The following is a 144,179-nucleotide window of genomic DNA, read 5'->3' on the forward strand; positions in this document are numbered from 1 at the left end:
CGGGCACCAGAAAGCGCACACACACTAAAATAGTAGTTCAGGAGTAGCCTTATAATGTAGTCTTCCATACAGTCATAATAGATAATATAAATACACAAACAATAGCCTAAATGTAGGTTAATTTTGATGGGGGGGCAATGTGGAGATTCTGAATCTTGTCCCCTTCGGTGGGACACTTGAGTGGTGTTGCCATGGCATTTCCATTATTTTGTTTGAGTTCGATTTATCTCTTTACCACACCTATGGTGCTGTCTGAGTCACGGGTGCTGCAGCTAAATTACACTTCCTTGTGATGAGAATGGAGCACTGAGGTAACAAGGCCCCAGGTTCTAGAAGGATGACAACTCCCATCCCCTCTGGAATGAGACTGTAGGACAGAGGGACTGATGAATAGTGTCCTTGCTTTTGAGCTCCTGCCTAGCCTATCATCATTGTGTGACTGACTGGCTAATTTAATCATATTTTTTAATTTGTACTCGTTCTTTAATCATACAAATAGAGTAGCTGACTAATTTGTCCCTTTTGGTTTATTGATATGGTTTATGGAAATGGTACAGCTCAAATGTTTGGCATGGATTATTGCTAGTTTAATTCTCCTAGGGAAACTGCTGCATTGCAGGGAGCTGTAAGCCCAGAGGAAAGAGAAATGGAGCTTGTACCTGCACTTAGACAGGAAAACATGTCAGTGATTTTTGTTAAGCTCATAAAGTCCTAACTTTTTATTCTCTTTCTGTTGTCATGAAACTGAAATACAGCCATGACACAGTATGTGTACATACATTTCAGAACAACCTTGTTCTGATCTTGCAGTAGCTCGTAGCAATCTTTCCTCCACAGACAACCTGTGCCTTTTTTTTTTTTTTTTATCTTATTTTTATTTACCATTTATTTTCCTATCCCTCTCTCTCGGTCTTCTTTCCCTTCGATTTTTTTTATGGAAATGTGAATGGCAGAATTCTGAATTTTCAATACCTTGTGTAAAAGTTAAAGCACCGTATCCCTAGTTTACCTTCACCTTTTTCATGAGGCTTTCATCTCAACTTCCCGTCTTCCCGTCTCCAATGCAGTGGCTTAGGCAGCAATCTGTTGATGGCAGAGCCAGCAAAAATGTAGGTGGGCCAAAATGTTGGTATTCAAATCATCACTCAATTATCATAAAAGCCTACCCTATACCCTAATGTAATCAATCATACACAACTAACCATCTAAAGTGATTTCGCATTACAGACCAAATAGTCTTGTAGGCCTACATAAAATCAGTGACTCTTGCATTTAAAATGTGATTCACATAGGGCTACACATAATAAATCATAGGCCTATAATTAGACTGAGACTAGGACATAATGCCCTAATATAACAGTAATAAATCACAATAGGCAGCCATAGCCTATATAGACTAGAACAGTGGTCACCAACATTTCTTTAGTCAAAATCACTGAGTCAAAATGCAAGCCGAGTTTCATTCTCTGCTGGGCGCGGGAGTTCAACTGCCCCAAGAATGTATTGTGGGATATCAATTAAATGATCAATAGCCTATAGGGTCCAACTATAGTGCATGGGCAAAGAAGCACAGGGCAAAGTTCTATATTAAATTAAATTCTCGAAAGTTATAGGAAAATGTATTTACTGTCAATGTAAATACCCTATTTTCATATACAGTGTATTCAGACTAGTGATGCACCGATATGACATTTTTGGACGATAGCGATATCTGATATTTTCCTTGCCAAATAAAAGCGATACTGGTAACCAATATTAAAAATTTTAGCGGCCTTTTTAAGCATTCTAGTACAGTTAAATAGTTAACATACACACATGGATGCAGAGGTCTAAGGCACTGCATCTCAGTGCAAGAAGTGTAACAACAGTCCCTGGTTCGAATCCAGGCTGTATCACATCCAGCTGTGATTGGGAGTCCAATAGGGCGCACAATTGGCCCAGTGTCGTCCGGGCCGTCATTGTAAATAAGATATTTTTTCTTAAATTACTTGCCTAGTTAAATAAAGGTTACACACCACACTGACCAAAAAGTTAATTTGTTGGCATTTACGTTTGTCCCCATTACCAGTAAAACATAATCAAAACCTATTTCCTACTTACTTGCTATTCTGTTTTGTTATTCATTTGTTCAGTCGTTTCATTCTCAACCAGGATTTCTATGGAACACCGTTTAGATCTTTTGCGTGTCAAAAAAGATACACGTCAAATAACACTATTTGATGTGTCAAATAAGGTTGTTGACCAATCAGGACATGAATATGATTGCATGTCACATTCATTTTTTACATAGTTATTACACTATCACTCGTATTTCATGTCACAACGATTCATCTATGTATGCTATGATGCTGGTAATCATCACTCAAAGATTTTTTTTCTGTAAGGATTTTTTCAAACGTTATTTAAACGGTCACACCCCTAGACAAAAACCAACCATTATTTTGAAATTGATAAGCGGATAATTTATTTTTACATAAAAAATAAATATCTTCCCTAGTAAATAATCAAGCATTATTCAAATTCATTACATAAGCCTAGGCCTAAATTAATTTTTTTTTTGTACAGCACTATATTTAAGATGTCCTTGAGTGACCTGAAAAGCATCTGCCAAATAAAATGTTTTTAAAATGATTATTGTCAGTGTACACTATATTTACAAAAGTTGTGACAACGTCTAGGAGCAACAACGGATCAGCTGCGAAGTGGTTGGCCACACAAGCTGACAGAATAGGACAAGCAAGTGATGTAGTGCGTAAAAATCATCTGTCCTCAGTTGCTACAGTATACAATGACATTCTCGACAATTCTGTGCATTGTGGCAACAGTTTGAGGAAAGCCCTTTCCTGTTTAACTTCTCTGGGATATGTGGGACACTAACGTCCCACTTGGCCAAAAGCCAGTAAAAATGCAGAGCGCCAAATTCAAATAAATTACTATAAAATCAAACTTTTCATGAAATCACACATGAAAGACACCAAATTAAAGCTACACTTGTTGTGAATCCAGCCAACATGTCTGATTTCAAAAAGGATTTACGGCGAAAGAACACCAACCGATTATGTTAGGTCAGTACATAGCCGCAGAAAAACACAGCCATTTTTCCAGCCAAAGAGAGGCGTAACAAAAAGCAGAAATAGAGAAAATTAATCACTAACCTTTGATCTTCATCAGATGACACTCATAGGACTTCATGTTACACAATACATGTATGTTTAGTTCGGTAAAGTTCATATTTATATCCAAAAATCTGAGTTTAGGCGGGTCGCTACTGTCTCACTTGGCCAAAAGCCAGACAAAATGCAGAGGGCCAAATTCAAATAAATTACTATTAAAAATCAAACTTTCATTAAATCACACATGAAAGATACCAAATTAAAGCTACACTGGTTGTGAATCCAGCCAACATGTCAGAATTCAAATAGGCTTTTCGGCGAAAGCAAACAATGCTATTATCTGAGGATAGCACCATAGTAAACAAAGAGAGAGAAGCATATTTCAACCCTGCAGGCGCGACACAAAACACAAAACACAGAAATAAAAATATAATTCATGCCTTTGACGAGCTTCTGTTGTTGGCACTCCAATATGTCCCATAAACATCACAAATGGTCCTTTTTGTTCGATTAATTCCGTCGATATATATCCAAAATGTCCATTTATTTGGCGCGTTTGATCCAGAAAAACACCGGTTCCAACTTGAGCAACGTGACTACAAAATATCTCAAAAGATACCTGTAAACTTTGCCAAAACATTTCAAACTACTTTTGTAATACAACTTTAGGTATTTGTTTACGTAAATAATCGATAAATTGAAGACGGGATGATCTATGTTCAATACAGGATTAAAACAAACTGTAGCTAGTTTTCTGGTCACGCGCCTCTAACATGCAGTATACAACAAGTGACCCTCGTTCAAGATGGCTGTACTTCTTCATTACACAAAGGAAAAACCATCAACCAATTTCTAAAGACTGTTGACATCCAGTGGAAGCGGTAGGAACTGCAAGAAGGTCAATTAGAAATCTGTATTCCCAATGAAACCTCATTGAAAAGAGTGACCTCAAAAGAAATTACATCTGAATGGTTTGTCCTCGGGGTTTCGCCTGCTAAATAAGTTCTATTATACACAGACATGATTCAAACAGTTTTAGGAACTTCAGAGTGTTTTCTATCCAATCTACTAATAATATGCATATCTTATCTTCTGGGGATGAGTAGCTGGCAGTTGAATTTGGGTATGCTTTTCTTCCAAATGTGAAAATGCTGCCCCCTATCCTAGAGAAGTTAAGCATGACGATGCCCCCGTGCACAAAGCAAGATCCCTACAGACATGGTTTGCAAATATTGATGTGGAAGAACTTGACTGGCCTGCACAGAGCCCTGACGTCAACCCCGTCAAACACCTTTGGGAAGAATTGGAAAGCTGACTGCAAGCCATGCCTAATCGCCCAACATCAGTGCCCAACGTCATGAATGCTCTTGTGGCTGAATGGGCCAGCAGCAGTGTTCCAACATCTAGTGCAGGTATTCCCAAATTGGGGTATGTGCAATCCCGTCAGGGATTAAACGGTCCATTTAATTTTTTTCCAACGGGGCTATACAGTGGTTCCTCCTTTTAAAAGTTGCGAGTTTACACCACGGGATTTAGAGGTACCCAGCGTCAATGCCTCATTGTTCCAGACTAGAGGTCGACCGATTTAATTACAATCTGTAATCTGACTTTGCGTTGCATATAATCAATGCGGTGCCTGTTAATATATCATCAAATCACAGCCTACTTCAAATTCGCCAAACGGATGATGATTTAATAAAAGCGCTTTTGCGAAAAAAGCACAACCATAAACATCAATGCCTTTCTTAAAAGCAGTACACAAGTATACATTTTTTGATATTCATGTTAGCGGGCAATATTAACTAGGGATATTGTGTCACTTCTCTTGCGTTCAGTGCAAGCAGAGTCCGGGTATGTGTATATATATATGCAGCAGTTTGGGCCGCCTGGCTCGTTGTGAACTGTTGAAAGGCCATTTCTTCCTAATAAAGACTAATTCATTTGCCAGAATTTTACATAATTATGACACAACATTGAATATTGTGCAATGTAACAGCAATATTTAGACTTAGGGTTGCCACCCGTTCGATAAAATACGGAACGGTTCCGTATTTCACTGAAAGAATAAACTTTTTTTCCCGAAATGATGGTTTCCGGATGTTACCATATTTCTGTGTTTTTATTATAATTAAGTATATGATTTGAGCAGTCTGACTGAGCGGTGGTAGGCAGCAGCAGGCTCGTAAGAATTCATTCAAACAGCACTTTACTGCGTTAGCCAGCAGCTCTTAATGTGTGAAAGTTACATATTTCTAAAAAAATATTTTTGAATTTCCCGCGCTGCCTTTTCAGCGGAATGTTGTCGAGGTGTTCCGCTAGCGGAACGCCTGCGCTAGAAAGGTTAAACAGCGCTGTGCTTCAAGCATTGCTATGTCTTCAAGCCAATCAACTCCCGAGATTAGGCTGGCAATACTAAAGTGCCCATAAGAACATCCAAAAGTCATAGGTATATGAAATACAAATGGTATAGAGAGAAATAGTCCTATAATTCCTATAATAACTACAACCTAAAACTAATTAACTGTGAATATTGAAGACCCATGTTAAAAGGAACCACCAGCTTTCATATGTTCTCATGTTCTGAGCAAGGAATTTAAACGTTAGCTTTTTTAAATGGCACATACAGTTGAAGTCGGAAGTATACATACACCTTAGCCAAATACATTTAAACTCAGTTTCAAAATTCCTGACATTTAATCCTAGTAAAAATTCCCTGTCTTTGGTCAGTTAGGATCACCACTTTATTCTAAGAATGTGAAATGTCAGAATAATAGTACAGAGACTGATTTATTTAAGCTTTTATGTCTTTCATCACATTCCCAGTGGGTCAGAAGTTTACATATACTCAATTAGTATTTGGTAGCATTGCCTTTAAATTGTTTAACTTGTGGCAAACGTTTCGGGTAGCCTTCCACAAGCTTCCCACAATAAGGTGGGTGAATTTTGGCCCATTCCTCCTGACAGAGCTGGTGTAACTGAGTCAGGTTTGTAGGCCTCCTTGCATAATATGCAAAAAAATAAAATAATATGCATTATTATAATCGGTCAACCTCTACTCCAGACCACCGCAAGGGGGAATTAGAGCTCTCATTATGCATTTGGGTCCCAAGGTTTTTATATGACCAATCATAGCGAGTGGTTCCAATGACGAATTTGACACAAGCCAACCGTCCCTTGTGACTTTCTTCAGCAAAGATGACTGACAAAACATTACAGTGAAGCTAATTTAAGTAATTATAACGTCATAACCAGTCAAGGAAAACAATTGTTAATGTATGTTATTGTAGAGATAAACGATTGTGCATATTTTTTTGTCAAAGTTAATTTATGAAAATCGCTATTTAGCAAGTTTTTTTTATCAGTCTTTTCCAATACCAGGTGTATCAAACTCCATTCTTTGAATGATGCTGTGTCTGCATGTATATATTACAATTATACACGTCAACAGTGTACCACCCCTGCTCAAGGGACATCAATGATTACACATTGTAACTATGCAATTTACTAGAAACCTGATTTAGTAAAGGTTGAATAGTCTATTGTTCAGCTAATAGCCCATCCTGCTACACTTGTGAAAAACTAATAATACTTTTCCCCCTTTCCACATGTTAAAGGTTCCAATTGATAAAGTGTTTTTAGCTACAATCAGCCCCAAATAATACATTTGGGCATAGTTGATTGCGTGCTGGACTTCGTGCTAGAATGTTGAGGGTTCAAAACCTCCTCCCTGCTTGTTTCATTACATTATTATGCCGGTCTCAGAGCAAATAGCCTGGATTGTTACTCCCATCTCGTTCCTGCACTCTTCCACATGTCATTCTCCGCCTGAGTGGTTCACTTGCCGGAGTACCAGCAGAATGTACTGTTTTATTATTCTGTATATATGAATTACAAATCAGCCTTTACTTAAAGAATTGTCTAATAGCCGAGCTAGGTGTGAAACCCCCCAACTTGCAACAAATAATTTGTATCGATCTTTCCACATCTACCTACACACGGTTAAAGTTCTGGGGGAGGGGGAAATATATATATATATATACACTGCTCAAAAATATAAAGGGAACACTAAAATAACACATCCTAGATCTGAATGAATGAAATATTCTTATTAAATACTTTTTTCTTTACATAGTTGAATGTGCTGACAACAAAATCACACAAACATTATCAATGGAAATCAAATTTATCAACCCATGGAGGTCTGGATTTGGAGGCACACTCAAAATTAAAGTGGAAAACCACACTACAGGCTGATCCAACTTTGATGTAATGTCCTTAAAACAAGTCAAAATGAGGCTCAGTAGTGTGTGTGGCCTCCACGTGCCTGTATGACCTCCCTACAACGCCTGGGCATGCTCCTGATGAGGTGGCGGATGGTCTCCTGAGGGATCTCCTCCCAGACCTGGACTAAAGCATCCGCCAACTCCAGGACAGTATGTGGTGCAACATGGCGTTGGTGGATGGAGCGAGACATGATGTCCCAGATGTGCTCAATTGGATTCAGGTCTGGGGAACGGGCGGGCCAGTCCATAGCATCAATGCCTTCCTCTTGCAGGAACTCCTGACACTCCAGCCACATGAGGTCTAGCATTGTCTTGCATTAGGAGGAACCCAGGGCCAACCGCACCAGCATATGGTCTCACAAGGGGTCTGAGGATCTCATCTCGGTACCTAATGGCAGTCAGGCTACCTCTGGCGAGCACATGGAGGGCTGTGCGGCCCCACAAAGAAATGCCACCCCACACCATGACTGACCCACCGCCAAACCGGTCATGCTGGAGGATGTTGCAGGCAGCAGAACGTTCTCCACGGCGTCTCCAGACTCGTGTCACGTCTGTCACGTGCTCAGTGTGAACCTGCTTTCATCTGTGAAGAGCACAGGACGCCAGTGGCGAATTTGCCAATCTTGGTGTTCTCTGGCAAATGCCAAACGTCCTGCACGGTGTTGGGCTGTAAGCACAACCCCCACCTGTGGACGTCGGGCCCTCATACCACCCTCATGGAGTCCGTTTCTGACCGTTTGAGCAGACACATGCACATTTGTGGCCTGCTGGAGGTCATTTTGCAGGGCTCTGGCAGTGCTCCTCCTGCTCCTCCTGCTCCTCCTTGCACAAAGGCGGAGGTAGCGGTCCTGCTGCTGGGTTGTTGCCCTCCTACGGCCTCCTCCACGTCTCTTGATGTACTGGCCTGTCTCCTGGTAGCGCCTCCATGCTCTGGACACTACGCTGACAGACACAGCAAACCTTCTTGCCACAGCTCGCATTGATGTGCCATCCTGGATGAGCTGCACTACCTGAGCCACTTGTGTGGGTTGTAGACTCTGTCTCATGCTACCACTAGAGTGAAAGCACCGCCAGCATTCAAAAGTGACCAAAACATCAGCCAGGAAGCATAGGAACTGCGAAGTGGTCTGTGGTCACCACCTGCAGAACCACTCCTTTATTGGGGGTGTCTTGCTAATTGCCTATAATTTCCACCTGTTTTCTATTCCATTTGCACAACAGCATGTGGAATTTATTGTCAATCAGTGTTGCTTCCTAAGTGGACAATTTGATTTCACAGAAGTGTGATTGACTTGGAGTTACATTGTGTTGTTTAAGTGTTCCCTTTTATTTTGAGCAGTGTATATGCATGCATACATACATACATACATACATACATACATACATACATACATACATACATAATTGGTCATGGTTCCCGAGTGGCGCAGCGATCTAAGGCACTGCATCTCGGTGCAAGAGGCTTTACTACAGTCCCTGGTTTGAATTCAGGCTGTATCACATACGACCGTGATTGGGAGTGCCATAGGGCGGCGCACAATTGGCCCAGCGTTATCCGTGTTTGGCCGGGGTAGGCCTTCATTCTAAATAAGAATTTGTTCTTACCAGACTTGCCTAGTTAAATAAATACAGGTTTAATAAAAAATAAAAAAACTGGCGGCAACCATAGCGCAATCAATAGGAGGTGAACAGTGGCTGGTGCTGAAAATATAGCGAACTTGTTATGCAAGTGTTGCACACCAACAGAGGGAGAACCTACACCAGTCGAGCAAATAATTTCAACAATAATTTTAATTTGACTTTACAAACGACAAGAGGGCTTAATTGGAGTCTTTCTTCGGAGCCTAGACCTATATAAAATAACGTAGCCTACCTCAGCCAGTTATGAGGCTTAACAGCCTAATAGAAGTACGATTGAAAAAAAATTATTAGGCCTACTTACAATTGCAACCAGTCTCCCGTCTGCACGACACAGAAATTCTTTAGCTAAATAGCCCAGTACTGTACTTTTTATCGTCACGTTGTACCGCGCCATATTTTCCGGTCCATCCTAACAGAAACTCAGAGGGTTTTTCGTTTTACATGGAATAGAAACACCATGATATTAATCTAATTAATTTAGTACCAGTCAAAAGTTTGGACACACCTACTCATTCTAGGATTTTTCTTTATTTTTACTATTTTTTTAATTGTAGAATAATAGTGAAGACATCACAACTGTAGCAGGTGTAGCCCATCATGCAAATGTTTCCTATTAGCAGGACAATAGACTTTTTATAACCCGGCTACTGTTGTGAAAGTCCCTCAACTGGTAATTTATTCGATGCTTAAGTACTCTAAAGTGTTACATTTCTAACTCAAAACAGCAGTACAGTATTTCTTCAACATCTGTATGCTTTCGTTAATAAAATAAAATAACGAGAAAAAAGACATTCAAATGCAGATGTTTAATTAACTACATTTTAGTCGCACTTCCACCCAGCTCCACAACCACAGGTAAAACCTTGCTGAGATGATCAATGTATTTGTTCCATTGTTGTATCGTCAATTTCTCTAGCCAACACATCTTGATGGCTTTGACCGTCGGCTTGGCAGAGTTACGAATTAATGTTTTCAGTTGATGCCAAACGAGTTCGATCGGGTTTAAATCATGAGTACATGTAGAGAGAGATATATTTTTTGTATATACTGTAGGCCTACCGAAGGTGTTGTAGGTATTTTATTTATTTTTATTTTACCTTTATTTTACAACATAAAGGTCTACTGTCTCTGCTGGCATCTTGACCCAGTTTATGCCCTCATTTGCAATGCAAACCCGGGCGGTAGTGTGTTTTGGGTCATTGTCTGCATTTGGAGAAGATAAAAAGACATTTAGCCTAACAGCCAAAATTAGGTACAATAATATAGCTATACATGTAATAGGCCTAAACGTAACAAAATATTGCTATAATCCTACCTTGAAAGAAACCGTGTGTACCCAGAAACACTTCTCTGACATTGGGTCCAGCATATCTCTTGATTTCTTCCTCAAAGAAATCTCAAGCCATGATACCTGAAAAAGGAGGCAAGAGTGAATTATTGTGGAACAGTCCGTGAGGTGTATGCTACAATATTTTATGTACCGTTTGCTTTTTAAATAGCCAAACTTACCATCAAAAATCAAATATGGGCCTGGTCCCTGGCGAGATATTACCCCCCCACACATGGAGTTTGAGCGGATGCTTGGGACTCGGCTTGCTTGATCTTCTTCCTTTTTTTCTGTAGCGATTTTGAGCAAATTGCTCAAGGGCCATGGTTGATGCTTTGTTTGTCAGATGAATTATTGGGTCGAAACTACAGAACAGTACAAAACAAGCGAACATACGGTTAATGTTCTGATAATAAAAAAAAAATATATATATTGTTTCTTACCGAGCGTTTCCATAAGTCCATGCTAGTTTCTTCAACTGTCTTCTGACTGTAATTAGAGCGATGTCATGCCGTGATGTTAGCAGATTAGATTGCCTTTATCATCTTCATGAATATAAGCAAGTGATGTCTGCAAAATAATCAAGTTAGGTTTCTCAATAAATAGAAAATTCTAAATAACACACTGGCTTTATTTACAAATGAGTGCGACTGTCTCACCCCATGTTCAAGAATTGCCTTTTTCTCGCTCTAAGTTAAATGAAAACAAACTCTGAAATACTGTTAATTTTTAAACAAAGGTATTATTATTAATTCATTTAGAATTTTATAAAAGCCCCTTAGGATCTGTGAGAATATCTGAGAATATCTCACAGAAAATGCCCCATAGATATTAATTTAGAGTCATCCAATCCTCTAAATGTAATTATTGGCGGAGAGTCACATCAGTGTAAAAAATATTTTTCGATATACTGTAGGCCTACCATAGGCAAAATGAGTGTCACAAGTGTTGAGTTAATGTGCTGTTAAAAATGGTGTGGGTCTTATTTATTTAAAGAGCATATTGAGGATAGAAGCAAACGCCTACAACTATTTTAGCACCGTTTCGCTCTGCTCTTGAGGCAAGCATGGGGACTGTTTTTTTAAATTTTCACTTAATCTTCGTTTGGGTATTGGTTAGACAAGAATTAGAAAATTAGGTTGCAGAAATGTTATGCTCTTAGTGTAACCTTTTATTTAACTAGGCAAGTCAGTTAAGAACAAATTCTGAGATGCTCTGCTTTTTTGACACCACACTCCAAAATGCAAGTTCTGCAGGCTCTAGTTTTGTCTTATCTTGATTATTGTCCAGTCGTGTGGTCCAGTGCTGCAAGGAAAGAGCTGGCCCAGAACAGAGCGGCATGTTTTGCTCTTAATTGTAATCAGAGGGCTGATATAAATACTATGTATGCCAGTCTCTCTTGGCTAAAAGTTGAGACTGACTGCATCACTTCTTCTTTTATAAGAAACATTAATGTGTTTAAAATCCCAAATTGTTTGCATAGTCAATTTACACACAGCTCTGACACACACACTTATCCCACCAGATATGCCCCAGGGGTCTTTTCATAGTTTCAAATCCAAAACAAATTCAAGAAGACATACAGTATTATATTGAGCCCTTACTGCATGGAACTTCTTTCCATCTCATATTGCTCAAATAAACGGCAAATCTGATTTCAAAAAACAGATAAAGCAACACCTCGTGGCACAACACCTCGCCCCTATTTGACCTAGATAGTTTGTGTGTATGCATTGATATGTAGGCTACGTGTGCCATTTAAAAATGTATGTCGTTCTATCCTTGAGCTGTTCTTGTCTAAGGATGTTCTGTATTATGTCATTCTGTATTATGTTTTGTGTGGACCCCAGGAAGAGTAGCTGCTGCTTTTGCGACAGCTAATGGGGATCCTAATAAAATGCGAAATACGTAAGACTATCAAATGCTTCTCAAAGATGCCCTCTGGTGGTCAAACTAGCAATAACTTGCATTAACAGAAAAAAATGGCTGACAAATGGATAACGTGCCACAGAATGCTGCAGCAACCCGCATGTTTTTCTCTCGCGCCTGAATAGCCTCGTTTCACCTCCAAAAATAAAATTAAACCTTCTAGTGTTCAGCGGAATGACGACACAATGTCACATACAGGTAGCCTAGTCAAATAATTAACATCGAATCACATTAACCGTTACTCTCTCGCGGGAATTCCACTAACGGTCCGTATGTAGCCAAACGTAGCTGCTGCTTATGTTGGTATCTGTACTGATGGCGCAAAAGCCACGACAGGGAGACATAGTGGAGTGGTAACTTGCGTGCAATCAGTTGCTCCCGACGTCACTTGGGTATACTTCAGCATCCACCGAGAGGCTCTTGCTGCCAAGTGAATGCCTGACGGCTTGAAAGAAGTTTTGGACACTACAGTGAAAATGGTTAACTTGGTTAAAGCAAGGCCCCTGAACTCTCGTATATTTTCTGCACTATGCAATGATATGGGCAGCGACCATGTAGCGCTTTTACAACATACAGAAGTGCGCTGATGCCTCCCGGGTGTCGCAGTGCTAGCTGTGCCTCCAGATATTCTGGGTTCGAGCACAGGCTCTGTCGCAGCCGGCCGCGACCGGGAGGTCCATGGGGCGACGTACAATTGGCCCAGCGTCGTCCGGGTTCGGGAGGGTTTGGCCGGCAGGGAAATCCTTGTCTCATCGCGCAACTCCTGTGGCAGGCCGGGCGCATTGCACGCTGACCAGGTCGCCAGGTGTACTGTTTCCTCCGACACATTGGTGCGGCTGGCTTCCGGGTTGGATGTGCGTTGTGTCAAGAAGCAGTGTGGCTAGGTTGGGTTGTGTTTCGGAGGACGCATGGCTCTCGACCTTCGCCTCTCCCGTGTCCGTACGGGAGTTGCAGCGATGAGACAAGACTGTAACTACCAATTGGATACCACGAAATTGGGGAGAATAAAGGGAGAAAAAAAAAGAAGTGCGCTGATTATCAAGGGGCAAAGTATTGAAACATTTTGTTTTAATTGAGAGATGACCTTAGTTTTCTTTACTGACCATAATTTTCACTTGTCTGACCGCTTGCATGATGACGAGTTTCTCACACGACTGGCATATCTGGGTGATGTTTTTTTTCGCCTGAATGATCTGAATCTAGGATTACAGGGACTCTTCAACTATATTCAATGTGCGGGACACAATTGAGGCTATGATTAAGAAGTTGGAGCTCTTGTGTCTGCATTAACAAGGACAACACACAGGTCTTTCCATCATTGTATGATTTATTTGTGTGCAAATGAACTCAAGCTTTCGGACAATGTCAAATGTGATATAGCGAAGCACCTGAGTGAGCTAGGTGCGCAATTACGCAGGTACTTTCCCGAAACGGATGACACAAACAACTGGATTCGTTATCCCTTTCATGCCCTGCCTCCAGTCCACTTACCGATATCTGAACAAGAGAGCCTCATCAAAATTGCAACAAGCTGTTCTGTGAATGTTTTTATTTAATCAGAAGCCGCTGACAGATTTCTGGATCAGATAGCGCTCAGAGTTTTCTGCCGTGGCAAATCGCGCTGTTAATACACTGATTCCCTTTGCAACCACGTAGCTATGTGAGAGTGGATTCTCAGCCCTTCCACTGTGTGGAAAATGACTTAATACTGAGACTCTCCAATACAACCCAACATTGTAGAGTTATGTGCATCCTTTCAAGCGTACCCTTCTCACTAACTTGTGTTGAGTTATTCACCATTTCCGATTAACAAATAAGGTTTTATATGTAAGCTGGTTATATAAAGAGCATAATTATTGATTATTATTATTATTTGTGTCCTGGTCCTATAAGAGCTTTGTCACAACCTGGCTCGTGGGAAGTGACAAACTCACACTCATTCTTATGTTTTTTTTTTTTTTTTTTTTTTTTTTTTTTGAATATTTTATTTTTGCATTTTCCAATTAACAACATTCAAGACAAACGTGAAAAGATATTAGACAACAATAGGACAAAGTGACAGTAACAGATGAGCGTAACAAAGAAAGTAAAAATCAAACAAATTATAATTATATATACAAACAAACATACAATAAAAAAAGATTATAATGAGACCTTGGATCATATGGTCACCTGCCGTAGGCTACATATTATACATTACGTGTGAAACATTATATAAGGATAATATAGAGATTCATTCAATGTGATGTGGGGGGAGATTCTCCATATAGTCAATAAAAGGTTGCCAAATTCTGTAGAATGTGTTTAACTTATTCCTCAAGCGGTAAGTGATTTTCTCCAGTGGGATACAACTATTAACTTCTGATAGCCACATTGCAACTGGCAGGGGGGAATCCAATTTCCATTTCAAGGCAATACATTTCTTGGCAATCGCTAGCAATATTTCTGTTAGCTTTATAGTATGCTCATTCTTATGTTTAATAAATGTATTGTATAGTGTGTGTGTGGCAGGCTTACAATGATGGCAAAAACCAACATTTGAAATTGCTCTGACCCTTGTGCTAGAGGGGGTACGCAGCTGGAGGTTGAATGTTTGAAGGGGTACGGGACTATAAAAAGTTTGGGAACCACTGATCTAGTGGAATGTTCTTCCCAGAAGAGTGGAGGCTGTTATAGCAGCAAAGGGGGACCAACTCCATATTAATGCCAATAAATTTTGAATGAGATGTTCAATGAGCAGGTGTCCCCATATTTTTCGTCATGTAGTGTATATACCTTTCGTTGTCCCACTCCCTCCCTACTGCTTGCTATGAATTATTTTTGATAGTGTATGCATGTCTAGGCCAGTGCTTGACTTGAAATATGTACCGGTACAAATATTGTGTGCAGGAACTCAATAATTTTGAGCTAATTTACTATAGGTGGTGCAGTAGCGCAAGCAGAAGAAAATTTGAGGTGCCGGTACTCCTGCCCAAAAAGACACAATGTCCTATTTGGAAAACACCCAAATGTGAAATACCTGACACAGGATTTGTTGGAGCTTTTCCTTTGAGGCAGGCAGACGGCAGTTTCATCTATCCACCTTTGCAGTGACCCAAGTGCTCTCTTTTAAGCCATTAGACTCTGATCAGTCTTTCTCATTGTTTGAATGCTCTCCAAATCCGGAGTTGTCCGTCGTCAGAAAAGTGTCCCAGAGTCAATTAAATTGCCTCAAAATTATGGAATAACCTGCGATGGCTGGCTAGTGATGTATATCATTCTACACAGCATGAGGACATCTCTCGGACAATGTCAGGTATTTCTATTGCATTCAGTTCCCTGTAAGCAAGCTTGCAACTGCAACATACAAGCGATAAAGCACTGAAAGCCAGGGTGGAAACCCGAGAAACCTGTTTTTGTAAACTTTTACTCTCGCCAGACGGTAATCTATTTTTGTTTTGCTGTCTGGTAGTCCTTCGTCTGGGCTTGAACGATACCCTCCCCTTCGATGTTTCTCCCTCCCTCTATTCCCTCCCCCTCTCCCTGCAGTCTGCGAGCCAGGTGGGGGTCCACCAGCACCTGGTTCTGTAAAATCATGGTAGAGGTCGACTAGTAGGACGAGGGTTGTCCTAGGAAGAACATATATGCCTGGCGAAACCCCGCTTACCTGCTCTTTCTTCCGCGCCCCTGCCCCTAGTCCTGCATATTTTCCACCGACGCTCAGGGCCGCCAGAGAGCGGGGAAGAAAAGGATAGAGGGAGATCAGGCGGGCAGACAGAGCGTCAGTTGTGCAGAGAGCTCACCTTGTCATCTGTGCACGGCAGAGCTGCAGAGCCACTGTTGCAAGTAGAGGTTCACAGCTGACGAGCTCCCCTCTAATTGCTACGGATCTGTCCCGTGTGTTTCTAATTAGTTTTTTCTCCCCTAGCAATTTCTCTCACACATTTGCAGATTGTGGATAGAGCAGGAGCAATGTAGAGAAATGTTGCGGTCTGGTCCTTATAGGGGTTTAATATTGCTCTACAAACACTGTTGCCCTTTCCCTGGAGAGGATTCTCTGCTGCTCTGTATACCTATTCAATAGAAAGGTCAATCACTGGGGGGGGGGGGGTTGCATGGAGATTATTACCTTAAGCAACCGTAGAGGAGACTGACACTGCACTGTGTGTGTGTGTGTGTGAAGATGCCAATCTGGATATGTGCTTCGTACTGCCTGCCTGCCGCTCTGGGAATCAATAAATGTGAGCAGTGATCTGTCGCCTCCTGCATTAATATGCTGTGTTTGTTTATGAAGTCTGGGCTTGGGAAACTGTCTGGAGTCGCATAATCATTTTAGGGCTTTGCTCCGCCGGCTTGGGTAAAGAAAAAAACAACAATGATGTAACGGTTGCTAAGAAACACGGTGTCCTATAAAAAGCCCAGAGGAAACCGTGCTCTTCAGATCAATAGATGTGTACCAGAGGTCGTCGTTTGAGGATCAAAGTTTGCCATCACAAACCACCCCAGACCTGTGTTCTGCAAACACATAATTTTCATTGTTTAAAGCAATTTACAACTTTGCAGTTGAATGCCGTTGTTGACATGCAATATTTGTGAGCTGCCTGAATTGACCCAGCCAATCACAAAGTTTAGACCAATATTATTCTATTGGCTAGAGCGCACTGGAAATCTAATGTACGCTAACGTTGGTTTGGGCTGTCAGAATCCATTACGTGCTCGCACTGCTGCCCCCCCACCACCACCAGTCCTCGTCTCGGCACAAGCATTTCACGGTGCGAGGATGTGTCACCGTCTGACATATGCAGAACCTATAGTGTCTGTGCAGCCCTGGTTTCTGCCTCTGCTCTAAGGATAGAACCGTGTCCACAGTAGCTCTGTCACGTTAGAGAGGGGGAGAAAGAGGGAACGAGAGAGAGGGAGGAGAGAAAGCGGGAGAGCGGGAAGGCTCTCCCTACACGCCAAGGGACCTCATTAGAAAGTTTTTTTTTTTTTCCTAGAATGTGCAGGATGTCCTTGGGGATTTTTTTTTATAAACGCATTTGTCACTTCTATCTCCTCCCTCTTATTTTTTTTCTCCATCGTCCTCTTTCTTGGGAGCAAATTGCAATTTGAGGCTTAATTAGTAAACGCTGCCATTATGCTTTCTTTATTATGCAAATGAATTGGTCGAGCGGTTTGGAAGTGTTGTCTCACAAGCCCCGTGCCAGGTGTTTCCAAGCTGAATGCCGGGGACTCTTTTATTTTTTGCATGTGAAAGAATCAAAAAGACAACTGCACTGTGAAATCATAGGACAAGCTATAATTATTTGACAGATTAGTTTTCCCTCAGTTTTTCCAGCTATAGTGCTGGAAAGACATGAGTGACGGGCTACTTTAGTATCCTTTGTTACAGTTTGGGTGCATAGTGGTGGCTGTCGAGTGCGTATTGGACAGACTGCTGTTCAGCATTCAGTTATTCAGGAACCCTCTCGCTCTCTGCCCTTTTCCCGGGAAACCATCTTTGCCAAACGTGGAAATTGATACTCATAAATCCAGAGTGCAATGTGCCTGAAAACTGCAGTGCTGAATAGCCTGCAGGTGTTATCAGTCGTTTAATATTGAAACCCTTTTTATAGGGAGATTAGGGCTCCCTGACACGCCTTTTCCGGTTCCTCTCCTCCTTTTCACAAACCCACAAACCTCCACCACCAGGCCAGCCACAAACCTCCACATCTGATGGTGGATCCATTGCATGGGTAGTGGAAGAATGGACCTGAGAACAGCTTATTAAACTACAGAAGGCAGGCAGGAATATAGTTGGCTGGTGGTCTGTCCTCATTAAATGTTTTGGATGGAGTCAAATGATAAAACATTTGATTTTACTGCTTTGTATTGAGAATACCATCTGTTAATGGCTCAATCTCAAAATCTCTGTGAAAAGGAGACAGTGGGAATAGTGGGTGTGACAACATTGTTAGATCTGCCTCTCCGTTTGCTCTCCTTTCCCAAGCTGAGCCAGCGCATTCAGCTCTGCCAAGTCACTTAAAGTGCATTTATTGCTTAGAAGAACCCCCTCATTCCAAAACTCATACTTGAAATGGCTTGATGTTGAAGACCCACTCCCCTGTGTAATTTGGATTGACGTCAATTGGGAGGATTTTGATCTCGTCACTTCAATGAGACCCCTTTGCTGTTTTTGATTGGGCTTTTCATTGTGAAAGTGTACAGAATAATGGCCAGCAGCATATCACTGTGGGGAGCAATGTAATATAATAGATATACAATGCGTTTTATAACTGTACAAATAGGCATGAAAAACCCTGCCATTGGCATCTGACTCTTGTCTGGTTGGCAAAAGGTATGCTCTTCTTAACATTGTAAAACACTGCAAAGTAATGCAAGCTATTTTGCCTCGGAACGACCATCAAAGAAAAATTTATATATCCCGCTCAGCCAATAACCCAGGGTAATCTCGACTTTATTCAGCTGTGGGACAATTTTTTTTCTTGAGGGCATGGTCAGGAGGCCGGAACATAAATACAAATAATTTGTTGACTGCAAGAAGCCCAAACATATTTTAATTTAAACTTGTATATGATCACATACAGTATCTCTTTATTATGCATGTGAATATTTTTTAAAACAGATTCCCAAAAATTTAAATCACTGGGGTTGGAACCAGTTCAGAGAACGGTAGCGAAAACTGGAAAATATATTATTTTGAAGAACAGAACCGAGAACGAAAGTGGACTATAATGTTCCGGAACAGCACTACTATTTTAAAGCATGGAAACCAGTGAACTTTCTTTAACGTTCTTGGATTTTTCAGTCCCACAAAAAATGCAACAAAGCCCTCACTGTCTCTCAAACTTATTCCAGAGACTACCAGCCTAACATCTTTGCCTGTGTGTGTGTAGGCCACCTGCCCCTCCCTCCGAAGCATGCATATTCTACTGTAGCTATTGATGTTACAGGTGTGATTCAGAGATTAGGGAGAGATTTTTAATTGGAGAACAATCAAGTAACTTTTTCAAAAAAAGTTCCCGTAAATGGTCGCCGTGTCTAAACACATATGGGACACAATTTGAGGGATTGTAAATTATATTATTAGTAACTAATCAGATCAGTAACCAATCAGATCAATAGGACTGTAGATGTTTTCAAAGTGACGTTTCACATTGGATTTATTAACTACAAAAAGGCAAGACGTCTGCTATTTAAGTGTTGGGTTGGCATTTGAGAGATGAGGTTTCTATCACTTTGATTGTGTGTGCTTGAATATTATTACATTTATTTTGTTGGACCTCAAAACACCCAGTTGTCACTGTAAACATCTTGGGAAATGGGTTGACAGGTCGGGGTCCAGGAAGCATTGTGATTGTGTTACTGTTGGCCATTATAAGCGACCCTCTGTCAAAAATGACTCACAATTTTCCAGCCATTTATTTCCCCCAAATGTTCTTGTTCTTTCCATGGGATTATATAATCTTGATGAACCAGTGAGTGTGCATAGTGTCCGTCCATTAATTATTTTGAAGTAGGGTGGCACGGTGTGGTTGACTCTCCGAACCTCTGGAGTGTCTGTAATTAGCAGTGCAGTGACGCTACTTCTGATTTATGGTCAGAAGGGTTATAATTTGCCAATGCTGAGTTGCCCGTGACATATGTTCTTTCTAATTGAATAACGGAGAGGGGGATAATTTTCATCTGGGAGAAAGAAGGCGAGGGGGAATTAGATGGCGGAGCCTGGATGAAGAAATGGCATTTGTTTTGTCTATCTCTTCCACTTATTGTCTCTCTGGTCAACTCCAAGGCTGTGTCTGAACTTTACTTGCTGGCATCAAGTCCTTGCTTCTTCCATCCATGTTTCACTCCCAAATGAGATTTGAAAAGAATTGATAGAAACAAGAACGAAAGCAAGGATTTGACCTCAAGTAACTTTGTCAGACACAGCCGAAGTGAAGGAGCCTGTAACCTGTACGCTGGGAGTCGGGAAGCAAGTACAGGGAGTGACGTTAATAATAAATAACACAAGGAACAAAACAAGAAACACGAGTAGCGTACAGACATGAAACACTGAAACAGAAACCATAACGCCTAGGGAAAAAACCAAAGGGAGTTTTATTTATTTATTTATATATATGGAATGTAATCAGGCAGGTGATGGAGTCTGAGGCGCTGGTGCGCGTAACGATGGTGACAGGTGTGCGTAATAATGAGCAGCCTGGTGACCTCGAGCGCCAGAGAGGGAGTGAGTATACGTGACGGAGCCGTCGCCTTGTAGACCGTATTTTTCTCATATAGGCTACTGCTACATGTACAGGTAACGGCCTCTATAATGAAAACCCTTGAATAAATAAGGGATACAAAGTATGCTGAAAGCAGTTACTTAAACACAGATGTGGTTAATTAAGCGATTAACATCTCATCATGCTTATAGCCATGTATAAAAATGTTAGGCAGGTGTGAGAAAGCTAGTTGTGCTTCCTCACTAGTCCCATTTCACAGTATACACAGTGATATAATTGCTTGGTCACCTCACCAAACATTCATTTTGGTTAAGTGTGTTACATGTGTTTTGATCTAGTCTGAATCATTTCAAAACTTTAAATTAGATAAAGTTTATTAGTTACAGTGGGGAGAACAAGTATTTGATACACTGCCGATTTTGCATGTTTTCCTACTTACAAAGCATGTAGAGGTCTGTCATTTTTATCATAGGTACACTTCAACTGTGAGAGACGGAATCTAAAACAAAAATCCAGAAAATCACATTGTATGATTTTTGAGTAATTAATTTGCATTTTATTGCATGACATACGTATTTGATACATCAGAAAAGCAGAACTTAATATTTGGTACAGAAACCTTTGTTTGCAATTACAGAGATCATACCTTTCCTGTAGTTCTTGACCAGGTTTGCACACACTGCAGCAGGGATTTTGGCCCACTCCTCCATACAGACCTTCTCCAGATCCTTCAGGTTTCGGGGCTGTCGCTGGGCAATACGGACTTTCAGCTCCCTCCAAAGATTTTTTATTGGGTTCAGGTCTGGAGACTGGCTAGGCCACTCCAGGACCTTGAGATGCTTCTTACGGAGCCACTCCTTAGTTGCCCTGGCTGTGTGTTTTGGGTCGTTGTCATGTTGGAAGACCCAGCCACGACCCATCTTCAATGCTCTTACTGAGGGAAGGAGGTTGTTGGCCAAGATCTCGCGATACATGGCCCCATCCATCCTCCCCTCAATACGGTGCAGTCATCCTGTCCCCTTTGCAGAAAAGCATCCCCAAAGAAGGATGTTTCCACCTCCATGCTTCACGGTTGGGATGGTGTTCTTGGGGTTGTACTCATCCTTCTTCTTCCTCCAAACACAGCGAGTGGAGTTTAGACCAAAAAGCTCTATTTTTGTCTCATCAGACCACATGACCGTCTCCCATTCCTCCTCTGGATCATCCAGATGGTCATTGGCAAACTTCAGACGGGCCTGGACATGCGCTGGCTTGAGCAGGGGGACCTTGCGTGCGCTGCAGGATTTTAATCCATGACGGCGTTGTGTGTTACTAATGGTTTTCTTTGAGACTGTGGTCCCAGCTCTCTGCAGGTCGTTGACCAGGTCCTGCCGTGTAGTTCTGGGCTGATCCCTCACCTTCCTCATGATCATTGATGCCCCACGAGGTGAGATCTTGCATGGAGCCCCAGACCGAGGGTGATTCTTCCATTTTCTAATAATTGCGCCAACAGTTGTTGCCTTCTCACCAAGCTGCTTGCCTATTGTCCTGTAGCCCATCCCAGCCTTGTGCAGGTCTACAATTTTATCCCTGATGTCCTTACACAGCTCTCTGGTCTTGGCCATTGTGGAGAGGTTGGAGTCTGTTTTGATTGAGTGTGTGGACAGGTGTCTTTTATACAGGTAACGAGTTCAAACAGGTGCAGTTAATACAGGTAATGAGTGGAGAACAGGAGGGCTTCTTAAAGAAAAACTAACAGGTCTGTGAGAGCTGGAATTCTTACTGGTTGGTAGGTGATCAAATACTTATGTCATGCAATAAAATGCAAATTAATTACTTAAAAATCATACAATGTGATTTTCTGGATTTTTGTTTTAGATTCCGTCTCTCACAGTTGAAGTGTACCTATGATAAAAATTACAGACCTCTACATGCTTTGTAAGTAGGAAAACATGCAAAATCGGCAGTCTATCAAATACTTGTTCTCCCCACAGTATGTTGCTAGTCGAAAGCATTACTTACACATTTTTGTGTGTGAGATCTGCCTCTACAAATGTTTGGCGTGGCCATGGTCTGCTCATTAAGAATGAACACTCCATTACTAATGGGGGGGAGAGTTTCTGCTCTAGTCCAGCTCTTTAAATGTATTCTATATATATTTCTGTATCGTACAGGTTATAGTATCTCAACTGTTACTGTAGAGTTGTTTGATCTTCCGTCTTTATATTCATTTGTCTAGTTTCAGTTTATTACTTACTTTGAGCCTGGTCCACCATCTTGTTGGATGATTTATAGATTTTGTAAATACCTGCACCTGCTCCAAGAGCCTTAAATAAATACGGTGCACGGGATCGTCTGCTTCCTGCCTCTCCTTGCTCACCAGATTAAGTAAGGGGCCTACCATCCACCCTTACAGCAGGCCATTATTTTGGCTATTCATTTGGCTCCCATGGCTATCTCTGCATAGGATGACTGCCCCCATCCACCACCATCAACAAAACATAAAATTAGGGAATTTCTTGTTTGAAAAAATGGTGTCCCATCCCTCCAATAGAGTTGCAAATACTTGTAGAATTTATGCCAAAGTGCATTGATGCTGTTCTGGCTCATGGAGGCCCAGTGCCCTATTAAGGCACTTATGTTGGTGTTTCCTTTAATTTGCCAGTTACCTGTATGTTCCTCATGTTAAATTGACTGCAGGATGTATTGCACTACTAGAATTAGTCACTCATGGGTTGGTTGCTCATTGTAAATACATTGTCTCTACCACCACTACCTCACTTGTCAGTTTGAATTAAATCAGTGCTAATCGGAATTAGGGCTGGGAGGTATACCATTTTTGACTATATACCGGTATTGATGCAAGGACCGGTTTAGGTTTTTACTTTACCTTCTATAACCTTATTTCAATGTTTGTTTTGTTTCTTACTGTCTATAAACAGCTAGTTTGTGGCCAAATTATGTAAAACGCTAATGCTAACCTGACGTTAGGTGGTGCCCACTTATTAGAATAATTGTTTTATTTCCATGATTCCAACAGTTCTCACTTAAGTGTTTTGCTCTAAATCACAAGTCAAATTGCAATATTTAGTTAAAATAAGGTCTAGATTTTTTGCCCATCTGTACCAGCCCTACGTGGCAGTGTGATCTGAAATGAGTGCAGGAAATTGATAATGCTGAAAAATATTTTTGGTTGAAGTTTAATTAAACAGTATAAAACTATCAGAATAGCAAATATACAACTTTTATTATTCAAAAACATAAAATACTGTCAAAAACGTGAGAAATATTGTAATATGATATTTTGGTCATATCGCCAGCCCTAATCTGAATCCATTTCCAACCCCAGCTTGCTTTGCAATGCATTCAGTTAATTAGTATGAGTGAATATTCTCCAATTACAGCGGCGAAAGGAACTACCTTATTCGCCAGGGGTGTGTAGTGCACCGGGTGGATTTTATCTTCCAGATATATTCCAGAGGTATTTTGTTAACCAATCTATTCAGCTGAAGGGCTGGGAATTGCCAGATACTCACAATACGATGTCACAATTCTTAGGTGCCAAAACGATGTGTGTTGAGATTCTATATGTATTGCGATTTTGATATGACAAAAATATTGCTCACTATATGTCGGTTACAGAAAGACGAGAGAGCATGAGGAAATAAGTGCTGAAAACATGTTGACTCACTATTTAAAAAGATGACAAAGAAGCTATAGGATGAAAAATACCGGAGTTTTGCCTCAGGTACAGCCGACTAGCTCTAGTCAATGCTACCTAGCAAAACATTTGAGTCAAAAGTATCAATATAATATTGCCAAAAATAATATTGCGATATGCAACTCAATTTCTTCCAATCACTGGTGAAGTATGAAATGCTGAGGGCACTAGCACTTGTGTGCCTAGATGTTTCCTTCACCACCGCACCATGCTGTGCGCGTGTGTGCCTGTGTGTAGCTTGTGTGTGTACTGTGTAGCCTGTTGGTGTGTATGCAATTAGCCCTGTGAGCTTATCACAGTTCGCCCAACCAGACCTGCTCTAGAACTCGAGCGACGACAACTATATCCCCAGCCTGCCTCCCATCACATCCCTCGCACCTTCACTTATAGTCGTCCACCCAGAGGTGACAGTGAAACTTTGCAGCTCAATGGTGTGATGCTTAAAAAAACTGTCTCTTTGACCAATTTAGTTAATTAGACCTTATGTCATTATTTCTCTGAAATAATTGTTTGTCCGCACAAGTTTCAGGGGTGCAGTTTTCTTCAACTACAGAGTAAAGTATATTGGGTTGGATATACAGGAGTAGCCTCTTCTCTCTTTCAGCAGAATTTATCTTTCAAGATAATTTAAGCCGTAGTCAAATTATATTTTTCCTACAGCTTAGGGAAGGTGTGTGTACTTGCAGTTTCAATCGTTTCAGGAGCTATCATCAAATATGAATATTGTCAGGGACGCCCAGGGACATGTTTTAATCTAGGACTCGAGCCTGCCAGGGATAATGCGACAAGGTTTCAGGGAAACGCTTGCAAAAACAAACACTTGGTCACATTTCTTTTTTACTAACTTTCCCTCTCCCTCCAATTGTCTCCAACTTTCTCATCTGCTTCTTACTGAGCCATTCAAAGCGTCTGTTATTGCCAAACACCATCTCTTTGGGCTCAACTCCCCACGTCGTTGCAGTATAATGTAAACACATTTAATGAACACAGACTCCTGATGGTTGCTTGACAGGGATCTGTAGTATATTATTGGGGGAGGATGGAGGAAGTAAGCATTCATTCCCTGCTAGAGCTGTATAATTCTGAAGGTGTGAGAATCACATTTGTTTACAGTAGAGGCAGGGTGCCGCACGCATGTGCGGTAATTGTTTATTGGATGTTTTTTTAGGTGTCGGTGTGTTTGCCCGAGGGAGTTGTGAGGACCCCACGTAGATCAATGGCAGAGGGGTAAGAAAGGATTTCGCTGCCTGTGCCCTATCCTTGAGAGAAATGCCATTGTTTATTTCAATACCATCTAGATTTTAATTATTTGTTTCGTAGGTATGTAAAGGTTCACCAAACCCACGGTTCAGTAGTATTGTTGTTTTGGGGTCACTGTTCGGTTTTGGTACTGTAGTTCATTTTTGTTTATTTCAGAAAATACAAAAGTGTTGGCATTCCTGATTCCATATATGAGCATGAGTGATATAATGCCTGATGAGAGCACAATCAGGAATACCAACACTTTGTATTTTCTGAAATGAAAACACGATTAATCTCCAACACTAAAACACAGTGGATTCTGTGTATGAAATCAATATGTAAAAATGGCTCAGACATTGTATAGGCCTATGCCATGTTTTCTTACAAAGAGAAAAACATGCGCACCGATGTCTGTAGCAGGGTACTTCTAATTTCCCACTCTGAGGTAATGTGATGGGCTATCTCTGTAGCCCTTGAGCTCCTTCCATCTGTTGTAATTGCAACACAGGGTGCATACACCAGCTGCGGTTGACCGTGTCAAGTGATCACTTAGTGGCCACTGACTGCAATGTTGAAACCGGGTTCTGTTCCCACAGTCTTTACACCATGGACGGGAAAGCTCCAACCATTCAAGAGGACCTGAGCCCTAGGACCATGCCTCAGGACTACCTGGCATGATGACTCCTTGCTGTCCCCAGTCCACCTGGTTGTGCTGCTGCTCCAGTTTCAACTGTTCTGCCTGCGGCTAAGGAACCCTGACCTGTTCACCGGACGTGCTACCTGCCTCATACCTGCTGTTTTCAACTCTCTTGAGACAGCAGGAGCGGTAGAGATACTCTGAATGATCGGCTATGAAAATCAAACTGACATTTACTCCTGAGGTGCTGACCTGTTGCACCCCCTACAACCATTGTGATTATTATTATTTGACCCTGCTGGTCATCTATGAACATTAGAACATCTTGGCTATGTTCTGTTATAATCTCCACCCGGCACAGCCAGAAGAGGACTGGCCACCCCTCATAGCCTGGTTCCTCTCTAGGTTTCTTCCTAGGTTCTGGCCTTTCTAGGGAGTTTTTCCTAGCCACCGTGCTTCTACACCTGCATTGCTTGCTGTTTGGGGTTTTAGGCTGTGTTTCTGTACAGCACTTTGTGACATCAGCTGTTGTAAGAAGGGCTTTATAAATACATTTGATTGATTGACCAGTTCATTGACAATTGTGGCTTTAGCTTGCTTATATAGAGCTGGTACTAACGGTTTTCTCAAATGGGTTGGAGAGGGCAAAGTTAATAACGTAGCTATAGCACTTTCACGAGGTGCTGAAATCCGTTATTCTTCTCAACCACCGAGAATGGGCGCATATCCCCAGCTATTAACTTAACTATCGCTCTAGTTATTTCTTTGGCCTGGTCAGAATCCCCTGCAAACGGCTGCTTTATTTTTTTTGCCTTTCCGTCTTGCTTGGCTGGTAGGAATATTCAAATCAAATTTTATTTGCCAATTTTTAAATATATTTGTAATTTTATTTAACTAGGCAAGTCAGTTAAGAACAAATTCTTATTTTCAATGATGGCCTAGGAACAGTGGGTTAACTGCCTTGTTCATGGGCAGAACAACATATTTTTTTTACCTTGTCAGATTAAATCTTGCAACCTTTCGGTTACTTGTCCAACGCTCTAACCACTAGGCTATCTGCCGCCACATGCGCCGAATACAACAGAAATGCTTACTTACAAGCCCTTAACCAACAATGCAGTTTTAAGAAAATCCCCCCCCCTAAAAAATGTTTTAAGTAAGAGATAAGAATAACAAATAGTTAAAGAGCAGCAGTAAATATCAATAGCGGGGCTATATACAGGGGGTACCGGTACAGAGTCAATGTGCGGGGGCACCGATGTTCCCTAACTGGAGATTTAAACGTTGGAGAATCGGCCTGGTTTATCGACCCCACCACTCGCACAGAACTATACTGAACAAAAATATAACCGCAATAGGCAACAATTTCAATGATTTTACTGCGTTACAGTTCATATAAGGAAATATGTCAATTTAAATTAATTACTTAGGCCCTAATCTTTGGATTTCACATGACTGGGCAGGGGCGCAGCCATGGGTAGGCCTGAGCATCTGTATGTTGTCCTATTTGGTTGATTAGGCCAAGTATTCCTTGATGAACAATTCTTCATCACTAATGAATAATCAAATATTTTATCTTGTAGTAACTATCTCTTTAGAAACACGTTCACTAAAAGACTTGCAGAAGAGACGGGTCAAAACTTTTCAAATTAGATGTTTTTCCCCCTTAATTGACTGCTACAGTCAATCAATCAAATACACATAGACAGTAGAATTCTCTCAAGCTTTCTTTACATCGCACTACCTCTTTACACTATTTCTCTGTAAGGCATATACTGTGGTCCAACATACCCCCACCTTTCCCACACACTCACTCCTACACAAACACCCACACACACACTCTGGTTGGGTTGTGATTTTATTGCGGGGGGGTAGTTGGTTATGAAGGGGGAGGGATGGGTGAGGTAGGTAAACATCCCATGGCTCCTCTCAACGCCGTGGGCTCGGGCTGTATCGCTAATAAAGAGCTCAATTTAGCCAGTGACGTGCTGCGAGCTCAGCCGAGCCACCTGAGTGGCTGAGCTCGGCTCTGACATCATACAGCCCAGTCGTTGATTTGGCTCTGTCTCCGAGGCTTCGGAGTGAGAGTCTCAACCCAACCATGGGCTCTGGCACTTAGGCAGCCCGGCACAGACAGAGCGAGCTAGCGCTGCGAAGAGAGGAAGAAAGAAAGGAAGAAAGAAAGGGCGGAAGAAGGGGGCTGTCTCGGACAATTCTCCGAGCAGCAACTTTCACAGCCAATGCAGCCTCTGGTACTATGGAAACTAAACCCCTGACCAATGGAAATAATGGTGGCTACAATGTGGCAGGTGAGTGATATGTGCTGTGCACGCTCCGCTCGAGAGGTGCAAGTACCTACCAGAACAATGTCCAATATATGAGCACCCTGTGTAAGTGGGTCTTGTCTTTGTACATAGAGAAATAAACCTGAGACTGTTTGTGAGCGTGGCTGTAGTATTCAGCATTTTGCAGTGAGAGACAGAGTTTCCCGGGGATATGCTGCGGCTTTTCTAGAAGTTCACAAGCTTTGCGTTCGAAAAGGAGGAATATGATTAGCTGTCTGGAGCTTTGTGATTTTTTTGCACCAAGGTTGTCTTTGGTCGTAGTCCCATTAACTTCCCCTTTGAAAATATTGTTATTTGCGCTGCTGCGACGTTGTTTCTTTCCCAAAGGGCTTTTTCCCTTAGGTTAGAGAGGGGGAAGGAAGCGGTGCGCTTGATCCCCTGCTGAGATCTTTTGGTGTGTGCTGAATAGCACCACGGCACTCGGACCCAAGCTGCTCAGTCCCTCTCTAAAACCTTACTCGCTGTGCCATGCTTGGACCAGGAGGGAAATACATGCAACAGTAAGACAGTCTCCATCTCTCCTTCAATGGCGTTGTCAATTTGTGACACGGTGGCTTTTTTCACACCGGAAAAGTTGTTGATTCTAATAGGGCGCGGAATATGCAGATCTTTTGCAACTCTGAATATTATTACATTGTCTGGTAGGAGTGTGTTTCCTATTTTTCTTCTGTAATTTTTGCAATTCTGCTAATAAGTGCTCAATCAGCTCATAAGCCATTTAGAAGTGTTGAGTTTTGCTGTTTTTGTCTTGTGCCTCTGTCAGCATTTTCATGATCATTTCTGTGTCTCCAGGTGTGTTTGTTTCCTCAATCGTCCTCTGGCTGGCTGATGAATTGGTTATTATCCCTGTCATAGATTATTCTATAGCGTTACGAGCTTGGCTTTATTTGCTAATAGTTCACTGGTAATTGCACCTATTCCATTTCCCCATATGATACCTTAGGGGACTGTTAGCAAATCATTTTTATGCTAAGTGTGTGCGAACTGTGTCGTAATTGGTAGAGTGGGGCCACTTGTATTTAGTTTCCCTGAATACTATGCATCTCATTTCTGTTAAATGGGGCAATCAGAGTTCTGGTAAAGTGGGACAAGGTTACGATGGGAATGGAGTCCGTCAGACCACCACTGGCACCGCACACCTAACGGCTACTCTGCATCAGCCATTCTCATCAATTCCCCCCCCAGTCTTCAACTCATATCCTTTTATGTCTACTAATCGTACATCTAATGAAGGGTACAAGTGAAGGATTCTAATTTGATGCCTAGCCCAAATGTCACTTGCCATCAGTGAGCTTTGGCTCCTATCACAGTCCCAGACGGCCGGAGCGAGGTGACGAGGGTCGTTTTCAGAGTCTGGCTAATGATTCAGTTCAGTCTCCTCCAGCCTCACTCTAAGAGGGGGTTGAAATTAATAACATAACGGGACCCAGTGCTACTGCAAGCCATAATGCCCCAGAGATGCACTCCAGAGATGGCGTTTAACATTGCCCAGAAACCTGGCGTAATTGCATTATGATTGGGGCAAAAGGCAGGGGAATATCTGGCTCATGAAGGCAATTAAGTGGTGTAATTGCTATATGGATGTAGCCGGGGAGGGAGCGGAGCCCGGCGCACTGCGCTCTAACCTCCGCAGGAAGTCCTCATTAGTGAAAAGTAGCGCTCCTTTGTGTGCTGAGTGGCGGCTGCTGCCGTCCAGCAAAGGAAAAAACTGCACCAGGATTTTGATCCTTATCCATCCTTCCTTCCCTTATATGTTTCATTCATTCTTTCTCCTCTTTCTCCCCCATTGGTAATTGAAAGGAAGCTAGAGGTAGCCTCACCTCTGACGGCAGCCCTGAAGTCACCTGGCCCATCTGTTAGGAAACTCACACAGCAGGTGAGAGATTCACCATGTCTCCTCTCTCTGCTGGATGAGATGATGGATAGTGGATATTGTGATTTGCTATTGAAGTCATTAGTGTAGCTCGATGTACTGTGAATTAGAGCTGGGACGATCAATCAAAATGTATCAATACCGACCATTTATCGAGGACATTTTTACTGATATCAATAAGAACGATAAGTAGCCTTTACTAGAGGAATGTGAAGTTTGAAATAAAATAAGTCTGCTAAAATGGGCTATTGCTAACAGGACAATGATAGACACATTTAAAGTAGTAGTAGTAGTTTTAAGGGTAATATAATAAAAAGTAATTGGTGCACATTAATGTTAAACGTATCGTTCAATGTATCGTTATCGTGATAATTTCATTGCATTGATGGTGATATGGATTTTTGTCCATATTGCCCCGCACTACTGGGTATTCTCCCATCTCATTTTTGATAGCCCTGGCTCGGACATAGATATAGACTTCTTTATTCCTGCATTCAATAAAAAAACGTTCGGATGGCAAGACTCTGCTTTTGATCACGGCTTTGTGTTTAAGCAGATGGAAATGAACAGCACCACTGGGGTCTGAGAGTTGAACCTCCCGTCTCGGGGGCATTTAAAAAAAATCTCCCCTAACTCTGAGAGCGTCATTAAAGAAAGCACCCTGGGGCTAGAGGTGGACTGTCTTTTGAGCCTTCAGAGTGTTGAATGCACCGGAATCTTAGAGTCCGTCAATAGAACAGTGTACTTCTTGGCGCAGTTCCAAACTGAAGCCAGGGAATGACATATTTCAGATGGTGCTGTATGTAAGGGAAGGGGGCACGGTGAGAGCAGTTACGGAGTTGTTACGGCAGTTACGGAGTTGGCATCACTATTGTATTTGTCTTTTAATTTTGTGTTTTAAATGTGTGTGTGTGTAGTTAAGGCACAGTAGTGTCAGGCTTCAGAGCACCCCCCCTCTTGCAATTTATATTCCGTTCTGACGCCAGCCAACTGTCAATCATCCGTAAATATAATTGGCTATGAAAAAATAGTTCACCCAGTGCTGATGGGGATTATTAATAAGGACGCCATCCCCCTGTGTGTGGGTGGTAAAAAAGAAAAAAGAGAAACTCTCCAGGTCTATGTGCTTAAAAGATAACAAAGGTTGAAAGGAAGGAATTTAATTAAAGTTTTCATCTCCCTCAGTTCTTATTTCAATATCACAAAGGATTCTAATCTTGCAGAATTATAAAAATTTACTATTTTATTTTTGACCCCAAAAAATGGTACTTGTTGCATTGTCATAAATGCTTTCCCCACAGATAAAAGGTAGATTTATTTTTGGTGTGTCACATGCTTTCATAAGAAGGAAATATTGTTTACCTAGTTTATATTCTGGAAAATAAAATGATGTATGGTTAGTTAACACATGATTGGACTGTCACAGACAGATCAGTCCATTTGTCTCCTCTGGTTTATTACGGTGTCAACTTGCAGATCGACCGTAGCGGACTGCTCCCGCTTTCCTCTCCTGCCCATGTTCGTGCCATGCTTCCTCACTATTTAAGTCAATAGGACACCTCCCTGCATGGGTCCCAAATGGCACCCTATTCCCTATATTAGTGCACTACTTTGGACAGGCCCTGGTCAGAAGTAGTGCACTATATAGGAGTAAGGTGCCATTTGGGATGCTGCCCTGCCTCTTGTTTTGTACACAGCAGGGATGAGGAAGCAGCAAACAGCTTATTTATCCAGCCTGACAAAATCAATACCTTTTCCACTCTTAGCTGTCACTCGTTGACACCAACACAGATCTCATTTGTATCTCCCAACATCCATTCGCCGACTGGATGACCGATCGGAAAGAGAGAGGCACAAACACACGTTACAATCACTCACAAACTCGCCACTTCCACCCTTATTTGTACTCTTAGTTTTCCCTCTGCTCACTGGTCAGCCACAGTTGGTTGAGCAGCTCAATGTAAAGCCCTAACCACCTAAGCATTCCTCGAGTCAACTGTGAGGAGAAGAGATGGCCGGTGCTGTCTCTGTCTGGCTCCGGCTATCCGCTCGGATAGAACACCCTGGCCAATTAGTTGCGAAATGTGGACACGGACCCCCCCCCCCATTGAAGAGGAAAGAAGGAAAAGTAACAAAATAAAAGCCCCTGGAGGAAGATGAGAGCTCCATGAATTGGACCTTTTGCGTTTTTTCTGTCTCCAAGGAATATAAAAATGCCCTTTGCCTCTGTAATATTGTCCATCTGTCATCCACAAATGCATTTGTGTGTACCAAGTCACCTTGTGAGGAGAACGAGCATCTGCCGTAGAAATGATGCACTCATAAATTCATAAGAAAACACAAACCACAAGCATATGGACAGACACCGAAAATTCTACGGAACGTCCAGTCAGTGCTCCAGCTGAGACCAGAAGTTCCTGAAGAGTCATGTGACTACAAGGCTCAATGTCCAGGGTCAAGAAAGACCTGCTTCTTAGATGTTCCACCGCACCACGAACTTGTGTAATGGAGGTTGATCCTCATTAGAAGAGACGGTACTGTACTCTCCTCTCTACCACCAGCCCTCCACCACCAACCAACCCCTTCTCTCAGCCCGGGGGAGCCTCCATCTGTGGCCACTCCAGAGCGGGGGCGTGGGAGGGAAAAAGTTGGCCAGGCATGGGCGTCCTTGCTCTCCTGACGCTGGATGTGCTGCGGAAAAAACGGGAGGGGTGGTAGGGGGGGTGAACTACTGAGCTCTCATGAATTCCAGAACTGCTCTTGTCTGGTCGCATTAAAAGCATAATTGTCCTTGAGTGTGAGTCCGCCTAGAGAAGAGGTGGGAAAATATGCAGAGTGTCTCGTTCAGCCCCTCGCCGACGTCTGGTCCCTGTGACCCCCACAGCGCAGCTCGCATAGTTGAGATGCGGAGGGCTTATGGCAGGCTGTCACTCCCAAAAAGCACAGGGCAGGCAGCCCAGACAGCAGGAGGCTTGGGGAAAGAGACGAAGCAGAGGGACTTGTGACAGACACCACACGCCCTGTTGACAGACAGGAGGCTGCCGCACACCGACAGACGGGGGTGTGTGTGTTGACAAGCATTTGTGTGACTGTGTGTGTGTGTGTGTGTGTGAGACTAAAAGCCAACCAGACACGCGCACACACCTGTCCTCTCTACTGACAGCCCCCCCACCAGCCCTGGGCTACAGATCTCATGAATCCCAATCAGGCGAGGCCATCGGAGGATTAAATAATGCAGCAGCCCCTGCTTCAGCTCTGCGCCACCTCCATTAGCCTGATAAATGTGCTACGTTGTCAGTCAGGTACACAGCAAGTGTTTGCTTAGCTGTGCCCTGCCATTCTCAAGTCAACACGTCCCAATGATCTCAGGCCTCTATTTGGACTGGTATTTACACCGCTCAATTGTGCTAAAAATGTGAATTGAGAAGCACCAACAGAGTCATCCTGGCCAGTGTAGAGCAGATCAGATAACTGTTCAGTAAACTGGACTGAAGAGAGAGACCAGATTTTAGGATGAACTAGCTACCATGACACCATGCTTCTTGGTGCCCATGGCAACCTCTACGAGGTGACAGTGCCCGGTTACCTGGGGCTCCGTAGAGCTAAGAGGTGAGTTGGAGCCGTTGTTAACTGGATTATGGAGCGAGCTGGAAATCCACTTGACCTCCTGGCCGACCCCTCTGACTGGGACTTCCTCCACACAGCTTCTTAACCCAGAAGAGAGCAGAGTTTAGCGGGGTTAGAGCGTGGCGGAGCTCTGAGGGAGCTGAGAGATGGAAACGTTAGCTCTCTGTGACAGCCTCCTGCCCTGCAGTTTGGCCTCCAACCACAGGAGAGAAAAGAATCAGAGAAGCAACGAATCCACGTCTTCTCAGCTAGACAGTGGCCGTTCGGTCAGCCAAATAGACTTGATTCAAAATGCTTGTTTTAGTATCACTACTACTCTGTGTGAGGTGTGTATGCACGTGATAACTTCGTTTACATTTAAATACATAAATCACCAGTGAACACACATACTAACAAACCATTCTCTCTCTTCCTCCCTCCACCTGTCTCTCTCCCCAGGTCACTGAGGGGCATGAGAGCCTTGTCGGAGGCCAGCGCTGTTGCTTGCCGGACCCAGTGCTGGTGACGGGGACATGGGCCTCTTCCTCAGGGCTTCCAGCACGACCCAGCTCCACACAAGCCAGAGCCTCAGCCACCAACTGGTCCAGCACCACCCAGACACCAACAGCAGCAGCACGCAGAGGGACCCCGCCTCAGTGGGTCTCGCCCTTCTCTTCGGCGCAACCACTGACCTGCAGGCCAAGCACCGCAGCCGGTAAATACACACACACACACAATCAGACATCACTCGCATTACAGACATTACAGCCTCTGCAGTAACAGTCACAGCCCATGTCTCAGGACAAAGCATTAAAAAGGCAGTCCATTTCAGACTAGAGATGGCAGACTGGATAGGCAGGGTAGAGTGGGCAGTGACAGCCAGAGAGACTGGGTGGGAGAGAATAGGATACCAGTGTGGTGACAGGTTGCCAGATAGGAGATAACGCAGGGAGATTGCTTCTCCCGTTTTCACGATAAGGAAGATCGGGATCCCTGGAGGCCTCAGTGCTGCTAGCTACAGCGTCTACAGGCCTGCATATGGGAGTGTCACAACCGCCGTGTCTTTTCTCCCTGCGAGGCAGGCAGCCTGGCAGGCAGAGCAGTCACAGCTCGCTGCACCATCTGGCCATGCTGACGTCCGCCCTGGCACCAGACACGCAATGTCAGGCAGGACCACGGTGTGAGTAGAGGAGCGTCACACACACAGGAGTAGAGCATATCTCACCCTCTAAAGTGTTAATGGAAGCGCTTCAGAAGCCACTGATTCTCATTAGCACCTTTGAGCTGGCTGGGCTCTCCTGAGGGCCAGGTGCTGCTCACACTCTCAGGGACACGGTTTTCATCAATTTAGATCGAGGGAGGGGTGTAGGGAAAGGGGCAGAGGTTAAGGGTTTACAATGATGCATTATTACACAGTTGGCTATAATATTGGGTCATTTGTCATTGAGGAAACTTCATTGATCTGTTAGTACAAATAGCTGCTGCTGAAACAGTAGCCTTGGGGAGGACAGGCAGTGGCTGAGGCTGACCGAAGCAACCGTGTCGTGTGTTGTCCATCTCTCTCTGCTCTCTAGGTCTCGAGCTCTTGGTAGACGAAGCTCCAAGTAGCCTTCTCTAATGAGGATGTCTGATACTGTCACTGTAAAGGAGACTAGCGCCACTATGAGAGGTGTGGAGACGGAGGAGAGCCACCATGCCAGTGCCACACCGACACCAGCGGGGGGAGAAGAACCAAGCCCGACCAAGACAAACGTCAGGGAGCAGGCAGAGACCCAGCCACAGGCCAAAGCTCAAACCCAGCTCCAACCCGAGATTCAACCAGAGAGCTGCTGCCAAGACAAGAACGAAACTCAGGTAAATCTCATCACAGAGCAGGGTTGTATCTATCTTACATCTTGGGCCCCACACCGTCCTGTACAAGTTTTATTTTTTACCAACGCCCACAACCCCCCCTTCCCACAAAATCAACCATCCATGCCCACACAATTTCCGTATCAAAGTATGGCATGTCAGTTGACGGGGTTGGGTTATGTACCAGAGGACTACACTAAAGGTATATGCAGCGAGAAATGGTAGGGGACTAGTGAGACAGACGTGTGAGGGTTGGGGGTATCGGTGGGCTTTGTAATGGTTAGCAGAGCGGGGAGAAATAATTGCTTTCTGATACAGCACAGGCTCAGGGGCCCTGGGGAGTCCCTGGCAAAGCACAACCAATCAATTGTCAGATAATTGAGTTGTGAGAACCCGCAGAAGCGGTGTACCGCAAAACCACTACTCAGTTATCATACGCTTGAAGGTTAACCTTGTGGAGGTTTTATATGGCAGGCGGCCTATATCGTTTTTTCTCTCCCATCCTCTGACAGGTAGTGCGTGAAAGATTTGAACAGCTAGGCTAGTCTCCTTTCATGCTGTAACATTTCCCTCATGCTATCCCCCTTTCAGAAAAGCCTTGACCCTTTTCATATCTCAGCACCACAAGTCTACTCTCAACCTGACTCCATGTGTATAGGTGGTTATATATGGTATTACAGCAGTCAGAGGAGAGCTGCATTTGAAATGGCACCCTATTTACTATATAGTGCACTATTTTTGATTAGGGCCTATAGGGCTAACAATATTTCAGTTGTATCTTAGCCTGGCTGCCCCCCCTTGTAAAGGTGGTTGTACAGTACTAAAGGCAGTTGGGATAAGGGGGGGGGGGGGTATACCTGTAAGGGAATGGAAAGGCCAGGAGCCATGCAGTCAGTCAGCTGAGGAGATCCATGCAAGAGTGGAAAAGCAGATAATCTCGATCTCAAATCCCAGTTTATCCACAAACTTCTCCTGTATCACCCCTAGGGGGATGAGGAGGCGGAACAAATGCCTTTACTGCCATCTGTCTCCTCCACTTTGCAGATCGAGGCGCCTCACTACACACAAGGTGCTGTTTTAGATGTGTGTGCAGGAGAGAACAGTTATTTTACCATTCCCCGCGGCCGTTCTTCCAAGTCTAGAATTCAGAGTAGCATGGAGGGCAAGGAACGCTTTCTTTTCAAATCCTCTACTGCAGTGACTTATTTAGACTTACAAATTTAAAAGTTATTGTGCATCAACCATTTATAAATAAGGTTAGAATCTGTTGGATATTTAGGAAAAAGAAAAGGTTGCATCTTAACATTTCTTCATTACAAAAACATTTAATGGATCTGTTTTTGTAGAGATGGAATAAATGGTTTCAAGAGCAGATTCCCATCTTTACATGTAATTGTCCTCAGTCATTTTGTTATTAAGGGGACTCATCCCAGGGCTTACAGACAATGAGACCCTTGTCTCATGTGATCCATTTTGTCTCATTGCCTACCGTACAGCGGCAAACACCGGGACAGATGGGAAAAAGGCCCAAGGTACAGTGGCAAGAGGCATGTCTGTAACAGTGTTTGCTTGATGAACCCCACCATCTAATAGCTGACAATGAGTTGTTTTTCCCTTTTAATTTACACTGCCTGCACCCCCCCCCTCCCATTTTGTGTAGTATATATTTTTTACACTTTTTTTTAAGCTTGTGGTTTTCAGTTATTCAAGTGCAAATTTAAAATTCTAATGCATCAGAATCATGACGAGTGATCTAACCAGTGACCAGTTAATGGTCAATCTAACCTAGGTGACCGTGTGCATGGTGTTGTCTTGAGCTTGGGTTGCCATGCCAGTGTGGGCTGTGCTTGCACGGGAATTATGTGTTCCTTTTAATTTTCCTTCTGATACCTCCTCCCTCATGCGCTTGGTTTGTGGTGTGTTTTCAAACTCTACCTGCACCGTATTTGACCCATCCTGACTCTCTTCTTAACCCTCACCACTCCAATCCCCAGTCTAACTCAAAGTTAAAGTTAGTTCGGAGCCTGGCTGTTTGCGAAGAGTCCTCTCCTCCTCCCCCTATTACCACTGATCTGCCTCGAGAACACAAGGTAAACCGCAAATCCCCCACGCCCCTCCTATGACAATTCACTGCCCCTACCCAAACCATCAGCTGGTGTCAAATCATCATTTCATTGCATATTTATACCCCACAAGTGCATCTCTTTTAATAGTGAAACGTCAAGAAAGAGGTTCACAAGAAATTCCTGTAGTTTCCACACCTCACCAACTGTTCCCCTCTTTGGTTATCTTCAGCCTCCAGAACAGCATTTTTCCCCCAACAAAAGCTTCAGAAAGGAATTTGTTTGAATAACACGACGTTTCCAGTTGCTTGAAAGGATTTGTGACTATTGAAGCATCTACCTAGTTTCAGGTCACTCACCACATGATTCATATTTAGCTTTACATGCTGACCAGACCGGACACGTCGCGTGCACGAGCGTCGCAAAATAAATTTAGAAATCAATGTTATTCAATTATTGCACCCACACTGCTCGTGCGCGCCAACGAGCGTCTGCGAGGCCAAGGGCTAAAATAGAACTCCTTTCTATTTTGACGCAGATCGTGCTGCAAGACCTGCCTCTCCCATCTCTTCATTGGTTTATAGATGCAGGTACCCACATGCCATCCCATTGGTTCAATCACGTGGGTGATTGAAAGACTAAATGTTTTGCCGGTTGTCGTGGTAATACTATGAAAGTGTAGATGCCAATCACCATTTAAGTTCAAAGATGAAAAAGCCTGGAAGGAGGAGAGATGACTAGAAACGAATCGGTTGGCCGTTTTATGTGTGGATTAATTGTCGGAGTAGAGGACCTTGTGCATTTCAGGTAAAATAACAACTCAATGTTTATATCCCAGGACAAATTAGCTAGCAACAGCAAGCTAGCTAAACAGGACAATTTAGCTAGCAAGTGCAAGCTAACTAGCTAAATTGCCATACATGTTTACTACTTTTCGACCTGTCCCCAAATTAATGTCATTGGTTCAGAGTTTGTTTTGATATTTTAACCTGCGTGTCGTGATCGCGTTTGGTGTAGGGGTACAAAATAAATGTATGCACGATAGCGCACGATGGCGCACACACGCAGCCGGTTTGGGTTCCGTGTTAGCTGTGGTCTAGATTCTCAATTTTTTTTGTTCAACATGAAATCAGTTAAAAAAAAAAAAATGTAAGACCCAAAAGGTCATACTATAATTAGCCTATTAAAATAATTTGTTTTAATCTGACAGCAGGGGTTCAAATCTGTTGAATTAATTGAATCCAAGCTTCTGTAGAACACGTTTGTTTTATTAGGTGTTAGGCCAACTTTCTTTCATTCCACCCATTCCATAGAATGAAATAGTGTCTCGTTTAACTGGTTTACTGTATAAAAACCCTAAATCAGGAGCAGTATGGAAACTCCCTGACTGTGTGAGTGAATTAAACAAATGCTTGTCAAATGATCTCCCACCTCATGAAAGAATACTCTTGGCAGGGTGTCTCTAAGACTCATTCAGTCAGATTTATGCCCTTGAACTGGTGTGCGATTGAGATTTTCTTTCCCAGGAGTTTCCCCCCCCCACTCTATTCACCATCCTTCGCTCTCTCGCTTTCACTCAGTCTGTGCCGCATCAAAGCGTTGTTAGCAAGCTGCAACTCCCCTAGGCTAGTACTTTTTACAGGGGCGGCGCAATTTTTTTCTTCTCCAATGTAAACATGGCAGATTTCCCCATTTTAAATAAATAAAATAAACATTTAAAAAAACATTTGCTGTCCCTCGGCCTCGTTGTGTGCTTGTTTTACTTCTACTTTTGTATTGACCAAAATATTAAATGAAAGCCGTTCTGGGTGCTCTAGATTCTTAATCAGAGAAAGAGTAGGCGGGAAACCTTTGTTTCTAGCTACTCTGTAGGGTGTGAATGCTCAAGATCATAGCATTAAACTGATAACCCTTAGTACACATGGGCTTTCCTACCATGCCACCCCACTAGCTACATAATCTGTACATTTGGAAAGTTGGGGGGGTCGTCATCATAATTATCCTGATGGATAGCTCCTTAAGAAAGAGAAATCACCTTATCCCATTTGTTTCAGTATAAAAGGTGACTCCAACAGTTGTCTTTTATTTTGCAGGAGGAAGTTGAGATCCAGGTCTCCCAGTCATTTGACAAAGAGGAGGTGCCACCCATCAAGGATGAGGAGGACAAAGGTGTGGAGAAGCTGCTAGAAAAGACTGAGAGGATGCCCAGGAAGATGCTGTCCAGAGGTAGGCATTGTCTGCATCCCCTATGGGCCCTGGTCCAAAGAAGTGCACTAAATACGAAATAGGTTTCCATTTGGGACATAGCCATCCTGTGTGGGTAAACATTGTCTGGAACCAGAGGTTTCTCACAGGTTGTAAAGTTTATTTAAAATAAACCAAAATAACAGCTTTCTCAGTCAGCACTCAATGAACCTTCAACATTTCTGTAAAATTAAGTGAAAAAGCAATGGATGGTCTTATGTCCTCTAAATTTAGCTTACTTAATAAAAAAAAATCTTCCTTGCTCATTAATGCCCTAACTTTTGCGAAGTTTCTGTGAAATGAGGAGACACAATAGAAAAAGTTTATCTTTAATGCCTATTTTCCCCTCCAGATTCCAGTCAGGAGTACACAGACTCTACCGGGATCGATATCCATGAATTCTTAGTAAACACATTGAAAAACAACCCCAGGTGTGTAGCCATGCCAGTCATTTAAAAATATTTTGTTTGTTCCCACAAGCCCAGCTGTTGTTCTCTTTCACTGGTGAATAAGCAAAGACTCATTCTCTAAAAGGTTTGAACACTTGGCATATTCATCAGTCGATTACTAATTGCAGTTTTTTTCACACCCTGAGGTAATGATGGATGCTCAAATGACTAAACAGACTCCAAACTAATTCTCTCCATATTCAATCCATTATATTCACAGGGACAGAATGATGCTGCTGAAGTTGGAACAGGACATTCTCGACTTTATCAGTAATAACGAGTGAGTAGTTCAGCTGAGTCTAGATTTTTTGGGGTGCATTTCAACTGAATTCACGAGTCTCTTATGTCTCGATTTGTTGAGGATTTGGGGGGGGGGGGTTCATTTCAACAGAATAAGCTGTTTCTGTTCATTTATTAAGCCTCATGCATAATTTCGTGTGATGTCTCTCTCTGCCTGGGGAGAACTAATGAGATTTGACTCCAGGCTATGTTGGACCGTTTTGCACAGAACGACTGTTCCTAATTGTCCTGTAGTCCCTCTTTGAATTATTGATTTGGTCCCCTGTACTCGCCCCCCATCCTCTTCTCCCTGTCCTCTCTTCCATGCTCCTCTCTCCCTGTCCTCTCCCACCTCCTGTCCTCTCCCCCTGTCCTCTCTCCTCCTCTCCTCCCTGTCCTCTCCTCATCCTCCTCCTCAGAAGCCAGAAGAGAAAGTTCCCTCCAATGACCTCCTACCACAGAATGCTGCTGCACCGCGTCGCTGCCTACTTTGGCCTAGACCACAACGTCGACCAAACCGGGAAATCTGTAATCATCAACAAAACTAGCAATACAAGAATGTGAGTAATCTCTCTCTCGTCCCTCTCTGCCACAACCAATAATTTAAATGTTCATCCCTACTCTTAATTCAAATGGCTAAGCCTGCAGAAATGTTCTGCCAAGGCAAAAGAGATTTTCCTTTGCAGCCCTCGAAATGAGTTTTTGGGGAAACGTAATTATCTGCGTTTTCAATATTGGGTGATGTAGGTCGGGAGGAGAGCAACAGCGTTTGAGGCGGAAGGGAGATGGTGTAAACATCTCAGGTTTCTTGGAACGAATTCGTACTACAACTCAAGTTTTATTAATTTTTTTCTCTGCCCCCCCATATCTCTCTCTTTCTCTCTGTAGCCCTGATCAAAAGTTTTCAGAACACATCAAAGATGACAAAACTGACGACTTCCAAAAGCGCTACATTCTCAAAAGGGACAACTCCGGCTCAGACAAAGATGAAAACATGGTAAGATAGTCATTTGATGTGAGGCTCCCCAATACTAGTCCTCATTATGATCAATGAGCTTCCAAGAAAGAAAGTTAAAATGCGAAAATAAATAATTAGCTTTTCTCCATGAAAGCCAGTAAAGTTTAAAAAAACAAAACCCCATTTTGAAAAGTGTATTTCCTTGATGCGCCAAGCGTAGTCAATGGCCAAATGTTATTAATGGTGTCTTCACTACTAGCACAGCTCAGAATGTTTTTCCTCCATGCACAAAGTAAAAGCAGTAGTCAATGGACAAATGGTATTCAAATCAAATCAAGTTTATTTTATATAGCCCTTCGTACATCAGCTAATATCTCGAAGTGCTGTACAGAAACCCAGCCTAAAACCCCAAACAGCAAGCAATGCAGGTGTAGAAGCACGGTGGCTGGGAAAAACTCCCTAGAAAGGCCAAAACCTAGGAAGAAACCTAGAGGAACCAGGCTATGAGGGGTGGCCAGTCCTCTTCTGGCTGTGCCGGGTGGAGATTATAACAGAACATGGCCAAGATGTTCAAAATGTTCATAAATGACCAGCATGGTCAAATAATAATCAGGAATAAATGTCAGTTGGCTTTTCATAGCCGATCATTAAGAGTTGAAAACAGCAGGTCTGGGACAGGTAGCACGTCCGGTGGACAGGTCAGAGTTCCATAACCGCATGCAGAACAGTTGAAACTGGAACAGCAGCAAGGCCAGGTGGACTGGGGACAGCAAGGAGTCATCATGTATTAATGGTGATTGGTTCAGTGTTTCCTAGAGTATATTCCCTTAGCCCTTTGTTACTGTTAACTAACAAACAATTGCTAAAGGAGACAGTTGATGTATGTGTCAGATGTTAGTGCTAAAGCATTGTGTTGACGTGTCTAGATGCGGATGCGGCTGAAGGACGACCGGAGGAGTAAGTCTATAGAGGAACGAGAGGAGGAGTACCAGAGGGCCAGAGACAGGATATTTGCTCAAGATGTAAGAACCATCCCATAGAATTCCCTTAATATTAATTTAATAGGTTTTCAATGCAGATTATGAGAGTTTGAGTCAATAAATACAAGTAGCGAACAGAACTTATTTTATTACAGGGTCCAGATGGCTTTGCTCTTGAAAAAAGGATACAGGAGGATGATGCTTGTAACAGCACACAGCAAAGGCGGCAAATGTTTAGGTAATTATCTCTCACCGTAACATAGCCATGACAAATTCCCCATCTCTTACTCTCTGCTTAGGAAATGGTTATGCTATTAATCAGTTTCTATCTCTTATAATAGCTAATAAATGTATAATCCCATAATGGTTTAAAATGGCTCCTTCCTCAGGTTAAAAGATGGCTGCCCGGCCAACAGTCGCCAGAGCAGCTCTGAGAACGAACCCAAGTACTCTGACCCTCGGCCGTGGAGCAGCACAGACTCTGACAGCTCCAACCGTAACCTGAGGCCAGCCATGACCAAGGCAAGCAGCTTCAGCGGCATCTCTGTCCTCATCAGGGGAGACAGCTCGGGCAGCAGCAAGAGCATGGGTCGCCTCTCTAAGACTGGTAAATAAATAACCACCACTTCCACTATCCACTAGCCTGGTTAAACCAGACTGAATGCCACCCTCCATGGTGAGTGCAGTGTTCAGTCTGGTTTAACCAAACTAACCACCAATCACAGTTCACTTCACTCTAAATCTCCACCTTTATATTGGCCAATCAGCAGTGCAGCACCTGTCAAAACGGCCTGTCCATTAGAGGAGCGTCCAATCAGAGAAGCCATGTGACATGACCTAAGGCAGATTCTAGAATAATGCCCATCATTCTGTCAAAGGGTTTGAATGCTTTTAGTCTTTAAAGAGACAAATTCCCTATGAAGACTCCTGCCAGGTGAAATGGATGCTTTTTGTGTGTCCCCCCCCCCTTCATTTGATTTGATCAAGATATTGACGGAGCACTTATTTTCTATTTGGCAACATTGATGCAGGTCTTAGTGCATTGTCACACCTTGCTGGCACTTAACATACCACTCACATATTGACAGTGTGTACATTTTTGACAGTGTGCTTTCTAATGTGTGCCTTTCTAGCATACTTTCTCCTCTTATTACATTTGCTGCTCCTCCTCTCATTTTATTACTACCATTTGGTATCTGGAGTGTGAATTCATTGGTTATTACGTTCACAAAAAAGAAGAGCCCCATCTCAAACATACAATGGTCAGTTTAATAGGGGAAGTAGCTAGCCAATTCAACAACGCATTATTTTAGCGTTTATACATTTTCTCTTCCTTTCTTTGAACCATAGTTCTACAAATGTTATGGTAATATGCTATCAGTGGTTTCTTATTCTTTTAGAATTGTAGTAGAATGTCTTAGTCAATCATGTTTTATTTTGTTTACCAGACAGTGATTAGATTCCAGTCTTAATGATCTAATTATGTACAGTTCAAGAATCTATTAGTTTCATTAAGTGTTGTGTTCTGTTCTGCCCACCATGGACATGGTGGTGGTGCTTGGACACACAAAGTGAATAGCTAAACGAAGACGTTAAATCAAGAAATTAATTAACTTGTCATTTAGAGCTGCTGACGATATCATCATCCTCTTTCTATTTTATGACCGCATCAGTCCCACAGGTAATTAGAATAGATCATAGGTTGTGTAGGTATGGAATTTCAAAACTGACCTTTCAAAGAAGTGCATTTCTTAATGAAAAACATTAGATTTCTACTTGGGTCAACTAAAGGTTTTTATGGCAATGGCCTCAACCATTGATGCATTATACAGTTATAGGTGATTGTCTAAGCCAGACTAATATAAATACCCAATGAATTCAAGCAGCTTCTCCTCCAGTAGATACCATCAGTATCTCCTTTGACCCTTGGCATGCATCTTACGACTCTCCCTGTCCATCCCCATACAACAACTCTAAGCATGGTGTGTTAACTCTGCTGTGTCTGTAGGTTAAGGCTTTCCTTCCTTCCTTCCTTCCTTCCTACCTTCCTTCCTTCCTTCCTTCCCTAGGTTCCCTAGAGTCTTCTAGTAGTGTAGGGTCCTCCACGGGTTCGCTCTCTCGCTCCCAGCTGCCCCTCACCGTCCCAGCTCTAACCCAGGCTGGCCACCCTCACAACCACGCCGCGCCCCCCTGCCCAGTGGCTTACCCAGCCACCTGCACTAGTAGTACTGTGACTTATGAGGCGGGAGGCAGGAGCGGCCCGGTGCCGCCACCACCAGCAAATACAGCTAACACTAGCTACTATTTGCTTCCCCTGGAAGCCACAGGGATACCGCCAGGGAGTATCCTGGTCAACCCACACACAGGTTGGTACCCTCTAACCCTACCATCGGACCAGGTTGGTTAGGTGTAAGTTAGTTGTACAGTACAGGGGCTTGCCGTGGGGGATGTAAAATGTGTCTTGTGTCCTGCCATTGGGTTTCTTTCACAAACCGATATCTTCTCATTCAAACTAACACGACTCACAAACTCTCACAACTTGCTGCTTATTCCTTGACTGCTGTCTTCTTGTGGTGCATAGAGAGACAGACAGCGTACTGTTGTTTAATGTTGGAGCCAGCTGGGGAGGGTGGTGTATCTCGGGTGTGGGGTGTATCTGGAAGCAAGGTGGTGGAACGCCACAGCAGAACACAAGGCATTTCTTCATGCATTATTTATGATGTATTTGAGTTCTGATGCTGCTGAGTATTTTGGGGGAGGTGAAAATTAGAACTTGCTTTGATTGTCCTTTTAAATAGTAAACCCAACCGACAGAATGTGTATCGCTTTCCTCAAATTATTTAGATTTGACACGGGAGTCGCTGTCTTAGCCGGCTTGCATTCAAATGAGGATCCGTCTCTCTGCCGCCCGCAGATGAAGAAGCACTTTGAAAAACGATAGCGCGCTCGCAAGATCAATATTTCCCGACGTTGGTCAAAACAAATTCCCTAAAGTGTTGCTGAGACAAGGGATAATGGAGCCATACTGTACGGTGTTATTTAATATAGAAAAACTGGAGAGTCTTAAGTCGGCGCTCTGATGTATAATGCATTCCTCTTCAGTCTGCTCGTTCAGCGGCCGACGTAGAGAAGGTTAGTTCTTAAATATGCATGGGTCTGGCTGATAAGCCTGGGTATATGGAGCTGGCACTAATATGTTTTTCAAGAGCCAACCAGGGGTGTGTAATTGCTTATTGACCTTTCTTAAGGACTTGGAAAATGTCTTGTGTAGCACCCAGGAATTAATTTAGCCACCTGATAGTTCAAAACTCAAGAGGAGTTATTTTCAGGTCCATGTGGGCGTCACACGTGCAAAAAATCGAGGAAAACCTATCCTCTCACCACTGGCAAATGAGCCCAGAGTGCAAATGTATAGCCTATATATTTTCTTCTCAATTTATTATGACTCCAAATGTGTAGGAAAAATGCTAACTATAGTAGATACTCACCGATATTAGATTTAGTAAAATAAGACCATGGCCAAACCCTCTCTAATCCTCGTAGTATATGAGTAACTGTAGAGCTCACAAAGCAAACATGTCTGTGGAGTGTGATCCTTATGATAATGTATATTACCAACAGGCACTTCATTAGATGTGTGTAGAATACAAATGTAAGGAATAAACACCCAAGATTTTACCAGGTAATGTGATATATAAGTCATACACTGGAGCTGAGTGTCTCTGCACTGCTCCGTGGCAATAACCTCCTTTCTGCATTAAAAAATACCTTCACAAAAGGATATTTGGCATTCGGAGCCAGCCTATTTCACAGTAAACCCCCATAGAACCATCAATGCATTTTTCACCAGCGATTCAGAGGAGAAATGAGCCCTAGGAAAGAATGAGAGCAGAAATCTATCCTAGATGTTTCTTTCATATTCTCTCTACACAAGGTGCCTCCGCACACAATATTCTTCGTCTTTTTCCTGCTCATGCAAAGGTACACATTTCTTATAAATATTTACTCACTTCACTGTGTGAATTCAGAAATAGGCTATGTAAATGAAGCCCTTTGGACACTATACTGTCTACAACTGCTGTAAGGATAATGCTAGCCAAATTACATTTCTGGATACCTAGCAATTTGGCAAATTATTGAAGAATATGTTTAATGTTGATAATGGGGCCAATGTCAATAGGGATGAAGAGAATGTTGACAATAATGATTGATGTGATTTAAAAAGATGGTTCGTGTTGATTATAATGCTGAAAATTATGATCATTAATGTGTTAATAGAGATACCAGTGCTGGTGGTTTTCTAGTGTGTTTCAGCCCTGCCCCTCTCCTCTCTACCTACAGGCCAGCCCTTTGTGAACCCGGATGGCAGTGCTGTGGTGTACAACCCCAACCACAGCATGGCTCCTCAGCATCAACATCATCAGCATCATAATCAGCAGGGCAGGACCCAGCAGCCCATGCTCCCTCCTCCACACCCTCCTGGCCGCCACCAACACCAGCCCACCAATCACAACCACGTCCTCTCACAGGTCCGCTAACACCCTTTAGCAGGGCACTGAATTTAATTTGAAATGTAATTCAATTCAATTGAAGCCTAGGAGAAAATGTAGATGTCACCGGCGTATTAATAACATCTACACATTACAAACCATAACGTGTTTGTTTAATCCCTAGCAGGGCAAGGGAAAGTAGGAAAACAACTGATGCACATGTTTAATTCTTACTCAGTCATCCTAAAGCACCCTGGTGATTGACATGGCCCCCATTTCAAAACATTACCATGGCGGTGCTTGACATTCGTACGGTGTAATTCATTGAGGAAATTTTGCAACCTGCCGTTCTCCTTAGTCGCCACCCCTGTCAAGAGTAAATGAATTGAGTTCAGAGTGTCGGCTAAACACTGTGACCCTGGTGCAGCACACAGCCCAAACGGTAATCGTTAGAATTTATACAGTCCCTCGGTGGTAGGAATAGCAATCTCTAATAGCAAGATCCCCATCAACACAACCTGTCATGGAGAGGTCCTTAAAAAAAAAACGGAGCCGGAGGGGTTGAGCTTCATTAGTGAAAATACCAGGGCAGGAAAATGAGTTGACCTCTGATAGTGTGGGTGCACAACCCAGGGGTCAGACAAGGATGACTTTCCGATGACGCGAAGCAGCAATGTCCCTTTCTAATAAAGACATCATTATAGACACAGGGGATGAGGCTGATGAGGGGTTTGCAAATTGGAGGATATTTATATTGAACTAAGAGCTGTCCCATGGTGTTCATATTTATGTCTTGTAATTGATTTCCACCAGTCAACCTTGGTAGAGGATAGAGGATATTCATATCCATGGTCATCTATTGACCTAGCTCTTTGTCTTAATTAACTTCATTACTGTTTAGTTGTATTTCCCCAGGAGCTAGCACTAAACTAATATCCTTTTCCCCTACTGTAATTATTTTGTTTATGAGATGGCAATGCTTTCTCCTCTTGCAGTGTTTGCATCTTCTGCCTAATGTCTTTGACTAAACCCATTGCCCTCTAACGCTTCTCCTCTTCTCCTCTCCTGTACTTCTCTCCTCCTACCTCTCCTCCTCTTCACCTTCTACGTCTACTTCTCTCCTTTAATCTACCTCTTGTCTTTTCTGCCTCTTCTCTACCTCTTCTTCTCTCCTCCTCTACCTCTTTTTCTCTCCTCTACCTCTTTTCCTCTCCTCCTCTACCTCTTTTCCTCTCCTCCTCTGCCTCTTTTCCTCTTCTCCTCTGCCTCTTTTCCTCTTCTCCTCTGCCTCTTTTCCTCTTCTCCTCTGCCTCTTTTCCTCTTCTCCTCTGCCTCTTTTCCTCTTCTCCTCTGCCTCTTTTCCTCTTCTCCTCTGCCTCTTTTCCTCTTCTCCTCTGCCTCTTTTCCTCTTCTCCTCTGCCTCTTTTCTTCTCCTCCTCTGCCTCTTTTCCTCTTCTCCTCTGCCTCTTTTCCTCTTCTCCTCTGCCTCTTTTCCTCTTCTCCTCTGCCTCTTTTCCTCTCCTCCTCTGCCTCTTTTCCTCTCCTCCTCTGCCTCTTTTCCTCTTCTCCTCTGCCTCTTTTCCTCTTCTCCTCTGCCTCTTTTCCTTTCCTCTACCTCTTTTCCTTTCCTCTACCTCTTTTCCTATCCTCCTCTTCTCAGTCTGTTCTATCGCTTCCTCAGCTGGTCCGGCCCCTCCAGCCTTCTCCTCAGCCTGTCCAGTACTCATCTGTCTCTTACCCACCTCAGCTGCTCTCCGTCTCCCCTAACCAACAATACACTGTGGTACTTGACTTTCATCTCTTTACTCTTCCTTCATTCAACTCTTCCTTCAACCTCAATATTTGGGTTCTATCCCATCTTCCCTCTTATGGCTTGTTTTAAAAAATCTGTAAATGTGTAGTGAATTTAGTACAGAGCCAAAAAATCTGTTAACTTTTGTAAATGCATAGTGAACTTAGTACAGAGCCAAACTGGTGTTTGCTACTGTAGGTGCCTGAGACTGCGAATTGGGAATATTATAGGGTCATTTTCCAGTTATATGATAGATGACTGTGATTAATAAAATATAGAAATTCTCTACAGCAAAATTAATGGAGCTAATGTTCTGTTCTTGCTATATGCCCACATTAAGATCTGAATGTAACATTTAGGCTAATGTTCATGAAATAATACACACAAGGACAGAATTTCAAATTTGCAAAAGTTCCTTTAATTAACTTATATTCACTAGTGTCAGGCATTGCTTAGCGTTACTTCTCGAGGCTAATCGAATGCAGTTAGTTAATGGTTAGTGTTTTTCCCCCTTAGTAAGACTTAATATGCCAATTAATGCTAAATGGAATCAGTTTTATTTTCATGTGTTGTGTATTTCTACCACACTCCATCCATTGATGCAAATCATGTGTTCCGTTAACCTCTTTCCTGACCTCCCTCTACCAATAAACATCCCTTAATGACTAATTACATTTTTACATTTGTGGAAGGCTGCTTTGAATAATTAATTTCACAGCAGATGATGGAATTTGATGTTCTATGAATAGCAATGCTGAAAGTCCCTAACCACCCGCCACCCTGTAAAGTAAACCAAACCACACTTAAACAGGTCAGGAGGAATTCAGTGTTAGGGCCTTCGGATTTTTGCTTTGCATGGTTGGCTGTATCCAACTGAATTGCTGTTCGGCGAACACTGTGACGACACAAGGAGCCAGCAGTAGTAGTTCGGTAGTACTAGCCTATAGTTTTCTATAGAAGTCTTTGGGTTTCAGAAAATTGCTATATAAAAGTATGATATATTATTAATTATATACAAGGTTCTGTTGTAGTTCAAGTAGAGCCATTCCTGAACTCGCATTATATTAATAAATATATAAAAGACATGTAATAATATAATGTATCAATTTAACACGTTTCTGTGTGCTCCCACAGCAAAACAACCTGGGAGCCCACTTCAGCCACATGAGCTTGACCCGGCAGGCCTCTGGGGAGGGCCCAGGTCGGGACACCCACATTGCCATGTACCCCTCCTCCGTCGTGCTCCAGACCCCCCCGCAGCAGCAGGGCTACATGGTGGCCCCTCCAGTCCAGCCCATCCCTGCCCCCCAGGCCTACAACACCCCCGCCCCTCCGCCTGTCAACCAGCCGGTCATGCAGCAACAGGGCTACATGCAGCAGCCCATGCAGCAGGTAGTTTCTGTACATCTGAGCCTAACCTGATTTTACACTATTCTGTTACATTAGTACTAATATACTTTTGTTCCATCTAACTGACTATCTTAATCAATGCTTGGCCAGTATCTTTGTTCCCTCAACTACATGATTGTAATGTTCCATCATTACTATCTGAGAGACATGTACAATACATTTGTTCATAAATACTTTCTCTCTCTACTTAAAATAGCATTTAAATGGCACTTGGTAACTATGCCACACACCAGCAGAGGTACTGTACTGTATGTTCAGAGACCTCAGAGAGATGGATCGCTGTGTTGGTATTAATGGTATGCCATTTTAGACTGCTCTATCTCTGCCTACAGATGTCAGCATGTTACTGTGCACCAGGCCAGTACCCCCTGTCCAACCAGCAGTACAGGCCTGTGGGCACAGTGCAGTACAGCGCCCCACAGAGTCAGCCAATGCCCCCGCCCACACAACAGACAGGTAGGTATCTAGCACAGGCTGAACCAGTAACTCAACCATCCATCTCAGCTGCCAAGTTCTTCTATTAAAAACAGGTGTTACTTTCAGGTGTGTGTTATTTCTCTGGTGTAATATATGTAATACCATCAGTGGAGTGGTTTGCATTAAAGATATCTACATGGGGGGTAAAATACTCTATACCACACCTCCTTGTGTGTTTATTTTAATACCGTTTATATCAAGCTGCGGGGAGATGGCTGTTACCGCTCCTCCCTCCCTTTTCACACTTCTTTTCTATTACACTCAGCACTTTGTTCTCTCCGGTTATCTGCTTTTATGGCGGGTACACAATAGGCTAATTTAAGTAAACTGCAGAGGGGAAATTAGACAGTGCCCCTGGGGCAGAGCGAAAAGCTAACTACTGTGTTGGAATGCTTTTCTCTGCAGTTTTGGCCATTGTTTTGCCTTACTCTTTTACCCCATAATAACAATTCCCAATCAAATACACTATTAGCATTGTTTCCCTCCCCCCCACTGTGTATCGCTGAGGCATTATTCACTGGCCTGTCTAGAGAAACAGATGCTCCGCTGCACCACTGAAATCCAGAAGCCAATCTGATCTCTAAAAGGAAATGGGGAATTTTGTTTTAATTACCTGCCAGCCTTTGTACATGCATCTGTCATGCAGGTTGGCAGTGGAGAAAAGGATGGGGATTTCAAATGGGGAAATGATTAAATGATGGTGAATTCCAGCAGGGAAATGTCAGAAAGTTTATATTCCTGTGGGTCCAAAGTCAGGTGTTTAGATGGGTGTCCTACCTGGATATCAGTCCTCCAGACTGGGTTATAACCGAAAGGCCTGTCCTGGATACTGGTGGATCTTGACCCTCCATGGGTGGAACCAGGTATTGGCCCTCCGTGGTAAAACCAGAGGCTCAGGATACGGGGCCGGGGCACTGTCTGAGAGGCCTATGATTCTCACAGTGAACCGGTCTCTTTTCCAGCCCCTCACTCTCACCTCTTCAGACAGAACTGTTCGGCAACCACACTCTACCGCTAGTAGTGCTGAGCGATCAGTGCTTTTTGAGGTCGGTTTCAGTTTATAGAATTTTTGTAGACATTTTTAATGATAGGCAGCAGAAGCACACCGCATTATGCTGTAACACAGAATAAAACAATTAAAAGTCCCATGATGGTAGTGACTAACAATTACTGCTTATCACTTAATCCCATCTTTTATTCACATTACTTTAATTTAATTTAATATTTCAGTTGTGTATATTACATTTGTTTTATTTGATTACTTTTTTAAATTCCTAGTCATCTCATCTCTATAGAGTGGCTGTCTATGCTGCTATAAATTTTATTTGTTCATCAAAGTAAATATGGCATACTTTTGACTGCTGAATACCAACTATTAATCAGTTAGATAATGTATTTTCAGGTAGAGATAAGTAGGCGTGCACTGGATTATGGTCATTGTAGTTAATTGCTATGTTTTCTGCGCTAAACCAGTGTTTCTCAACCCTGGTCCTCAAGTACCCTCAACAATACACATGTTGTAACCCTTGACAAGCACACCTGATTCAACTTGTCAACTAATCATCAGGCTCCCAAGTGGCACAATGGTCTAAGGCACTGCATCTCAGTGCTAGAGGCGTCACTACAGACCCTGGTTCGATTCCAAGCTGTATCACAACCGCCCGTGATTGGGAGTCCCATAGGGCAGTGCACAATTGGCCCAGTGTCGCCCGGGTTGGGGTTTGGCCGGGGTAGGCCGTCATTGTAAATAAGAATTTGTTCTTATAACTGACTTGCCTAGTTAAATTTTAAAAAGTCAGGCCCTCAATGAGGTGTGTCTGTCAAGGGTTGCAACGAAATTGTGTACTGTTGGGGGTACTCGAGGACCAGGATTGGGAAACACTGTGCTAAACTATAGAATATTTATCTTTAAATAAATATTCTATATCTGCAGTGATAAAATTTGCATTGAGCTCGCAAAAAAACCCTGAATGAAATGGAATCCAAAATAATTGAACCGATGTTGGACAATAGTTGTTTTAAAAAATGAAAAATAACAGAAATGTTGGTTAATCGCTCAGCTCTAACGATTACGCAAAACCCTCCTGTCTTCTGGGTATTCTTGATTATTGAATCAGAAGGCCTTATGACTTGACTGAGACTTTAAATGACTGAGACTTTAAATGTATCTCGCCGTGAATATTTGTGAAGACTCAGTGTATTTTTGTTTTTATGCTCGATGTTCCTGCCATAAAAAGTGCCCTCATTTTTGGTTTTGACTTGTACATCAGACTTCAACTTTTTTGTGTGCTCCACTTCTACAATTATTTCATAATAAAAATCTGATTCTGTTAACATATATTATACTGCTCATTATTAGCTGATTCTGTTAACTATAAAAGGCTTGTGCAAGAGTCTCAACTGCAATTATGAAGACAAAGTATTATATTCATAATATGTGCAATTGTTGTAATCATAAAATATCAGCAGAAACTTGACATTGTCTGTGAAAATGTACTATACCTCTCCACATGTGGTCAAATATAGCCGAAGGAAAATGTTTTTTGGTGAAAAGAGGGAGGAAGAAAAATGTTGTGGTAGATCTGAGTTGAAGGACACCAGTACCGTCTGAAAACTCCTTTCCCCAGGCATCTGAGAAAGCCTAGTCCTTTCCCTTATTCTTGTAAGCAAAGATTAAGCTTTTGAACTTAAACTGAGGCTTCTGCTGCCTTTCTCATCTGCTGTAACAAGGAGAGGGGTGGCGTGCCTGTTTCATCTTATCTGCTATAGCCGCCTGACAGTCAGTGCCTTTTTAACCAGGCAGGCAACACTGTCTGCAAGCAGCAAGGCAAGCAATTCAAGCCTTTTGAGTCCCTAGGTCCAGGTTCAGGGTCTGGGTGGTACCATAGTGCAAAGCGTCTCCTTTCTCCTCTCCTTCCTCTGCTCAGTCAGCCGAAGCAGAGAGTGTTTAATATTATATTCGCTTCATGCTCAGTTTGTAAGTGGAGGTGGGAGAATGGCACTAAAAATAGCGACCAGCCTCTCGTCGCTTGCCTCTCCTTCATTCCCCGCCGGGGGCCATCCATTCCTTTTGTCCCACTTCTCTTCTCATCTGGACCAAATTGATTGCTGTCGCTCTGGCCAAAAGCCAGGAGAAATTGAAAATTGCCCAGGCCCCCACCTCACTCCCTTCCTCCTTTTTACCTCCTGCAGTTTTCTCCCCTCCATCCCCCATACCTCTCCTCGGGGCGCCTGCTTTGGAGGGTTTTTCAATGGCGTTCTCAGAGCTTTACACGCACTCTGGTAACCTTGACACTGATGTATTTTACCCAGTGAAAAAAATAGGATAATTTCTCTAACGTACTCTATGAAAAGTTTTTTTCTCTCTCTCTTCGTGTCTCCCATAATCTTACCAGCGGAGGATAAATCCTATCGAAATTACTTTGGCTCTTAAAGGTTGTTTATTCACCGAGCCAATTTAATGTTGACTTCATTCATTGATCACTTTTCAAATAAATAAGCACACAGCTTGTCCTGTGCCAAGGAACTTTGCATTTCATTTCAATGCAAGTCTGCTGAAATCTAAGAATCTCAAGTCATTTGTGTCCACTTTTTGATTGTATCAACTTCAACTCGCTCTCTTTATTTCTCCAGGTTACCAAACTGTGATGCCAAATCAACCACAGAGCTATCAGAGTATGATTGGAGTGCCACAGAGTCAGAACACTGTCAGTGGCCTGCATAGCAATATGGGAAATCAGATGCAAGGCATGATGGTCCAGTATCCCTCCATGCCATCTTATCAGGTGAGTACTTGGTATTTCACCAACACTAAGTCAGTGTAAGTCTATAATATCAAAACACAATTGTCAATGATGAACATTATTAAGACGTTAAAAAAAGTATATTTATTTAATCCTTTATTTAGCCAAGTATCTTGGTCATTAAGAACCATTCTCTTTTACAATAACGATCTTGTATATTTTTTGGCATCCCATGTTGACCATGTGTAATCTGGGTCTGTCTTGGCAGGTATCCATGCAGCCCCAAGGCTCACAGGGTGTGCCACAGCAGACATACCAGCAGCCTATCATCCCCAACCACAACCAGTCCAACCAGGGGCCCATGCCTGGCTCTGGTGTCCAGGTCTACTACAGTGTTATCACACCCAATCAACAGAACACCATTAGGTTGGACATCATCACCACACTGTTTTAACATGAAAATACCTATACCCATTACACTTATTGTAGACCCATTATATTGTTGAATACCGGTTCTAAATGTATTCCCAGTTTAACAAAACACCATGTAGTAGGAAATCCCAATGTTTCAAATACTCTGAATTTAGACTAATTACAATATTACAGACCATTAATATATTCCTGATTTTACAGTGAGACGTTTTTAGTTTTAACCGATAACTAGCCCGTCTCTGTGATGCTTCACGCTGGGCTATGCATGGCAAAGAAAGGGGTCACTTTTCACCTCCCTCTTCTCTCCCCCTCATGGGGCCTCTTCTTTAGTAGGCCATGTTCAAGATGATTTATAAGGCCAGATATCTACTGAGTCTTAATATAACATTGCTGGTCCCATGTGGTGAGCTGCTCTCTCTACACCATCCTTCATGCCAGCCCTCTGGTCCGCTGTGCAGACGCACACTATTCCTCAGGGTGCCGAGCAGAGCGAAGAGCCGACTGTCTCCAGCAGCAGCTGCCTGCCTCTGTGCTTTGGGCTGACGCATCACCCTGCCTCCTGCCTGCCTTCGCTTTGCTTTTATCCTTATTAAATCACAACTGAAATGAGCGAAAGAAGAGCCTGGAAAGCAGAAAACCCAAAGTTGCACACTGCAACCGCAATTCGGTTACGGAGACACAGTAAAAAATGATGATTGCCCTTGATTTGTTTTGATTTGGTAGAAAATGAGGTCCGTAGCGATTCCCAGCCTTTACTCGTTTCTGATTGAGGATATTAGTGGTAGTTCTAATGCCCCTGTGTACAGTGTTCCACTTCAGTAATTTAGCCCATTTTAAACTGATGAGACAAATTCTGATTACATTGAGTGAAGCGCTGCCAGAGCTTTGCCTCTCTGCTGCTCAGCTTTAAAAAGTGTGTGTGTGTTTCTCTCTCTGCAGCTCCTCTGTTGGGTTCTTGCCGCCTCCTGGATCAGAGCAGATGCAGTTCCCTCGGCCGTCCTCCCCCTGCAGCTCCCAGCAGCCCCTCCATCAGGCACAGCAGTGCTCAGGTACACAGCCCAGTCACAGCACAGAGCCAGCCTGAGCCACAGCATCCATTACAACCAGGTCTCAACTAGGAAGTAAATATCAATCACTGTCAATAAAATTAGCTGCCGTATAGGTCGTCTCTGGAACAAAACCAACAGATCACTAGCTTCCCTGTACGACTTTCTCTTCGCACCCTGTTTTAAACCTTTCTGCTACCTCTATTTTTTTGTGCTTTAATACTCTCTTCAATCCAATCCCCCCTGTGTGAAACACTGGAGTCTAATAGCCTAAAATAACCTTTCACCAAACCCTGGAATTAGAACCCCACTTAATAGAGGCAGGTGTCATCAGGAGAAATTACTTCAGACTGAATTCTCTGGCTATTCAAAATGGAATTGAATCGATTCTAAAAGGGTGAGGGGGCACAGACAGGCAGGCAGCATTCTCATCTCCCAGGGCCAAAGCTATAATTATACGGCGTGGCAACAACAAAAGAAAGGTAGTCATGTAGACGCCTTAACACCCTGCCAGCCTTCCCTCCCACCCCCCCTCGATTGTTAGCTGTGAAGCGTTAAGGTGCTAATTGAAATGACACTCCAAGTCTTAACGATCTAATTATTGAACAGATATAGGCTGGTAATTAAAAAGTAATTCCTCTGCTGCTTTGTTCCCAGTTATGGCCATCTTAAGAAAGTAAGGGCTTTCATGGGTGTTCTAATTTCAGTTAATGTGAATTTCCTCTCTGTGGCGAAGCCCCTGTGAATCAGTATAGCCATCGTCAGTCACCCCATCTCTCTCTCCTTTCCATCTCCCCCTCTCTTTTTGTCTTTTCTCCTTGAATATCTAATTAAAATGGAAAGGGAAATGTTCTTTCAAATCCTGAAATTAGATTTTGCTCCGTTCAGAAGTGAGGTGGTAAATGTTTTAATTACATGCAGGGATTACCAAGTGTAAAATAATTCCCATTCATTTTTTTTGTAGCAAATACTATCAAATTAAAATATGTATTTTGTTGCGTTCTGTTATTTTTTTTTTGTGATTAAATGTTTTTTTAATTTAGTAATAATAATTGTCAGCAAACATGAATACATACATACAAAATGAAGTTACACCTCCCTCTCCCCATCCCAATCCCATCCGAGGACCTAAGGTATCAAATTAAATAAACATACATGGATCAAAATAAATGATAGGAAAAGAGAAACTCAAAGCAACACATCACAAAGTGTTTCAGCGGCAAGAAGCCATTGGTTCAAAGTGACTTCTTTAGCTCCATGAATGCGAGAGGTAGACAGCTCCATATAAATTACATCCAAAAAAGTGAGGATTCCATTGACAGTGTGTGGAGGCTTCCATCATACGGCAATAATTGTCTTTGCAGCCGTTAGAACAGCAAGAAGAATGTGCCACTGACAAAGAAATTAATAATTTAAAAGTAAAACGAAAGGAGATGCAGGAATATTTTCAGACATCAGAGTGGGCAAGATCAAAGCTACTTCATCCAAGAATATATACTAAACCAAAATAAAACGGAACATGTAAAGTGTTGGTCCCATGTTCAATGAGCTGAAATAAAAGATCCCAGAAATTTCTCTAAAATTTTGTGCACAAATCTGTTTATATCCCTGTTAGTGAGCATTTCTCCTTTGCCAAGATAATCCATCCACCTGACAGGTGTGTCATATCAAGAAGCTGATTAAACAGCATGCTCGCTACACAGGTGCACCTTGTGTTGTGGACATTAAGGCAACTCTAAAATGTGCAGTTTTGTAACACAATACCACAGATGTGTCCATTTTTGAGGGAGTGTACAATTGGCATGCTGACTGCAGGCAGGAATGTCCACCAAAGCTGTTGCCAGAGAATGTAATGTTCATTTCGCTTCCATAAGCCGCCTCGCAACGTCGTTTTAGAGAATCTGGCACAACTGCAGACCACGTAAACAGGCCAGCCCAAGACCTCAAAAATCCGGCTCCTTCACCTGCGGGATCATTTGAGGAGGGAAAGTTCTGCTGAGGATATCTTTTGTTTGTAATAAAGCCATTTGTGGGGAAAACTCATTCTGATTGACTGGGCCTGGTTGTTGATGCCCGCACAGTCATGTGAAATTCATATATTAGGGCCTAATTTATTTCAATTGACTGATTTCCTTCTATGAACGAACTCAGTAAAATCTTAAATTGTTACATGTTGCGTTTATTATTTTGTTCAGTATAGATACGAGTGCATTCCTAAACTATGTGTATAAAGGTAACAGTGTACAGGATGCATCATTCAAAATGTTCATATGAAACAGCTTACAAGGAGTTAGATAAGTCCTTTAAAGTTAGAGAATGCCATTATAATTTTGTTCAAATGTGGAATTGTGTTTTGGTCCTTAAGCTGCTCTATGGTCAACTTTGTTTCTCTGTGGCCTCTTCATTTGCAATTAAATCCCAATAAACTGCATCATATTGCACCAAGACGGGCCTAAAGATTTAATATTTTGCCTGGTTTTCTATTACAAGTACAGCTTTTTTGGCACACTTTGAAGACTTTTTTCCTTCATGCATGAGTTAGCCATATACAGTGGTTTACACCCTGTCAGGATAAGAGTATTATATAGACACTGTTTACTTTTAAACCCCCACCAAAAATAATTAGACAGGCTAAGTGCAGTCAGAACTCTTCTTTTAATAAGGCCAAGTGCAGGTCTAGTAAATTCACTAACCCTTCATTGTTGGGCAAACAACTTTAAATGGATGCTTGACGGCTGAAGGTTTTAGATATGATTATGTATTAGTGGTCGGCGCTGTCCTTGGAAAGTCGCGACCAGACAAGAATAATACGCATATCAACAAACACTTTGTTCAAACATGGAATTTAGTTACTAATAACATGTTAACCTCCACTCATTTAATGTCACACAAATAGATTAACCTCCACTCATTTAATGTCACACAAATAGATTACAAAGGATTCTAACGGTGAGACAGCAAACGTGGACATTTTATTTTTCTTCATAATGCACTAATGAAATACAAACAGAAGGAAATAATTTAAGTCACACTGACATACGCTGATCCTATTGAACTTGATAAATATCTTTAAGGTAAACCTGCTACACACACAGGATGAACATACTGGAATTCTCATGTTAACAGGCGGACAAGATGTTTATACACATTAAATCTTTAATTGCCCCTGAGGGGATAAATAAACGTTTATTGAATTTAATATGAGATTTTAATGTCTGTTCTTGGTGTCTTTGTGCCCCCCTAGGCGTTCCCCCTCCCCCAGGCGGTGGGATGGTGATGATGCAGCTGACGTTGCCCCCCGGCCAGCAACCACGGCCTCACTCGCCCCCGCAGTGGAAACACAGCAAGTACTACAGTCTGGACCACACGAGAGGACAGAAATCCACAGAGCTCTCCACCCTAGACACCTCACAGGTGAGTGCAGGGACCCAGCGAGAACCTGCAGATAAAAATATATATATATAAACAAAAACTATTTAATTAAAAAATATATATTTATCAGTATCACATGCTGAGTGTAAATGTAGTAATGAGGTTTGGTTTGATGACGTGGACAGTCGTGACCATGGTCTGTAATTTTCTAAGAAGGGAGTATCCCTGAGACTAAATGTAATGGTGTCTGTGAGGTCTGTGTTCACCCACTAACCCGCCCCTGTCCTCTCCAACTGTCTGTACAGAGCATTCCCCAGCTGGGCAGTCCCTCAACTTCCCCCGCCCAGTCGCCAACTCCCTCCCACCCACACCACCTAACCAATGTGAAGAGCATCCGTCCAGGCCTCGCCTCCGTACCCATGATGCCCCAGTTCTCCAGACCCTTTATGCCAGGGCAAGGTGAGGGAGACACCCAGTGTTTTTCTACCCAGTCCTGGGGGACCTTCAACCAGATATTTCTACATATTTAATCTATTCCAATTATATAGGAATATGATATCCCAAGGGCTTGCTGTCATTAGTTGACTAGAAGAATCAGGTGTGCTAATACTAAATTCAACAAATGTGTGGAATGCTCAGGGGCCCTGAGGACAGCTCAGTTGCTCCATCTTTATGGAAAATTGTAACCCTAATGAAATTGAGCCAAACTAAGCGTGTTGTCATCTCTGTGTTTCCCAGGAGATGCGCGGTACCCGTTACTAGGGCAGACCCTCCAGTACAACCCCCAGATCCGTCCTCCTCTACACGCTCCACCCATGGTCCCCAACCATCAGGTGAGTCTACACAAGACAGATCATCCACTTAAGTTGAAGCTACCTATTGTTTATAGGAGGAATTATGTGGGGATATACCCTTCTGAAATGCTTGGCAAAGCCTGGAAACATAACATCTCTTTAGTACTGTGCAAATAAAACAAAAGATGAAGTCAAACATTGGTCTCTGATTCTTTTGTTCCTCATTTGTCTTCCAATTGAATCAATATCATTCCGATACCTTAAGCTGGAGTCCAAAGAAAGTATAGTTGCGAGAGATGGTAATCTGAACATGCTCTTGTCCTTCTTTCTGCACCCAGGTACCCATGGGGATGCGGCACAGCGGTGGAGGGGGCAGAGGGAGGAAGCAGACAAGGAAAGCTCTGTCTACAGATCTCAGTGTAGGTGATCCAGGTAATGGTAGGGAACACCCTCTGTCTGTTAGAGGACAGAGATGTGGACCTCCAAGCCTAAAAAAACCCCCCTCATATCTCACTCTTAGATCTATCTTATATTTTTCTTTGATTTGAATTCCCACAGATTTGTACATAGAACAAAACTGATTGCAAAGGACGCTAGGGTTAGTCTGTACTACGTTAACTAATTAGGTCATGGGCCTAAGGTTGTCTCCAAGTTGGTTTTGACAGTTTCTCTCTTGCTCCCCCCTCTCGCTGCTCTGTCTCTCGCTGCTCTGTCTGTGACAGTGAGTGGGCATGTCCTGGAGGTGACTGACCTGCCGGGAGAGATCAGCAGGACCGAGGCGGACTCTGCTGGGTGAGCTCTCCAGAGCCGGGGCTGTAGTCGGATGGCTCCCAGAGCACCACAGCCTCCGAGATTGGCAGTCGGGGGGCTAACGGTGACCCCCACCCAAGCCCCTGCTGACCCAGCCTTCGTCTACACCATCCTGGCCATGTTCCCCTCCGGATACACTGCGCAGGACGCCCTCCTCCACCACAATGGCCCCCAAGCCTCCTTCAGACTCACTATGAGCAGGGGCCACAGACACCCCCTGGAGAGGGCCAGCTCCCAGTCGAGGGCGCTAAGGACCCCTGGCTTGACCTTTCACCCCTCACCAGCACCGCCAGTCACTTCCTGTTGCCATCACTCCCCCCAGCCCCACTCATTAAGTTGGCTTGTTGTAAAGGGTTGTTTTTCCACTAGAGACTTGCTTCGGGGGAATGTGTTGTATTTTGTAATGTTCTTACAATTTGATTTGATGAAAAAGAGCGAAACGTAACACTGATCCAACGTGTACCAACATTTAAAAACCATGATTATTGAAGTTCCAAATATTATAAACCCGTCTGCTCTCTGTTTTGAGAACCAGCCGGAACATATCAAAAGGGCAGTCTGTATTTTTGTTTTATTTTTTAATTTGTTTTATAGTTGTTAATCTTGAGTCAGACCCAAAGCTCATTATTATTCCCCCAGCCCAGTTGCAGTGTCTGTCCTGGATCCGTTTAACACAACCAAAGCCTCCCCACACCCCAGGGTAGCTGATTATCGGCCACCCTGCCACCAGCCCCATATTGTGGCCAGTACATCATGGAGTCGCCCTTAGCTACACAATGGGTCTCTTGTGCCTTTCTCTTGAGAGTCTACTGATTTATTCTCCAAGAAACACAAAATGACACCCCAGTCAGTCTATTGTTAAATGAAAAGACCTGCACCTTGTAAATAATTTATATAGGATTGGTAACTAAATATCTCAATCACTTGTCATTTCACAGTGAATGGTCTGTATGTGTTGGTCACAGGCGGGCACAGATGAGTGCAGCAAAGAAAGGCTTTTGTTTGACACGCCTAGTTTTTAACTTAATTTAAAAGTTGAGATAAAAATGACACTCCTCCACTGCAACTACATATTTTAGCAATCCTCTGCTTGGATGGCCTCTCTCCACCACTGTTCTCCCTCTTTCTCCTCTCCTCCTACAAGGCCAATGGTTTAAAATCTTTCATTAGGTCTTTTTAAATTATATACCTACTGGGTCACTGGGGAAAAAAGACAGTTTGCACATTTAAACTGAATACACAGTACCCGTCAAAAGTTTGGACACCTACTCATTCAAGGGTTTTTCTTTATTTTATTTGACTATTTTCTACATTGTAGAATAATATTGAAGACATCAAAACTATGAAATAATACATGGAATCATGTAGTAACCAAAAAAGTGTTAAACAAATCAAAATATATTTTAGTTTCTTCAAAATAGCCACCCTTTGCCTTGATGACAGCTTTGCATTCTCTCAACGAGCTTCACCTGGATTGCTTTTCCAACAGTTTGAGTTTCCACAGATGCTGAGCACTTGTTGGCTGCTTTTCCTTCACTCTGTGGTCCAACTCATCCCAAACCATCTCAATTGGGTTGAGGTCGGGTGATTGTGGAGGGCAGGTCATCTGATGCAGCACTCCATCACTCTCCTTGGTCAATTAGCCCTTACACAGCCTGGAGGTGTGTTGGGTCATTGTCCTGTTGAAAAACAAATGATGGTTCCATTAAGCACAAAACCAGATGGGATGGCGTATTGCTGCAGAATGCTGTGGTAGCCATGCTGGTTGTGTGCCTTGAATTCTAAATAAATCACCAACAGTGTCACCAGCTAAGCACCCCCACACCATCACACCACCTCCATGCATCACGGTGGGAACCACACATGTGGAGCTCATTCGTTCACCTACTTTGTGTTTCACAGACACGGCATTTGGAACCAAAAATCTCACATTTGGACTCCAGACCAAAGGACAGATTTCCACCAGTCTAATGTCCATTGTTCGGGTTTCTTCGCCCAAGCAAGTATTTTCTTATTGGTGTCCTTTAGTAGTGGTTTCTTTGCAGCAATTCAACCATGAAGGCCTGATTCATGCAGTCTCCTCTGAACAGTTGATGTTGAGATGTCTGTTACTTGAATTCTGACGCATTTATTTGGGCTGCAATTTCTGAGGCTGGTAACTCTAGTGAATGTATCTCCTGCAGCAGAGGTAACTGTGGGTCTTCCTTTCCTGTGGCGGTCCTCATGAGAGCCAGTTTCATCATAGCGCTTGATGATTTTTGCGACTGCACTTGAAGGAAATGTTTTGTATTGACTGACTTTCATGTCTTAAAGTAATGGAGTGTCATTTCTCTTTGCTTATTTGAGCTGTTCTTGACATAATATGGACTTGGTCTTTTACCAAATAGGGTTATCTTCTGTATACTACCCCTGACTTGTCACAACACAACTGATTGGCTCAGACGCATTAAGAGGGAAAGAAATTCCACAAATTAACTTAAGGCACACCTGTTAATTGAAATGCATTCCAGGTACCTAACTCATGAAGCTGATTGAGAGAATGCCAAGAGTGTGCAAAGCTGTCGAGGCAAAGTGTGGCTACTTTGAATAATCTCGCTTTTTTTGGTTACATGATTCCATGTGTTATTTCATAGTTTGTCTTCACTATTATTCTACTATGTAGAAAATAGCAAAAAAAAATAGAAAAACCCTGGAATGAGTATGTGTCCAAACTTTTGACTGGTACCATAACTTTTGACTGGTACGAGATATATATATATATCCTTTTTATTTCTCTCCAAAGATAAAAATGTGTGGATTCTGAAAGACTGTTCAGTGCTGGTGCAAGTCATTTTTATTTCAGTTTGAAACCAATAAATGTTTACACCAAAATATGTGCTTTTTCAGATCACAAGAAGTCCTTTGAAATGGATGAGGGTCCTCTGGGTTTCTCTTTCTGTCCATCACCGAACCGCTTTGGATGGCCTCTTTCATGATGTTTAAACTTATGATAAAATTATTATTTTTCATCAACACTAAGTATAGTCCTACCTCAGATGTCAGTGTAAGCAGATAGTGGTTTATTTTGCTATTGGTGGGGATGTGGGTTTTATACTTGGCATTATCTAATTTGGTCTTTGGTTGGTGCTATTCATCTCAATCCAGGTTTTATAGGGTAATTTGTCTGCTACATTAACCTCCCACCAACCTCATCTCACCCAATGCCACACAGTTCCTTCCTCCACTGTCATATTTTTCCTTTCCAATAACAATAATTTACCGCAAGAAAAATCTAACCACCTGCCCCATGTCTCATCTAGAGCCTGTGGGAGTTAGTGTTGCCAGAAACCGTTTTAAATGGATCGCTTAATATCTGCGATGTGAAGGAGCCTGTTAGGTGTCCGGTCATGGCATTAAGGATCTCCATACTGACAGTGAGATTATTAACAGATAATTAAGCCAACATCTGGAGGACCTAGCTCAGTGTTGCAGCCAAGGCTGGTGAAATGGAGCCATCGTTGAGGAAATTCTCTGAGCAATAAATTACCCTTTTTTTATGATATTCATTTGCAATGCCTTTTTTCCTCTTTTTTTTTCCCTGCCCAAGGGTCGACGTCTAGCACAGGGATTGATATCAAGCATATTTATGCATTGTCAAGTTATTTCAAGCAGCAAATGTAATAATAAATGTTGCTCTATAATGTATACATGCACTGAAGACCATGGAGAATTGATGGTAAGTCAGTACAAAACCAATTGAACAAAGCTGCACTCACTATCACCTCCAGTATAGTCCTAGACATGCATAAATCATTGAATGAAAGCTGTGAGCAGGGGGATGTTTTCCATGAAAGGAAATGACATACAACCCCGTTCCCTGAGAATGGTCCTTTTCTCTGATGTGTAGTGAAGCACCCGGCGCATACTGTATGCACTAGCCTATAAAACAGCCCTTCCCACTGTTAGAAGGGTGACAACCTGCTGCCATTACCCTCTCCACTGTTGTATGACTTGGTCAGCTCAGACACAGTAGGAGTAAAGCTAAAATTAGGGCAGGTTGGAAAGGGCTCCATAGACAGTAGATAAGGTTACAGACAGCTTTAATAGCTGTGCCAATTCGGTTGTATTCCTACTATTAAAATGGGGTGGTGGAGGTTTTCACGCCTTTATTAAACTATAAACACAGAGGGCTTGTTTACTTGACAGATGAGTGGGTAAATATCTGGTGTTTGTTCAGGATTCACTTCTTTGGGTATCTGGGGACCACAACCACCCTAATGAAGAACAAGATTAGATTGAATTCTCATCTGTCGTTTTGAAAATCATAAAGACACGGTGACTATCAAATAAGCTTTTCTTTATCAACCTGATGTAACATCCAGAACAAAATGCATGTCACTGAAATGCTCATCTTATTGATAGAGAAGGCAAACTAGTGGTGAAAATGTATAGTCTCCCCCCTGGGACACATTGGTCTCAGACTGCAATCGAAGCTCGTGAATTGTTGTCAATAGCTCCGCATTGACACGAGTGGGTGACGCTAGGTGGGGACGGGAGGTCCTGCATAAACACAAACTCACTTCCCTGACAACAGCGCTGCTCTGCTCCACGAATTGCAAGAAGTATGAATGCGTTGACTTCTGCAGAGACTGTATCACAGTAACCATGCAGAGCCTTCTAGAGTGTGGGGAAATGATCTATAGGAAAAGCACTGGGATGTTTGACATGCTAAGACAGACATTTTGTGACTATTTGCCTTGTGAAAACCCCATAAAGTAAGAATACAAATAGTGCACGTATTTTAACCCATACTATCTTAATATGACATTACAAAGTAATGTAGTGGAGGCTGATCTATTAGCACAGTAATGCAATGTTCTATTAATCATTGCATAATACATCTCTGTGTTGAGTTTGGTGAGCTACCACACCCGTTTGTTTTTTTAGGCAACAGTAAGGCAACAGTAAACATGTCGTCCCCCACGAATGATGCGGAGGGCTCTATATACATGTAGCTCCGCATTGAGAAAATTGTTTGACCGTAGGTGGAGGCGATACGTCCTGTATAAACAGAAAATCCCTTCCTTGACAATTTCCTCCACGATAGATAGGGGTATGCTGAAAATACATCCACGAGTCGCAATAAGTATGATTTACCTGACTTCTGCAAAGGACGCATCTCCGTAAATGCTGTAGGGCCAATACAGAAGCCAGATTGACCATAAAATACGATTAATGCTTGATCCGACAGTGAAAAAAATATAATAATCAAAAAATGGTCACCGAAAAATAATATGTTTGGTGCGGGACAAAACGAGTAATTTGCTGAACATCTAATGGGCGTAGTTTATGTCCTTATGGGAAACATGTAGCTCATGAGGGGCTGCATATTCAACAATGGTGTAAAGTACTTAAGTAGTATCTGTACTTTACGGTTGATATTTTTGACAACTTTTACTTCACAACATTCCTAAAGAAAATAATGTACTTTTTACTCCATACATTTTCACTGACACCCAAAAGTACTGTTACATGTAGTGTGCCCCTGGCTATATGTTATATATATATATCAATATAATGGTGCTGTCTGGTTTGCTTACTATAAGCACTTTGAAATAATTTATACTTTTACTTTTGATACTTAAGTATATTTTTGTAATTACATTTACTTTTGATACTTATTAAGTATATTTAAATCCAAATACTTTTATACTTTTATTCAAGTAGTATTTTACTGGAGGACTTTCTCTTACTTGAGTCACAGTATTTCTAGGTATCTTTACTTTTACTCAAGTATGACAATTGGGTACTTTTCCCACCACTGATATACAGTGCCCTCCGTACTGGGACAGTGAAGCATTTGTTCTTCTTTTGGCTCTATACTCCAAGTTTGGATTTTTAACCCAAAATGACAGTACATTATTTACCATTCATTTCTATTGGACACAAAATAATCTGAAACACAACCAAAACAAACAGCAAATGCATCCAACACATTTGTTGAGTCACAAGCTTGATATAGTCATTGCATGCTACCGGAACAAATACCTATCTTTTGAATACTTAAATACACATAAGTGAATTTGTCCCAATACTTTTGCTCCCCTAAAACGTGGGGGACTATGTACAAAAAGTGCTGTAATTTCTAAACAGTTCGCCCGATATGGATGGAAATACCCTCAAATTGTAGCTGACAGTCTGCACTTTAACCTCATATTTGATTGTCCATTTGATTCAAATCCAAATGGACAATGCCATTGAGGGCTTCCACCATTTTAAAGTAGTCCACTGGATGGGGATTTCTACAAGTTGGGAGCAATCAGCCAATGAAGAAAAAAATGTACTACTTTAAAATGGAGATAGCCTTAATGGCACTGCCCATGTGTTACAGACGCTATAATGGCACAGATACAAAAATGAGTCCTCTATCTCTATGGCATGTTCACACACGTATCTGCCCTCTCATGGGCTAGAATGGTCCCACCTGATCTCGCTTCCCTTCCATCTTTGAGGACATGTATAGACCCCCTCAGTGGAGGTGTCATAATACCCATAAAACCTAGCGGTCAAACAGGGAAATGGTTCCAATAATTTTTCCACCATTCATTCTACCCATAGGGTTTTTTAGAAACACTTAAAATAAGGGCTGTGCTTCGTGTAGGCTTACCCTGGTGTGACGTTTTGATAACCATGTACATTAATGTCGGACAAGGTGACATCAATATATTCAGCTATATTTACTCTCAGATTCGAAAATATTAATTAGCATCAAAACAAACATCATGCAAATCCCTGCAGGCTCCTGCGCATCATCTCTAATTGACACCTTTGCTAACAGGTATTTTGTCCATTTTTAACTTACACAAGACAGTTCACAGAATTGCCAATTTAAAGAGATGTAGCCAATTTATTCATTACTACATTTATCTAACATTAGTTAATTTCAGAGATTCTTACCTTTGCCTCGATTCGGCAGTCTTGTCCAGATTATCATGTAATTTTTAGTTCTTTAGCATAGCCACATTATCAGCTAATTAGCGTTTCATTTTTGTGGCATAAATAAAGGCGAATATATTGATAAAAGTCCTAGAGAGATGTACAGTTATCAAAACGTCACGCCAGGGTAAGCCTACACGAAACACAGCCCTTATTTTAAGTGTATTTAAGAGATCCTATGGGAAGAATGAATGGTGGAATACGATTGGAACCATTTCCCTGTTTGACCTCTAGGTTGGTATTATGACTCATACTGTAGTACTTTATTTCCATTGTTATAGTGGTCATGTGACTATCTTGTCACTATAATATATAGTCTTTAATTTTGTAAATGCCGGATCTCTATGGCAAGACGCATAATTCACCAAAATTTCGTCAAAATCGTACCTGTGGTGACAGATCTCGTGTCACTAACTATGTACAAATGGACTGAGCGAGATCCAGTCCCCCCTCAGAGTTCATCGTGAGGGAGTTAGTTATCTGCACCAATTACTTCATCAGTACCACAGCGCCATCTACTGTTAATTTGGTGACATAATGAACGGACTTCAAGTCCCATAAGCATGATACGTATCTATGAACTACAACTTCCATCATTCTCCGTTAGTTCCTGTGACGAGATTGAACGTTCTAGGCATTTACAGGATTGAAACGATTAAACAGGAAAAGCCAACACATTTTATAAAAATGATTTGGTTTGAAGGCTCTATTCCAGCAGCCATCATCTCCGCAAAACAACAGAGCTCCATCTTCGTCGTCGTAATAACAGGTATTGTTTTGCTAGCGCAGATTTGTATGCTAGCAAAGCTAACGTTAACCAGTCGAAAGATTCGCCATAGTAGCGAATAAAACTGTGTCAAGCTCGGGAGAGCAAACGAGCCCTGTCATTGTCAGTCAGCTATTTAGCTAGCTATGCATGTCAACAACATGAAACTCGAAGTGTCGATGTAGCCAATGCTAACTTGTCAAAACGAAAAGGAATGACAGCTGTCAAATCGCAGCTAACTAACGTTAGTTAATGCGATTTAGATAGTTAGCTCTGGCTAGCTTCCTACTAACGTTAGTGTGGTAATCGCTAGCTGACAATTTAACTGGCTGACTGGCAAGCTAACGAGTCGCAATTATTCTGGATGGCGACTGTCACCACCAATACTAGCGGACTAAACTCCTTCCTTCACCACGGAGTGGAGTTTAGTCCGCTACACCAACACCACAGACTTGTATTGTAGGAACTGGGCATTGAGTGTCGTAGGACGAGTGATTCACCACTTCTGAATCTGACGTTCTTGTTCTCTACTAGGCGACGATGAGGTGTCAGGACAAATGATGTCCAGTTGGGAGGACGACAGAGTGGCCGAGGCCTCCTACAACTGCTGTGTTGCAATCAAGGTTGATTCCAAGAGGTAGCCTTTATAATGGAATCCTCCTACATTTGTGTGGATATGATGTACACTATTTCTGTACAACACTATCAAAATGGAAATACTAACAAATGTGATGCATTTTATGTTTAATGTTTTTCTTTTCTTGCAGTGAGACATGCACACAGTTCTCCCAAATCTGTATCCTTCTTCTCCAAAGGGTTCTTATCACCCCTAGAGTTAGACTGTTGTGTTTGTGGTCCCTAAGGCTTGATTTCCTTTAGATTATTCACCAAGCTTTCTCTTTCAGACATATTCTAGATCAGTGGTTCCCAAACTTTTTATAGTTCCGTACTCCTTCAAACATTCAACCTCCAGCTGCTTACCCCTTAGCGCAATCTCGAATGTTGTTTTTTGCCATCATTGTAAGCCTTCTACACACACACACACACACACTATACATTTATTAAACATAAGGATGAGTGTACGTTTTTGTCACAACCTGGCTCGTGGGAAGTGACGACAAAGCCCTTATAGAACCAGGGCCCAAATAATAATCAATCATTTTGCTCTTTTATTTAGCCATCTTACATATAAAACCTTATTCACAATTTCTTATGAACAAATAACTCACCACAGGTTAATTTATTTATTTATTTTTATTTCTTTTATTTAACCTTTATTTAACCAGGTAGGCAAATTGAGAACACGTTCTCATTTACAATTGCGACCTGGCCAAGATAAAGCAAAGCAGTTCGACACATACAACAACACATAGTTACACATGGAGTAAAACAAACATATAGTCAATAATACAGTGAAAAAAAAAAAAAAAGTCTATATACAATGTGAGCAAGTGAGGTGAGATAAGGGAGGTGAAGGCAAACAAATATATGTATAAATAAATAAAAATATAAAAGGCCATGGAGGCGAAGTTAATGAGAAGGGTGTGCTTGAAAGGATGCACATAATGAGAAGGGTTAATGAGAAGGGTGTGCTTGAAAGGATGCACATAACTCTGCAATGTTGGGTTGTATTGGAGACATTCTCAGTCTTAAATAATTTTCCCACATGGTCTGTGCCTGTATTTAGTTTTCATGCTAGTGAGGGCCGAGAATCCACTCTCACATAGGTACGTGGTTGCAGAGGGCATCAGTGTCTTAACAGCGCAATTTGCCAAGGCAAGAAACTGAGCGCAGCCCTATCCAGAAATCTGTCAGTGGCTTCTGATTTAAATTCAATTTTCACAGAACCGCAATATCGCTAAGTGGACTGGAGGCAGGGCATGAAAGGGATAACGAATCCAGTTGTCGTCCATTTCGGGAAAGTACCTGCGTAATTGCGAACCCAGCTCACTCAGATACTTCTCTATATCACATTTGACATTGTTCGTAAGCTTGAGTTAATTTGTACACAAAAAAATCATACAATGATGGAAAAACCTGTGTTGTCCTTGTTAATGCAGACACAAAAGATCTCCAACTTCTTAATCATAGCCTCAATTTTGTCCCGCACATTGAATATAGTTGCGAAGAGTCCCTGTAACCCTAGATTCAGATCATTCAGGCGAGAAAAAACATCACCCAGATAGGCCAGTTGTATGAGAAACTCGTCATCATGCAAGCGGTCAGACAAGTGAAAATTATGGTCAGTCAAGAAAACTTTAAGCTCGTCTCTCAATAAAAAATAAAAAACATGTCAATACTTTGCCTCTTGATTGCCAGCGCACTTCTGTATGTTGTAAAAGTGTTACATGGTCACTGCCCATATCATTTCATAATGCAGAAAATACACGAGAGTTCAGGGGCCTTGCTTTAACAAAGTTAACAATTTTCACTGTAGTGTCCAAAACGTCTTTCAAGATGTCAGACATTCCCTTGGCAGCAAGAGCCTCTCGGTAGATGCTGCAGTGTACCCAAGTGGCCTCAGAGCAAGCAACTGCTTGCAAGCGCGTTACCACTCCACTATGTCTCCCTGTCATGGCTTTTGCGGCTTCAGCACAGATACCAATACATCTTCACCACCAAAGTCCATTTGATGTCACAAAGCTGTTCAGTACTTTAAAAATATCCTCTCATGTTGTCCTGGTTTCCATTGGTTTGCAAAAGAGGATGTCTTCCTTAATTGACCCCACATAAACGTAACAGACATATACCAGGAGCTGTGCCAAGCCCGCCACGTCTGTTGACTCATCCAGCTGTAACGCATGTAATTCACTGTCTTGTATGCGAAGCAGTAATTGTTTCAAAACATCTCCTGCCGTGTCACTGATGCGTCATGAAATAGTGTTGTTTGATGAAGGTGTTGTCTGTGTAGTTTTTTTGTGCCTTTTCCCCCAGCATTGTCCCACACATCTGGCAGCAGGAAGAGTTAAGTCCTCCACAATAGTATGGGGCTTGCCTGTCCTACCCACTTGGTAGCTCACCATATAAGATGCTTCTAGCCCCTTATTAATGGTATCTGTTGCTTTTATACATGTTACTTCTCGAAAGTCATCTTTATTCTTGCTCAAAAAACTCCTGTGGCTTATTTTTCAAATTGTCATGTTTCTAAATGTCTGTGCAAGAGTGGTGTCCCGCGAGAGAGTAACATTTAATGTGATTGGATGTTAATTATTTGACTAGGCTACCTGTATTTGACATTGTGTTGTTATTTCGATGAACATTAGATGGTTTAATTACATTTTTGGCAGTGAAATGAGGCTAATCAGGCGAGGGGGAAAAAACTCACTCAAATGTATAGCCCCATTGGAAAATATAAATGTACTGTTGGAAATGTGAATAATTTTTTTTATTTTTTATAAACGTGAATCACATTTTTATATGGCGTACCCCAGTTTGGGAATACCTGTTCTACATCATGCAATCCCATTTTAAAAATTATTTTTATGAGCATGGTTGGTTTGCCTTTAACTTTCTAAAAAAGACCCAGTGGTGTGCATCCCGTCCAGTTTCTTTATCGGAGAGAATGGAATCCCCCTGGAAGTTGTTGCCGGGAGTGTCTCTGCAGAGGAACTCATGAAAAGAATCAACAAAGTCAAACAGGTATGGTAGCCAATTATAACACAGAAAACACTTAAACAACATCAGTAAATGGTCTCCAAGATCACTGAGATAGATGTAAGGTAGAGGGTATCTAGTTTGGCTGACAACTGCTCTCGAAGTCTCCAGCTCGCTGTGTAGTCATGTGCGTTGCGCATCAGCCAGCCTAGAGCGTGTCACACGCATTTCTTGTGCCTAACAGATGCACGCTCAGCAGATGGCAGGTGAGGGAGCGGATGCAGGGGCTCCCATGGAGGGGCTCCCACGAGCCACGGTAGCCTCAGAGCCAGCCCCAGCACAGCCCCCCTCAACCTCACAGGAGCTCCAGCCCAGCCACACACCACCAGCAGACACAGACAGTGCAGCAGCACCAGCAATGTCTAAAGGTGTGTTTGTGTGAGGGGTCACTTTGGAATGTTGATGAAAAGTAATTTTCCTGAAAAGCAATGTAACAAAATTACAAGTACTTGCGCTATATTTAAATGCATGTCTGTGCGTGTTATTTGATATGTGTCCTGTTGATTGAGAGATTGAAGTTGAGACACTGTCATGATTGCTGATAATGATTGCTTTGATGTGGTCCAACCCAGAATGCCTGTCCAGGCCAGCAGAAGAAGGTGGACCCTTGGCCTCAGAGGTTGTGACCCTTGGGGATGACAGGAGCGCATCATCAGAGGACGTGTCAACCAGCTCTCAGCCTGACGAAGGTCTCGATGCCAAGGTGGAGAGGTAGGACCTATATACACACACAACGGAGGTGGGATAAAAGGTTGAAACTTGCTTTATCTTTTCAAACTGAAACCTTTCCTTCTGTAGGTTAACAAAGAAACTGGAGGAAAGACGGGAGCAGAAAAAGAAAGGAGAGGAGGAGGTAAAGAATAACTAGACATTGGTGTCCAATATTGACACCGCAGTAATGCAAATTTAGCCTAATCTCAATTTGTATACATAGTAAGAACTGCCTATTAATAATAGAATCGCCGGGCCTTTCAGCCTATAAGTATCCACTAGAGAACGTTGTCGGGCGGCTCCATAACCATACACCCGGCCTTGTTGGAACCCCCTCCCAACCAATGATGGGTCAACATTCTAACAGTCTAATAAATACATTTCATATATGCTATGGGAAGAATAATCATTTGGTTGTGTTTATGAAGGTCTTAGTTTTTTACATATTCTAATGTTACCTATTTCAAAGAACATAATACAATTTTCATTAGTTTGTTACTCTAGGCTATAAGTAAAAATGAAAAACCACAAGTTCAAGAGTTAAATCCATCACAAAGAAAACTTTTTTTTTTTTTGGGCAGGCCTAAAAAAAACATTGTGGAAATAATAACATTTATATAAAAATAGACAGAATAGCATATTTTACGTTTTATTATGTTACTAGTCTTTGCTTAGCAACCTGAGCAATGCTGCCCCATGGACAGCGCGGTTATGCTTTGAAAAAGTAATATTTGGAAATAGAGCTGCAGCTCTTGAATTGAGTTATTTGACAAAAGTGTCTTAGAAACTGCAGAATATGCTATTGCTGATACAATCAGAGTTTTACCTGAATGTGACTCTGAAGGAGAATTTTATAAAATGGTGCTCCTTTCTCTGTCAATTCCAAGATGTGCCCATCTTCATGTACAATTTGACAACTCATACTATACTATTGTCAATTTAATCTTGTCTTTAGGCTAACTCTTATGTGTGAAATTAGTTTCTGATTGTATCGGACTCTGTATTGTTCCCCAACCGTGCCTTTACGCATGAATCAGTCTCGTCTTCTCTTCTCTATGCTCTCGATTTCAGTCACAATGGCCACAATTCTTCATCATTACACACAATTAAATCACCCTCATCATTCAGTTAGGCCTAATTTAAATTAATTTGTAATGTGCACAATTATCAGTTTCTATCAACCATTCATCCATTTAGCCTACGTAATTAATTCAGTGAGGAGAGAGTGTGTAATGATGAAGAATTGTGGCCATTGTGACTGAAATCGAGAGCATAGAGAAGAGCATAGAGAAGAGAAGACGAGACTGATTCATGCGTAAAGGCACGGTTGGGGAACAATACAGTTCCGGGCTGGGTACCAACGTCCTACAGCACATTTGCCCTGGCCGTTAAGGTTGGAATAGGTGTGGGGGGAACAGGTAAAAAAAAAAAAAGCCCGTAACACTTTACTGTTTGTGATTAGAAAATTCTGACAACTGAGCAATGTAAAAGACAAACATTTTAAGAAAAGTCAAGGAGCAGGACGTTGCTTCTTTTTTGGGCCGATTCCTTTTACTTACGAAATCAAACGTCAGTGGCCATCGCCCTATGGCGATTCTGGTGTTAATGCTTGTGTGCACCTGTATCTATTTCTGTGTGATGATGGTCAGGGTGAAATAAAGAAGGAGATGGAGAGAAGGAAGATGGGGAAGGAGATGCTTGACTTCAAGAGGAAGAATGAGGATGAGAAGACCAAACGCATTATGGATGAGCGGAACAGGGATAAGGCAGAGGAGAAGGCTGCCAGGGAGCGTGTCAAAGCACAGATCGCCCTGGTAAACAAACACATCACACTTTCACTCCTCATAACTAATCCCTGGTTGGGCCTCTCTAATTTAACTTTCCCTCATAACTCCCTCTAGTGGCCTAAATGAGCGCTGCAGGGTTTGATGAAATAGCCATTGCTTGTTGTGGGAGGAGGGTAGTGGCTGGCTGATGCACCTTTATCCCCACAGGACCGCGCTGACAGAGCTGCCCGCTATGCCAACAACAAGGATGAGGTGGAGGCAGCCCGGCTGGCAGCACTGCAGGCCAGACAGGCAGAGACAGAGGCCAAGAAGGAGAATGCACAAAGGGAGAGGAGGTATGGAGCTATTCTACAGTCACAGGGCTGGGGGGAAGTTATATATCCATGAGGAAGTTTTAAAGTAGTCACTTTCAATAAAAAAAGTTTAAACTATTCAATAAGTTTTATATTGTATGTCACTACTAATGTAATTCTAGATTGTCATCAAACTGTGTGTTACTGTCCTCCAGCGCCATAGCCAGAATACAGTTCCGTCTACCAGATGGTTCATTCTTCACCAACCAGTTCCCCTCAGAGGCCAGACTGCAGGAAGCTCGGCAGTTTGCTGTCAATGTAAGATACCTTTTCTAACTCAATATAATTAATGAGTTGGACAAGTGACTATTAAGAACATGTTTATCCTCTTTGGTGGAATATGATATTAAATATCATAACGCTGGCTGTCACTTAAGAGTTTATTTCTCCTCTCAGGAAGTGGGAAATAGGTATGGCAACTTCTCCCTGGCAACCGTGTTCCCTCGCAGAGAGTTTACCGCTGACGACCTGGACAAGACTCTTCTGGCGCTTGAGCTGGCCCCCAGTGCCTCAATAGTGCTGCTGCCTGTGAGTGAGCTCCCTATTTCTCTCTAAACTTCTGCTAATATTGATGACTACTGGTATCTAGCGTCCATAGCTACATCTCCCATTTTGAGAATTCACAACAAGACAGTGTCATAGAATCGCTGCACAGTTATATTTACGCCTCTTAGGTTTCTTTGTGTACAGTGCATTCGGAAAGTATTCAGAGCCCTTGACTTTTCCCACATTTTGTTACGTTACGGCCTTATTCTAAAATGCATAGTTTTTTCCCCCCTCATCAACCTACAAACAATATCCCATAATGACAAAGCAAAAACAGTTGTGTTGAAATTTTAGCAAATTAATAAAAAATTAAAAACGATCACATCCACATAGGTATTCAGACCCTTTACTCAGTACTTTGTTGAAGCATCTTTGGCAGCGATTTCAGCATTGAGTCTTCTCCGGTATGACGCTGCAAGCTTGGCACACCTGTATTTGGGGAGTTTCTCCCATTCTTCTCTGCAGATCCTCTCAACTCTGTCATGTTGGATGGGGAGTGTCGGTGCACAGCTATTTTCAGGTCTCTCCAGAGATGTTCGATCGGGTTCAAGTCCGGGTTGTGGCTGGGCCACTCAAGGACATTCAGAGACTTGCCCCAAAACCACTCCTGTGTTGTCTTGGCTGTGTGCTTAGGGTCGTTGTCCTGTTGGAAGGTGAAGCTTCGCCCCCAGTCTGAGGTCCTTAGTGCTCTGGAGCAGGTTTTCATCAAGGATCTCTCTGTACTTTGCTCCGTTCATCTTTCCCTTGATCCCGATTAGTCTCACAGTCCCTGCCGCTGAAAAACATCCCCACAGCATGATGCTGCCACCAGCATGCTTCACTGTAGGGATGGTGCCAGGTTTCCTCCAGACGTGACGCTTGGCATTGACGCGTGCCTTTGGCAAACTCCAAGTGGGCTGTCGTGCCTTTTACCGAGGAGTGGCTTCCGCCTGGCCACTACCATAAAAGCCTGATTGGTGGAGTGCTGCAGAGATGGGAGAAACTTCCTGAAGGACAAACATCTCCACAGAGGAACTCTGGAGCCTTGTCGGAGTGACTATTGTGTTCTTGGTCACCTCCCTGACCAATTCCATTCACCCCCTATTGCTCAGTTTTGGCCGAGCGGTCCGCTCTAGGAAGAGTCTTTGATGTTCACAACTTCTTCCATTTAAGAATGATGGAGGCCACTGTGTTCTTGGGGACCTTCAATGCTGCAGACATTGTTTGGTACCCTTCCCCAGATCTGTGCCTTGACACAATCCTGTCTCTGAGCTCTAGCTCTTTTTGCTCTGACATGCATTGTCAACTGTGGGACTTTATATAGACAGGTGTGTGCCTTTCCAAATCATGTCCAATCAATTGAATTTACTACAGGTGGACTCCAGTCAAGTTGCAGAAACATGTCAAGGATGATCAATGGAAACAGGATGCACCTGAGCTCACTTTCAAGTCTCATAGCAAAGGGTCTCGATACTTATGTAAATAAGTAAATCTTTTTTTAATCTTTTTTTTTCTAAACCTGTTTTCGCTTTGTCATTATGGGGTATTGTGTGTAGATTGAGGGGAAGAAAATAATTTAATCTATTTCAGAATAAGCCTCTAACATAACAAAATGTGGAAAAAGGGAAGGGGTCTGAATACTTTCCAAATGTTATCTAGCTCCCAATGTTTGTTTTGGGGACTTTTTGCTTGTTTTCCCATCTTTTTCTCTGGTTTCCCCAGTAGAATGATATCATTGAGAATAAAGTGTTTCATATCCTTCTAAATCCTTCCAGCAAACGGGACGGCCTAGCAACATGGTAGTCCAGTCGACCTCTGGAGGGGGTATCTGGGCTGTGCTGGGTACCATCCTCTACCCTCTGCTGGCTGTGTGGAGGTTCCTGAGTGGCTTCCTCTTCACCAGCCCCCCTATTCCTGGAGCAGCAGGCCCCAGAGACCCAGCCCAGCGGCCCAACACTGCCTCTGGCTCCTCATCCTCATCTGGTGAACCAAAGAGGTGAGGCCCCATCCAGCAGTCTTCTATGTACTCATGGTGTACAGGCATATTTTTAAGAGTAGCTGAGATTGTTGGGGTGGTACATTATGGTTAGGAGTTAGTGACAAAATGTTGCCAGATTGTTACAATATAATTGAATGGTTAAGCTGGTATACTGGTCCAGGTTAATTGTTGTCAGGGGTCATAACAGCCACCTTTAACATGATTTGTTGTAACCAGAGTGCAAAGAATTTGGAGAATGAATCTAGGGGTTTGATTGAGCAGTGTGGTTGTGTGCTGGGTGCTCTAAAGCCTACTTACTTACTGACTTTATTGTCCCCATGGGGAAATTTTGTTGCAGTGTCATGTACACGTTTAAAGTGGCGTTGAAATACAAAACAAAATTGACAATACAACTTTCATAACAGTTACATACCAGTAAAACATTTTTAAGGCCTAGTTGGGTTATTTCACATCCATTTCCACTTTATCAGAGAAACCCTTCGCAAACGCACACTGGAGAAGCAACCAGCAGACTTCAAACAAGACGGAAACATCCACAGGCTACGGAATCACGAGGACAGTGAGGATGAGAATAACACTTGGAACGGCAACTCTACCCAGCAGATGTAGTGCAATAACACTGTCTCACTCTGTCCTGCCTATCTGACCTGGTGAGTTTCCTGAGTGCGTGTCAGTCGGTCTAACGGAGGATAATGCTGATATTAGGGCTATGATGTTTCTGTTATGTTTCTCTTGTCCAAGCCTGTACTCTGCTCCTCCCTTGCATGGGTAGATGTAATCAAGTTAACCTCCTGACCGTTGGGCTTGGAACAGAGGTGATTTGTGTTGAAACTGTTATTTGATTAATTCAGCCTCTTAGAATACGACCAGCCAGGGGTTCCTTCAGTATTCTAACATGTCTACTGTACTGTGTTGAAGGGTTGAGACGGAGGTGTTGATTGAAGTCCTTGTCTAAAGGATATGTTGTCAGCTGCATTATTAACAACCTTTTTGTGTTTTATTTAACAGTCAGTAACCCACATGACAGAACTCTACTTAATGAAAATGTATGAGGGCTCTCTCTGGTCTGGTGGAAGGGGCTATGTGTGTAGCTGTGTGTTTTTATACCAAGGCTGTGGCCCCCTTGGCATAAACTGCCTCCTTCGGCAGTAGAATGGGTTGTTTCTACTACTAGTTGAACATGGGAAACCACTGTACCGCTCTCATTTAACTATGGGAATAAAAATACATGTTTTTCAATAAACAAGCTTTTGGCTGGCTCTATACCATTTTGTGCCTTAAGTGGAAGCCAGGTCTTTTATGTGATATCACAGTGAACCAAAGATCTTTGTTGCTTGAACATTAGTAAGTACTCCTGCAGTGCATTAAGAAAAAATTGAATAAACAATTTACACACAACACCCCATAATGACAAAGCAAAAACAGGTTTTAGAAATGTTTGCAAATATGTAAATAAGATATTTCATTTTTGTATAAATATTCAGACCCTTTGCTCTGAGACTTGAACTTGAACTCAGGTGCATCCTGTTAGTGGCCAGACGGAAGCTACTCCTCAGTAAAAGGCACCTAAAGACTCTCAGAAACAACATTCTCTGCTCTGATGAAATTAAGATTGAACTCTGGCCTGAATGCCAAGCGTCATGTCTGGAGGAAACCTGGCACCATCCCTACGGTGAAGCATGGTGGTGGAAATATTATTCAGCGGCAGGGAGTGGGAGATTAGTCAGGATCGAGGGAAAGGTGATCAGAGCAAAGTACAGAGAGATCCTTGATGAAATCCTGCTCAGGACCTCAGACTGGGGAGAAGGTTCACCTTCCAACAGGACTAAAACCCCAAGCACACAACACAGGAGTGGCTTGGGGTCAAGTCTCTGATTGTCCTTGAGTGGCCCTGCCAGAGCCCGGACTTGAAACCGATCTAACATCTCTGGAGAGACCTGAAAATAGCTGTGCAGCGCCGCTCCCCATCCAACTTGACAGAGCTTGAGAGGATCTGCGAGAAACTCCCCAAATACAAGTGTGCCAAGCTTGCAGCGTCATACCAAATGTTCTTCAACAAAGTACTGAGTAAACAGTCTGAATACTTGTGAGTTTATAATACATTTGCTACAATAAAAAGTTTTTTGCTTTGTCATTATGGGTTGTGTGTAGATTGATGAAAGAAAAACAATTTAATCAATTTTAGAATAAGGCTAACGTACAAAATGTTGAAAAGGTCAAGGGGGTCTGAATACTTCCCAAATGCCCATACCCCTTGACTTATTCCACGTTTTGTTATAGCCTGAATTCAAAATTTCTTACATTTTATTTTTCTCACTCATCGATACACAATACCCCATAATGACAGTGAAAACATGTTTTTAGTGATTTTTGAAAATGTATTGGAAATTAAATACAGAAATATCTAATTTACATAAGTATTCACACCCCTGAGTCAATACATGTTAGAATCACCTTTGAAGGTGCATAATGGGCTTTGCAGGTGTGAGTCCCTTGTGCACGCATACATGGAATTCAACTGTTGAACCCTCCTACTTGCTGGCCAACAGATTTGCTCATGGAGTTTTCATTACATTTATCTTATCATTCCTTTAAATACGGTGTACCTTAAATTAGATGTTTGTCGACAGACTAGAATACATTGAGAGAAGGGGTTCAGAAAATAGGGACCAATGAAAGAATGCCATCTACGCACCTTCGTCTCCATTTCAGCGCCAACTAGTAGATTACAACACTCCAATTTTGTAGATTATCTAGGCACATTTTAGAGTTAGGAAAGTATGAATCATAAAAAAACAGCCTGGAGAGCCTTTACGCACTAAATATATTGATGTTAGCTAGGCTAGGGGTTAGGGTTAAATTATGAGTGCACACAAAAACAATCTGCGTAATGGTACAGCAATATATAGCCTATTTCACAGTGGAAAAGGGTCCACAATACATGTCATGTTGATATGATTTTCAGTTTGCCTTCATATGGCTGGTTTCACAATCGTCTCCACTCTCCAGGGATCATAAGGAAAAATCACCTAAAACAATTGCTATGTGTATTTACAATCCCCTTCTCCAAACGGATTACTCATTTACCTAGCTCTTATACATTCAGAAATTACAGTGCATGGAGAATGCTGTTATTTCTATAAAAATAAAGTAGATGCTTTTCCCACTTGGAACTGGAAGGTTGGATAGCATTTATTCATGGTTTCCTTGTAAAGGTGGTGGAATTATTAGGGAATTAAGTCAAGGTCAGAATACTGTATCTGTAGACACACCTCTGCCACACCTTCATTTCTTAGATCTCCACTTCGAATGAATGGCGGGGTGAACAGCATGCTATTCTCATGCTTAAATATAAGGTCAGAATACACATATTTTACTACCAGAGTTTCTAGCACTTATGGGGCATTCCTACGTGTTCTGCTTCACGTAGCAGAGCTGTTGTCAAGGAAGTGAGTTTGTGTTTATACAGGACCTCCCGCCCCACCTACCGTCAACCAATCATATCAATGTGGAGCTATAAGGAGCTTTCCGCATTGATACATTTGGGAGGAGCACGGCGATGAGGTACGAAGTTCAATTTGGTCTCGGCATAACTCTGGAGGCCCCACAATTGCGACTACATTTTCAGATCAAGCATAAGTTGTCTTAGATGCAGCTGTGTAACAATGTCTTAAAGAGCAATGACATACTTTAATATAAATCACATTTTAGAGCAAATAATAATTATTTATAATAAAATATAATTAATAATAACAACAATCAGGATGTTGTGTCCAATGGGGTAAATGTAGATGGACAAACCTCATGCTTCAGCCTATGCACATTTTATAGCCACTATGCTTCATCAGTAGGGATGATAATGCTTATTGCTAATAGCCCATCTGATAATATAGTCCATGCGTAGGCTATATCACATGTCAAACTCATTCCACGGAGGGAAGAGTGTGGCTGGAGGTTTTCGCTCCTCTCTTATACTTGATTGATGAATTAAGGTCACTAATTAGTAAAGAACTCCCCTCACCTGGTTGTCTGTCTTAACTGAAAGGAAAGGTCCTCCATGGAATAAGTTTGACACCCCTGGGCTACAGTTGAAGTCGGAAGTTTACATTCACTTATGTTGGAGTCATTAAAACTCGTTTTTCAACCACTCCACAAGTTTCTTGTTAACAAACTATATTTTGGCAAGTCGGTTAAGACATCTACTTTGTGCTTGACACAAGTACTTTTTCCAACAATTGTTTACAGACAGATTATTTCACTTATAATTCACTGTATCACAATTCCAGTGGGTCAGAAGTTTACATACACTAATTTGACTGTGCCTTTAAACAGCTTGGAACATTCCAGAAAATGATGTCATGGCTTTAGAAGCTTCTGATAGGCTAATTGACATAATTTGAGTCAATTGGAGGTGTACCTGTGGATGTATTTCAAGGCATACCTTCAAATTCACTGCCTTTTTGCTTGACATCATGGGAAAATCAAAAGAAATCAGCCAAGACCTCAGGAAAAAAATTGTAGACCTCCACAAGTCTGGTTCATCCTTGGGAGCAATTTCCAAACGCCTGAAGGTACCACGTTCATCTGTACAAACAATAGTACGCAAGTATAAACACCATGGGACCACGCAGCTGTCATACCGCTCAGGAAGGAGATGTGTTCTGTCTCCTAGAGATGAACGTACTTTGGTGCGAAAAGTGCAAATCAATCCCAGAACAACAGCAAAGGACCTTGTTAAGATGCTGGAGGAAACCGGTACAAAAGTATCTATATCCACAGTAAAACTGGTCCTATATCGACATAACCTGAAAGGCCGCTCAGCAAGGAAGAAGCCACTGCTCCAAAACCACCATAAAAAAGCCAGACTACGGTTTGCAACTGCACATGGGGACAAAGATCGTACTTACAAAAATAGAACTGTTTGGCCATAATGACCATCGTTATGTTTGGATGAAAAAGGGGTAAGGCCTGCAAGCCGAAGAACACCATCCCAACCGTGAAACACGGGGGTGGCAGCATCATGTTGTGAGGGTGCTTTGCTTCAAAAGGGACGGGTGCACTTCACAAAATAGATGGCATCATGAGAAAGAAAAATTATGTGGATATATTGAAGCAACATCTCAAGACATCAGTCAGGAAGTTAAAGCTTGGTCGCAAATGTGTCTTCCAAATGGACAATGACCCCAAGCATACTTCCAAAGTTGTGGCGAAATGGCTTAAGTACAACAAAGTCAAGGTATTGGAGTGGCCATCACAAAGCCCTGAATGAGGAGAGAGAAACTTATCACACAAAAGTACAAAGGTCTTTCATATCCAAGATACACCCCTTTCAACCTACATGACGAACAACAGATACATAGAATGGGTCACAAGGTGAGACTTTTTAAATGAGAAAGGAGTATCCCGTAGCCAGATAGCATTCACTATAAATTATCGTTCAGCTTGGTCCCTAAGACGAGGTTCCTATCTCGTTCCTGTTACTCCTAGCACAAAAACACCAACTCGACCAATGGCATAAATCAATTGTCGACTCCAGACACTACCACACACATCCCCCAAGGCCAAAGGAGGGAGTGACTGGCGCACAGACATTGTGGAAACCAGTAATTGGTTCCCCATTAATCACACCATCCCTTCACATGGTTTAACAGATACATTCACATATGAAGACAATGTTCCCTCCTGTCCTCTTCCCTTTCTGATATTCTGCATAGCACCAGGGACATGTGAAAGACAAGCCTGACCTCTCCCCTCTCTGGGCCCCAGGTGACTGAGCCCCAGCTGAGGGAAGAAGTGCAACTGCCAACACAAGATTCCAAAGAGATACATTCTAATAAGTATATCACATAAGCATATTATGCAGATAAGACATCTTAATTATCTATGTTACCCAACTAATTCTGATTCATCCACCACAATGTAAACTTCTGACCCACTGGGAATGTGGTGAAAGAAATAAAAGCTGAAATAAATCATTCTCTCTACTATTATTCTGACATTTCACATTCTCAAAATAAAGTGGTGATCCTAGCTGACCTAAAACATGGAATTTTTACTTGGATTAAATGTCAGGAATTGTGAAAAAAATTAGTTTAAATGTCTTTGGCTAAGATGTTTGTAAACTTCTGACTTCAACTGTATATGCATGGTCTAATATGTTGAAATAATTTTAAAGTAATTTTACCAATATATTATTGGGCCCATTTTTGGAGGTGGAAATTATATTTTAGATAGTGTCAGCATAATTTTATTTTCATTAATTTCGGAGTAGAATGTCCTTTTTAAAAGTCACCAGAACTGAGCTTCTCAGTCATTCTACATAAAAATTATTCTGGGGAGGACCGTGGATCCCTAAGCAAGGGGAATGGAATTGGCCAAACTTGCATGTATAAAAGTATCCTCTTTCCCTAAAAGCATGATGGTCATGGCTTTCTTACATGAAATTGGATATTAACTTGGCCCCCTGACATACGTTTCAGTCATGGGATTTTCTTTTGCTTTAAGCCCTGTACTCAATGACGTGTTGTACTTTCTCCAAACACAACACTTTGTATTGAGTAAAGTTAATTTCTTTGCCACATTTTTTTCAGTTTTACTTCAGTGCCTTATTGCAAACAGAATGCATGTTTTGGAATATTTTTATTCTGTACAGGCTTCATTCTTTTCACTCTGTCATTTATGTTAGTATTGTGTAACTACCATCCTCAGCTTCTCCTATCACAGCCATTAAACTCTAACTGTTTTAAAGTCGCCATTGGCCTCGCGGTGAAATCCCTGAGCGGTTTCCTTCCTCTCCGGCAACTAAGTTAGGAATGCTCGACTGAGAGACCTTACAGATAATTGTATGTGTCGGGTACAGTGATTAGTTAGTCATTCAAAAATCATGTTAAACACTATTATTGCACACAGAGTGAGCCCATGCAACTTATGTGACTTGCTAAGCACCTTGTTACTCCTGAACATATTTAGGCTTGCCATAACAAAGGGTTTGAATACTTATTGACTCAAGACATTTCAGCTTTTCATTTTTAATACATTTGTTAAAATTTGTCAAAACATAATTCCACTTTGACATTATGGGGTACTGTGTGTAGGCCAGTGACACAATCTCAATTTAAACCATTTTAAATTCAGGCTGTAACAACAAAATGTGGAAAAAGTCTAGGAGTGTGAAGACTTTGTGAAAACACAGTATATACGAACACCCTGAGAACATTATTTGGGTAAAGACAGGACATTAAGTTATGCATTTCCATTTTAGTCATTTAGCAGACACTCTTATCCATAGCATCTTATAGTGAGTGCATACTTCATACTTTTTCATACTGGTTACCCGTGGGCATCAAACCCACAAAGTGCCATGCCCTACCAACTGAGCCACACTATTTGGCTGCACTTGGACAGGTTAGAAGAGGCACTTCGTGATTTGCAGAGATTATATATATTGAGACATAAAAGCCAGAATACTTATTTTGACATGGGTGTTGTCAGAATTTCAAAAAGAAACTAAACGTAATAGTGTACAGTTCACAGCTTTTCTGTGCCAAACAAAGGCAGCTTTTAGTGAACCCTCACAGGAAAATCAATACAATATAATGTTAAGGCATTAGGCCTACTATTTACCACTAAACTACACTACATGACCAAATGTATGTGGGACACCTGCTTGTCGAACATCTCATTCCAATATCATGGGCATTAACAGTGTTGTGTTCAAGACCACCTAAAGCAAGACCGATTCAAGACCGGGCAAATCGAGTCCGAGTCAAGACCGAGATTGGGAGGGGGACAAGGGGTCCGAGACCGTGTCAAGACCGAGATTGGGAGGGGGACAAGGGGTCCGAGACCGAGTCAAGACCGAGATCGGGAGGGGGACAAGTGGTTCGGGACCGAGTCAAGACCGAGATCGGGACAAGGGGTTCGGGACCGAGTCAAGACCGAGATTGGGAGGGGGACAAGGGGCGAGACCGAGTCAAGACCGAGATCGGGACAAGGGGTTCGAGACCGAGTCAAGACCGAGGCCATGATTGTAATTTTGACAAATCATTACCATAACAAGAGTTCAAAATGTCCAGTATTTCAGTGTTCATATTTCAGAACATATGGATTCTTTAGATGTTCAGAATAGTGAAAAGAATGCATGCTGAAGTAAAATAAAGCCACTACAAATTATTACCAACCCAAACACAGTGGGGAACAATGGGCCTTCTAGAATATTGAGTCATTGAAATTGAAACAATGTACCAGGTCAGCTGTGATTTACAACCTGATAGCAATATTTTTTGGACTACCAAGAAATGTATTGGTGGATTATATTAATTATGCATTGAACTGCCTCCATCTATTCTGCCAACAATGCCTTACTGTACATCATGGAACATTGAGTCAAATATAACCTATTTTTAAAACCTCTTATGAAGTTGGTTTTGTAGCATAACTTGATATTTGTATCAGAACTTGATATTTTTGACAGGTATGATATTATGGTCTGTTTGTTCATATCTGCAAAGTAGTTAAAACACTGTCAGCTTCACTTTAAACTTTAGGTCACTGGTTACTTTGTGTGCTAAACGTGAAATGTTTTTTGCAATGGGAAGGAATAGTACATTTCGATTGGGAAATGCTGTGATTATTATTTGACCCTGCTGGTCATCTATGAACATTTTAACATCTTGAAGAACAATCTGGCCTTTTTAATGACCATGTACACTTATAATATCCACCCGGCACAGCCAGAAGAGGACTGGCCACCCCTCAGAGCCTGGTTCCTCTCCAGGTTTTTTCCTAGGTTCCTGTCTTTCTAGGGAGTTTTTCCAAGCCACCATGCTTCTACATCTGCATTGCTTGCTGTTTGGGGTTTTAGGCTGGGTTTCTGTATAGCACTTTGTGACATCTGCTGATGTAAAAAGGGCTTGATAAATAAATGTGATTGATGAATGGTTGTGTTTTTGTATTCTTATGATTAGGACCTACAGGCTTATTATATCTGAGTTCATGGACTGCTTATCGTTTAACATCATACTGTGTGTGACTGCTGTCTTTCCATCGGCCCTATGCAGTGGTGCCTGGAGAAGTGGGTATACTCTAATTTTGCCAAAAAGTTCCCAAACGACCTGCCCAGCGAAGGAAAGGAACACTGTATGAAAAATCCTATGTTTTCCTATAGATTTATCAGATATTCACTCTCAAAATCACACTATTTTAATTGAAAAAATAAAAAAAGGTCTAAGTCAACAACAATGCTTAAACAACATCAATCTGATTGGACGGCCCTGCCAGGTACTAGCTCTACAGTGGGTGTCTACGCCCCTGATGCAAACAGCGCATGATGACAATTGAGCATCACAAATAGCCTCCTAAGTAAACACATCGGGGTAAAATTTTTGAACACATGGTTTGCGTACCCGTTGTTGCCTTAGTTAGCATTTACTATTAAATCAAATTTTATTTGTCACATACACATGGTTAGCAGATGTTAATGCGAGTGTAGCGAAATGCTTGTGCTTCTAGTTCCGACAATGCAGTAATAACCAACGAGTAATTTACTGGTAGATATCATAAATTGAACCGTCTTTCTTACTTTACCGGCTACCGATGTCATTCTTCTGTGAGCTGCTCCATTTCAAATCCAATTGAGTGCTGCACACTTCTGCTGCCTGCAGATGATATTCCGCTGAAACTAGGCTATATGAGCAGCACGCATGTGCATTTATTTCACGTGCTTTGCGATTGTGTAGGCTACTTTGTGCATGATTTCTCTATTGTACTACATAATTGATAAATCGTACCTCCTCTACACATCATTAGGGAATAAGAAGTGAGTATAAAAAAGTGGTTATATGGTTTATACCTGCGTATACCCTCCACTACACCACTGGTCCTTTGTGTTTTACAAAAAGTGCACTCTCCTACATGAATGTGCTGTTATTACGGTTGCTGGCCTTTCAGAATCACAAACCAGTCACACACTGAAGGCCTGCCTATAGGTTCACAGCTGCACAAACATGTCTCTAATAGATCATGTAAAGATATTAAAGTTTCAAGAAAGGTGTGTATATATTTGGCCTGGCTATGCGGTTTTATGTGCTGACTGAATGGAAGCTGATAATGAGTTTTTTAGCAGTTTTAAAAGATAGCAGTTTTGAAACTGCAGTCGACTGGTATTTCGGACGCAGTAATTGCAGAATTACTGCAGTTATACTGCACTGTAACTGCAGTCACACTGCAAAATTACTGCAGTAAAAAAAAACGTATTTTGGACGCAGTATACTGGAGTTATACTGGCTCTAACTACAGTTATACTGCACTCTGACTGCAAACATTTTTCTGGTCTTGAGAAGACATTACTAGTCCTCACTGTCTGAGACAAGACCGACAGCGAGACAAGACCAAGACACTCAATATGTGATCTCCAGACCGGACTCAAGACTGAGACAGGTCTTGAGTACGACAACACTAGGCATTAATATGGAGTTGGTCCCCCCTTGCTGCTATAACAGCATCCACTCTTCTGGGAAGGCTTTCCACTAGATGTTGGAATATTGCTGCAGGGACTTGCTTCCATTCAGCCAAAGGAGCATTAGTGTGGTCAGGCACTGATGTTGGGCAATTAGGCCTGGCTCGCAGTCACGTTCCAATTCATCCCAAACGTGTTCGATGGAGTTGAGGTCAGGGCTCTGTTCAGGCCAGTCAAGTTCTTCCACACCGATCTCAACAAACCATTTCTGTATGGACCTCGCTTTGTGCACAGGGGCATTGTCATGCAGAAAAAGTTAATGGCCTTTCCCAAACTGTTTCCACAAAGTTGGAAGTATAGAATCGTCTAAAATGTCATTGTATGCTGTAGTGTTAATATTTCCCTTCACTGTAACAAAGGGGCCTAGCCTAGCATGAAAAACAGCCCCAGACCATTATTTCTCCTCCACCAAACTTTACAGTTGTCACTATGCATTGGGGCAGGTAGCGTTCTCCTGGCATCCGCCAAACCCAGATTCGTCCGTCGGAATGCCAGTTGGTGAAGCGTGATTCATCACTCCAGAGAATGCGTTTCCACTGATCCAGAGTCCAATGGCGGCGAGCTTAACACCACTCTAGCTGATGCTCGGTATTGAGCATGGTGATCTTAGGCTTGTGTGCGGCTGCTCGGCCATGGAAACCCATTTCATGAAGCTCCCGACAAACAGTTATTGTGCTGACATTGCTTCCAAAGGCAGATTGGAACTCGGTAGTGAGTGTTGCTACCAAGAACAGACAATTTTTGCGTGCTACGCGCTTCAGCGCTCGGTTTTCCCGTTCTGTGAATTTGTTTGGCCTTGTTTGTTTGGCGGCTGAGCCGTTGTTGCTCCTAGGTATTTTCACTTCACAATAAGCAGCACTAACAGTTGACCGGAACAGCTCTAGCAGGGCAGAAATGTTACTAACTGACTTGTTGGAAAGGTGGCATCCTATGATGGTGCCACATTGAAAGTCACTAAGCTCTTGAGAAAAGCCATTCTACTGCCAATGTTTGTCTATGGAGATTGCATGGCGGTGTGCTCGATTTTATACACCTGTTAGCAATGGGTGTGGCTGAAAGCGCAAATCTACTAATTTGAAGGGGTGTCCACATACTTTTGTATATATAGTGCAGTTTCTACAGTTTATAGAGTGCAAATGTTACATTTTGCAGTATTGGCATTTCAGTGCTGTATTCTTTAAAAAAAAGTCCAACAGGCGCCTCTCTCTCTCAGACAGTCTTGAAGCTGATGAGGTAGTCAGGGTAGGCCCCTGCATCCCAGAACACCACATAAATAAAGGGATTCTGCAGGTCATTGACAGCACAGTCATGCAGGCCCTGATGGAGATCAGTTGGGTTCAGAAGGTTCGGCTCCTTCATGCCCCGCACCCCTAGGCAGGGGTTACCCACTAGCACCCTGGCACGGTACATGTACTTAAGCCCACTGGCGTCTGGGTTGGAGTAGGCATCCTGGCACGAGTACCACGTCTCTTTGGCAAAGTAGGTCCCATCCCCGTAAACAGTAGCTGAAACCAAAGAAAATCCAAAAGAAACAGAATGATTCAAGAAAGTTTCAAGAAGTTAAATATGGAATGAAATGGAGGGTTTCACGACAGGAATCTATAATGACGAGACCGTTTTTTAAGTGATAATTTGTTTGAATCTTTGTTTGATTAAGCTCTACAGTGCATTACTGTTATGTGAATGGAGAGGACAGTGTAAGAGTTGATAAAGAATGTTCTTTACCGTTTCTCCCACAGAAGCTCCTATTGAAACCACAGGCATTGATTTTCTGACAGATGTCTTTGGTGGTGCCATGGTAAAGGTTCAGCTCATTCTTGTTTTTAGGATACTTCTTATCCAACGCCTGTTTCTTCACTGCGTACCTCTGCCACTGGTCCTTGCTCTGAATCCTCTGGATCTGTTGATAAAGCATTATAGATATTGTCAGTAATACAAGCACTACATTCATCTCCTGGTTGTATATAATCTACACTGAACAAAAATATAAAAGCAATATGTAAAGTGTTGGTCACGTTTCATGAGGTGAAATAAAAGATCCCAGAAATGTTCCATATACACAAAAAGCTTATTTCTCTAAAATGTTGTGCACAAATTTGATTACACCTGTTAGTGAGCATTTCTCCTTTGACATGCTTATCCATGAACCTGACATGTGTGGCATATCAAGAAGCTGATTAAACAACATGGTCATTACAAAGGTGCACCTTGTGCTGGGAACAATAAAAGGCCACTCTAAAATGTGCAGTTTTGTCACACAACACAATGTCACAGATGTCTCAAGTTTTGAGGGAGCGTACAATTGGCATGCTGACTGCAGGAACGTCCACCAGAGCCGTTGCCTAATAATTTAATGTTCATTTCTCTATCATAAGCTGCCTCCAACACCATTTTAGAAAATTTGGCAGTAAGTCCAACCGGCCTCACAACCGCAGACCATGTGTAACCACGCCAGCCCAGCCAGGACCTCCACATCTGGCTTCTTCACCTGTGGGATCGTCTGAGAACAGCCACCCGGACAGCTGATGAAACTGTGGGTTTTGCAAACTGTCAGAAACCATCTCAGGGAAGCTCATCTGCGTGCTTGTCGTCCTCAACAGGGTCTTGACCGGACCGCAGTTCGGCGTTGTAACCGACTTAAGTGGGCAAATGCCCACTGAAGGCAGCTTCGATGGCCGCTGGCACGCTGGAGAAGTGTGCTCTTCACGGATTAATCCAGGTTTCAAATATACTGGGCAGATAGCGTGTATGGCGTGGTGTGGGTGAGCGGTTTGCTGATGTCAACGTTGTGAACAGAGTGCCCCATGGTGGGGTTATGGTATGGGGAGGCATAAGCTATGGAAAACGAACACTGTTGCATTTTATCCATGGCAATTTGAATGCAGAGATACCGTGACGAGATCCTGAGGCCCCGTTGTCGTGCCATTCATCCGCCGCGCCATTCATCCGCCGCCATCACCTCATGTTTCAGCATGATAATGCACGGTCCCATGTCGCAAGGATCTGTACACAGTTCCAGGAAGCTGAAAATGTACCAGTTCTTCCATGGCCTGCATACCCCCCAGACATGTCATCCATTGAGCATGTTTTGGATGCTCCGGATTGACGTGTACGACAGCATGTTCCAGTTCCTGCCAATATCCAGCTTCTTCGCACAGCCATTGAAGAGGAGAGGGACAACATTCCACAGGCCACAATCAACAGCCTGATCAACTGTATGTTAAGGAGATGTGTAGCACTGCTTTAGGCAAATGGTGGTCACACCAGATACTGACTGCTTTGTTCGATCCACCCCCCTACCTTTTTTAAAAAGGTACCTGTGACCAACAAGGTATCTGTATTCCCTAATCCATAGATTAAGGCCTAATTTATTTATTTCAATTGACTGATTACCTTATATGAACTGTAACTCAGCAAAATCTTTGAAATTGTTGCATGTTGCGTTTATACTTTTGTTCAGTGTATATCATATCAGTAATAGTTAATTTACCTGGACAATCTGAACGGTTGATTGTGTTTTAGTATTTGGTTTCTTGGAGGTTGCAACAAATTCCTTCTCTATGCTCTGGTACTCCCCTGAGTTAGGAGCCAGTGTGACTATCTCCAGATCCTTGCCGTCCATTCTGGTCCAGCTACGTGGGAACTGAATGACAGCTGAAAAACAGAAGCATAGAGGAAACCATTGAACAGATCATCAATGTAAAAACTCAGGATCAATTAGTTATTATCAAATACATTTTTATTATTTCAATTCCTATTCTCTTGATGCTCTGTATTATACACTTTTGATAAACTATACATTTGTATGAACTATAAATGATGCTTGACTATAAAGCTTTTCCTAAACATATAACCAAGGTATTACCTGTGTCAGAATCTGCCACAAGGCTCCTTTTGACCCTGGTGATGGTCCCTTTGCTGTCAGTCTGCTGCATTCCGCTCAGATCAACAGTGAATGTCTCCCCCTGGTGGTTATATTTAAAACTCTTGTCTTTCCTGTGGCAGGCCAGCTCCAGGTCATAGCTGAGACTCTGATCCAGCTCTCCCCAGGCCTCTCCCTCTCCGGCCTCCCAGCGCACCGTCTCCCTCATCCTCTTCTCCTCTCCCTCCCGGTTATCCCTGTCCCTCGCCCCCAGCAGATAGTCCCTAATCTGGAGGACAGCGGAAAAAACGTCGTCTTTCTTCCCAGAGACAGTGACTTTGTTTGGGGATGCTACCAGGACACGGACCTGGTTATTCTGGCTCAGGGCCACGATGGCCTGTTTCTGCGGCTCCAGCAGCAGGGGCAGGTGGCTGGAGGGCAGGTCCTGGCTAACGCACTCCTCAGAGACCAGCTCGTCCAGAAGTTTCTTCACCTGAGCCAGGCTGGCAGGGGAAGGCCCGTACACCTCAGCCTCCATACTGGGGAAGACCACCGCTGCTGTGGCGCTGGCCAAACACAGGGCTGGTTTGGTAGGAGCAGGCTGGGCTGGTGTGTTTTCTTTTAACGTTTTTGATAACTTTTTGGCTGTTGTAGAAGTAAATATATACATAAATAATATATGAGAAACATGCATAGTAATACTTGTGGAAAAGATTAAACACCTGGAAAGGCTTAAACACTTGTAAAGAAACTATTTTAAAGGCTTATATAGTCATATTTCTGAAGACGATTAGGTTACTACTAACCAGCAGTCTTGGGTGTCACCTTTTTGAACTTTTTCATAACCTCATCAAAGTCCTTCATCATCTTGGTTTGGAATATAACAATGTGAATCGTTTTAACTGATGGGGTTCCGATGGTTTTCTGTAGCTCAGTTATTGCGTGCAACATTGCATTCCCAACCTCCACTGCTCCCAAGTTACCAGCACCTGTACAGGAGCATAAACATTTGTGTTTTTGGTGCCTAGTGTATTTCTTTATCATTACAGTACATGCAAAGCAAATAATAAATGGCACTTTTAGGTTTTTAACAACGATACTACAATGGTATTATGCCTACCTGTTCCAAGTGCTGGAATAGAGACCGACTGGATTTTCTTGTCTTCACACATCTTCAACACCTTGAGCATGGAGCTGGTGATCTCCTTCTCCTTGGTCTGCCCCACCATGTGAATTATGTGCTTGGCCTGGATGTTTCCAGGTTTGGTCATGACAACACCATCATTGGGTTGGGTCCCTGGGGTCAGAAAATAAATGCATTAGCATGTCTAACTTCTTACACAAACACCACTTTTTTCCCCAGCTACCCATATTTTAATTCTTGTTTACTTTGTTTGTATTTATGGAAGAAATGGAAGACTCATGCCTAAAGCTTTGCACTCGTCCACAACCGACTGTCCAGCTGCTTTTAGAATGGCTCCTGAAACACCTACACAGTGAGGAACAACATGAGTGTAATTATCTTCACCTGAAGACCTTTATGATGAAAGAATATCAGATATGTTTAGCTGATTTGAAAGTTGGAATAGGGATCTTGCCTGAGTTCAGATCGAGGCTTGAGTTTGTACTGCTGACGATGGCGTCTGTTTTCTCCTTAGTGATGTCCCCACATACCACCTTGACCTTCACTGGCCCAATTATTGCTTCAATGGTCTTTCCTGGATAAAGGGTAAAGGTTACAGAGGAAGAATAAGTAGCAGACATCAACTGTCGCAGAATATCACATGCTGTAATACATTGGAACTGTACAAACCTGTCTGGCCACTGCTGCCGTCTCCTTCCCCAGAGCTGGTGTCATCATCATCATCCTCAGAGTCACTGTCATCATCATCATCATCATCACTACAAAGATCATCTTTATCCTGGTTGAGAATCCAAAGAATGGGTTTAAAAACAATAACTATACACAGTAATGTAGACTGAGTGTACAAAACATTAGGAACACATTCCTAATATTTAGTTGCACCCCCATCCCTGTGGAAAGCGTTCCACAGGGATGCTGGCCCATGTTGACTGCAATGCTTCCCACAGTTGTGTCAAATTGGTTGGATGTCCTTTGGGTGGTGGACCATTCTTGATACACATACAGGAAACTGTTGAGCATGAAAAACTCAGCAGTGTTGCAGTTCTTGACACACTCAAACCAGTGCGCCTGGCACCTACTACCATACCCCATTAAAAGACACTTCAAATATTTTGTCTTGCCCATTCACCCTCTGAATGGCACACATACACAATCCATGTCACAATTGTCTCAAGGCTTAAAAATCCTTATTTAACCTGTCTCCCCCCTTCATCTACACTGATTGAATTGGATTTAACATGTGACATCAATAAGGGATCATAGCTTTCACCTGGATTCACCTGGTCAGTCTGTCATGGAAAGAGCAGGTGTTCCTAATGTTTTGTACACTAAGTGTAAGTATACTATACATCCACAGTAGGTCTGAAGTTAAGTTCTATTAACAATGGCAATATTATGACATTATTATTACAAAGTTAGTACATTTTTTATATTTCTTTAAAGCTAGAATCCTTAGCTACATACATTTTTGGACTTATAAAATGAATGATATATACCCATTGATTCTTGAAGAATATAACTTATAAATGCCTCATGAGCTTAGTTGAAATGTTGTACCCCACCAGAACCCAAAATATAAGCTTGTTTTACTCCAATGTTTAGAAACAACATAAACATAAACAAACACTGTTTATCCTCAAAACATGTTTAAAACTATAATTTGAATCATGGATGGCCAGTCCTTGCATCCATAGCTCTGTCTATAGATCTGAGAGTGGTTCTCCAAAATTCTTTGTTATTGTTTCAATTACGGATTCTAGCTTTAACATACCATCTGTCTAGTCTTCCACTGGTTGAGCCCCAGCTGACACTCCTGCAGGACCTTGTCCTCATAGATGACAATGTAGATCAGTTTGATGATGGTAGGAACGAGGCACTGTGATAGATGATCCTGGATGCCCTGGAGGATGGCACCAATGGAGTCTGCACCATTAAGGCCGCCACCTCCTACAATGAGAACGTTTTTTATTAAATGTTTTTGAATCACTGCATTAGCTGTAGCTGAAAAATAGGACAATAGCTGTGGATAACTCAACAAAGTAAAATGCCTGCATGTTGGGAGCCTACAATAACAACTGTTTATAATAACCTGTAATAACACTGAACCACTAATAAACCATTGCCTACCAGTGCCCACAGCAGGGAAGGACACAGTTGTGATCTGTTTGTCCTCACAGCACTTCAGCACCTTGGTGACTCGTAGTGTAGTGTCAGCCACAGAGTGGGGCACCAGCATGTGGAGGATGAAGTCACACTGCAGGGCCCCTCCACTGGTCACCCCTGCTGCATCAGCCCTCAGAGGGCCTGTAGAAATAAAGCAGATGACACACGCAGAGAGACAGAGAGAGAGAAAAGAGTCAGACAGAATGGCTGTGATACACCACAGGGTACATTTTTCCTGAGATGGGAGACACTCACAAATGGTTTTGCACTCCTGTTCAACTGCGCTCCCAGCTGCTTTGAGAATCGCAGCACTAACTCCTGAAGAGAACATGTTTAAAATGAGGTTGTATCCAGTAGGTAGGAAGAAAGTTATATCAACAGAATAAATCATATTTTCCGGAGTGCGCTAGCAATGTAACATTTTATGTCGTTTTTTTTCAGTATACAGACCTCTTGTTAAGCTGATACTTGAGTTGGTGGTATTCACGATACCTCTGACAGTTTCTTGAGTGATGTCGCCTCTCCTCACTTCAATTCTTACACCATGGATTTTAACTAGGGGAGGGAAAAGGTCAACATTTCACCCACACACATTGTGATAATGATACCAATGCACATTTTAAAATAGGACATAATGAATTAATTTCAAATGTAAACAAATATTAATTAATTTCAAATTCAAACAAAGTATCAAAGTCAGACCTTGATTTGGGGGAAGACTGCACTGAGAAGGTGTAGATGTTGATGGAGCCTAGATAAAAACCCATCACCTCTAGTTATCACACTCATCAACAAAACAACAAAACATTTTCAAATGAGCCTTAGGTGAATTAAATCTACCTGCTCGATTTTGTGTGGGCCCAGGTTCCTTTCGTTAAAGTAATCTCTCAAGAGGTCAAAGATCTTTTGCTCAAAGGCCACTATGAAGATGATTTTGATGCTGGATGAAGGCATCTGTGATATGTGGCTCTCCAGTCCTTTTAGTATGGCCTTGATGGAATCTTTGGGCTCAATCCCACCTTTCCCTGAAGCACAAGACATCAGCATCCAAAGTGAGAAATAGATCAATTGAAACAAATAAATTGATTGATTAATCATTACAAGTTACACTGGAATGGAACATTTAGTTTTCCAATATATTTCAGTTGAATCACCTGTGCCAATAGTAGGAATGGACACTGTGACTGCCTTCCTGTGCTCACACAGATTAAGGACCTTCTCTATGGAGGTAGTGATATCTGCAGCATTCTTGGGCCCAACTATCTGAGCTATGTTCTTACAGTTCAGTTTCCCACCACATGAGAGCACAACATCATCGTCCTTCAGGACACCTGGGGAAATTGGGACAAAAAAAATCTGTATTCTGTGATTAAGGTTCAACACTAATGGTCTGGTAGCAAGCTGAATACTATATTATTTCTGGAAATATTCATTTTATAACCTAATCTTATCATATCAAGTATTATCGCTTCACTAAGTCCTCTTGTAAATGGGACTTCCTGGATAAATGAAGGTTGAATTAAAAAGTATACCTTACCAAGTGATTGTACCCTTGTTCTGCATTCATCCACTACTGATTTCCCAGCTTCCTTTAGGATGGCTCCAGACACACCTGTTGAGATAAGACATAAGTTAGAGACTTACCGTACACCGTCAAATGAAAACAAACTGAAAACAAAACGCGTGAACATGTCATTAAAAACATTAAAACACACTTGCCAGAATTAAGATTCAGATGATGGTTGTTGGAATTCACTATGACATCCACTGTCTCTTTGGTGATGTCTCCCTTCTTCAGGATCACTGACACTCCACTAATAATCACTGTTAATAGAATAAAAATGAAGAAAGCAGATCTAATTAAATGACACAATTACCCCAACGAAGACATTCTTTAAAAAAGTAGGCAGCAACAATCAATACATTACAGAATTAAAACACACAACATGATCCAGCCTAAAAAAAGCATTTACACTCCTCCGTAAGAGTCTCCCAAAACTATTTTTCATTAATTCAGTGGCACTAACATATCTAGATGAAGCATGGATTGTAGACTATTCCATGCCTCTGGTGCACAAGAAGAGAATACTGTCTTGCCTAATACTGTGAATGTCCTGGGGACAACCACCTAACAGACCGGGTATGGTAACTGCTGGTGGTGAAGGAGACCAGACTGCAGAGGTAAAGATGGAGTTTACCCAAAAGGGCTTTGTAGATGAACACATACAAATGTAGCTTCCTGTGCATATAAAGTGAGGTCCAACCTACCATTCGGTACAAGGTGCAATGGTGGGTGAGTGATTGGCATCTGTAATAAAGCGCAAGGATGCATGATAAACAGAGTCCAGTCTCTGTAAGACGGAGGAGGTTGCATGCATATACAACAAGTCACCATAATCAATTACAGAGAGAAAAATGTCCTGAACAAGCTTCTTTCTAGCCATAAGCGGGAAGCAAGCCTTATTACGAAAATAAAAACCCAATTTCAATTGAAGCTTCCTCACAAGATTAGCTAAATTAACTTTAAAGGACAACTTGTCATCCAACCATATACCTAGGTATTTGTAGGATGACACTCTTTCAATAGATAAGCCACCAGATGTGACAATGCTAACCTTCTCTGGCAGAGTTCGAGCTCTGGTAAAGGTCATGAATTTTGTTTCTTGTACATTCAAGACCAGTTTGAGACCATTAAGGGAGGCCTGCAGTGACTGAAAAGCAGTCTGGAGCTCTTGAACAGCCTGAACCAGAGAAGGAGAAGATGAATATATGACTGTATCACCTACATTTAGATGTAACTTTTCTGGTTGCATCCCATTTCCCAAATCATTAATAGAAATTGAGAACAACACAGGAGCTAAAATGGAACCCTGGGGCACACCTCTATTCATCTCAAGAAAGCTAGACTTGTGATTGTCAGTATGTACACATTGTGATCTGTCAGAAAAATTGTTCCTAAACCAATTTACTGCCCCTTCACTGAGACCAATGTTACTGAGTCTTCCTAGCAACAATTCATGGTCAAATTAATAAAATGCCTTTGATAAATCCACAAACAGAGCAGCACAATGTTGCTTTTTATCAAGTGCATTAATGATGTAATTTGCCACTGCCATAGCTGCAGTTGTGGTGCTGTGCCCCAATCTAAAGCCAGACTGAACTCTGCTCAGTATGTTATTTTCAATGAAGACGTTTTTTTAACTGAGTTCACTAGGGATTCAGACTTCAGTAATAATACCAGCTGCTATTATTAAGAGGTAGGGATCCAGGTTGTCTGGACCTGCAGACATTTTAGTGTCTATTGCCTTCAGTGCTTTATAGACCTCAGCATAAGAAACAGGCTCAAGCCTGCTCAAGTCTGAGGGTGGTTTTAACCTTCTAGACTATGAATTGTATCAACTCGCTACCCAATGTTTTTACTTGCGACATATACACTGAGTATACCAAACATTAGGAACATTAGGAACAATCCTTGGATGGCTTTTAAGAATTCCCCGATAAATTGGTCCAAATGGAAAACTAAAGGCACAGAAACTGTAAATTATTTGGTAACTGGAAACACATTTAGTTTTGGACTGACCAATGTAGATATTTTCAAATACATGCAAAATAAAAGTTACATATCACAACATTTTTTATTTGAAATCTTTTGGACACTGAGTCAGAAAAGGATGCTCATATGATAGGTAAGATATACAAAACCTGGCAGAGAACATATCCAACTGACAATCTCAGAAAAAATAAATAAACTATTGGAACCAAGACTTAAAAATAATTGATGTTGGCACAAGATGGAGGGAATGTTGGAGCATAACTAATGAAATTAAAGTTAACTAAAATGTCTGCTTAATTCAATATAAACGAATGTATAGAATGTATTATACAAAAGACAAAATTCACAAATTCTACAGCATAACGGTCATGTCTTAAGTGTTAAACTAACAATTACTCAATATTCCATGCTTTCTGGGAATGCTATGAAGTCCAAAGGTTATGGGCGGAACTAGAAAGTTGCCTGTCAGAAATATTACAATGAAAACATACTTCTCATCACGCATCTTGAAAAACCTTATACTAAAAACTTGGAAATCATTTTGTGAGGACAGGGCATGCTATAGGTTTCCTGCAGTATTCAACCGTATGGTATGATTATACAAAAAGTATGGTTGAAGGAACTAACCTTTGATGTCTGAGCCTGGCTTAGCCACTAGGGCTGGTGGTGGATGTGTGTTATGTGGGGCAGTGGCTGCAGAGGGAGCAGTTGGAGTTGTGCCTGTTGCTGTTTTGTTGGTTATTTGTTGTCGACGATAACCCTGTTCAATGAAGTGGACAAGAAGAGGTTTGACTTTCAACAGGAATACTTGACCCCATTTACAATAACACTGCACATTTCCTCCTTTATCAAACCCAACCATGTACCAAGGTTTGACATGGTATGTTAATCACAGGTATAGCCAGGTGGCATTATAAACAAACACTAAACATCGAATGGAATGTTGAGAAGTGGACTTACCTCTCCTTCAATGGCTGACTGGAACTCCCCCACTATCTTGGCATCGGAGTCTATCACAAATATGTTCCTCAGGTGTTGGGGTTTCTGTTTAATGAAACCGAGGACTCCCTTGATAACTGCTGCACAGCTCTCTGTGACGGGAAAACCAAAGGTACCGCACCCCATCGCTGGCATACATATGGAGACACACTTCTTGATGTCTGCTTTCAGTAAACTGTTCTGGACCGTCAACTGTAGATTGATATTTTTAAGAGTTGAGGTGTTCTTCCCCCATACTGGAATCACTGCATAGATGAGGTGCTGAGCTCCAAGGGTGCCTGGGTTGGACAAGACCACATCTCCTGGCTGTAGAGTCTGCCTCTCCTTCAGGAACTTGTCAAACACCTTCCCGATATCAGGCCCACCAATCCGAAGGAACTGCTTGGCGATCGGAGTATCAAAGGACAGACTGCTGCTCAGAGGGCAGATCAAAGCATCTGCAGCATGTTTGGAGATGTTACCCTGACCAACAGTTAAAGTGAAGCAACGTTCAATGTTGTATCTGTATTTCTGACAGTGGGTAATCACTGGTGATAGGTAGAGTTTGCACCCTAAATCCTTGAACTTAGACTGCAGATCCACTTGGTTTTTCTCTAGGACTTTGGACTCTCCGGCTTTGGAGTATGTGTACCTCTCCGTTGTAATTGTACTGACCTGCTGTTTCACTGCATCTACGGCCTCTTTGATTTTATCACTCGCTGCCGTGATCTTCAGACAAGGAGATCCTAGTGTTTTGCATGGCAGTATAGTCACGCCCAGAACCTTGATTTCAGGGACCTCTGAGAGGTTCATGCAAGAGGCCACAAACTCTACTTCCTGGACTGATTTGAGAGAGACATCCACTGTTTCCGGCTTCTTGTTGTCCAGGTATCCCCTCAACTTCCCTGCCACATCTGCCACCACACTGGAGAATCCACAGACTCCAATCTTCTCCTGTGTTACTGAGATGCTGACATTGTGGTTGTTCTTGGTGAATTTGAGGTCGCCATTAAGTATGGCAAAGAACTGTGTCCATTGTTCGCCATTGGTCACATGGGCTTGGTCTGGTGTGAGTTTGATGACTTCCTCTTTGATGACCTCATGTAATGTGTCTTCAGCTCTCTGGATGTCAGCTCTTTCTGCAAGGATCTGGATGGAACCATCACCAAGGAGGAATACAGACGATATGTGGTTCTGGGCAAAATGCTTCCTCTCAAACTTCTTCAGGTCCAGAGATTTCAAAAACTCCATCATAGGCACTGATACATTAAGCAGTCTGGTTTCAACATTCCCCATTGCCTCATGGACAACACCTTCTGCGGTACTCACCTTGTTCTCCAAACCCTTTAGACATATGATGAAACTTTCTTCATCTTTGGAAAACTCCACGTCCACTAGTTTGCCAGAGACAAGATCCCAGATGATCTCAAACTTCTCTTTGGAGTCCAGTGAGATTTTTCTTACTATTGTGTTCCTCTCCATCTGAAGCTCATCACTGACCTTCTTCACCATGTGCTCAATCTTCTCCACAAGGGTCTTCACCTCATTCTGCACTCCTACCACCACAATCTCACCATTGCTCTTCTTGTAAGAGATGCTGGCATCAGAGGATTTGAGACCAAGACAACTATTCTCAACCCTTTCCCAGACCTCCACCGCTGTGGGCAGCTGAACCTCTTTGTATTTCTCTAGCAAGGCCAGAGCCTCTCTCCGGGCAATTCTTCCCCATTTAGGGCCCAGTCTGAGCATGCCCAAGGACTCCTTCTCCATGGTCATGTCCAGCTCCATCTGTGGGGGTTCTGTGATCATATTGAAGGAGATGCTAGCATTGACCTTACGTAGTCCAGTTGTTAAATCCTGCTTGCGGGCTTCATCACATTTAATGAAGTCGAAAAGTGCTGAACTGAGACAAAGGGCTATGTTAGAAGGGATGTCTGATTGGGGAGCTGTTTGCCCTGTTAACGCCTTCTGCAGACTGGAGTAGAATAGCTGAGCTATGAGGTCCACCCCACCGAAATGATGCTTGTGTTCCGCCACCTGATAGGCAACTGAAATAAGGTGAACAGAGGGCAGAATTATTTACTGAACACGTTAGCTTAAAACGTCATCCTATTTCTAGAGGATAATGTAATTGAAAAGGGGCCTACCATGACAGTCTTCAAAGGTGATGACCATGCTCTTGCCCTTGGTAACCCAGATCTGGGACTTGATATCTCCTCCTTTGCTCCTTTTGCTGGAGAAGTAGAGATTGAGGGCCTCCTCCACTCCTCCTTTGATTTGGCTCATGTCTCCCTGGACAAGCACAGAGTCTGTCAGCTCTAAACGACACGCCCCGATCTCCATGCCCTGGAACTTCTTTGATGAACATTTCCTAAGGAAGGACTTTATGTCTGCATAACATAAAATGTTAATAGTTAGATTAGTATTGTATGCCGTTTTTTGGTCATTGAACTTAATTTAATGGCGTAATATTAGAGATATTGTGTATACATCTTTTTGATGTATCTGTGGACCCACCAATGTTCTGTTTGAAGCTGACCACTACTCTGTCTCCATCGTCCATGATCTCCCAGGCATGCTCAGCCCCTTGGCTGCAGCTGCCGATGAACAGAGAGATGATGTCGCACTTGCAGCTCTCATTAAACCCAGTCAGGACGAAGCGCCTGTTGTCCAGTTTCCCTTCCACAGCAGTCTCATTGTACACCTCCACAGAAATGCCATACTGATGCTCCTTCTTGGCAAGGACTTTCTCTGCATCTGACAGGAGGTAAAGAATTTATTGGTGGGCATGATTGTCCAAACAGACTCAAGAAATAAACTCATATGATGTTCACCTGTTGATATAAGTAGATGACATGTAATGTAACAATGTAAATTCTCTAAAATGCAAAGACTCAAATAGCAGCCATTGTGTTCTTGTGACTGGGAAGGAAGCATTTCCTCATGACCCCTATTCCCAGCTGAGATGAGACATTCCATTTTACAGTCATAGCAAAGTAACCTCTGAATGATAAACAAGTATGGCAGATCTAATTACAGTGTTTATTCCAACAGGCACAAAGTGGAAATGTACACTGATTACAGTAAAATAAATCCAAGTGCGTGGTTAATAACTCCCACATACAGTAAATCCACAATATAATATTAATTTGAGGAAAGAATTTTTTTATTATATAAGTCTATGTAAAATAACTCCTTACCTGACTGAAAGGACAGTTTGAGGATCCAGCTATTCTTGCCATGTCTTGTAATGCTGACCCCTTCTTCTTCCGATGCAAACTGGTCAAAATACAATTTAAGGAGCTCCTTTTCGAGTTCCTTGGTGGTTCTAACAAGCAGTGTATATGTGTCTGCTTTAATATCCTTATCCTCCACTGAATCTGAAAAATAAACAGAAAGACACACACACACACACACACACACACACACACACACACACACACACACACACACACACACACACACACACACACACACACACACACACACACACACACACACAGAGCGAGAGAAAGAGAAAGAGAGAATTGACATGAATGTGATTCCCATATTGATGTTATATATTGATGAATAAGTGTCTTTATGAATATCAGTCTTACCTGCTTGACTATCTGACACTGGCTGCTACATCACAGATAAAGACAGGCACAGAAAAACACATGTCAAAATATTGTAATATGGCAAACTTGCAATATATGCAATATAACAAATAAACAAATGCTCACCTTCTCTTTGGTGTTGAGTGCAGATTTCCCCACAAGAGTCAGATTGTCTCTTTTTGGTAAGAGAGGTGGTTTAATATTCTTCACTTTTGTTTCACCGCCATTCTCTTTCAGTTTCACTTGAAGCTCAACCACCCCAATGGGTTTTTTAAAATCTATCTTATGATCTCTTTTAGCCAACACTTTCTGCAGAGCTGGGGAAATGATCAAATACCATCATTAGGTACAGTATATGTAGTCTTGGCCTAATTAATCCATTGTACAAAACCAGATTCTGCTGTTTTGGCTCCTAAGACATTACATTACTGAACACAATCTTGGTGCTTCAGAACTTTGTCAAAATACTTAGATTGTTTACATTAACTGTTTATCACAATACTTCAGATATAGGCCTGGGCACAATAGATACACTGTATAATTAGGCTAATTTATTCACAATCAGATTGTGTCTAAATTGACAGCATGTAAATATCTTGATTTCAAAATATTTTTATAATTACATGCATCTTCGAGGTAAACGAGCAGAGCCTTCTTCTTGTCCCCAGGATAGTCTTGAATTTGTAATACCTCTCCTCCAGACCTTCTTTTGTTTTTGAAGTACAAATCCAACTTGGATCTAATTTTGTCTAGGTCGTCTGGCAGACCCTCCAAAATCACTGTTTTTTCCGTCATTATTCAGACAATTAGGTCGACCTATATTGATTGAAACATGATAATATTTGTATGACTCTTATTTCAGAAACTTTGATTGCTCACCTGTCCTGTTGAAGTGACAGTTCGTGTCTCAGGGGAAAGACGATTCTGAAATTCGACACTAATAACACTTCGGTTATTATGGAAAACCCGTGCTAATATGTTGTGTTGTGCCCTGATGGTTGCGCCCTGTATAGTGCATAAAATAACTTTCACTTTTGATTTTAACCTCGTGACTTCGAGGAACTTGGAAGTATTACTGAACAAGAAAGAGAATCGGTTCTCCACTGAGGTAAAGCCAGTTTCAAATGGGATATTCGACGGATATTCGCGCTTTCAAACCACTTGAGTCACAGACTCCAAATAAGTGTCATGATATTGGAAAAATTGCGCACAACATTGAACAGGTCTTATTTTCACGATTTGGACATTCATTCGCTCTCCAAAGCTAATAAACATGTGGAAATGTGAGCAGCATTTTGTATTCCTAGATGAATTAGTTAGGGAGCCTAAACAATGTTTAAACTTTTTTACATTCGAATTTCAATAGCTCCTTGGTCATGTGACCTATTTGACTCAAACAAGGTTCAGAATGTCCACTCAGTGGGCCTACACATTGCACACCCCTTAGTTTGTCCATTTTCATCTCACACGTTTTTACATAAATGTTTTAAAATTCAAAATTTCAATAGCTCCTTGGTCATGTGACCTAATGACTTCAAACAAGGTTCAGAATGTACACTCAGCGGGCCTACACATTGCAGACCTTTTAGTTTGTCTATTTTCATCTCACGCAATTTTTCTGTGTTTTTCAATGTTTCTAATTTCAATAGCTCCTACAAAAATAACTGACTTCAAACAAGGTTCAGAATGTCCACCCCTCTGTCAATTTGACCGGCAGGCTGTAACAACAGATTGCTTTGATATGAACTTAATATGAGGGGACTAAAAAGAAACAAACACTCACAGTATTGACTCTGCTGGCTTCAGATCTATGCCCAGATCCCTGAGAAGAAAGTGAAGTTTACCAGTAAGGAGAACGAGGGCAGCGATGACAGCGGTCAGTGCATCAAGGAAAAAGGTACAGATATGAACAGACAAAGGGACCATGTCTTCTCATTTTGGATTAGCCTTTGATATATAATAGGCTAGATCACTTACTTTTGTGGCTTGATAAAGGACAAATTAATGTATAGTAATGTACTGTACAAATCAGATTTGATCCTATTCCAGAGTTATCTATGTTCATTGTATGTGTAATACTGGGATTCCCCTTTTTTCCCTAGTGGCAGCCCAGATCCTGAAGATGGCCAAGTGCACTGTGTCCTGTGACAAAGACAAGGTGTATATGAAGCCTAAAAGCCTTACACTGGACCCCTCTGTCAAGTTTGAGGTACAGTAGTTCACACAATTAATGTTATAATTAAGTACCTTGAAGACATTAAAGAGTGACTGCCTTTAAAAAGCAACAAATCCCTTTGAAAATGGACTATGTGGCATCGATTCGAGTCAGAAACAGTTATTCTACTGTCAAAATTGACTACAAAGTGTAAATAGGTTAACTTTTGGTCATAAAGTCAGTCTCTTCTAAAACTGAGTTTGGAACATCTGTGCGTCACAACGGGTAAATGAAGCTTGGGTTTTGATTTGATGATGTCCATTTGCCCACTAAGATGGGGTGAACAGCTGCGGTGGTTGCTCTATCCAATAGCATAGACAGTGAGACACACCTGACCAGCACCTCCAACTTTGTTTTCATAAGACAAAACGTTGCACATTTTCTGACTTGAGAAATAATGCACCAAACACCTTAGTTAGATGTAAAACTAAAACATCCTTGGCAAAAACATCATTATGGTTATTTTGAGGAAGTGAAATAGGCTTCCGTGCCTACAGTGTCTCATGGGGGACAAACGTCAATAACCAAATGGGGATGAAACACACCTCCAAAACTGAAATCTCGTTTTTCTAATGAGCAACAGACAAACACACGTGCCAATCGGTGTGTTTAGTGGCCCTTAAAAGACAATCTCCTCTACTTGATAATGATTTCATTTACCAAGGAGTCTGTGTGTGTGCTAGGCTAGGGAATAACCGTCTTTACTGCAAAGTGTAACGGCATGTTCCAATCTACTTTGAGTTAGGAGTTAGGGGTACGTTCAAGAAAATTTGTCCACCATTACTTATATTATGGCTGATTTAGTGCTGTACTGTTGACAAGGTGGCACACTGTGAACAAGGTTTGTGGCTGTCACTGTGCAGGTGCACCTTGATGTCTCCACAAAGACAGTCAACTTCTCCAATGTCCCCCCCCCCCCCTTCCCAATGCCTGAGGAGCAAATGAGAGATTGTTTGGAGATTAGCTTCTCCAAGCCCAGTTGAGGGGGAGGAGAGGTGGAGAGGTTGGACTATGACATGTACTCTGGGAAAGGAAAAATCACCTTCCTCAACACTGGAGGTACAGTAGATCTATTCTATTAATCATTAGTGTGTGTGTGTGTGCATGTTCACTCACACTGCACACTGCCTTAACCCATCTGGACAAGAGGAATACCTACGTAAGAATGCTGTTCATCGACTACAGCTCAGCATATAACACCATAGTACCCTCCAAACTCGTCATTAAGCTCGAGACCCTGGGTCTCGACCCCGCCCTGTGCAACTGGGTCCTGGACTTCCTGACGGGCCGCCCCCAGGTGGTGAGGGTAGGAAACAACATCTCCACCCCGCTGATCCTCAACACTGGGGTCCGCACAAGAGTGCGTTCTCAGCCCTCTCCTGTTCTCCCTGTTCACACATGACTGCGTGACCATGCACACCTCCAACTCAATCATCAAGTTTGCAGACGACACTACAGTGGTAGGTTTGATTACCAACAACGACGAGATGGCCTACAGGGAGGAGGTGAGGGCCCCCGGAGTGTGGTGTCAGGAAAATAACCTCACACTCAATGTCAACAAAACAAAGGAGATGATCGTGGACTTCAGGAAACAGCAGAGGGAGCACCCCCCTATCCACATTGACGGGACAGTAGTGGAGAAGGTGTAAAGTTTTAAGTTCCTCGGCGTACACATCACGGACAAACTGAAATGGTCCACCGACACAGACAGCGTGGTGAAGAAGGTCTGCACCTGAGGTCTGAACAACGCATCACCGGGGGCAAACTACCTGCCCTCCAGGACACCTACACCACCCGATGTCACAGAAAGGCCAAAAAGATCATCAAGGACAACAACCACCCGAGCCACTGCCTGCTCACCCCGCTATCATCCAGAAGGCGAGGTCAGTACAGGTACATCAAAGCGGGGACCGAGAGACTGAAAAACAGCTTCTATCTCAATGCCATCAGACTGTTAAACAGCCATCACTAACATTGAGTGGCTGCTGCCAACATACTGACTCAACTCTAGCCACTTTAATAATGGAAACATTTATGTAATAAATTTATCACTAGCCACTTTAAACAATGCCACTTTATATAATGTTTACATACCCTACATTACTCATCTCATATGTATATACTGTACTCTATACCATCTACTGCATCTTGCCTATGCCGTTCGGCCATCACTCATTGTGAAATTGTTAGATTACTTGTTAGATATTACTGCATGGTCGGAACTAGAAGCACAAGCATTTCGCTACACTCGCATTAACATTTGTTAACCATGTGTATGTGACAAATAACATTTGATTTGATTTGTGAGTGCAGTATTCAACATGGTTAAGCAGAGAAGAAAATATAATTTTTGTCTACTATGTGGCAGAGAGTCTGGCCCTGAAAAGGAAGTACAGTGTGGATGTCGACCGTGAAGTGAACGTTGGCCTCGTTTACAGTTACCAGCTGAAGAAGTTTTTGGTAAGATAAATGATATTCACTAATCTTTCCCCTGTCATTTATTTATGTACTGTATGTCATAAGCATTGCCCAATCAGGCACCACATGCTACTTTATTGGGTTATATATTCTCTGTTGGAGCAGGACATTAACACATGCCTATCTACTGTGTGGTAGTCTCCTGTGACAGAATGCTAACAGAAATCCAGACTTGGTTCTGGTTGTGTTTCGAAATTAACACTGGAACTTTTCTCCACTCTGTTATTCCAGACGTTCTGCGGTACTCCGAAGCGCACCATCCTCCTGAACCATATAGAAGACACCCTGGATGAGGAGGACCTGCGGGACTACCTGGAGATTCACTTCCAGAATCCCAGTAACTACGGTGGGGAGCTGGAGTGCATCAAGCACGTCTCCAGGGGCAAGCAGGTGAAAGCCTTCTTCACTGAGGATGCCGCTGAGGTGGAGGCCTAACATTAACACTAACTGCCATCCTCTTACAGTACATCTATACTCATGTTCCTTAGTACTTGGTACCACAGGAATATGCCTTAGAAATTATGCATTAATCAGCATTCACCATGAACTCTACACCCCACTGACATTTAGCACTATATGATGCCAAAACGGATATGTAAGTCTTATACAAAGTTTAATGGTTTTCTGTAGGAGACAGATGGCTGTGGAATGTGTTGGGGGAGACAGGTGGAGATCTTTGAATTAGGCCTCAAGGGGGTTGAGTTCAGGTCAGTTTCCCTTAGGCGAGAAACAATGGTTTATTATCCTATCACTTCGTCTTCCTGTCGGACCATAAAACATAAATAAAATACCAGGGTATAGTGATGTAGTAAATTAATGTCACCAGGTGTGGAGGTGTAACTAGGGTATAGTGATGTAGTAAATTAATGTCACCAGGTGTGGAGGTGTAACTAGGGTATAGTGATGTAGTAAATTAATGTCACCGGGTGTGGAGGTGTAACTAGGGTTTAGTGATGTAGTAAATTAATGTTACCAGGTGTGTAGGTGTAACCAGGGTGTAGTGATGTAGTAAATGAATGTCACCAGGTGTGAAGGTGGAGGTGTAACTAGGGTGTAGTGATGTAGTAAATGAATGTCACCAGGTGTGGAGGTGTAACCAGGGTATAGTGATGTAATAAATTAATGTCACCGGGTGTGGAGGTGTAACTAGGGTGTAGTGATGTAGTAAATGAATGTCACCAGGTGTGGAGGTGTAACCAGGGTATAGTGATGTAATAAATTAATGTCACCGGGTGTGGAGGTGTAACTAGGGTGTAGTGATGTAGTAAATGAATGTCACCAGGTGTGGAGGTGTAACCAGGGTATAGTGATGTAATAAATTAATGTCACCATGTGTGGAGGTGGAGGTGTAACTAGGGTGTAGTGATGTAGTAAATGAATGTCACCAGGTGTGGAGGTGTAACCAGGGTGTAGTGATGTAGTAAATGAATGTCACCATGTGTGGAGGTGTAACCAGGGTGTAGTGATGTAGTAAATGAATGTCACCATGTGTGGTGGAGGTGTAACTAGGGTGTAGTGATGTAGTAAATGAATGTCACCAGGTGTGGAGGTGGAGGTGTAACCAGGGTATAGTGGTGTAGTAAATTAATGTCACCAAGTGTGGAGGTGGAGGTGTAACCAGGGTGTAGTGATGTAGTAAATTAATGTCACCAGGTGTGGAGGTGTAACCAGGGTGTAGTGATGTAGTAAATTAATGTCACCATGTGTGGAGGTGGAGGTGTAACCAGGGTGTAGTGATGTAGTAAATTAATGTCACCGTGTGTGGAGGTGGAGGTGTAACCAGGGTATAGTGATGTAGTAAATTAATGTCACCATGTGTGGAGGTGGAGGTGTAACCAGGGTATAGTGATGTAGTAAATTAATGTCACCAGGTATGGAGGTGGAGTTGTAACCAGGGTGTAGTGATGTAGTAAATGAATGTTACCAGGTGTGGAAGGGGACCTACTGACAGTGTGAAACAGAATAATGTGATGTCTGTGGTTGACACCAACTAGAAGTACTGAGGGACTTAAATTGGGATGCAGAGCTGACGTCCTGTCTTCATGAGGCCTCTTCCTAACAACCAAAACGTCAGTGAAGGTCTTTACAATAAATGCATTTTTGGAGCAAACATATTATACAAGAAGAATAGTTGGAAAATATCCCTACAATTCGTCCATAACAATTGGCTTATTTCTCTTTACTTTCTCTTTACTTTTTCACCAGCTACACTAAAACCTGGTGTTTCCAGTGTTCTGTACCACAGTGGTCTCTACTGGCATGTCAACAGCACTGGTGTGGTTAACTTTCACAGCAGCGTACTGGACATCCTCCTCCTGTTTCTGGGGTTGAGACGGTTGGGCAGTGGAGTATTCAGGCACTTCCTGGTTTCTGTGTTGGGTGCTGGCGCAGTGAACGTTATCCTGGTTGTCTGTGTCCACTGTCGGTGCTGCAGTATGGGTCATGGCCATGCCTGAGATGTTGTCATACACGGGACTAGAGTCTCCCTGATGAGAGAGGACAGACAACATGAGGGTTGAAAAATAAAGTAATACCACAGTCATTGAGTCCATCTCTTCAAAGACCACTTTAGTTCTCAGTCAACTGATTCCAACACTCACCTGTCCATTGCCTACTGTGTCTCTTCTGTCTCTTGTGTCGGAGGTGGATTTGGAGGCCTTCTTCCTGTTTTGTAAATTAAAGAATGAATGAACATATGAATGAATGAATCAATTCAAATCAATCAAGATCAATTATAAAAAACATAATGTAAAAAAAGAGGTAAATTATTCACACTCACCTGAACCACATAAGGACAGAGAGACAGAGGATGAGAACCAGAACCACCACTATGATTCCTATAGATGCATTCTTCACAGAAGCTTGTTTCCCTAAAGCATAAAGAATGATATGAATGTTATCTGATAGTGTAACTTGAAATTTAAAATAAAAACACATCTTACCGGCTACCATGATCAATTGAGGTGTAGATATCTGGGCTCCAATTGTATTCTCAGCCTCACAGTAGTATTCTCCACTGTCCTCAGAGCTGATGTTAGTGATGCTATAACTCTGCCCTGACGCTTTTGGTTGGGTAACATTCTTCTTGTACCAGGTGTATTTGTCCACAGGTGGGTTGGCATCACTGCTGCAGGTCAGAGTCACTGAACTGCCCTCCACTAGTTCACCAGAAGGACTGACTGATACTGACACTCTCTTTGGGCCATCTAGTGTTGGGAATGACATACAAATGAACACACAGTGTACCCAAAATATAATACTAGAATTAAATTACAGTTAGATTATATATATTTATTGTACTCACATCTGACAGTGAGAGTCTCTTCAGCAGAGGGGAGATTCTCATGGCCGTTTACAGCACAGGAGTATCTGCCTGTATCCTCACTGCTGACTGGGTCTAGGTACAAGTAGTTATTTTTGGTCTTTGGGTTTGTGAGACGTTGTCTGTTCTTGTTCCAGATGTAGGTGGGGTTGGGGTTGTCAGTCAGAGTACAGGTGGTGCTACAGGTCAGTGTCACAGGCTGTCCCTCTGTCACTATAGTTTGAAATGTTGCCTTCAGGCCTGTGATTAAAAACAAACATTATAACCTTATCAACTTACCCAACAACCATTGTAATCAAATGACACGAGACGTCCATATTATATACAGACTGTCATTCCTAATGTACTGTATAATATCAAATTAAAACAGATTTCCAAAGACTTGAATGTAATTGATAAAGCGTTACAAAATAGTGTACCTGTGACGGACAGCCTGACTCCAGGACTGCCAGAATAGCTCTCACTTCTCACACTTTGAAAAACATGACCTTGTATGATCTGAGTCTCGAATGTGAACCAGTACTCAGCTGAGTCGCTCTCTCTCAGGTCTGTGATTCTCAGGGTGCAGTCGTTCACTCTGTCCCCATAGTATTCCACACGATCATCATTCTGAGGTTTCACAACAGACCATCTATAGAACCATGATGTCTCTGTGACTGTATGACCTCTGGGATATGTGTAAGAGCAGGTCAGATTCACTGTTGACCTCTTCAAGGTACAGATATTCTGAGGGTTGTAAGTCACCCTCCAGCCATTCTGACCCAGTACCACTGCAACACAGTCACACATCACAGGGCAACTAAAGAACCATTAAAGAAACCCATGGCCCACACCCAATTTCTTCCACAGTTGCGGAGAGATGAGCGAATGGAAACCACAAGCATATACTGTATGTGAGGTGTGAAGAGCAAATCTAAATATTAACAAGGAAATTAATAATTTACACCAAATTAACATTGAGAAGCAACGTATTGTGAATTGTTAGAATTGTTTAGAAATGTCTATAGATTGAATAGCAAAGGATAGGAAAAGGATGATTACTGAAAGGTTAGGAATGAGACCATACCTGTCTCAGACCAGATAAAGACCATCAACACACTTCCTGCTGTTCTCAATGCCATTGTTGCATCTCCATGCAGTCTTACAAACAGAAAGGTAGACAACTAAAACACACTTTATAACTGGTGAATAACTACACTTGATACTTAGCACACAACAGTATTATATATGTATTGCTCTAAATACATTTTCCCCCCTAATTCTGACCATAGCGTTAAGGCCAACGACCCTATCATTATCACAATATATGGTTTATTACTAAAAACATCAAATTAAACACAATGTTAAAAGATATTGTCACACATACTTACAGAGTGAAGTGGAAAGGACTTGTACAGTAAATCAACTGACTAGTAGTGAGTGGAAACAAGAACTAAGTGTGGTTGGCACATATTGAAAGTAGCTGATACAGAACTGTCCTTCCACTTTAGACATTAACATGCATGATGCTGTTACGAGGAGCGAAGGGAGGGAACCCAAGAGCGGACTCAGAAGAGGAAGCCGGGATGAATACACCGAAATGTTTATTGAACACAGAGAAATATGAAGTGCAGAACCGGGGTAGCTCAGATGAGTTGCAGAAAAACAGGAGTGTAGAATGAGGTTGGAGTTGCCTGAGTAGAACAGGGGAACAGGTCCTGAGAGGAATCCAAGGTAATGGTGGGGAGTGAAATCCAGAGCAAGGTAGTTGGGGATGAGATGTGGAACAGGAGACAGGAGCCAGAGACAGAGCAGCACTGCAAGGAGAGGACAAAAAATGGTGTTAGGCAGGGAAACAAGCACAGCAGAGCAACAGGATCTTGAGAAAAGACAAAAGGCTAGAAGAATAACTGACTGAGCAGAGATTACGACCTGGCAGAGTAGAAGTGGCAGGAATGGGTATATGTAGAGCTTGATTTATGGATGAGTTGCAGCTGGTAGGGATCTGCTCTGACTCCAGCACACCTGTCTCCAACCACACAATTAAACAGAGAGGGAGAGAGAGAGAGAGAGAGAGAGAGAGAGAGAGAGTACAGGGAAAGAACTGTAGGTCAAGGAGACAACGGACAACCACCAGAGGGCGTAGCAGGAGCAGATGTGACAGATGCATTCTACCTAATAATAATAATTACAATCATCATCATTAGGATCATTATAATAATCAGAACACCACAACAGACTTATATGGCACTTTTCAAAGACCCAGAGACGCTAGAAGCAGAACAACTGATGATGTCACCTATGCCTACAGATCTGTTAACAGAGCAGATTGAATAGAACATGATAGAAAAAATGTGGTTACTATGATGAAGAATAGATTACACCTGATACTGCAATTGGGAGGTATCAAGCAATGAGACTAATGTTGTATTACATGCTAGTACATAACACATATGGAAACAGTAATGCAAAACAAAATGTTTTACAATGAGATTCATATGCAGAACAAATCCTCAAATGCAGTACAATCACATGGAACAAGCTACTATCAAGCTGCAAAAAGTAAGCAAGCCTAAATATCCTTTATTGACTGATAATTACTTTTTTTCTTGTTTTTCTCTTAACAAGCTAAAGCTATTTTACCTTGATAAGACGATTAAAGTAAAATAATAGAAGCAATATAATGTAGATAATCTGATAGAAAACAAATACTATTTGATCTGAACTCACCCGTCCATTGTCTGCTGTCCTTTGTTGCATCTCCCTCCCTGCAGTCTTAGAATCAGAAAGGTAGACAACTTAAACACACAACTTAAACACACACCTGATGCAAATAAAAATGCACAATACTCTTGTTTACATCTAAGGACGCTATGCCTCTTTTTCTGTGCCAAGCATCTTTGGTATGAATCAAGGACACATTTTTTATGCTCAACTTCAAACCAAGGATTTTAATCTGTCATCATGAAATTAGTCATCAATATATTTGATGGGTAACCTTAATGATCAGTATTAAAACCGTGATACATTTGAGAATTGTATTGTCTAAGGCAGTGGTTCCCAAACTTTTTATAGTCCCGTACCCCTTCAAACATTCAACCTCCAGCTGCGTACCCCCTCTAGCACCAGGGTCAGTTCTCAAATGTTGTTTTTTGCCATCATTGTAAGCCTGCCACACACACAATATACAATACATTTATTAAACATAAGAATGAGTGTGAGTTTGTCACAACCCGGTTTGTGGGAAGTGACAAAGAGCTCTTATTAGGACCAGGGCACAAATAATAAAATAATAATAATCAATAGTTTTGCTCTTTATTTAGCCATCTTACATATAAAACTTTATTTGTTCATCGAAAATTGTGAATAACTCACCACAGGTTAATGAGAAGGGTGTGCGTGAAAGGATGCACATAACTCTGCAATGTTGGGTTGTATTGGAGAGAGTCTCAGTATTAAGTCATTTTACACACTGTCTCTGTCTCTTACACACTGTTTTCATGCTAGTGAGGGCTGAGAATCCACTCTCACATAGGTACGTGGTTGCAAAGGGAATCGGTGTCTTAACAGCTTGATTTGCCAAGGCAGGATACACTGAGCGCAGCCCTATCCAGAAATCTGGCAGTGGCTTTCGATGAGGCTCTCTTGTTCAGATATTGGTAAGTGGACTGGAGGCAGGGCATGAAAGGGATAACGAATCCAGTTGTTTGTGTCATCCGTTTCGGGAAAGTACCTGCGTAATTGCGCACCCAACTCACTCAGGTGCTTCACTATATCACGTTTGACATAGTCCGTAAGCTTGAGTTCATTTACACACCAAAAAATCATACAATGATGGAAAGACCTGTGTGTTGTCCTTGTTAATGCAGACAGAGAAGAGCTCCAACTTCTTAATCATAGCCTCAATTTTGTCCCGCACATTGAATATAGTTGTGGAAAGTCCCTCTAATCCTAGATTCAGATCATTCAGGCAAGAAAAAACATCACCCAGATAGGCCAGTCGTGTGAGAAATTCGTCATCATGCAAGCGGACAGACAAGTGAAAATTATAGTCAGTAAAAAAAACTTTAAGCTCATCTCTCAATAAAAAAAAACATGTCAATACTTTGCCCCTTGATAACCAGCACACTTCTGTATGTTGTAAAAGCGGCCCATATCATTGCATAGTGTCACGATCGTCGTATGGTGAAAGAGAAGAGGACCAAGGCGCAGCGTGAAGTGAATACGTAATCTATTTATTTAAGCGACGTACTGAAGAACACTTTAACAAAACTACAAACGTGAAGCTATACAAAACAAATAAGTGCAGACACTGGCAACTTACACATAGACAATCACCCACAACCTACCTAATGACTATTGCTGCCTAAATATGGCTCCCAATCAGAGACAACGATAGACAGCTGTCTCTAATTGAGAACCAATCTAGGCAACCATAGACTTACATAAACACCTACAATGAACACAACCCCATGAACTCTACAAACACCCCTTAGACAATACAAACACCCTAGACAAGACAAAAACACACAAACATCCCCCATGTCACACCCTGACCTAACTAAAATAATAAAGAAAACAAAGATAACTAAGGCCAGGGCGTGACACATAGTGCAGAAAATACACGAGAGTTCAGGGGCCTTGCTTTAACAAAGTTAACCATTTTCACTGTAGTGTCCAAAACGTCTTTCAAGCTGTCAGGCATTCCCTTGGCAGCAAGAGCCTCTCGTGGATGCTGCACTGTACCCAAGTGGCGTCGGAGCAACTGCTTGCACGCACGTTACCACTCCACTATGTCTCCCTGTCATGGCTTTTGCGCCATCAGTACAGATACCAACATGAGCAGCAGCTACGTTTGGCTACATACGGACCTTAAGTGGAATTCCCGTGAGAGAGTAACGGTTAATGTGATTGGATGTTAATTATTTGACAAGGCTACCTGTATTTGACATTGTGTTGTTATTTCGCTGAACACTAGATGGTTTAATTTTATTTTTGGCAGTGAAACCAGGCTACTCAGGAGAGAGAAAAAAACTCACCCAAATGTATAGCCCCGTTGGAAAATGTAAATGGGCTGTTTGAAAATGTGAATATTATTTATATATTTAATAAAAAAACGTGAATCACATTTTTATTTGGCGTACCCACGACGGCATTGCGTGTACCCCAGTTTGGGAATACCTGGTCTAAGGTACTGTACCGCTCAGCTCATAATGACTGCTGAAGGCCACTAGATAGCAGCGCCTTGTCATTATTCCAACCTTCATCAAACACGAGATTACAAATCTTTACCAATTTAGCCATGCATCATAAACTGACCTTGAATGGGCTATTTCAGTTAATAAACTATTTGTTACGTCAGCATAGGAGGGCTACAAACATCCCATAATGCTGATAATTTGATCGGAAATGGCATCATCAGAAATGCAAAGCACAGGCATCTAGGAAACATGTAGGATACATTGAACACATCCCAAGTGGCACTCTATTCCATATATAGTGCCCCTGTTACAGTGCTCTTGTAACGCTTGTCGTGGTTGGAAGAAGAGGAGGACCAATGCGCAGCGTGGTAAGTGTCCATATTGTTTTAATACGAATAATGAACACTGATCAAAAACAATAAAACGACAAACGAACACTCCTGTACGGTGAAACAAAACACAGAACAGAAAATAATCACCCACAAAACACAATGAAAAACAGGCTACCTAAATATGGCTCCCAGTCAGAGACAACGACTGACACCTGCCTCTGATTGAGAACCATACTATGCCCAACACATAGAAATCTACCAACAGAACAAAACATAGAAAAACAACATAGAATGCCCACCCCAACTCACGCCCTGACCAAACTAAAATAAAGACATAACAAAGGAACATGGGGACCACATTCATTTTGTTATGTTTGAGTCACGCAGATAGCATAAGCCATGGCTAGTTGTGTTGAATTGCAGGAACTTAGTTTTGAAACTTACATTTTTCTCTTAGACCCATGAACAAATGTGTAGAATTGCAGAAAATCTGCTTTACAACTGTAAATGTTTTCTCCACCCCATGGCAACGTGTAGAATTGGAGAAAATTTGCTTTAAAACAGCAACATTTTGTCTCTGTGGCCAAGAGGGCCTCTGAAACCTCTCCCCCACCTAACTTTGTTACTGCTGAAAAAAATCCTAGTGGAAACACTGCTATGGCAGTCTAAGCTTTCGTGTGTGGTGTTCCATTGAATTGAACACCATTGAGGACCCAAAACAATGCCCAGTATAACCTTACACCCTGGCAAGATCTTTTGTCACTTTATATCTATCTTCCAGCCCTTGCTGACTCTGAGTGAGGTACAGTAATGAAAATCTACAGTACGAGACATTGAGGCTGTGTATGTACAGTGAGACGGTAGTAAGTCATGCTAGGGAGACTGTCTTGTACCATAATTGGAAAGTGAAATGGGGAGGAAAGATCCCTTAATGATTTAACCCGTCTGTCACTGCAGGCAGGCAGGCAGGTGCCTCAGAGAGAGAGAGAGAGAGACTCCTCCCTCTTGCTCACCTCCGCCTGCCTCCCCTCTCCTGCCTCCCCCCAACCCCCTTGCCTGCCTCAGTGCCTCCTTCTGCCTCCCCCAGCCTCTCCTCTACTACAGCTCCTAATTGGTTGAATGGTGGCTGCTTGTCCCTACATCCCTGGGTTCTATACAGTATGATCCATGTCGCATGCCAGTGTGAGTTAAGAATGTCAGAATAGATGCATTTGTCCAAATCTCTACAGGGGATATCTTGGGGGATAGGAAGGATGAAGCCGGACTTTCATAGCCCAGAGCGTGACATTTTATTCTTCCCTTTGGGGGCTTCCCTTTTGAGTGGCGCAGCAGTCTAAGACACTGCATCTCAGTGCTAGAGTGCAAGAGGCGTCACTACAGTCATTGGTTCTACAGGCTGTATCACATCCGGCCGTGATTAGGAGTCCCATAGGGCGGCACACAATTGGCCCAGCGTCGTCCGGGTTTGGCCGGGGAAAGCCCTCATTGCAAATTAGAATTTGTTTTTAGCTGATTTGCCTAGTTTAATAAAAATGTAAAAATTACCCTTTTTTACCCCTTTAACAAACATTTTAGGTGGTGATGTGATTGATGCCCTCTAGTTGAATTTAAGAGAGATTTGCACTGTGAGGGTAAGAGGCTGAAAAGTGTGAAACAGGGAGAGATATTGAAAGATAGTGTGACAATTGAAGTGCTTCCAAACAGCACATCACCAACCCTGATTCGATTCCCCGTGTTTGAGTTGTAACGGATATTCCTCATTAAAACGTTTGTTATCTCATTTTGCCAAGACAAGCCGCTGGCACCCTGAATGGAGCCAAAATACGGCAAATACATTTCCTGCCGTGGATTATTTAGCCTTCACTCAGTCATTCAAATAAGATGAATGTCTCCCCATAGTGAATAATGTATGACTGAAGTGGTCTGCAGGGCCAATTTAGCTGGGCCGACCGGCTGATACAAAACCACTTACTGGCCCATTTGATGCATACATCTTTGGAGTCCGGGGACTGATGAGGATTGGAAAACAGGACTTAACCAGATCCATTACTCCACCAGTGTCATGGCAACATATTGGGCGCCCTAAAATAGGGAGCTATCTAATCTAGCTCCCTTGGCTCAGACTGTGTTGTTCTTTACCCGCCAAATGAGCTGATGGATGCAGAAATGAAGGGAGAGTGAAGGGCCCAAGAAGGGAGACACTGTCTGAGCAGTGCAGTCTGTTAGGACAACAGAGGGGTGTGATTGAATGACTAGAGAACCCAGAATGTGCTGGGGTCAGCTACTAATTCCTCTAAGGTCACAGATAGTGATTCGGCTGAACATCAGATGGATTTATGATCCTTTGCGGCCCACTTATTCTCACAAGTCAGTCACCACACTGGACACAGGTGTAGGGGTCCTCTTAACGACAGATAGTGACAGAGGATGAACAACTCCGACCTTCAGAGATCTAGGTGACATCCATCCCTCTGTGACAGAACAGTCACATTCATCCCTTCCATATCCATCTTCTGTCTCGTTTCTGTCTGGCGCTGTCAAATTGTGTACAGACTACTCAGAGTATTGATTAGTGATATACCTACTGTAACCTGAATACCCATCCACATCGCTCCGGCCTAAAGCCACACCCACTAGTGTTTCTTCTCCATGTTGAGTCTGCATTTGCTTTCCTCCCCGACTCTTTTAGAATGCGAACACATTCTGACCGTTCTGATTTGAAACAAGCTATGCAAAACATACAGATGTTATGGGGGAGAGCATTGCGCAAGACATACATACTTTACACTTCAATACGTTTTAAGGAGAGCATAGACAAGTGCTCTAACCAGGTCTCTCCTTCCTTTCCCTCTCTCTTATTGCTCTCTGAGTTCTGTTCATTACTCATAAGGCCTTGTAACACCCATCTGTCCCTCTGTTTTATGTCCATATCCCAGGGCCAAGGCTACAGTCAGACTGATAGAACCAGCCCAGGTGTATTTCTCTCTCTCTCTCTCTCTCTGAGAGGCTCTCATACTGCTGTTCTAGTTTATCCTCTTAGGAATGACTGTAATCTAAGAAAACAAACAGAAATTATATTTTTAAAGAGCTCTTGAGAGAGGAGAGGTATTAGATATCGATCCCTCCTCAAGTCTTCTTAGGTGCGTAGACATACAGCATATTGCAGTGAGAAAGAACATTGCCAAGTCTGTCGATATGTTTAGCCAGCAGCATACCACCCTGCATCCCACTGCTGGCTTCCGTATGAAGCTATGCAGGGTCAGTCTACTGGATGGGAGACCAGATGCTGCTGGAAAAACTGTTGGAAGTCCAGTAGGGGGCACTCTGGTCTCAGGAGATCCCAGGGTAGTTAAGGAGACATTGGCCTGCGTAGTGTGTTGTCTTTTGGGTGGGATGGTAAAATGGGTGTCCCATGGCACTTATCGTAAGAGTAGGTGTACTAATCTCCATGTCATGGCAGCATGTTCAATCTGGCCCTCATACCATCCTGGCCACCACCTAATCATCCACAGCTTCCAGTTGAATCATTCATCCCCGCTCCTCCCCCCTGCAACTCTTTCCCAGCTTGTTGCTGTAAAAGATAATTTGTTCCCAGTCAACTTACCTGTCAAAATAATGGTAAAAATTTAATACATGGCTTCTAGAAATCCATCCTGTTTAAATATGCTTTGGCGATATGCCAGGATTTGTCCGATAGGGGTAATGGTTGCTGTGCTCTGAGGTGATGTTTTGTAGAGGGTGGATGCCATCATGCCAGTCCCTGGGGGACTATCTAGAGTCACACGTAATATCCTTATTCCTTTTGATCTTCATTATGTAGTCCTAGTACTGAAGAGACTGGCTATGTTGGACAGGCTTGAATTATTTATAAATTGATAGACAGAAATTATAAAAATGGATTACAAAATTGTCTTGATTGACCAGACACTGTCATTCTGTTTGTTTCACACAGACTCTGCACTTCAAATGTTTCCCTATTTTTTTGCAATGTGAGTTGAGATGTAGAAAGATGGTAGTCTAGCACTGCGACACTGAAATGAATGAGATTGGACTCATTATTGTTACACTTAGCATTTCTTTGAAACATCAAAAATGTCAAGTAATGAGCATCTCTTTTGGATAAACCGATTAAGCTATGTATTTTTAGACAACTTTTCAGTTGAATACTATAGTTTTCCCCAAGAATAGGATAATTCTTTTGAATGCACGATTAAGATTTTAAGATTTCAAACTGCTGACATGTGGTGGAGAATGATTAGCGCTTTGTGACATTTAGAAAATTGGATCCTGTGTTAAAAATCAGCTATGGTGAAATTATATTTTAATGAAGAGATTAATACTAAAATCTAATCCTAAAAAGCATTGCCTCATTGGCTTTATATGAGTATTTGCAGCTTCATAGCCCTCCTAAGGCTCTTCCAAAAGAAATATACTCCATTCCTTCAAGTTAAATATGGAATCTGACTCCTCTTCAACTTCCAGCACTGATGCTCCATCCAGCCGCCACCCTATCCAGGGCTCTGGTCAAAAGTAGTGCACTTTATAGGGAAAGTGTGCCATTTGGGACCTAGAAATAATGTGTTGGCTTATCAGACACTCATTGTATGTGACTGCTCCATCTCATTAGTTCAGGTCTGAATGGTAGGCCTGGGGGCTCCAGAGCTGATTCTGGAATAACAGTGACTTCACTGCATGGGCCGCCACCGACCAGCCAGGAGACAGGAGAGGGCCTCGTTAGAGGAAACTTTTCAAACGCAATCAAGGTTTGAAAAATGAGGGACCCAAAAGTTTTAGGGTGGGGAACTTTTGCCCCTTTGGAGCGCTGCATAGAATGATAATAATGATTATGCAGATAATCAGATAGAACCTAAAGCTTGGTGCTTGGTTGGCTGATTCATGAGACAAATGGCAGAGGTACAGATGCAGAGGTACAGAAGTGTCTGAAAACACTCTCGCTGCTGTTTCTTTTATCTGAAATCTTCATTTCTGTCCACTTCGTTTCCATTCTATGCCTCGTTTTCTATGGTTGCCCAGGCAGTGTCATAGGGTATGTTAATAAAGCGTTTCAGCCGCTGACTGCTCAGAGATAAAGAGGATTCATCTGCTATGGTACGTTGTTTAAATGTCCCTAGCGGGAAGGGACAGGTCACTGTGGAGACCCCGAGCGTCAGTGCTGTGTCATCCATGTGTCATCTCTGTATTTGGCAGCATATCTGCCCTGAGCGTCCCTTCATCTGTTGTACAAAGTGCAGAGGTCTCCTCCTGTCTTAGAAATTGGGGATAAACTATTGTGAAAGTTAATTAGGCAAATGGCAATGAGTTATTGAAGCACAAGGCTAACAGGTTGATATGTGCGTCCTCTATAACATGGATGACTATTTACCCATGCCTGAAACCTCACACTTAAATACATAAAGATATGAACATGCATATTGTTCACCACTTACATCTCATATACAAGCTCATTTATATTTCATACATTTTCTGTTCTATTAATTAATACATACCCACATGTACACAGTTATGGACATCTGGAGAGTGGGAGGAGACGGTGAGGGCTGTGGTATTCCAAACACTTAGAGAGGGTGTAGTGTTTACAGCAACACCTGGAGCCAGTGACGGGTGTAACAGGGCACACTAGCACAGACAGAACTGCTGCAGTAATTGCGCCCACACTACATTAAACATTGTCAGACCATCTAACTGAATCCTAGACCGCGTAAACACACACACACACACACACACACACACACACACACACACACACACACACACACACACACACACACACACACACACACACACACACACACACACACACACACACACACACACACACACACACACACACACACACACACACACACACACACACACACACGCTATTTCAAGCAATGGTGCCTAGAGAGAGAAAAAACAGACACATGCAGTAGAAGGATACATCGTTCTCTTGAGCATGGCGTTTAGCTCATTAAAAAGCAACAGGCATCAAAGATCCACATTGCGTTTCAGATGTGTGTATTAAATCTCTCCTGTATTTTATGCCAGGGTTATGATATTGAGGCTGTCTGATAAGAGCCAGGGTAATGGTTTGCATATGGACTGCTTCCTGTTTCGCTCCCCCCTCCGCACCACTGCGCCTCCCCTGATTTCCTTCTTCAACAGTAATGGCTACCAAATGGTACCCCTGACACCCCCTCGTACTAAATAGTAAAGGAGCAAATGTGCCAATGGGTTTTCTGGTGCTGTTGCAGATGTCTGTCTGGCTGGCTCTGACCTTCAGGGCTAGCTAAGTCAGTCATTTATGTTGGTTTCCTGAAATCAGACGTAGCTCAAGGAAAGTGAATTGCATGCCTCTATTTTATAAATGTGCAGAGCAGAGTATATTATGTGTTGATACATTAGAATCAGATTGACGCTATAAACACACCTTGTCTGGAAATGTAAGCTAATGTAAGCTCATGGATGGATTCTGCACTTAACCAGAATTCTTTGCCTAACCAGCCCATAATAGAGAAAATCAATGAAATTATTAGAATGACATGGCATACTTCCTCTGCATACTTTCTCTGCATACTTCCTCTGCATACTTCCTTTGTAAACACACACCATTTTTTCACATGCTGTGTTGTTTCACATGCATTATAGTTTTTGGCTGAAAGGAAATTAAAAGCATTTGCAGCCTGTGATCAGGGGCTTTAATTTGTCATGAGGAAATTGCAGGTCAGTTGGAAAACCCGCCAAATGGCAGTCAATGTCACCAGCAGCCAGGGCTCTGTGACCTTGGCATGCCAAATCTGTGCTACGTCCCAAATGGCACCCTATTCTCTACTCCTTTAGACCAGAACCCTATGGATGGGTCCTGGTCAAAAGTAGTGCACTAAATTGGGAATAGGGTGCGATTTGGGACGCAGCCCAGACCTGGGCCTAGCTGTGGAGGGCGGAAGCTCCAAGCCTCAGACACAATGGTGTCCCAGCCCAGCCAGTCCCCCTGTTAGCTGGATGACAGATGGTGCTAGGCCGTCCCTGGGTCCTGGAATGCATATCCGGTCCAGCCAGACAGGACCCCACGGCAGCCCTAAAACAGGCCCCGGAGGAAAGGGAGGAATAGGGGGGTTGTGATAGAGGAGTTAGTAGGGTTGGGGGTCCAAGGTCCTGGGGGGGGGGGAAGTTGGGGGCTCTATTGCCTGTGCTGAACTTGATGGATGTCCTCTCCTTCCTCCCCCACCCTGGTTTGAGGTATAGAGTGGATGGAGGTGGATGGAGGTGGATGGTGGAACGGGAATGTCAAGGTGTTGTCAGAATGAGTGAGCGTATCAACTAGTGAAGTGCAGATTCGTTCTTTTTGAACAACTATTTTTACCGACTCCAGAGTCATAATTGGTTTTTCTGAGTTCATTAGTGATTTGTTTTTATTGGTTCGACCTGCTGGCCGCATTGAGTCCTACAGCAGGATTGATACATGTTTCTCCGGCTCAGCGGCTCCAGAGACGTGCTCCGACCAGCAACTGTCTCTTATATATGTGCACAGTAAAATAGATCATACTGCCAGGCAGCATAGAGAAGAAAAATACATGTTTAGAACTAATAATTGATTGCATGGTGCAGGAATGAATGCAATGAAATTATTATTGAATGTTATGATGAGCTTTATAGAACTAAAACGTACACAGCCTCTGCTCAACAAACTCAAACTCGAGAAGGAATTGTTTGGGGGGCTGCAGTTCACGAACGATATGGTGCTTATATCACCAAAGAATGCCTTTCGCCAAGAATTGTTGACTATCTAGTCCAGTTGCTGCCACAACTGCCTAGAGCAGGTTAACAGTTATTGTCATGATCTAGGCTGCATCACAGCCGGCCGTGATTGGGAGTCCCATAGGGCGGCGCACAATTGGCCCAGTGTCGTTCTGGTTTGGCCGGGGTAGGACGTCATTGTAAATAAGAATTTGTTCTTGACTGACTTGCCTAGTTAAATGAAGGTTAAATTATAAAAATACAACAAAATATAAAATAATCTTGCTCTGGAGGCAAAACGGAGTTATTTCTGCTAGATGAGCCAGCTGCAAAGTCAAAATTGTCTATATTGTAACAATTAATTAAAAAAATGCTATTTGGCCTTAATTTAAGGTTAGGGTTAACAGTGTGGTTAAGGTTAGGGTTAGCTCTAAAATCAGTTTTTATGACTGTGGCTGTTCCAGCTATTGACCACTGCAGAGATGCCTCGAGCGCAAGATTCATGACAATAAATTCCAACCTGCACAACTTGACCTTGTTTCAAATGTATCAAGAAATTATCTTATTTGTATGCCAAGCAATCAACAAATGTACATTGTTTAAAGCACACGCCTCAGTCACAAATTATAGCACCAATAAAGCCCTCCATGGTGAAGGAGAGGCTTGTAGAATCATGACTCTTTTGAGTTTTCAGTTCATCGTTCACCGGTAGGGGGTCGTGCATGCTCTGGGCATTACTGAATCACATTGTCGTCAGGACACCATTGTAAATGAGACACTGGTCTCAATTGGGTTCTCCTGAATAAATATAAGTTAATAAAAAATTCACGAAATGAGTCGAAAGATTTGTTCTTTTGATTGAACGAGTCGAAATGATCTGGGTCAGTAGAAAGAGGCGAACTTCCCATCACTAGTGTCAACTCCTGACACGGCACTTCATCACATGCATGGACCCCATGGACCTGCTCACATTGCCTGGTCCCTGAGATGTTATAACTACCATAGCAAACGAGGGTTGGGACTACGTTTCCACTGCTCATTGTAAGGACACAGGGCAGGGCATGACTTGTAAGGATGTCAGCAAGGGCATATTGGGCTGTGTGGGTGGGCTTGAAGCTCAGTGGAAGCGGTGCAGACAGATTGATGTTGTTATTCTGTCACACCTCAGTGTCTCACACCTTGGTGACACACCGGTATGTATCTTTATGTATCTTTATGTATCACTTTCACATTGCTGCTCGTGCCATAAGACTGCTACTGGCGATGTATTCTTCACATGTATGATTGTGCGCATGTATTCATCACATTGTTGTGTACATACACATTGCATGTAGTTGGGGGTAAATCCATCTGTTGTAATTGAGGGCTTTGCGGGTAGACTCATTTCTACATTCCATTCACGTTGACGGTTGGAGGCAGGTCACGCAGTCCCTCACATGGCTGACACTTTGTTTGGATTGGCCGCAGGAGGGGAGGGGGCTTCCTGATTGGTCTTTGACCCTTTCCTGTCAGTTCAGGTGAAGGCAATAATTGGACACTCAGGAAAAATAAACACGATCCAGATTAAAGACCCAGACAAGACGCCCCCGATGGAGGAAAGCGAGAAAGAAAACACAGTCCATCATTAGTAGATGATTTCTACTGTTGACACACATGCAAAGGTCACAGCTCCGATTAGCCCCTGGCTAAACCTAAATATCAGATCATAGATATTATTGGTAGATCGATAATGGCCTGTCTGTATGACAGGAAGCAATGAAGGTAGAGGATTAGCTTGAGATGTGCTGGTGAATAAACAATGTTGACTGCTTTGTCTTCCCCAAAGCCATTCCATTGACATGAAGTGCAAGGTTGATGTATGCTTTCACCTTTTGTTTTGACCCTATGGCAATGAGTGGATGGGGGAGGAGAATAACCTAGCCCAGGGTTTACCAAACTCTGTCCTGGAACCTATAACCTCCACCATGGTTTGCAGCCATTTCCATAAACTAGCTTGTGATGGCCGTCTCTGGTATGTACAATAGTTGTTTCATTGTATAATTTGGACCAACTCTAATTTCAATGTTCTCTCTACCATCCAAACCCTCCAGAAATACTCCAAATAAATGAATACCAGATTTAGCAACATGACTCAGCCAGTAGTTAAAACCACAGGACTATTCTAGAAGGATGATTAACTTCCCATCACATTCTTCTGAGCAGACCAGACAATCTTTTGAAATAGTGCAATTTCCATCGCACACCCTATAATTTCAACACACAAAACCAAAACACTGGAATCCTTTTTCTTCAAGGATAAGTAGTGTGCTTTAAATTCCATCAGTCTGAGTCTCTACTGTGACAGAAAAAAACTGACTATGGCACTTAAATATACACAATGCAATAATATGATCCTAAACATGACCCTGAAGAAATACACAATGCATTCGCTTAATATATTTGGACAAGGCTCTGATGAAGTCAGTGGTGGTACAGTATGGTTGCATCCCAAATGGTACCCTATTCCCAATATAGTGCACTACTTTTGACCAGAGCTCTATACAGGGAATAAGTTGCCATTTGGGACGCAAGCAGTGTCTCCTCTCATCTGGCCAAAGCCGTATCACCGTCCTCAGCATAAATATTTAAAACAGTGATTTAGATGCAAATGAGGTGTGCAATGCATTACCTGGCAACTTTCCTTCTTTTTCCACCCTGAAGCTGCCTCCTTGCACCCCATTGCACCAACATCGCACAGTTACAAAACAATGTTTTTGTCAGCTACTCCCTCTCTTAAATGAGAGAATGAAATGAGATTGGTTAAGGTCTGTCTGTGGCCGTCTCTGATGATTGAGTTTGGGCTAGATATTGACGTCTTTGCCAGCAGTATCAATTTGGCATGAATTTTTCTTGTGGGATGGGACAATAAAAAGTTTGTTGCACATGCACAGCTGACATCATAATGCCAAGGCTGTCCCTTAAACACACAAATTATGTTTGACTGAGAAATATTTCTGATTTAGGCACAATACTCTTTGGCGAGTCATCACTTGCTTACGCATTCTGTGTTATTGTCCGTTATTGGCCTGCAGAGTGAAATGTCTCTGCTTACAGTAAGTGACCATTCAGACAGCATAAACACAATACTTCAACACTGCTTTTTTCTTGTCAGTCTAATAAGACAAACTACTCTGTAACCAATGGGTAATTGGCGACTAATTGAAGGGTAAGACTCTGATCTTTTCCAGTGGAATGAAGTGAAACATCATACTTGTAAACAACAAATAGTGCTGTTTGACACGTGCCTGGTTGGTCAGAAACAGAGAGGAGACTGAGGAGGAGGTAGAGTGAGGAGCACTCCTCTCCTAGAGGAGGTCTGGTGTGGTGGTTTGTTGGCTGAGGTCTTGGCCTGGGTCTCTGTCTGTGTCTCTGTCTCTCTGTGAAATCACTCTCTGAGCTCCTCTGTGGCCTGTGGCCCCCATCCCAGAAGCCTTGACTGACTGGGCACCCACTGAGTATAAACAGCCTCCTCCTGGGTAGCTGACATCAGATCCGGGCCAGGGGTTGGGGCAAGAGGATAGGCTGATTGGACCAATGCCTTCCACAACTCGCACAGACTGCTGCAGCAGCTGCCAAATCAGACGATCAGTGAGAGGAGTTTTGGGACTGTCTGTGAGGAACATTGAGCATGAATGGAAAAGAAAAGCCTGTTTGAGAACTTCTATTTTACTTCTAGCATTAGGAAATATCTGCCTGTCTACATTTTTGTCTGATGATGGTTGTACAAGCTGAAATGGGCAGTAAGTGAATAAAGATTGATCTAACAACCGAACCCTCACATTTACACTCAGCTTTTACCTACTCCCCCATACCCAGAGGAAAATGTATATGCAATCAGTAGGGATGTAACGATTCACCAATCTGCCTCAATCCCAGATTAAAATGTTTAAGATTCAAGTGCATAGGTCTGCAGACCCCAAACCGATCCAAATGCAGCATGCATTGGTCAGAAAATCGATATAAACGTTAAGAATCACAGATTCACTAAAATGTTTAGCACATATTATTTCTATCTTCCAGAAACACTGCTCATCTTTTGTGACAGCTGATGCGTCCTCTCCTTAATTAAGAGTCGAACTGCATGCAACTGTGTTTACAGTCATTGATCTACAAGTCATTTTGCATGCCGAACAACCCCAGGCAATATCAGTGGCCTGGTCAAAATGCGCACTGTGCCCAGCTTCACGCGCTGACCAACGCAAGGTAGGCGGCCCGTTCCTGATCTTGCACATCTGTGCGGCATCATCAGCATTCAAATGCTAAAATAGCCTGCATGATATTATGCTTTATTAGTTGAGTGACAAACTATGTAATTTGCTAGGCTATTGTTATCTATGCGCTGTTGAAAATTGTTTTACTGGAATAAAAGTAAGTTACCGGAGACTTACATCTGGCTATACCTGCTAAACAGGGCTCACAATTTATTGTGATTGTTCAGGTTCAACCTCTATTTTTTATTGTACCTTTATTTATCTAGGCAAGTCAGTTAAGAACAAATTCTTATTTACAATGACGGTCTACCCCGGCCAAACCCTAACGACGCTGGGCCAATTGTGCGACGCCCTACGGGACTCCCAATTACAGCTGGTTGTGATACAGCCTGGAATTGAACCAGGGTCTGTAGTGACACCTCTAGCACTGAGATACAGTGCCTCAGACCACTGCGCCACTTGGGAGCCCAAAACCTCAGCAATATCTTTGGTAGTTTTGCTTTAAATAATCAGTGTAAATTGTCATTTTTTTATATACACGGGGTAAAGTTGATAATTTCAAGACAAGGACAGCAATCACTTTTGCGAGGGCTCCCCGCATGGCCTAAGCGAGAAGAGAAGATCACTCTGTAAAAATGTCCAAACAGTCAAACCCATTCGATTTTTAGATGGGGGGGGGGGGTTGAAATCCAAAGTTGTGCTATATATATTCATTGGCTATGTCATAGGTAATTTGTAAACAATAAATATTGATACATTACTGGCTCAAACACAATCTGCAAAAATGACAAGTTATTAATTAGTGTGTGATGGTGATTTCAGAACAAAAGTGGGGGGACAAAAAAAACATAGGTTACATTGCCCCCCATAATCTGATAGTTGTATAAGGGTGGTAAATGCCTAGTCTTCTTTATGGCTCAGATCAGGTGCCTACAGCACATAGTACATGCACCATAGACATACAGTACCAGTCAAAAGTTTGGACACACCTACTCATTCAAAGGTTTTTCTTTTTTTGTACTATTTTCTACATTGTAAAATAATAGTGAAGACATAAATTCTATGAAATAACACATATCGAATCATGTAGTAACCAACAGTGTTAAACAAATCCAAATAATATTTATATTTGCGATTATTCAATGTAGCCACCCTTTACATTGATGACATATTTGCACACTCTTGGCATTCTCTCAACCAGCTTCATGAGGTAGTCACCTGGATTGCATTTCAATTAACAGGTGTGCCTTGTTAAAGTTAATTTGTGGAATTTCTTTCCTTCTTAATGTGTTTGAGCCAATCAGTTGTGTTGTGACAAGGTAGGGGTGGTATATAGAAAATAAGGCTATTTGGTAAAAGACCAACTCCATATTATGGCAAGAACAGCTCAAATAAGCAAAGAGAAATGATAGTCCATCATTTCTTCAAGTGCAGTCGCAAAAACCATCAAGCGCTTTGATGAAACTGGCTCTCATGAGGACCGCCACAGGAAAGGAAGACCCAGAGTTACCTCGGTTGCAGAGGATATGTCCATTCGAGTTACCAGCCTCAGAAATTGCAGCCCAAATAAATGCTTCTCAGAGTTCAAGTAACAGACACATCTCAACTCCCCTCCAAGTCTCCGACCACTACCTTGTATCCTTTTCCCTCTCGCTCTCATCCAACACTTCCCACACTGCCCCTACTCGGATGGTATCGCGCCGTCCCAACCTTCGCTCTCTCTCCCCCGCTACTCTCTCCTCTTCCATCCTATCATCTCTTCCCTCTGCTCAAACCTTCTCCAACCTATCTCCTGATTCTGCCTCCTCAACCCTCCTCTCCTCCCTTTCTGCATCCTTTAACTCTCTATGTCCCCTATCCTCCAGGCCGGCTCGGTCCTCCCCTCCTGCTCCGTGGCTCGACGACTCATTGCGAGCTCACAGAACAGGGAGGAAAACTCGCCTCCCTGCGGACCTGGCATCCTTTCACTCCCTCCTCTCTACATTCTCCTATTCTGTCTCTGCTGCTAAAGCCACTTTCTACCACTCTAAATTCCAAGCATCTGCCTCTAACCCTAGGAAGCTCTTTGCCACCTTCTCCTCCCTCCTGAATCCTCCTCCCCCCCCCCCTCCTCCCTCTCTGCGGATGACTTCGTCAACCATTTTGAAAAGAAGGTCGACGACATCCGATCCTCGTCAAACAACACCGCTGGTTCTGCTCACACTGCCCTACCCTGTGCTTTGACCTCTTTCTCCCCTCTCTCTCCAGATGAAATCTCGCGTCTTGTGACGGCCGGCCGCCCAACAACCTGCCCGCTTGACCCTATCCCCTCCTCTCTTCTCCAGACCATTTCCGGAGACCTTCTCCCTTACCTCACCCCGCTCATCAACTCATCCTTGACCGCTGGCTATGTCCCTTCCGCCTTCAAGAGAGCGAGAGTTGCACCCCTTCTGAAAAAACCTACACTCGATCCCTCCGATGTCAACAACTACAGACCAGTATCCCTTCTTTCTTTTCTCTCCAAAACTCTTGAACGTGCCGTCCTTGGCCAGCTCTCCTGCTATCTCTCTCAGAATGACCTTCTTGATCCAAATCAGTCAGGTTTCAAGACTAGTCATTCAACTGAGACTGCTCTTCTCTGTGTCACGGAGGCGCTCCGCACTGCTAAAGCTAACTCTCTCTCCTCTGCTCTCATCCTTCTAGACCTATCGGCTGCCTTTGATACTGTGAACCATCAGATCCTCCTCTCCACCCTCTCCGAGTTGGGCATCTCCGGCGCGGCCCACGCTTGGATTGCGTCCTACCTGACAGGTCGCTCCTACCAGGTGGCGTGGCGAGAATCTGTCTCCGCACCACGTGCTCTCACCACTGGTGTCCCCCAGGGCTCTGTTCTAGGCCCTCTCCTATTCTCGCTATACACCAAGTCACTTGGCTCTGTCATATCCTCACATGGTCTCTCCTATCATTGCTATGCAGACGACACACAATTAATCTTCTCCTTTCCCCCTTCTGATAACCAGGTGGCGAATCGCATCTCTGCATGTCTGGCAGACATATCAGTGTGGATGACGGATCACCACCTCAAGCTGAACCTCGGCAAGACGGAGCTGCTCTTCCTCCCGGGGAAGGACTGCCCGTTCCATGATCTCGCCATCACGGTTGACAACTCCATTGTGTCCTCCTCCCAGAGTGCTAAGAACCTTGGCGTGATCCTGGACAACACCCTGTCGTTCTCAACTAACATCAAGGCGGTGACCCGTTCCTGTAGGTTCATGCTCTACAACATTCGCAGAGTACAACCCTGCCTCACACAGGAAGCGGCGCAGGTCCTAATCCAGGCACTTGTCATCTCCTGTCTGGATTACTGCAACTCGCTGTTGGCTGGGCTCCCTGCCTGTGCCATTAAACCCCTACAACTCATCCAGAACGCCACAGCCCGTCTGGTGTTCAACCTTCCCAAGTTCTCTCACGTCACCCCGCTCCTCCGCTCTCTCCACTGGCTTCCAGTTGAAGCTCGCATCCGCTACAAGACCATGGTGCTTGCCTACGGAGCTGTGAGGGGAACGGCACCTCCGTACCTTCAGGCTCTGATCAGGCCCTACACCCTAACAAGGGCACTGCGTTCATCCACCTCTGGCCTGCTCGCCTCCCTACCTCTGAGGAAGTACAGCTCCCGCTCAGCCCAGTCAAAACTGTTCGCTGCTCTGGCACCCCAATGGTGGAACAAACTCCCCCACGACGCCAGGTCAGCGTAGTCAATCACCACCTTCCGGAAACACCTGAAACCCCACCTCTTTAAGGAATACCTAGGATAGGATAAAGTAATCCTTCTAACCCCCCCACCCCCCCCTTAAAAGAGTTAGATGCACTATTGTAAAGTGGTTGTTCCACTGGATATCATAAGGTGAATGCACCAACTTGTAAGTCGCTCTGGATAAGAGCGTCTGCTAAATGACTTAAATGTTAAAATGTTAAATGTCAACATCAACTGCCTTCATGGTCGAATTGCTGCAAAGAAACCACTACTAAAGGACATCAATAAGAAGAAGAGACTTGCTTGGGCCAGGAAACACGAGCAATGGACATTAGACCGGTGGAAATCTGTCCTTTGGTCTGATGAGTCCAGATTTTTGATTCCAACCGCCGTGTCTTTGTGAGTAGGTGAACGGATGATCCTTGCATGTGTTGTCCCCACCGTGAAGCATTGAGAAGGAGGTGTGATGGTGTGGGAGTGCTTTGCTGGTGATGCTGTTAGTGATTTATTTAGAATTCAAGGCACACTTAACCAGCATGGCTACCACAGCACTCTGCAGCGATACGCCATCATATTTGGTTTGTGCTTAGTGGGACTATCATTTGTTTTTCAACAGGACAATCATCCAACACACCTCCAGGCTGTGTACGGGCTATTTGACCAAGAAGGAGAGTGATGGAGTGCTGCATCAGATGACCTGGCCTCCACAATCATCTGACCTCAACACAATTGAGATGGTTTGGACTGAGTTGGACCGCAGAGTGAAGGAAAAGCAGCCAACAAGTGCTCAGCATGTGTGGGAAATCCTTCAAGACTCTTGGAAAAGCATTCCAGGTGAAGCTGGTTGAGAGAATGCCAAGAGTGTGCAAAGCTGTCATCAAGAAAAAGGTTGGCTACTTTGAAGAATCGCACATTTAAAATATATTTACATTTAAAAAAAAAACATTTTTGGTTACTACATGATTCCATGTGTGTTATTTAATGGTTTTGATGTCTTCACTATTATTCTACAATGTATAAAATAGTTTAAAAAAAAGAAAAACCCTTGAATGAGTAGGTGTGTCCAAACTTTTGTCTGGTACTGTACAAAAGACAGATCCAGCTCAGAAAGACCCAGCTCATGAGCTTCATCAGCAACGGAAAATGAAATTTGGCATGGTTCCCCAGATCCTTAAAAGGTTCTACAGCTGCACCATCGAGAGCTTCCTGACCGGTTGAATCACCGCCTGGTATGGAAACTGCTCGGCATCTGACCGTAAGGTGCTACAGCGGGTAGTGCGAACGGCCCAGTACATCACTAGGGCCAAGCTCCCTGCCAACCAGGACCTATACAATAGGTGGTGTCAGAGGAAAGCCCATAAAATTGTCAGAGACTCCAGTCACCCAAGTTATAGACTGTTTTCTCTGCTACTGCGGTACCGGAGCGCCAAGTCTAGGACCAAAAGGCTCCTCAACAGCTTCTACCCCCAAGCCATAAGACTGCTGAACAATTAATAAAATCGCCACTGGTCAATTTACATTGTCCCACCCCACCCTCCCTCCCTTTTGTACACTGCTGCTACTCGCTGTTTATTATCTATGCATAGTCACTTCACCCCCACCTACATGTACAAATTACCTCAACTAACCTGTACCCCCGCACACTGACTTGGTACTGGTGCCCTCTGTATATAGCCTCGTTATTGTTATTCTTATTGTGTTACTTTTTATTATTACTTTTTATTTTAGTCTACTTGGTAAATATTTTCTTAACTCTTCTTGAACTGCACTGTTGGTTAAGGGCTTGTAAGTAAGCATTTCACGGTAAATATTTGTTGTATTCAGCACATGTGTGTAAGGACTGGGTGTCGGAGTGCGAAGTCAGGCGCAGGAAGACAGAGGATTCAATGATAATGTTCATTTAATGAACCACGGAGAAACAACGGCCACCCCACTTGACACTGGGTGCTCACAATAAACTGCCCCAGACACGGGGAACGAAAACAGTTCAGAAATGTACTCCAACATACACAAACACGTAACGTCAGAATAACAAACACCAAGCTTACAATAAACAATCCCGCACAAAGAAATGGGCGGGCCGGCTGACTGATAAGCCCAACTAATTAAGAACAAACACAAAACAGGTGTAACCAATGAACACATAAGGAGGGGGAGAAAAGGATCAGTGGCAGCTAATAGGCCGGTGACGACGACCGCCGAGCGCCACCCGAACGGGAAGGAGAGCCTGCCTCGGTCGGAGTCGTGACAGTGTGTGTAACGTTCGTCGTTAAGGGTAGACCAAGGCGCAGCGTGATTTGGGTTCATCATATTTTATTAAAATGTGAACCAGCAAAAAAACACAAAAAAAACAACCAAACAAAGACAAGATCCCACAACTGAAGATGGGAAAAAGGGCTGCCTAAGTATGATCCCCAATCAGAGACAACGATAGACAGCTGCCTCTGATTGGGAACCATACTAGCCCAACAAAGACTAGAGTACCAAAAACTAGAGTACCAACCCTATTCACACCCTGACCTAACCAAAGTATAGAGAATAAACAGGGATCTCTAAGGTCAGGGTGTGACAGTGTGACAAATAAAGTTAGATTTGATTTGAATGTGTTTATGCAACAGATGTTAGTGCATAGAATTGTATTGCATCGAACCGAATCGCAGCAATTTATTCTGTAATCAAACTGAATCTTACCGAATCGTTTAAAACTATAACGTATCGTTTCTGTATCGTATCGGTGCCCATGTACAGTATCTAGATACGTATCGAATAGTCTTGAAATGGAAAGATGCACATCCCTATCAATCAGAGATCTAAGAGTGTCTAATTATTACATCAAATCTAATTTTATTGGTCACATACACATGGTTAGCAGATGTTAATGCGAATGTAGCGAAATGCTTGTGCTTCTAGTTCCGACAATGCAGTAATAACCAACGAGTAATCTAACCTAACAATTCCACAATAACTACCTTATACACACAAGTGTAAAGGAATGAAGAATATGTACATAATAATATATGAATGAGTGATGGTACAGAACGGCATAGGCAAGATGCAGTAGATGGTATCGAGTACAGTATATACATATGAGATGAGTAATGTAGGGTATGTAAACATTATATGAAGTGGCATTGTTTAAAGTGGCTAGTGATACATTTTTTACATCAATGTTCCATTATTAAAGTGGCTGGAGTTGAGTCAGTATGTTGGCAGCAGCCACTCAATGTTCGTTGTGGCTGTTTAACAGTCTGATGGCCTTGAGATAGAAGCTGTTTTTCAGTCTCTGTATTGTTCTCAAAGCGAGCAAAGAAGTTGTTTCGTCTGTCTGGGAGCAAGACATCCTGGTCCACGACGGGGCTGGTTTTCTTTTTGTAATCCGTCATTAACTGTAGACCCTGCCATATACCTCTCGTGTCTGAGCCGTTGAATTGCGACTCTACTTTGTCTTTATACTGACGCTTAGCTTGTTTGATTGCCTTGCAGAGGGAATAGCTACACTGTTTGTATTCGGTCATGTTTCCGGTCACCTTGCCCTGATTAAAAGCAGTGGTTCGCGCTTTCAGTTTCGCACGAATGCTGCCATCAATCCACGGTTTCTGGTTTGGGAATGTTTTAATAGTTGCTGTGGGTACGACATCACCGATGCACTTGCTAATAAACTCGCTCACCGAATCAGCGTATTCGTCAATGTTGTTGTTTGACGCAATGCGGAACATATCCCAGTCCACGTGATCGAAGCAATCTTTAAGCGTGGAATCAGATTGGTCAGACCAGCGTTGAACAGACCTGAGCGCGGGTGCTTCCTGTTTTAGTTTCTGTCTATAGGCTGGAAGCAACAAAATGGAGTCGTGGTCAGCTTTTCCGAAAGGAGGGCGGGGGAGGGCCTTATATGCGTCGCGGAAGTTAGAATAACAATGATCCAGGGTTTTACCAGCCCTGGTTGCACAATCGATATGCTGATAGAATTTAGGGAGTAGGCCATATCCCAGACAGTGGTGAATGTCAGTGCACCTCTCTGACTCACTGAGCTCTGACGTTACCACGGTGTGGAGTGGAGGCAGGCACGTGGACAGATAGGGCTTAACTAGTGCCCGAGCACCACCTGCCTTTTTGCCCTCTTGTTTTCAGATTAGCCTTGTTAAAATTCCCAGCTACAATGAATGCATCCTCGGGATATGTAGTTTCCATTTTACATAGAGTCAAATGAAGTTCGTTCAGGGCCATCGATGTGTCTGCTTGGGGGGGAATATATGCGGCTGTGATTATAATCAAAGAGAATTCTCTTGGTAGATAATGCGGTCATCATTTGATTGTGAGGAATTCTAAGTCAGGTGAACAGAAGGACTTGAGTTCCTGTATGTTGTTATGATCACACCACGTCTCGTTAATCATAAGGCATACCCCCCGCCCTTCTTCTTACCAGAAAGATGCTTGTTTCTGTTTCGGTCTCTCTGGAATGCTACCCATGCTCGGATTTCATCTACCTTGTTGTCAAGAGACTGGACATTGGTGAGTAGTATGCTCGGGAGCGGTGCGCGATGTGCCCGTCTCCGGAGTCTGACCAGAAGACCGCTTCGTCTGCCCCTTTTAATGCATCGTTGTTTTGGTTCGCCGGCTGGGATCCGATCCATTGTCCTGGGTGGTGGGCAAAACAGAGGATCTGCTTCGGGAAAGTCGTATTCCTGGTCGTAATGTTGGTGAGTTGACGTTGCTCTTATATCCAATAGTTTCTCCGAACTGTATGTAATAAAACCTAAGATTTCCTGGGGTACCAATGTAAGAAATAACACTTAAAAAAACGAAATACTGCATAGTTTCCTAGGAACGCGAAGCGAGGCGGCCATCTCTGTCGGCGCTGGAAGTTTCATGTTATATCATACAGCCTAGGACACTTCAAAACCTCCAATGATTATTTCCTTATCCATTAGTGAATAGATAGCAGGCTATTGGAACTGCTCGTTATATCTCGTATGTTTGACATCTAGCGGATAGGGCTGACAATGAAATTGATATTTCCTCAGGGCGAAGGGCTTAAGTCAGAACACTATATACTGTTCCCTCAGTAACTGTTGTCTGGTGCTTTTGGCAGACCTACCTTTTCGCTTTCCCATTTTCAAACACACGCACACGCACACACAGAGAATCTGTTTAGAGTTTCTGTTCGTCAGGCAGGGTAGAGAGAGGACTGTAAGTCATGCATGTCGTACATTATAAAAAGGACCTCTGCACCATAAATCTGCACGCTGGAGGATTTTACGAGCAACAGAAACCGGAGTCTGACTTCAACGATTCTCATGGGGTAGCTGCATTCCCAGGCAGTAGGATGGTGTGTGTGTGTGAGTGCAGAAGTGTGTGGACTTGGTTGTTGGGATATTAGTAGTGGGTAGTCAGGATTCACTACTCTCATATCTGACATAAGGCTTTATCTACCATTGATTTATCTGAGCTGTCAAACATGCTAGAAACACAGTATGTGCAACATAGTGTGTCTACATGTGTGCAGGAGTTGGTAGCTCCTAACCTATTGGCTAGTGCTCTGTAGTGCTGTTTGATTAAAACACATGCCATAGAGACGGGAGGACACTGAACTTGGGGATGTTGACAGCCAAAACATTGATCTCCAACCTGCAGGGCCAGGAAACTCATCAGACCGTCAGCTGCAGACTTTGACATCCCACTGAGCGGTATCTAAAAAGACATCTGCAGAAACTTTTTGACAACAAAACTGGTGCACTGGAGGAGAGGGACCTTTACCAAATGGGAAAGGTGTCTGGATTCGCTGCTGTCTGACGACACACCGGATGGGACCTGTCAACCTGATAAACAATTTTGCCGCGGATACTGAAGGTGTATGTTTACTTCATCAGTGTTCTCCTCATCCTGGTTCCTTCATTAGGGGGGGGGGGTTCCACGAAATGAGTCCCTTTTGGGTGGTGTAACTTGGTGAAAATATACTTGATTTCCCCTAATTGTAACATTCTGTCATGAAGGGCACATGTTCAACTTAATAAAAATGTTCTCAAGAGGTTAAACAAATAAAAATACTATAGTGAGTGCCTATTAAGTGCAAAAGAAAATAAAAGAGCAGGAATGCTGATTTCATCTTAAAAATCAGCCATAAATCCCTTTGTGACAGAGGGAATGGAAGCTGGTTGTGTTCAACAGGGAGGGGCAATTGAATTCAGGCGTCACACACATTTGTTTAACATTTCTAACCTGTCTATCTATGGGTAACAGGCCCAACCCACTCTGTTTTACATCACAAAACACCAGAACATGGCCAAGAACAGTTGAACCAGCTCACCCACTTTTACACTATGATTTGACTATAAGATGTTCAATGTTTCGTTTGAAAATAATGAAAAGGAATAGTTTCACCATGTTAAAACAAGTTCACGTAACAGGGTTGACCTTAAAATGAGGGACAGGTTGTTGTTTTTGAATCACTAAATGAATCACTAATAACATGGCACAAGTACTAATGTTCAGAAATGACTGTTAAAGTAACAAAATAACAAGAGCTTTACTATGGTGGTGAAAACTTTGAAAAATGTTAAGTGGGTAAAAAATACACAGAGTGACATGTCAAAATGCTGAATTTGGGCACTTTAGCAAGTCTTTATTAATATCAGATTTATTGAAATAACCATGTGGTCTATATTAAATGCCACTTCATGAAATATAACAGACTTTTAAAATGCAAAATTGGTGCACAATTTCATTTCATGGAAGATCTAGAGGCAAAGCTATGGCCCAGCTCCAATTTATGGTCTAACACAGGACCATTATGACAGATGTATTCAAATGACAATGGCATCAATGAACACAAACCACTTCATAACGGTATGAATCACAATATGGCGTGATATAAAAAAATCACCAAGGGTTTATGTCATCTGGAGAGTGTCCTATCATTCTGAGAGTAAAAAAAAAGAACATCTTTTGGGAAAGGAAAGGCTAGACATCTCTAGAATGGCAGCGTTCCTATGAATAGTTGCTTGTGACAGTCTTTGGAGATTCATTTCTTGTTGATGAATGGCGGGGTGTTAAATAGTTGTGCCTGAGCTGTAAACAGCCAGGGTGAGGAAATATGGCCTGTGACTGTTCAGGAAATGAGGGGCCATGTGGCGTGAACAGGCATTCTTCAACTGCCACTCTGTCGACATGCACAAGGAGCTTGTATGTTTATTTTGATCTTGCTTGCGTGAGGTCTGGTGAATGTCTTGTGGGAAGCAAGACACAATTTTACTAGATTTGATTTATTTATAAAATCACAAGACAAACACAAAAGCTTTCAGCTCAAGTTAGGGAAGAATGCATATGTGTTTATACCCATTCATATAATCAAATATACTATCAAGCCTAACTAATGTAAATAGAAGGATGGGATAATACTCCAATGTAAAGGCCAAGCTAAGTACAGTAAGAGGAGGATGGAGAAAAAAACTATGGAATCAGGGGACAACAAGGTTGTTGGAGTGACTCTTAAATGTCTTCTGATGCAACTTTGTAGGCTACTTCACCTGAGTTCCTCCATAGAAACCAACCCTAGTGAGAGACCAGAGGTTTCTTCACAGCACAGCAGCCCTCTTTAACTAACACATTCCTGTTTTGTTTTCCACTGGGATGGGAAGCTGGCCTGTGGAGTGTCTGTCTGAGCCCGCTGGGCAAGGATGGACCGCGCTATTTCACTCACAGCAGTTTATTGTGGAAAAGTCTCTGGGTTTCTCCCCACCACATCAGGCCAATAATGACGCGGGGTGTTAGTGATGGGCCTCAATAACCGCTTATGCCAGCTAGGTCTGTGCACTCTCTTAAGCACCAGGAGCCTCTGAGGTTTCTGAGATTCGCTCAGGGCCAGGCGTATGGTACGGGCCAATAAAAAGGCATTAATTAAACTTCCATATTCTTAAACAACTGCCATTACCATGTTTACATTTAATGCCTCTAAATGAAAAAAACAACCCTACCTCCCCTCCCTGTACATCGTTGATGTATTGATGGTTCCTTAGGTGAGGAGGACATGTTCTAGCCTCTACAACCAATAATTAATTACCTCTAACTCATAAAAGCCCCATGATGGCTGTTCTGTTCTCTCCCACTGAATGGGTAACAGCCTTGTCCAGGTGATTAAAGATTGATCAACTCTGCTAGAAGTGAGAGGAGCCAGATGAGAACCTGGCACAGTGCCCTTGATAGAGGAAACACATAGGGCTACAGTACATGTCAGCACCTGCTCTTTCCATGACAGACTGACCAGGTGAATCCAGGTGAAAACTCTGATCCCTTATTGATGTCGCTTGCTAAATCCACTTGAAATCACTGTAGATGAAGGGGAGGAGACAGGTTAAAGAAGGAATTTTAAGTCTTCATTCTATTGAGACATGGATTGTGTATGTGTGCCATTCAGAAGGTGAATGGGCAAGACTTAAAAACCTCTTAGGGCTAGGGGCAGTATCCTGAATTTCCGAATGACTGACGTGCCCAAAGTAAACTGCCTGTTACTCAGGCCCAGAAGCTAGGATATGCATATACAGTGGGGAGAACAAGTATTTGATACACTGCCGATTTTGCAGGTTTTCCTACTTACAAAGCATGTAGAGGTCTGTAATTTCTATCATGGGTACACTTCAACTATGAGAGACGGAATCTAAAACAAAAATCCAGAAAATCACATTGTATGATTTTTAAGTAATTAATTTGCATTTTATTGCATGACATAAGTATTTGATACATCAGAAAAGCAGATCTTAATATTTGGTACAGAAACCTTTGTTTGCAATTACAGAGATCATACGTTTCCTGTAGTTCTTGACCAGGTTTGCACACACTGCAGCAGGGATTTTGGCCCACTCCTCCATACAGATCTTCTCCAGATCCTTCAGGTTTCGGGGCTGTCGCGGGGCTATACGGACTTTCAGCTCCCTCCAAAGACTTTCTATTGGGTTCAGGTCTGGAGACTGGCTAGGCCACTCCAGGACCTTGAGATGCTTCTTACGGCGCCACTCCTTAGTTGCCCTGGCTGTGTGTTTCGGGTCGTTGTCATGCTGGAAGACCCAGCCACGACCCATCTTCAATGCTCTTACTGAGGGAAGGAGGTTGTTGGCCAAGATCTCGCGATACATGGCCCCATCCATCCTCCCCTCAATACGGTGCAGTCATCCTGTACCCTTTGCAGAAAAGCATCCCCAAAGAATGATGTTTCCACCTCCATGCTTCACGGTTGGGATGGTGTTCTTGGGGTTGTACTCATCCTTCTTCTTCCTCCAAACACGGCGAGTGGAGTGCTTCTTAAAGAAAAACTAACAGGTCTGTGAGAGCCGGAATTATTACTGGTTGGTAGGTGATCAAATACTTATGTCATGCAATAAAATGCAAATTAATTACTTAAAAATCATACAATGTGATTTTCTGAATTTTTGTTTTAGATTCCGTCTCTCACAGTTGAAGTGTACCTATGATAAAAATTACAGACCTCTACATGCTTTGTAAGTAGGAAAACCTGCAAAATCGGCAGTGTATCAAATACTTGTTCTCCCCACTGTAATTGGTAGTATTGGATAGAAAACAATCTGAAGTTTCTAAAACTGTTAAAAATAATGTCTGTGAGTATAACAGAACTCATGGCAGGCAAAAACCAGGGGAAAATCCATCCAGAATTTTTGTTTTTGAGGTCACAGGCCTTTTCAATGCTATCCTATGGGATATACAAAGAAATAGGCCCCAGATTGCAGTTCCTATGGCTTACAATAGATGTCAACAGTCTTTAGAAAGTGTTTCAGGCTTGTTTCTTGAAAAACGAACAAGTAGTTGTAGTTTATCCAAGGTGTTCTCATCAGGACAGGTAGACTTTTGGCTCGCTCTTCATTATTTTCCTTTTCTATTGAACACCGTTCTTTCCGTCTGAAATATTATCATTTATTTACATATTAGGGTACCTGAGGATTATTAGAAACATTGTTTGACTTGTTTGGACGAAGTTTACCGGTAGCTTTTTGGATTCCTTTGTATCCATGTTGAAGGAGTGGATTACTGAAATCAATGGCACCAACTAAACAGACTTTTTGAATATAAAGGATTTTATCGAACAAAATTAACATTCATTGTGTAGCTGGGACCCTTGTGATTGCAAACAGAGGAAGATCTTCAAAGGTAAGTGATTTATTTTATCGATTTTTGTGATTTTTGTGAAGCCAGTGCTGGTTGAAAAAGTATTTAGATGTGGGGCGCGGTCCTCAGATAATCCCATGGTATGCTTTCGCCGTGAAGCCTTTTTGAAATCTGACAACGCGGTTGGATTAACAAGAAGTTAAGCTTTTAAATGATGTAAGACATTTGTATGTTCATGAATGTTTAATATTACAATTTTGTAATTTGAATTTGGCGCGCTCCAGCTTCACCGGATGTTGTCGATTTTGATCCCGCTAGTGGGATCCGAGCCCTAAGTTTAAGTACTTTTGAACGGGGTATGGTAGAAGGTGCCAGGCGCACCGGTTTGAGTGTGTCAAGAACTGCAACACTGCTGGGTTTTTCATGCTCAAAGGTTTCCTGTGTGTATCAAGAATAGTCCACCACCCAAAGGACATCCAGTCAACTTGATACAACAATGAGAAGCATTTGAGTCAACATGGGCCAGCATCCCTGTGGAACGCTTTCAACACCTTGTAGACTCCATGCCCCAATGAATTGAGGCTGTTCTGAGGGCAAAATGGGTGCAACTAAATATTAGGAAGGTGTTCTTCCTTAAGTGTACTGTAAACTTAAGAACAACACTTTAGATAACTGTGAGGTGCATATCTGACGTGTCACATGTCACTTAGCGCTGGCTGTCCAGATGACTGAGTGGAGGAACATCTGACTTGTATTGTTTGAGTCATCCGTGCATGCTGCTGAAGGGAAGTGTGTGCTGTAGCCCAGCTGTGGTCCTCAGATTCCTCTGCTCTGAGCTTTTACTTGTTTAGTGTCAGGGCTGGGTGCCATAGACAGTGTGTACTTAACACTGGAACATAGGGGGATCAGTAGGCTTTGGACTCGAGTGACAGTTCAGTACTTTGGCTTTTGGTTAGTCACTACTGTATGATGACACCCATACAGTATGTGTCACATTGCTCTCATAGCTGTGATGATGGCAAATGGAATGTCAGCAACGATTGTCAGCCTATAGAAGCCTATTAAGTGTTTAAACGTAGTTCACAAGGCAAAATATTCACAAGAGATGTCGAGAGGACTAGCCCAATCTTTTTTGGGACACACA

At 42.5% G+C, this 144,179-nt stretch overlaps 4 protein-coding genes, 1 long non-coding RNA gene and 1 pseudogene across 11 annotated transcripts; 4 read left to right on the top strand and 2 right to left on the bottom strand.

Moving 5' to 3' along the window:
- The first annotated feature begins 23,633 nt into the window (after positions 1–23,633).
- LOC139546757 (uncharacterized) lies at positions 23,634–34,435 on the top strand. Of its 2 annotated transcripts, XR_011669268.1 has the most exons (4): positions 25,349–25,427; positions 26,039–28,388; positions 30,225–30,300; positions 34,363–34,435. It is a non-coding gene; the product is annotated as an uncharacterized lncRNA (long non-coding RNA). The 2 variants fall into 2 exon arrangements; XR_011669267.1 differs by having other exon boundaries at positions 23,634–28,388.
- Positions 34,436–34,479: 44 nt separating this feature from the next.
- Positions 34,480–64,634, top strand: LOC139546756 (R3H domain-containing protein 1-like). Its single transcript, XM_071355505.1, is given in 27 exon segments — positions 34,480–34,618; positions 35,551–35,757; positions 37,251–37,286; positions 37,749–37,844; positions 39,911–40,043; positions 40,414–40,492; positions 40,731–40,790; positions 41,209–41,349; positions 41,678–41,786; positions 42,674–42,769; positions 42,883–42,965; positions 43,117–43,334; positions 44,797–45,093; positions 47,069–47,256; positions 48,878–49,000; positions 50,144–50,401; positions 50,752–50,875; positions 54,530–54,681; positions 54,908–55,065; positions 56,011–56,120; positions 59,362–59,531; positions 59,795–59,948; positions 60,228–60,322; positions 60,622–60,715; positions 61,006–61,066; positions 61,068–61,147; positions 61,150–64,634. Coding segments are annotated over 26 exon segments (3,696 nt in total). The 5' UTR covers positions 34,480–34,618; positions 35,551–35,565; the 3' UTR covers positions 61,539–64,634.
- Positions 64,635–68,651: 4,017 nt separating this feature from the next.
- Positions 68,652–79,126, top strand: LOC139546759 (UBX domain-containing protein 4-like). Of its 4 annotated transcripts, none has more exons than XM_071355508.1 (13): positions 68,652–68,837; positions 69,369–69,471; positions 69,602–69,630; positions 72,355–72,473; positions 72,673–72,856; positions 73,061–73,199; positions 73,287–73,341; positions 74,849–75,013; positions 75,194–75,321; positions 75,495–75,597; positions 75,736–75,867; positions 77,640–77,860; positions 78,334–79,126. In XM_071355508.1, exons 1-13 carry the CDS (start codon positions 68,756–68,758, stop codon positions 78,470–78,472), a joined length of 1,599 nt encoding a protein of 532 aa, XP_071211609.1. In that variant the 5' UTR covers positions 68,652–68,755; the 3' UTR covers positions 78,473–79,126. The 4 variants fall into 4 exon arrangements, with proteins under 4 accessions (XP_071211609.1, XP_071211610.1, XP_071211612.1 ...); XM_071355509.1 differs by having other exon boundaries at positions 74,861–75,013; XM_071355511.1 differs by having other exon boundaries at positions 72,688–72,856.
- A 5,749-nt stretch (positions 79,127–84,875) lies between these two features.
- LOC139546758 (protein mono-ADP-ribosyltransferase PARP14-like) lies at positions 84,876–104,675 on the bottom strand. 2 transcript variants are annotated; one of them, XM_071355507.1, is made up of 26 exons: positions 104,302–104,675; positions 103,805–103,995; positions 103,679–103,700; positions 103,280–103,459; positions 102,597–102,836; positions 102,227–102,469; positions 100,062–102,127; positions 99,729–99,861; positions 97,268–97,372; positions 97,086–97,160; positions 96,703–96,879; positions 96,389–96,573; positions 96,251–96,299; positions 95,999–96,103; positions 95,804–95,866; positions 95,513–95,689; positions 95,157–95,332; positions 94,055–94,163; positions 93,840–93,959; positions 93,668–93,730; positions 93,362–93,538; positions 93,048–93,230; positions 92,245–92,886; positions 91,870–92,033; positions 90,105–90,279; positions 84,876–89,884 (listed from the first exon to the last, which is right to left on the bottom strand). In XM_071355507.1, exons 1-26 carry the CDS (start codon positions 104,471–104,473, stop codon positions 89,589–89,591), a joined length of 6,288 nt encoding a protein of 2,095 aa, XP_071211608.1. In that variant the 5' UTR covers positions 104,474–104,675; the 3' UTR covers positions 84,876–89,588. The 2 variants fall into 2 exon arrangements, with proteins under 2 accessions (XP_071211608.1, XP_071211607.1); XM_071355506.1 differs by having other exon boundaries at positions 103,679–103,703.
- Positions 104,673–110,913, top strand: LOC139547113 (N-myc-interactor-like; annotated as a pseudogene).
- On the bottom strand, positions 108,602–113,479 carry LOC139546760 (B-cell receptor CD22-like). 2 transcript variants are annotated; one of them, XM_071355514.1, is made up of 8 exons: positions 113,064–113,478; positions 112,760–112,833; positions 112,113–112,463; positions 111,676–111,933; positions 111,314–111,577; positions 111,151–111,241; positions 110,972–111,035; positions 108,602–110,857 (listed from the first exon to the last, which is right to left on the bottom strand). In XM_071355514.1, the coding sequence occupies exons 2-8, from the start codon at positions 112,812–112,814 to the stop codon at positions 110,582–110,584; spliced, it is 1,359 nt and encodes a 452-aa protein (XP_071211615.1). In that variant the 5' UTR covers positions 112,815–112,833; positions 113,064–113,478; the 3' UTR covers positions 108,602–110,581. The 2 variants fall into 2 exon arrangements, with proteins under 2 accessions (XP_071211615.1, XP_071211614.1); XM_071355513.1 differs by having other exon boundaries at positions 111,151–111,577; positions 113,064–113,479.
- Positions 113,480–144,179: the final 30,700 nt, after the last annotated feature.

The sequence above is a fragment of the Salvelinus alpinus genome, chromosome 20 (genome assembly GCF_045679555.1).
Source record: "Salvelinus alpinus chromosome 20, SLU_Salpinus.1, whole genome shotgun sequence".
NCBI classification, from domain to species: domain Eukaryota; kingdom Metazoa; phylum Chordata; class Actinopteri; order Salmoniformes; family Salmonidae; genus Salvelinus; species Salvelinus alpinus.

Excerpts from the sequence above, each read along its gene's own strand:
- LOC139546758 (XM_071355506.1), bottom strand. The coding sequence starts at position 104,473 with ATGACGGAAAAAACAGTGATTTTGGAGGGTCTGCCAGACGACCTAGAC. Across the intron at positions 97,161-97,267 it reads TCATCTGAATCTTAATTCTG|GTGTGTCTGGAGCCATCCTA; the intron begins GCAAGTGTGTTT and ends TTATCTCAACAG. Across the intron at positions 92,887-93,047 it reads GGTGACACCCAAGACTGCTG|CCAAAAAGTTATCAAAAACG; the intron begins GTTAGTAGTAAC and ends CTTCTACAACAG.
- LOC139546759 (XM_071355508.1), top strand. The coding sequence starts at position 68,756 with ATGATTTGGTTTGAAGGCTCTATTCCAGCAGCCATCATCTCCGCAAAA. Across the intron at positions 75,598-75,735 it reads CTCGGCAGTTTGCTGTCAAT|GAAGTGGGAAATAGGTATGG; the intron begins GTAAGATACCTT and ends TTCTCCTCTCAG. Across the intron at positions 75,868-77,639 it reads CCTCAATAGTGCTGCTGCCT|CAAACGGGACGGCCTAGCAA; the intron begins GTGAGTGAGCTC and ends AAATCCTTCCAG.
- LOC139546760 (XM_071355513.1), bottom strand. The coding sequence starts at position 112,814 with ATGGCATTGAGAACAGCAGGAAGTGTGTTGATGGTCTTTATCTGGTCT. Across the intron at positions 111,578-111,675 it reads AGAGACTCTCACTGTCAGAT|ATGGCCCAAAGAGAGTGTCA; the intron begins GTGAGTACAATA and ends TCCCAACACTAG. Across the intron at positions 111,036-111,150 it reads TCTGTCCTTATGTGGTTCAG|GAAGAAGGCCTCCAAATCCA; the intron begins GTGAGTGTGAAT and ends TTTACAAAACAG.